Source organism: Lynx rufus, unplaced genomic scaffold, assembly GCF_022079265.1.
Source record: "Lynx rufus isolate CCGP_SWC_20201006 ecotype Redwood Valley unplaced genomic scaffold, mLynRuf1.p SCAF_5, whole genome shotgun sequence".
Taxonomy (NCBI): Eukaryota; Metazoa; Chordata; class Mammalia; order Carnivora; family Felidae; genus Lynx; species Lynx rufus.
Window position 1 is genome coordinate 6,089,459 of NW_025814867.1, and position 115,978 is coordinate 6,205,436.

The 115,978-nt window shown below is 49.0% G+C and overlaps 3 protein-coding genes and 1 long non-coding RNA gene across 4 annotated transcripts; 2 read left to right on the top strand and 2 right to left on the bottom strand.

Moving 5' to 3' along the window:
• Positions 1 to 5,788: 5,788 nt before the first annotated feature.
• On the top strand, positions 5,789 to 96,388 carry DLEC1 (DLEC1 cilia and flagella associated protein). Its single transcript, XM_047098682.1, has 37 exons — positions 5,789 to 6,187; positions 7,183 to 7,333; positions 30,220 to 30,330; positions 31,870 to 32,060; positions 32,288 to 32,508; positions 33,572 to 33,650; positions 58,377 to 58,464; positions 59,203 to 59,376; positions 60,060 to 60,196; positions 61,603 to 61,695; positions 64,414 to 64,504; positions 64,901 to 65,063; positions 65,985 to 66,177; positions 66,982 to 67,040; positions 67,612 to 67,780; positions 68,145 to 68,238; positions 68,451 to 68,581; positions 68,691 to 68,849; positions 71,183 to 71,322; positions 84,129 to 84,282; positions 84,675 to 84,785; positions 85,641 to 85,771; positions 86,257 to 86,448; positions 87,370 to 87,440; positions 87,877 to 88,028; positions 88,647 to 88,765; positions 89,305 to 89,375; positions 91,719 to 91,924; positions 92,025 to 92,141; positions 92,232 to 92,357; positions 92,441 to 92,535; positions 92,692 to 92,776; positions 92,945 to 93,157; positions 94,488 to 94,649; positions 95,464 to 95,617; positions 95,794 to 95,917; positions 96,003 to 96,388. The coding sequence occupies exons 1-37, from the start codon at positions 5,789 to 5,791 to the stop codon at positions 96,124 to 96,126; spliced, it is 5,250 nt and encodes a 1,749-aa protein (XP_046954638.1). The 3' UTR covers positions 96,127 to 96,388.
• On the bottom strand, positions 96,372 to 106,079 carry ACAA1 (acetyl-CoA acyltransferase 1). Its single transcript, XM_047098683.1, has 12 exons — positions 105,825 to 106,079; positions 105,545 to 105,638; positions 104,512 to 104,569; positions 102,579 to 102,658; positions 102,234 to 102,276; positions 100,085 to 100,183; positions 99,166 to 99,246; positions 97,828 to 98,018; positions 97,504 to 97,683; positions 97,173 to 97,228; positions 96,915 to 97,060; positions 96,372 to 96,659 (listed from the first exon to the last, which is right to left on the bottom strand). Exons 1-12 carry the CDS (start codon positions 105,999 to 106,001, stop codon positions 96,584 to 96,586), a joined length of 1,281 nt encoding a protein of 426 aa, XP_046954639.1. The 5' UTR covers positions 106,002 to 106,079; the 3' UTR covers positions 96,372 to 96,583.
• A 1,559-nt stretch (positions 106,080 to 107,638) lies between these two features.
• Positions 107,639 to 111,146, top strand: MYD88 (MYD88 innate immune signal transduction adaptor). The gene is made up of 5 exons (XM_047098684.1): positions 107,639 to 108,020; positions 108,849 to 108,983; positions 109,334 to 109,514; positions 109,695 to 109,786; positions 110,063 to 111,146. The coding sequence occupies exons 1-5, from the start codon at positions 107,693 to 107,695 to the stop codon at positions 110,215 to 110,217; spliced, it is 891 nt and encodes a 296-aa protein (XP_046954640.1). The 5' UTR covers positions 107,639 to 107,692; the 3' UTR covers positions 110,218 to 111,146.
• On the bottom strand, positions 107,944 to 109,340 carry LOC124526007 (uncharacterized). The gene is made up of 3 exons (XR_006965598.1): positions 109,191 to 109,340; positions 108,487 to 108,546; positions 107,944 to 108,049 (listed from the first exon to the last, which is right to left on the bottom strand). It is a non-coding gene; the product is annotated as an uncharacterized LOC124526007 (long non-coding RNA).
• Positions 111,147 to 115,978: the final 4,832 nt, after the last annotated feature.

The following is a 115,978-nucleotide window of genomic DNA, read 5'->3' on the forward strand; positions in this document are numbered from 1 at the left end:
CTCCACAGGAGCTGCAGTTTCCCTTGGAGTCCCCTGAAATGACAGATGTCCCCTACCTGGTACAAGTAAGTGCCTGCTGGACAGACATAGACTGGAATCCTCTCTCCCCGCGGCTGTCCCCTACCTGGCCCCCTCTACTGAGCCTGGTGGTCACAGAGCCCAGCCCCAGGCTCTTGGTCTAAGGGCGTGCCCTGATGCTTGCGAGGCCTGGAAAACCCCATCTGAGCCCCACTCCAGAGGGTCCCGGACCCAAATCCGGACGCACTGGGAGGAAAGGTGAAGGCGGCCTCTCCCAAGGAAGCGGCTATGGCAAGTGCGGGTGCTCAGATCATGCCAGGAAGACAGTACTGACCGCGGAGGGATCCAGGATGCTGGGATGGACCACAGGGTGTCAGGGCCCATTGGTCATCCCAGGATGATATGGGACGACCTGGGTTACTTTTCCATAATTATATTTGTGAGATTTTCATTGTGTATTTGTTTGTGAAGATAACTGTGATGTTTCTTTCACTGTGGACCAGGTCCCAATGCTTGCCCCAACCCTATACCACCCCACAGGTATGGGGAAATACTCAGGAGACTGGCCCTCAGACCCCCCCTGTGAGGGAGGAGCACACTTAGTCCGTGAACTGGAGAGGACCCTGCTCTGCTATTTCATTTGTTCAAAAACATTTATTGGGCACCTACTCTGTACCAGGCACAGTTCTAGAGGCTTGGGAATCGTCAGTGAACAAAATATACTCCAAACCCCTGTCCTCGGGGAGCTTAACTTCTAGTAGGACAAAAAGAGACGCTATAATAAACATAAGAAGTGAGTTGTATATTACAAGGTGTGTAAGGTGAGGGAATTCTGGGAGAGGGTTCGATTTTAAATGGGCTGGATCTTACAAGGCAAGTGACATTTGAGCAAAGACATGTAGGAGAGCCTTTCGGGGATATCTGGGAAAGAGGATTCTGGGCAGAGGGGACAGGAAGTGTCGAGGCTGAGGCAGGTGTGTGGCTGGTGTGTTGGGGGACCGGCAAGGAATCCAGTGTGACTGGGGCAGAGGGAGAGAGATGAGAGGAGGCGAGAGGTAATGGGGACCAGGTTCTGCTGGGCCTTCTAAGGGCTTCCACTTTTACACTGGGAGAAATGGAGAGCACTTGGAAGGTTTCAGAGGGACATGATCCCACCCGTGTTTTCAAAGAATCACTCTGGCTGCAGGGAGGAGTATCATGGAGGCACAAGGGGTGAAGCAGGGAGCTGGGTGAGGAGGCTCTCGCAGTAATTCAGGTGATGGAGATGGTGGTCCAGACCTTGGCGGTAGGAGTGGAGGTCATGAGAAGCGGTAGGACTCTGGATACAGTGTGATGGGAGAGCCAGCAAGAATTACCAGTGGGGCCAGTATGATCAAGAGAGGAGTCAAGGATGACTCCAAGCTTCTGGCTGGGCCGGGGAAGGAGGCAGCTCCCAAAACCCGAAATGGAGAAGACTGAGGAGGAGGAGGGGCTCTACTCTGGACATACTAAGTTTGAGATACCTTCAGATGGCCAAGGCGACATATCAAGGACATGATGGATGTACAAATCTGGAGTTTTGGAGGCGGGTGCAGGTCTGGAATGTGGTTGAAAACATGTTGAAAACGTCCATCAGCTCTCACCAGCATCTCACCAGCATCTCATAATGCTGGTGGAGATCTGCTCTGGGATCATCTTTCTGGAGGCCAGTTTGGCAGCTTCTCAAATATTAACAAGGACACACCCTTTGGCTACGCAATTCTAGTTCCGTGATATTATATTATTATCTAACTCTGTGATATTATCTGTATATTACATACAAAAACATTGTACAAGGTGAAGGGCGCCTGGGTGGCTCAGTCGGTTGAGCATCTGACTCTTGATTTCGGCTCAGGTCGTGATCTCACGGTTCATGAGATCGAGCCCTCCATCGGGCTCTGTGCTGACAGTGCGGAGCCTCCTTGGGACTTTCTCCCTCCCCATCTCTCTCTGTTCCTCCCCCACTTGTGCTCGCGTGCGTGCGCACACTCTCTCTCAAAATAAATAAATACACTTCAAAAACAAAACAAAACAAAAACATTGTACAAGGTGAAGTTCATTAGGGGGCACCCGATTGAATAATTTAAGATATTTTCATACAAAGCCATACAGAGAAAGACAGATACCATATGTTTTCACTCTTATGAGGATCCTGAGAAACTTAACAGAAACCCATGGGGGAGGGGAAGGAAAAAAAAAAAGAGGTTAGAGTGGGAGAGAGCCAAAGCATAAGAGACTCTTAAAAACTGAGAACAAACTGAGGGCTGATGGGGGGTGGGAGGGAGGGGAGGGTGGGCGATGGGTATCGAGGAGGGCACCTGCTGAGATGAGCACTGGGTGTTGTATGGAAACCGATGTGACAATAAATTTCATATATTGAAAAAAAAAGATAGTTTCATACAGTGAGTGGGCCTGCATTTGTTTAAAAGAAACAAAAGTTCTGGTCAGCAGAACAGATTGTGAAAAAGTGAAGAAGGCAGCTCAAGCGATTCTCTTTGTGCTAAGAGGTCTGCCTAGGGGAGGAGGCCGGAGAGTGGTGCCAGCGAGGGCCCCGGCCCCTTGTTTCTTCTGGGGCCGGGTCCGAACCATTTCCTTAACTGGTTCAGTCAGGGGGCAAACAGAAGTCGAATGCTGGAGGCAGGATCAGGGATGAATCCAGCTTCTCAGGCAGAGGGAGACCAGTCCCAGAGGGGGACAGGAGTGGATATGGGGGAACCACAGAGGAGGGGGAAGCAAGGCAGGAGTGGAAGAGTCAGTGGCCTATATTGCTGAAAGGTAGAAGATAACGACGGAGGCGTGGCCGCTGCCACTGGACGAGCCCGAAGGTTGCCGGAGACCTCAGCCTGGACAGAGCAGAGGGGCTGAAGCCAGAGGGCGGGAGGGGTCACAGAAAAAGGGGAGGCCGCTCCCAGGCTGGGGCAGAGGCCCTGTGAGCTTCTCTGAGGCTGTCTGGGGGCAGCACCGAGACGCCAAAAGTGATGGCAAGAATCCACTGTCGTGTCCTTCCCCAAGACAGGGAAGGGGACCAGGGAGCTTCCACAGGAACTGCTTCTCACCAACAAGACCGTGGGGTTTGGGCTGGCCCGCTCCTAACACCGGAGCAGTGGAGGCCCCCCAGACTGTTCCGCTTCTCTTCCCACCCACAGCGCCTTCCTGCACCACCGGGGGCCTTGCGTGCGCGTGGATACCTGGGCAAACCAGCCCACTTGCCCAAGCTCGGTCCACTTCCACTCCCCACCAAACCTGCTCCTCGGGGCACACACCAGTCAGCAACGGGAGGAAGGCTTTGAAAAAGAAGCCTGCGGTGGCGCCTGGGTGGCTCAGTTGGTTACGTGTCCAACTCTTGATCTCAGCTCAGGTCTTGGTCTCGGGGTGGTGAGTTCAAGCCCTGCCACTGGGCTCTGCACTGGGCGTGAAGTCTACTTAAAAAAAAAAATTGTGTGTGTATGGATACATATATATGGAGATTATATATATATATATATATATATATATATATATATATCCTGCACTGGAGGCCCTGTCAATGGGCTTAGGATGTTTCAGCACATAATTCTGGGGCCCCAGGTACCTGGAGGGTGAGCATGGGACAGGTCTCTTTGGTCCCTCACGCTGCGGAGAAAGATGCTGGGGGAGATTCACAGCAGGGTCTTCTCTGAGGACGGGAAAGGTACTGAACAGGGCAGATAAGGGAGCCAGGCCCACCCAAGAGAAGCAGAAGTGGCCCAGGTCCGCGGGCAAGCACCCTGGGGCTCATCTCAGGGAGCGGGTTTCAGCTGTGAAGGCCCACAGGCTCACCCCAGGAGGAAAAAGCAGCGAATTGTATCAGCTGTGAGCAGAAGCCATCGTGTGCTAATGATGGCAGTCTGCGTGATCTCAAGTGGCTGTCCTGGACAAGCGTGGTCCTCTCCCCCCTTTCAGTGGAGATGATCCCCCCCCCCACTGGTTGCACACACAGGTTATTGGGGAGTCATTCTGGGCCCCTCTTCTCTCGTACTCCCATTTTCCACCAGCAGGTCTTGTGAATTCCCCTGTTCACATGTCTCCAATCCATTCCTCTCCCCTACCCTAAACTCCCAATCCGCCTGCTTCCTAACCTCTGCATTACTTTCCTAACCCATCACCTTGATGCCTCTTGCCTCCCTCCAGTCTGTTCTTTCACAGCAACCGGAGCGCTCTCAGTAAACACAGAACTCATCATGACACCCCCACCTGAAGACCCTTGATGGCCCTTCTGTGCTCAGAATGAAGTTTAAATTCTCTAATGCTGCCTACAAACCTGCTTATGATCTGGCCCTCGCCGCTCAGCTTCATTTGTCCCGCTCAAACTCTAACTTCCACTCCTGAACTGCTGAAATTTTTCCCCCGCATGCAGTGCTCTTGCCTGGCTTTTGTACCATGGGTTCCCTCCGCCCAGAGTGCCCCTTTTCCTCCTCTCCTGGCTTATTCCTACTCCTCCTTTTTTTTTTTCCTTCACTTTTTAAAAAACTGGAGTGTAATTTGTATACAATAAGATGTATCCTTTATAGTCCTGCGAGGTTTGACAAAGCCATACAGTTGTGTAACCACCACTGCAATAAAGAACTTTCCATGACCCGCTTCTGGCAACCACTGATCTGTTTTCTGTTTTGTACTTTTCAGAAGGTCCTAAAAATGAAACCATTCGGTATATAGCCTTTTGAGGATGGGTTTTTCTACCTAGCGTAATGCATTTGATATTCATCCCTGCTGTTGTATCAGTAGTCTGTTTCCTCTTTATTGCTGAGAGCGTTTGTTGTATAGATGCACCCCAATTTATCCTTTGGCCAGTGGATAGGACATTTGGGGTTTTTTTTCCAGGAGATGGTGAACAAAGCCGCCATAAACGTTTGTGTACAGGGTTTTGTGTGCCCCTAGGTTTTCATTTCCCTCCGGAAAATACCTAGGAGTGGGCCTCCTGTATGTGTAACATTCTAAGAAACTGCCACACCGTTTTCCAGAGTTGCTGCACCAGTTTGTACTCCCATGGCAACATGAGATTTTGAGTTTCCCCACATCTTCACCAGAACTCATTTGGTACATTTATTTAACTTCCTGACATTGTACTAAGTGTTAGCGGTATCACGCTGTGGTTTTAATTTCCACTTCCCTGATGACTAATGATGGTGATTTAAAAAAATCTCTGCCCGGTCTGCACTTCGTCCAAAAAGCCACTGTTTACGCTCCGTCCGCAGAACCACTTTGTGGTTCCCTGATAACCAACACTTATCGCCACCTTGGGCTTAACCCACTAAAAGCTAGCACTGTTTTCCAGTTCCCTCCCTGCTCATCACGCTGCTCTCCACGTCTCGGTCTCTCTCTCTCTCTCTCTCTCTCTCACACACTCACACACACACACACACACACCGACTGAGGGCAGAAGCAGCATCTTACTTCCTTTGGTATTTTCAGCTCCCAGCACAGACTTGAAATACAGTCTTTATCCCATAAATATTAAATGAGCGAATTAATAATTGCTTAAGAAATCAGAGAATGAACGGACGAAGAGAGGTAGTTAGGAACCAGGTTTTGCATCCAGACCGACCCGGCTGCGCCAGCGAACTGTGTTCCCACAGGTGCCTCACGCGAAGCTCACTTTAACAGGGTCGACAGAGAAGATGCGAATATTTACAACGGTGACGACACCGAAGGCACCGCCGAAGAGGGAGGCAAAGCGGAAGAGGCGCGGCCGGAAGCGGAAGGGCGGCAAGGCATGAGCGGCGTCTCAGTTGCCATGGAGACGGGGAGAGCAGGGGAGCGGCTGTCCGCAGAGTCCGGGTCCTGCGCGTTCGGGGGCGCGACGTGGACGCCCGCCTCGCGTCAGGCCCGGGTCCGCAGCCCCAGCGAGTCCACCCGTCTGTCCTCGGTCGCCTGCTCCGAAGCCTCTCACTACGGCTTTGGGGGCCGGGCCCGCCGCGCGGGGCCCGCCGCGCTCCGGCCGCTCCCCGAGCCGCCACTGCTGCGTCTGCGCCCCACCTCGCTGCGCACCCAAGACATCTCGCACTTGCTCACCGGCCTCTTCCGCAGCTTGTACACCAACGAGGTGATCGGCGAGGACCTGAGCGCGAACTTGATCAAGGCCCGCGGCAGCCAGGATGCGCGCCACGAGGAATTCGTGGACGAGCTTCGGCGGGTGAGGCGGCCCGGAGCCCCGCGCGCTCCCTGCCGGTGCTCGCCGGGGACGGGGCGGGGGACAGTGCGGGGGACCCAGGGCGCAACCCCAGAAAGGCGGGTTCCCACGGGACTCAACCGCTGGACAAATGCCGGCACCTGCCGGGGGCGAGGCCCTGGGGATGCCGCTGGGAAAGCGCAGAGTCCGTGCGTCGGTGCGTTCGACAGTGTAGTGGAAGGACGCGCTTTCCGCGCATTTACGTAAAACACACACACACGCACACACAGCCTATGTCTGGAGCACCTCTTCATCGTCGTTTCTCTACATGCACACGCACGGTTACATGCTGCATGTATAAATAAAAGGCCTGGGGCAGATAGCTGAATAATTGTTCCCTGGAGATCGTGAAGCTAAAAGTCACCCCTTTGGGGCTGCCTGTGTTTGTATCACACACCACAGTCGGAACCTAGGCATTCCGTGTCCAGATTTGAGGAAGCACGCCCAGTCCCTTGTACAGATGAGAACACACCTGCTTCCTCATCTGTACAGGGAGGAAAGCAGCTGCCTTGGATCCGCACTGCCGAGGAATCCCTTGTAGGGAGTCCCAGATGAGCACTTTCCAGCAGCTGAGGTCAACTGTGAAGGGGCTGACAGCTGGAGGCTGACTGCTCCTTACACTCCCTGCTGCTAGGTAGCAGGTCCTTCCTTGGAGGGGCACCTGCCTGGCACAATTCTGTCCACCCCAGGTGGTGTGTGTGCCTTTTCCGCGTTTGCGTGGCAGCCGTGAAGGCAGGAGGCGGACTTTCAGGCTCGGCTCTTTCCCTGACTTGACCGTGAAACCTTTAAGGCGTTTCCCTCGGTGGGTCTCAGTTTTCACACCTGTTGGGTTGGACCAGATGGTCTCCATAGTTCTGTGACTGCTCTGGGTTTCCCAGGAAGCCTGATGCTGGGGGGGAGGGTGAGTAAAGCTCTGTGATCTCACCAGATTTCTGTGCGTTTGATGGTCTACCCGTCAGATTCGGGAGCTCTACAAGCAGCGGCTGGACGAAATTGAAATGTTGGAGAGGCATATCATTCAGGGCCGTGCACGAGCTCTTGCAGAGAAGGAACGGATCATGCAACAGGCCGATGTGCATGCCCAGGAGACCTTCATCAAGATGCCTCCAGGTGTGTGTAAAGAACTCCCATATGCCCCTCACCGGATTCCCCTGTTGTTAATACATGACCGTGTTTGCTCCACTGTCTTCTCTCTAGCTTTCTTCTGAATGTTTGGAGAGCAAATGGCAGATGTGATGTGTCAGTACCACAGAACGCTCTAGCATGCACGTCTCCCAAACAGAGACTGCCCCCTACACCACCAGCATACCACCCTCCAAGCCTAGAAATCAGCATTTGTGCAACATTAACCTCCAATTCACAGATCCCATCCAGGTTTCACCAGCTGACCCACGGTGGCTTTTTCTATTCTCTGGTCCAGGACTCTTTTAGTTGTGGGGCGCCTGGGTGGCTCAGTCGGTTAAGCGTTCGACTTCAGCTCAGGTCGTGATCTCACGGTTCATGGGTTCGAGCCCTGCGTCCCGCTCTGTGCTGACAGCTCAGAGCCTGGAGCCTGATTCAAGGTCTGTGTCTCCCTCTCTCTCTGCCCCTCCCCCACTCTCTCTCTCTCTCTCTCTCTCTCTCTCAGAAATAAATGACCATTAAAAATTTTTTTTAGCCAAGTGCAGTTGTAACACGATGTTACATCAGTTTCACATGTACGACTTAGTGACTGGACATGTCTATATTGTACTCAGCAGAAGTATAGCTATCATCCGTCCCCATACGTCGCTATTACGGCATCATTGACTGCATTCCTTATGTTGTGCCTTTTATTCCTGTGACTTTATCATTCCATAATTGCCTTTCATGTTCTTGACAGCTGTTCCCCCCCCCCAGTTTTTTTATTGTGGTAAAATACACCTAAAATTTGCCATCTTACCTATTTCTAAGAGTACAGTTCAGAGATAGTAAGCACATACATAATGTTGTACGACCATTACCACCCTGCATCTCCAGAATTCCTTTTTTTAATGTTTATTTATTTTGAAAGAGAGAGCGAGCAAGCAGGGGAGGGGCAGAGAGTAAGGGAGAGTGAGAATCCCAAGCAGGCTCCATGCTGTCAGTGCAGAGCCGACTTGGGGCTTGATCACAAACTGTGAGATCATGACCTGAGCCTAAGAGTCGGACACTTAACCAGCTGAGCCACCCATATGCCCCCAGAGCTCTTTTCATAGTTTTTTTTTAAGTATATTTATTTATTTTGAGAGAGCGAGAAAGCATGAGTGGGGGAGGGGCGGGGCAGAAAGAGAGAGAGAGAATCCCAAGCAGGCTTCGTGCTCTCAGTGCAGAGCCCAACTTGGGGCTCTAACTCATGAACCGTGAGATCATAACCTGAGTCAAAAATCAAGAGTCAGATGCTTAACCATCTGAGCCACTCTGGTGCCCCTTTGTTTATATATGTAGTTTTTTTTTTTTAAGTTTGAACTCTTTTCATTTTTCAAAACTAAAAATCTGTACCCATTAGACAATAGTTTCCCATTCCCCTTACCCCAGCCCCTGGCAATCACCATTCTACTTTCTGCCTTTATAGTTTAGACTACTCTAAGTACCTCATATAAGTAAAATCATATGGTATTTGTCTTTTTTGTGACTGGCTTATTTCACTTAGCACAATGTCCTCAGGCTTCACCCGTGTCATAGCATATGTCAGAATTTCCTTCCCTTTTAAGACTGAATAGTATTCTATTGTATGTATAGACCACATTTTTGCTAATCCATTCGTCCGTTGATGGAGACTTGGGTTGCCTCCACATTTTGGCTATCGTGAATAAAGCTGCTATGAACAAGGGCGTACAAATAGCTCTTTGAGACCCTGCTTTTGATTCTGTTGGGGGTATATACCCAAAAGTGGAATTTCTGGGTCAGATGTCAATCCCACTTTTAATTTTTTGAAGGAACCGCCATACTGTTTCCCACAGCGGTTATATCATTTTTACATCCCTACCAACAGTGCACCCGGATTCCCATTTCTCTACATTCTCACCAACACGTGTTATTTTCTGGTTTTTGTGATAGTAGCCATTCTAATGAGTGTGAGGTGGTATGCTAGTTTTGATCTGCATCTCCCTTCAAATTAGTGATGTTGAGCCTCTTTTCATGTACCGACTGGCCATTTGTATATCTTCTTTGGAGAAATGCCCATGGAAGCCATTTTTTTGAAGCCATTTTTAAAATCATTTTTATTAAAAAATTTTTTTCAAATGTTAATTTGTGTGCGAGAGAGAGAGAGAGAGAGAGAGGAGAACGAGCGGGGGAGGGGCAGAGCGAGTTGGGGACAGAGGATTCGAAGTGGGTCCTGTGCTGACAGCAGAGAGTCTGATGCGGAGCTCAGACTCAGGAATTGGGACTTTGAGATCATGACCTGAGCTGGAGTCGGACGCTCAACTCCCTGAGCCACCCAGGTGCCCCCGTCATTTTTTAAATTGTTGCCTGTGCCTTTGGTGTCATATCCAAGAAACCATCGTCCAATCCAGTGCTGTGAAGTGTTTGCCCTATATTCTAAGAGTCTTACTGTTTTAGGTCTTACATTTAGGCCTTTGATTAAAATTCTAATTGAAGTCCAATTAACATACAGTGTTCTGTTAGCTTCAGGTGTGCAGTATGACAATTCGGCAATTCTGTATGTTACTCCATGATCGTCACAATAAGCATACTTTTTTTTAAGTGAGTCGGCTTTATTTGCTCTGAATAAAATTTCGTGCTTCTTGGAACTAGCTTCTATAAACTATCAAGGGATCTTAATGTACAAGATATTCCAAAATAGCCAAGACTTATATTTCGTGCGGGGGTGGGGGGAAGCTCAGGAAGGAACTCTTGCTTCCGCGCTAGAGCTAACTCCCCTGACTTAAGTAAGCCTCCTCCCCGTTTCATAGATGAAACTGAGGTTCCATAGGGGCGCCTGGGTGGCTGGCTCAGTGGGTTAAGCGTCCAACTTTCGCTCAGGTCACGATCTCCCAGTGCGTGAGTTCGAGCCCCGCGTAGGGCTCCGTGCTGACAGCTCAGAGCCCGGAGCCTGCTTCGGATTCTTTGTCTCCCCCTCTCTCTGCCCCTTCCCCGCTCATGCTCTGTCTCTCTCTATGTCAAAACTAAATACACATTAAAAAAAATTTAAAAAAAAGAGAAAGAAACTAAGCTTTGTAAGTTTAGCTACCTTGTTCAAGGTCACCTAGCCAGTAAGTGGTGGAGGCCTTTTAGTCCAAATAGAATTTATACTCTCGGAGTGGCTGATACTCCAGCCAAATAAGGGAAGATAGACATTTGAGTTTTTGGAGGTAGGGAAGGGTAAACTGCATTTAGAGTAGGTTCTGTGTTCACATTCAGTAGTCCTAACCTTGGGGCGTGCCATTCTCCTAGCGGGCATGCAGAAAAGTTTGGAAGCATCTTTGATGTTCCAGTGAAGGGGGTGGGTTGTGTTTCTGTCTTTCAGTACTTGGCAGGTCAGGGATGCTGAGACATCCTGCAGTGTTGAGACCGTTTCACACAACAAAATACCTATCCCAAGAGGCAGATAGTTTCCTGTTGGGTAACATTATAGGTGCCTCATTAAGTTCTTGAGCTAGAAGCGGTGAAATTATGTTAACTCCCTCTGGCATGAAGTCAGACCAAGAGATGCAGTGACATTTACTGTCACTTATAAGTGTACTCTTAACCCCCTTTATTTCACCCATCCCCCCACCCCCCATTTGGCAACCACGAGTTCTTCATATTTAAGAGTTTTTAATTTGTCTCTTATTTTCTTCGTTCATGTGTCTCGTTTCTGAAATTCCACATATGAGGGAAATCATATGCTTATCGTAGCATTGTTTACAATAGCCAAGATATGGAAGCACCCAAGTGTCCATCAATAGATGAACGGATAAAGAAGATATGGTACATACACACAATGGAATATTACTCAGCCATAAAAAGTATGGATCTTGCCATTTGCAACAACATGGGTAGACCTAGAGGGTATAATGCTAAGTCGAAGAAGTCAGAAAGAGAAAGACAAAGGTCTTTAACTTTCTTTTTAAGTTTATTGATTTATTTTGAGAGAGGGAGAGAGAGTTTGCACCTGAGTGGGCAAGAGTCAGCATGCACACATGAGCCAGGGGGAGGAGCAGAGAGAGGGGAGAAACAGAAAATCCCAAGCAAGTGGGGCTCAAACCCACAAGCTGTGAGGCCATGACCCGAGCCAAAACCAGGAGTCGGACGCTCAACTGACTGAGCCACCCAGGTGCCCCTGATTAACTTTGATAGGATGTTTTATATGGTGTTAGATAAGAGTCCAACTTCATTCTTTTGCATAAGGATATCCACTTTCCCCAGCATCATTTGTTGAAAAGATTGTTCTTTCCTCATTGAATGGTATTGGCATCCTTGTCAAAAATCATTTGACCATAGATATGAGGGTTTATTTCTGGGCTTTTTATTCTATTCCATTTGTTTCTATGTCTGTCTTTATGTCAGTGCCATATTATTTTGATTACTATAGCTTTGCAGTAAGTTTTTAAATCAGGAAGCGTGAATCTTCCAGTTCTGTTCATTCTTTTTCAGGGTTGTTTTGGCTATTGGGGGTTCCTTGAGGTTCAATATGAATTTTGGGATGGGTTTTTCTATTTCTGCAAAACACATCCTTGGTATTTTGGTAGGGATTGCACTGAATCTGTAGATCACTTTGGGTGGTATTGACATTTTAGTATTAAATCTTCTAATCCATTAGCAAGGAATGTGTTTCCTTCTATTTACGTCATCTTTAATTTCTTTCAGCAGTGTTTTGTACTTTTTATTGTACAAGTCTTTCACCTTTTCAATTAACTTTTAGGTATTCTTTCTGATGCTATCTTTTTTTTTTTAATTTTTTTTAACGTTGTATTTATTTTTGAGATAGGAAGAGACAGAGCATGAACAGGGGAGGGTCAGAGAGAGGGAGACACAGAATCTGAAACAGGCTCCAAGCTCTGAGCTGTCAGCACAGAGCCGGACGCGGGGCTCGAACCCACGGACTGCGAGATCATGACCTGAGCCAAAGTCGGAGTTGGCTGCTTAACCGACTGAGCCACCCAGGCACCCCTCTGATGCTATCTTAAATGGAATTGTTTCCATAATTTCCTTTTCAGATCATTCACTGTTAGTGGATAGAAATGCAACTGATTTTTGCATGTTGATTTTGTGTCCCGCTACTTTGCTGAATTCATATATTCTAACAGTTTTTTGTGGAGCCTTTATGGTTTTCTACATATAAGGTCAGATCATCTGCAAACAGATACTTTTGCTTCTTCCTTTCCAATTTGGATGCCTTTTTTTTTTCTTGCCTAATTGCTGTGGTTAGAACTACCAGCGCTGTGTTGACTAGAAATGGTGAAAGCAGGTATCCTTGCCCCTTGCCTTGTTCCTGACCTTCGAGGAAAAGCTTTCAGTCTTTTACCATTGAGTATGATGTTTGCTACTGGTTTTCCATCTGTGGCTTTTATCATGTTGAGGTGGTTTCCTCCTAGTCCTAGTTTTTTTAGTGTTTTTATCATGAAAGTGTGTTGAGTTTGTTTAATGTTATTTCTGTATCAGTTGAGATGATCATGTGATTTTTCCCCCTTCATTCCATTAATGTGGTGTATTACACTGATAAGTTTTTTCATATGTTGAACCACCTTGCATCCTAGGAATAGGTCTTACTTGGTCATCGTATATGATCCATTCACTAAGCTGCTGGATTCTATTTGCTAGTATTTTGCTGAAGACTTTTACATTGAGGTTAATAAGAGATACTGGTCTGAAGTTTTCTTGTGGTGTCTTTGTCTGGCTTTGGTATCAGGGTAATGCTGGCTTCATTGAATGAGTTAGTAAGTGTTCCCTCCTACTCCATTAAAAAAAAACTTCAGTTTTTTTAAATGTTTGGTTTTTTTTAATGTTCAATTCTGTAAATGTTTGGTAGAATTCACCAGTGAAACCATCAGGTGCAGGGAGGGCATTTTTTTGTTGGGAGATTAAAAATAATTTTTTTTAATGTTTCTTTATTTTTGAGAGAGAGAGTGACACAGAGTATGAGTGGGAGAGGGGCAGAGAGAGAGGGAAACATGGAATCTGAAGCAGGCTCCAGGCTCTGAGCTGTCAGCACAGAGCCTGACATGAGGCTCAAACTCACGAATAGTGAGATCATGACCTGGGCCGAAGTCAGACGCTTAACCAGCTGAGCCACCCAGGTGCCCCTTGTTGGGAGATTTTTGACTGCTGATTTAATCTCCTTGCTAGTTATAAGTCAATTCAGATTCTCTATTCCTGAATAGATTTCTTTGGGATTTTGTCCTTGTAAGTTTCCTGTTTCTAGGAATTTGTCCACTTTATCTATGTTATTCAATTTCTGGGGGATAGAATTGTTCCTAGTACTCTTATAATCCTTTTTCCCCCCTGTGGAATCAGTAGTAACATCCCATTTTCATGTCTGACTTGAGTCAGTTGAGTCTTCTCTTTTTCTTAGTTGATCTAGCTAGAGTTTTGTCAGTCTTGTTGATTTTTCTGAAGAACCAACTTTTAGGTTCAGTTGATTTTCTCTGTTGTTTTTCTGTTCTCTATTTATGCTCTAATCTTTGTTATTTCCTTCATCTAGCTTTGGGTTTAGTTTGTTTTTCTAGTTCCTTAAGTTCTTAAAAAAAATTTTTTTTTTTTGCTTTCTTAAGTTCTAAAGTTAGGTTGTTGACTTGAGATCTTTCTTAATTTTTTCGTATTTCCTTGGTTATTTTTAGAGAGAAAGAGCAAGTTGGGGAGAGGGGCAGAGAGAGAGAGAGAAAGAGAGAGAGAGGGAGAATCTTAAGCAGGTTCCATGCTCATAACGGAGCCCAACACGGGGCTCGATCCACAACTCTGGGATCATGAGCTGAGCCAAAATCAAGAGTGAGACACTTAACCGACTGAGCCACCCAGGCACCCCAGATCTTTCTTTCTTTTTTTTTTTTAAATGTGCTTATAGCTATAAATTTTCTCCTTAGCACCACTTTCACTGTGTCCTATAAGTTGGGTATGTTGTATTTTCACTTTCATTGTCTGTCTCTAAGTATTTTCTAATTCCATTGTGGTTTCTTCTTTGATCCATTTGTTGTTTACAAATGTGTGGTTTAAGTCCCACAGTTTAGTGAATTTTCCAGTTTCCTCTGTCCCTGATTTCTAACTTCATCCCATTGTTGTCAGAGAAGATACTCTGTATGATATCTATCTTTTAAAATCTATTGAAATTCAATTTGTGGCTTTACGTGTGGTCTGGGGAAGGTCTAATGTGCACTGGAGAAGAACATGTAAATAAATGGCTGTCGTTGGGGAGCGTACTATTAGATCTCGTTGGTCTGTTGTGTTCTTCACATCCTCTGTTTCCTTACTCATCTTCTGTCTTGTTTTTCTATCTATTATTGCAAATGGGGTACTGAAGTGTAGCACTGTCTATTTCTCCCCTCAATTCTGTCAATTTTTGCTTCATTATTTTGATGGCCTGTATTTAAGTGTGTAAATGTTTATAGTTGTTATATCTTCTTGTCATACTGAACCTTTTATTAATATATAATGCCTTTCTTTGTGCCTTTTTAAAAAATGTTTATTTTTGAGAGGGAGAGAGTGCGGGGGAGAGGCAGAGAGAGAGGGAGAGAGAGAATCCCAGGCAGGCTCCATGCTCAGTGCAGAGATTGACGTGGGGCTCGATGCGGGGCTTGAACCCACGACCATGAGATGTTGACCTGAGCTGAAATCAAGAGTCAGATGCTTAACCAACTGAGCCACTCAGGCACCCCTGTCCTTCTTTGTGTCTTGTGACCTTTTGATTTAAAAACTATTTTGTCTGATATTAGAATAGCTACCCCTTAGGTGCTTTTGCATGGAATGCTATACTTTCGTTTACTATTTGCATGGAAAATCTTTTCGCATCCTTTCACTTACATTCTGTTTGTGTCTTGCATCTAAAGTGAGTGCATTATACTCAGTTGATGAAGCGTCCGACTTCGGCTCAGGTCGTGATCTCACAGTTCATGGGTTTGAGCCCTGCGACAGGCTCTCTGCTGACAGCTCACAGCCTAGAGCCTGCTTCAGATTGTGTCTCCCTCTCTCTCTGCCCTTCCCCTGCTCACTCTCTCTCTTTCTCTCTGTCTCTGTCTCTCAAAAATAAATAAAAGTTAAAAAAATTTTTAAAAATAAAGTGAGTCCATTATAGACAGCATGTAGTTGGATCATGTCTTTTTATTCATTCTCCAAACTGTCTTTTGATTGGGGAGTTTAATCTATGTACATTTAAAGTAATTACTAATAAGGAGGGATTTCTGTCATTTTGTTATTTTTTTCTATATGCCTTATAGATCTTCTGTCTCTTATTTGCCACATTACTGTTTTCTTTTGTGTTGGGTCTGTGTGAGTGAGTGTGTGTGTGTGTAATGTTTAAATTCCTTTCTAATTTCTTTTGTGTATATTCTACAACTAGTTTCTTTGTGGTTACCGTAGGGATTGATTACATTTAACAACCTAAAGTTACAACATTCTAATTTGAATTTATACCAGTTTAACTTCAATAACCTATAAAAGTTCTGCTTCTTTATGGTTCTGTCCCCACCCTGTTAGGTTGCTGAAGTCACAAAATTACATCTTTACCCATTGTGTGCCCAGAACCATAAACTAACAGTTCTTTTAAATGCATTCGTTTCTTGGGTTTCCTGGGTGTCTCAGTCCATTGAGCATCTGACTCTTGATTTCAGCTCAGTCATGATCTCATGTTCATGAAATCGAGCCCTGCATTGGGCTGACAGCAAGGAGCCTGCTTGGGATTCTCTCTCTCCTTCTCTCTCTGCCCCACCCTTCCCCTTGCTTTTGCACACACTCTCTCTCTCAAAATAAACAAACTTTAAAAATGCATTAGTTTCTTTCAATGATGTAGAAAACAAGACTTCAAGTTATAAACTGAAGCTAATACCAGCTTTTAGACTAATACTTGTTTTTTTCCCTTTAAATAATAATCTCTTAAATCATGTAGAAACCTTCCATGATTTCCCAGGCATTTACCTTTTTTTTTTTTTTTTTTTTTTGAGATCTTTATTTCTCCATACAGCTTCAGGTTACTGTCTAGTGTCCTTTCATTTCACCTTGCAGGACTCTGCCAGCATTTCTTGCAGGCAGGTCTCATGGTAACAGACTCCCTCAGCTTTTGTTTATCTGCGAATGTCTTCATTTCTTACTTACTTTTGAAGGACGGTTTTATCAGATACAGGATTTTTAGTTGACAGTTTTCTCCTTTTAGCACTTTGAACACGTTGTCCCACTGCCTTCTGGCCTCCAAAATTCTTGGAGATCTGCGGACAACATCACTGAGGGCCCTTATGTGTGGTGAGTGGCTCTCCTGCTGTGAAGATTCTCTCTTTGTGTCTTTCAAAGCTTGATTAGTGTGTTTTGTTGTGAGTCTCTGAGTTCATCTTACTTACAGTTCACTGAGCTGCTTGGATGTTTACATTCATGTATTTCATCCCATTTGGGAAGTTTTCAGCCATTATTTCTTCAGATATTCTCTCTGCCCCTTTCTCTTCCCTCTTCTGGGATTCCCACATGTGTGTGTGGGTCGGCTTGATGCTGTCCCATGGGTCCCCCAGGCTCTGTTCACTTTTCTTCACTCTTTCCATTCTGTTCCTCAGACTTGATCATTTCCATTGTCCTATTTCAATGTCCTTGATTCTTCTACCTGCTCAAATCTGACTTTGAATCTCTTTGATAGTGAATTTTTCATTTCTAGTTATGGTACTTTTCAGCTTCAACATTTCTTTCTGGTTTCTTTTTAGGTTTTCATTGTCCTTATTGATATTTACATTTTGTTCATACATCACCTTCTTGACTTTCTCCACATCTTCCTGTCGTTCTGTGAGCATCTTAAGACTGTTGTTTTATAGTCTTTGTCTAGTATATCTGTAATCAGGTCTTTTTCAGGGACAGTTTCTGTTGGTTGATTGATTTCCTTTGAATGGGCCACACTCTCTTATTTCTTTGTATGTCTTGTGATTTTTTTCTTTTAAACTAAACTCTACACCCAACTCTACCATGAGATCAAGAGTCACGTGCTCTCTGACTGAGCCACCCAGGTATCCCTCTTGTTGTGATTTGTTGTTGTTGAAAACTGGATATTTGAATCTAATAATGTGCTAACTGTAGAAATCAGACTTTCGTCCTTCTCTAGAACTTGTCATTTTTGTTTATTGTTTTTGCTTTTTAAAAAATTGTTGTAGGCTGTCTGTGCCAAGGGTCAGCCTGAGGTATAAACTTAAGGTCTTCTCAGGTCTTTTCTCAGCCTTTCCCCGGACGTGTGCAGTCAAGTTCTAATTTTGTCCACATCTGCAGTTGTTTTTGAATGTCCTAGTCTTTTTTTATTAAAAACATTTTTAAATGTTTATTAACTTTCGAGAAAGAGACAGAATGCAAGTGGGGGAGGGTCAGAGAAAGAGGGAGACACAGAATCTGAAGCAGGCTCCAGGCTCTGACCAGTCAGCACAGAGCCTGACCCAGGGCTCAAGCTCATGAACCGCAAGATCATGACCTGAGCCAAAGTGGGCCACTTAACCAACTAAGCCACCCAGGTGCCCCTTGAATGTCCTAGTCCTTAATATCTGGTTCCCAAAAGGGGAAAAAGGAAGATGAATGGGAGGAAAAAGGCACCAGCCCTTTAAATTGCCTAGAAGTCACTTCTGTAGGAGGAGGGGCTTGCAGCTGTGGAGGAGGGCCCACCGCAATGGCCGCTGGCCTCTTTGTAGGCACCTTTGTGGTCAGAAGCAGTAATGCGAAATCAGAGCACAGATACCTGGTATTTGGAAGATGGAGCCCTCTTTGCTCACCCAGGCTCCCGCAAACTGTGCAAGTTGTGCCAGGAATGCACGCACAGATGTTTGCCATGGGGGTGGGATGGTGGCTGGGTAGCTGCCGCTCTGCTGAGTTGAAGTTAGCCGCTGTTTACCTCCAAGTCTTCCCCAGAAGTTCCAAGTCTTCTGTAGACTCCAGCATTCCAGAACAGTTACTTTAGGCTGCTTCTGCCAGTGCAGCTCTTGTCTAAGGGGGGAGATGGCTTCTGGCCGTCTCAGATTCCTCTCCTGACGTTCTTGGCCGGCCTTTCATTCTGTGGCTCTCATGTTTCCTTGTGGCCGGATTCAGACTCCCTCTTGGCAACACCAACAGTAGGTGTGCGGTGCTCTTCTCACTGCAGCCGTCAGAAGGCACAGGTGATGGTAACCTGGACCACCTGGTCAAGCTGGCATCTGTTGTGGTTTTCCCGATTAAATTCTCCAAGTTAAACTACAGCTGATGAGTATTCGTGGAGAGGTACGGTCAGATTTCACCGATTCTCCTTCCTCCTCAAAGCTCCATCACCACACCCGCCAGCATTCACTGAGAACCTTTTTCTCAGCCACCTCGATGGCAACACTCTCTTTGATCAATTTCTTTGTTAAAGAAATTGGGTTGTTTTCCTGTAGACTTGTCCGTCGTCTTGATTTTGCTGATTTCAATATTGTGGTGTCATTTAACCTGGTCCCCTGGTTCCTGTATTTCCTGCAATTGAGTGAGTAGTTCTAGAGACTTCATGAGGCCTAGGTTCGATTATTTTGTGGGCGAAAGGGCAAGACTACTTCATAGGTCTTGCTGTGTGCTGCCTTCGGGAGGCACTTGATATCTGATGTCTCTCTCTTCATGATGCTGGCAACCTTTTCCTGGATCCATTATCTCATTAGGGGCTGTAAATTATAATGACACGCTAATGGTATGGGGTACTTCTACTCCATGGGGAAGCTTTTCAGCAACTACTATGATTATCATTGATGGGCAGGATTAATTCTTTCCAGTTTTTAAAATAACGAGTTGGTTCCCCGAGCATTTCCAAAAGTGACTAATGAGGTGTGTTGGTTGATTTTTAGTATCATTATGAAATTGTGGATTTCATAACTACAGTTGTATTTATTATCTTTATTAATGCTCACATTGTCCCATCTTGGGCCTATTGGAGCTTTTTCAAGTTCCCTCCTAACTCTTTTGATACAATAGCAGTTGTCTTTGATAACTTCCTTATTTTCTAGAATGGTTAGATGTTCCAGGCTTTATCTTCTTGCCCTGGACCTGCAATCAGCCATTTCTCCAAGGAGGCCTGGTTCCCTTTATTGTCCCCAAAGACTTTGATCTATCCTCCTGCATCCCTGAAAATCATCACTTTCTGGTGCAGTAGGAAGAAGGGACTGTGCTTTTAGGGTTGGGAGACCGCATATCTGTGGCTCAGAGGGAGGGAGAGGTGGAAGAGAGTGGCTTAGAAAGGCATTAGACTTACGGGGTCTTCCTAGGGACCAGATGCTGTGTAAGATGCATTGCCTAGGTTATCCCGCTGAATCCTTCCAACAACCCTGCGAAGTAGGTTTCCTCTCCAGTTTATAGCTACAGGAACTAAACTGAGAGAAAGGGTCAAATAACTTCCCTAAATTCCCACAACTCAGAAGTACTGGGGCCCACATTTGAACTTGAGTGAGTCTGCTGTCAGAGCTCAGCTTCTATCAGGAGGAGGAGGAAGGATTGGTGACCAGAGCAGGCCTGGTGTCCCACAGGTGTAGATGCCTTCCCTCAAGGCGTGGCCCTGGGTATGAGGCCCTAACCTTGGTCAGGCCTGCCACCTCTGAGGCCCAGCCCAGTGGAGAGTGAACACTCGATGCACATTCTGTATCTCGTCCTGTGCCCCCCACCCCACAGCAGAGTTATGTAGCTGCCAGCACCCCTCCCTCCACCGTGGACTTGGCAGAGATTATTGGTAGCAGATTCTCAGGAGGTATTATCGGTTGCCTGATGTCCCCTGAGCCCCAGAAGTCCGATGCTCTTCCTGTCTTGGTGGGATTCTTCTGGCTAGAGATCAAGGGGGATGAAATGTTTGGTTGTTTTTAAGTGAAAGTGAAATAAAACACTGAGAACTGAGCAACCTCAGGGGAGTTTTTCAATGACCTTCATTTTTATTTTTTACCCAAGATAATATAGTTGTAATCAGACATTATCTGCTCTGGTTTCTCAGCCTTCCGCTGGTAACGTTTCTCTTTTTTTATTTCAAAAGTAGCAGAAGTAAAGATCTTAATCCAGTTCCATGGACATCCCTCTGGTTCCTGCTTCTGGGTGGCAGTTGGGGGGAATGGAGGAGCATGAGGTGACCCAGGAACTTTTTTTTGTTTTAGAGAGTGTGTGAGTTGGGGAGAGAGGGGCAGAGGCAGGGGGCGGGGGAGAGAGGGGGGGTGGGGAGAGGAAATCATAAGCAGGTGCAGGCTCCACGCTCAATGCAGAGCCTGACTTGGGGCTCAGTCCCATGACCCTGGAATTGTGACCTGAGCTGAAGTTAAGACATGCTCAACCAGCTAAGCCACCCAGGTGCCCCAAACCTTTTTCATAACTTCGGTGATTGATGATGATGACATTACCCTGAAACCTTTCTTTTTTAGGCACAGAGGCAGCCTTTCTCTATTTGCTAAATGTCACAAGGTGAAAAACATGTAAATTCTCCAGTCGGGGAGGGGAGGCGGAGAGAGGATCAGAACATCTTGTGCTTCCATTCCCTTCCCTTGCTGGTAAATTGCCCACATTATCTCTCAGGGAATGGAACAGAGCCATGCTCAAGAGTATAGGGTCGGTGTAGGCAGCCCACTCTTCCCAGGTGGTGGAGGATGGTCACGAGGCCAGTGCAGGGTTTTCCAAGGCTCACCTGGTACATAATCCAGGCCAGACATGGAGAGAGACTTTCCAAAGATCTGACAAATGAACTGCCCCCTGCTTCTGCAGACATAACACCTAACTGTCCACAGCCTGGGGGAGGACCGTGGAGAGAATGGTATCAGAAGAGAAGAGGATACGTCTCCATCCCACACACCCCCTGCCCTTTGTATGGAAGTTTTATCTTTTAATATTTCAAATAGGCCAATACCAAAGTCGTTGGGAACTGGGATGGAACAGAACTTGGCATTCCCGCCACCCTCTGCTGAGGTCTCTATTGCACAGGAGAGGCCAAGGACCACGTTTCCCAGAATGCACCTTTCCCCGAGGTTTCCAGGTTAGGTCGCTCATGAGAGATTTGGGTGAGTTTTGGAAGGGGGGGTCACTGCTCTCCAGAAGCAGTAGCAGGCAGATAACTGAGCAGCTGTGAATTTCACAGCAGCTTCCAGAGAACTTCTTGAGAACTCCCTACCTCAGTGCTGCTGGCTGAAGTTGGTAGCAATAGCTTCCCTGACATTCTGTCTCCCTTTCCATCATCCCCTACATTTAGCTCTTTATATATGATCTACAGAGAGTGATTTCTGTTTTCATCATTGAACCCTGATTATAACAGTAACTAAGCAAAATCTTGAAACTCCTAAATTAACAAATATCATGGGAGAAACACATATTTTTCACTTGTCTCACCTATATCCTGGGTTATAGGGAAACTCCAAAGGGCAAGGCCAGTTACAGGCACCATGTTGGTTAATGCAGCAAACAACAAACTTTGAAGACTTCTGAGTCTTCCATTCATCTTACTTATTCCTTATTTTTTAATCAATCTCTTAATATACATGATTTTAAAAATTCAAATGGTTTAGAGAAGCTTCGGATGAAATATAAAAAGCCGTCCCCCATGCATGACATTATAAATTTGTCCAAACCCTTAGATACACACCACCAAGAGTGAATTGTAATGTAAACCAAGGACTTTATGTGAAAATGATGTGTCAGTGTGGGATCGTCAATTGTAACACACATACCGCTCTAGTGTGGGGACGTTAATAATGCAGGAGGCTGTGCGTGTGTGGGGACAGGGCGTATATGGGACATCTTTGTTCTCAATTTCGCTAAGAACCTAAAAATGCTCTAAAAAAAAAATCCTCCGTGCCACCTCTCCCAACCACAGTCCACTTGCCAAAGGTGGCCATTTTCAGCTTTGATTCTTCTTGATACATCTAAATAACGTGTCTCTACCACTCTTCCTTGGATCATCAACCATGGATATTTTTTTAAATTTAATTAGTTAATTTGTAAATTTACATCCAAGTTAGTGTATAGTGCAATCATGATTTCAGGAGTAGATTCCAGTGATTCATCCCTATATATAACAACTAGTGCTCATCCCAACAAGTGTCTTCCTTTGTGCCCCTTGCCTATTCAGCCCATCCCCCCCCACCCACAACCCCTCCAGCAACCCTCAGTTTGTTCTCTGTATTTATGAGTCTCTTATGTTTTGTTCCCCTTCTTGTTTTTATATTATTTTTGCTTCCCTTCCCTTATGTTCATCTGTTTTGTATCTTAAATTCCACACATGAGTGAAATCATATGGTATTTGTCCTTCTCTGACTGATTTGATTTGGTTAGCATTATTTTCTCTAGCTCCATCCACGTCATTGCAAATGGCAAGATTTTATTCTTTTTGATAGCTGAGTAATACTCCATTGTGTGTGTGTGTGCATGTGTGCACGCACACACACACACACCACATCTTCTTTATCCACTCATCCGTCGACGGACATTTGGGCTGTTTCCATACTTTGGCTATTGTCGATAGTGCTGCTATAAACATTGGGGTGCAAGTGCCCCTTCGAAACAGCACACCTGTATCCCTTGGATAAATACCTAGTACTGCAATTGCTGCGTCATAGGGTAGTTCTATTTATAACTTTTTTGAGGAACCTAAATACGGTTTTCCAGAGTGGCTGCACCAGTTTGCATTCCCACCAGCAGTGCAAAAGAGATCCTCTTTCTCCACATCCTCACGAACATCTGTTGTTGCCTGAGTTGTTAATGTTAGCCATTCTGACTGCTGTGAGGTGGTATCTCATTGTGGTTTTGGTTTGTATTTCCCAGATGATGAATGATGTTGAGCATTTTTTCATGTGTCTGTTGGCCATCTGGATGTCTTCTCCGGAGAAGTGTCTGTTCATGTCTTTTGCCCATTTCTTCACTGGATTATTTGTTTTTTGGGTGTTGAGTTTGATAAGTTCTTTATAGATTTTGGATACTAACCCTTATCTGATATGTCATTTGCAAATATCTTCTCCCATTCTATAGGTTGCTTTTTAGTTTTGCTGATTGTTTCCTTTGCTGTGCAGAAGCTTTTTATCTTGATGAGATACTAATAGATCACTTTTCTTTTGTTTCCCATGCCTCCAGAGACGTGTTGAGAAAGAAGTTGCTGCGGCCGAGGTCAAAGAGTTTTTTGCCTGCTTTCCCCTCTAGGATTTTGATGACTTCCTGTCTTACGTTTAGGTCTTTCATCCATATTGAGTTTATTTTGGGGTATGGTATAAGAAAGGGGTCCAGGTTCATTCTAATGCATTTGCTGTACGGTTTTCCCAGCACCATTTGGATGTTCTTTCCTGCTTTGTCAAAGGTTAGTTGGCCATACATTTGTGGGTCCATTTCTGGGTTCTGTATTCTGTTCCATTGACCTGAGTGTCTGTTTTTGTGCCAGCACCATGCTGTCTTGATGATTACAGCTTTGTAATACATCTTGAAATCCGGGATTGTGATGCCTCCAGCTTCACTTTTCTTTTTCAAGATTGCTTTGGCTCTTCGGGGTCTTTTCTGGTTCCATACAAATTTTAGGATTGTTTGTTCTAGCTCTGTGAAGAATGCTGGTGTTACTTTGATCGGGATTGCATTGAATATGTAGATTGCTTTGGGTAGTGTCTACATTTTAACAATATTTGTTCTTCCAGTCCATGAGGATGGAATATTTTTCCGTGTGTGTGTGTGTGTGTGTGTGTGTGTTCAATTTCTTTCACAAGCTTTCTATAGTTTTCAGTGTATAGATTTTTCACCTCTTTGACTAGGTTTATTCCTAGATATTTTATGGTTTTTGGTGCGATTGTAAATGGGATTGATTCCTTGATTTCTCTTTCTATTGCTTTATAATTGTATAGAAATGCAACTGATTTCTGTGCATTGATTCTATATCCTGCGACTTTGCTGACCTCATGCATCAGTTCTAGCAGTTTTTTTGTGGAATCTTTTGGGTTTTCCATATAGAGTATCATGTTATATGCAAAGAGTGAAAGTTTGACTTCCTCCTTGCCCATTTGGATGCCTTTTATTCCTTTGTGTTTTCTGATTGCTGAAGCTAGGACTTCAGTACTATGTTGAATAATGGTGGCAAGGGTGGACATCCCTGTCACGTTCCTGAACTTAGGGTGAAGTTCTCAGTTTTTCCTCATTGAGGATGAGATTAGCAGTGGGTCTTTCAAGATCTTGAAGTATGATCCTTCTATCCTTACTTTCTTGAGGTTTTTTTTTTTTTTTATCAAGAACGGTGCTGTATTTTGTCAAATGCTTTCTCTGCATCTGTTGAGAGGATCCTGTGGTTCTTGTCCTTCCTTTTATTGATGTGAAGAATCACACTGATTAATGTGTGGATATTGAACCAGCCCTGCATCCCAGATATAAATCCCACTTGGTCATGGTGAATAATTCTTTTAATGTATCTTATTGAGGGTTTTTACATCCATGTTCATCAGGGAAATTGGTCTGTAGTTCTGCTTTTTAGTGGGGTTTTTGTCTGGTTTTGGAGTCAAGGTAATGCTGGCTTCATACAATGAGTTTGGGAGTTTTCCTTCCATTTCTATTTTTCGGAACAGCTTCATAAGAATAGGTGTTAACTGTTCTTTAAATGTTTGGTAGAATTCCCCTGGAAAGCCATCTGGCCCTGGACACTTGTTTTTTTTTTTTGTTTTTTTGTTTTTTGTTTTTTGTTGTTGTTGTTGTTTTGGAGATTTTTTTATTACTAATTTGATTTCTTTACTGGTTATAGGTCATTCAAATTTTCTATTTCTCTTTGTTTCAGTTTTGGTAGTTTATATGTTTCTAGGCATTTGTCCATTTCTTCCAGATTGCCCAATTTATTGGCGTATAATTGCTCATAATATTCTCTTATTATTGTTTGTATCTCTGCAGTGTTGGTTGTGATCTCTCCTCTTTCATTCATGATTTTATCTATTTGGGTACTTTCCTTTTTCTTTTTGATCAAATTGGCTAGGGGTTTATCAATTTTGTTAATTCTTTCAAATAACCAGCTCCTGGTTTCATTGATCTGTTCTACTGTTTTGTTTGTTTGTTTGTTTGTTTGTTTGGATTGAATAGCATTGATTTCTGCTCTAATCTTTATTATTTCCCCCGTTTTGCTGGTTTGGGGTTTTATCTGCTGTTCTTTTTCCATCACTTTAAGGTGTAAGGTTAGGTTGTGTATCTGAGATCTTTCTTCCTTCTTTAGGAAGGCCTGTATTGCTATATACTTCCCTCTTACGACCACTTTTGCTGCATCACAGAGTTTTGGGGCTGTGGTGTTATCATTTTCATTGGCTTCCATGTACTTTTTAATTTCCTCTTTAACTTCTTGGTTAGACCGTTCATTCTTTAGTAGGATGTCCTTTGTTGTCTTAACAAATTTTTTCTTGTGGTTGATTTTGCGTTTCATAGCTTTGTGGTTTGAAAATATGCACAGTATAATCTTGTTTTTGTACTTGTTGAGGACTGATTTATGTTCCAAGTATGTGATCTATTCTGGAGAATGTTCCATGTGCACTCGAGAAGAATGTGTATTCTTCTTTAGAATCAAATGTTCTGACTATATCTGTTAAGTCCAACCAGTCCAGTGTGTCATTCAAAGCCATTGTTTCCTCGTTGATTTCCTGTTTAGATGATCTGTCCATTGCTGTAAGTGGGGATGTTGAAGTCCCCTACTATTATGGTATTATTATCAATGGGTTTCTGTATGTTTGTGATTAATTGACATATATTTGAGTGCTCTTATGTTGGAGCATAAATGTTTATAATGTTAGATTATAACATGTTAGATCTTCTTGGTGGATAGACCCCTTAGTTATAATATAATGCCCTTCTTCATTTCTTGTTACAGTCTTTATTTTAAAATCTAGACTGTCTGACATAAGTATAGCTCCTCAGGCTTTCTTTTGGCAATGATTAGCATGATAGATGGTTCTCCATCCCCTTACTTTCAACCTGAAGGTGACTTTAGGTCTAAAATGAGTCTTTTGTAAACAGCATATAGATGCATTTTGTTTTCTTATCCCTTCTGTTACCCTATGTCTTTTGATTAGAGCATTGAGTCCATTGACATTTAGAGTGAATACTGAAAGATATGAATTTATTGCCATTATGTTGCCTGTAGAGTTGGAGTTTCTGGTGGTGTTCTCTGGTCCTTTCTAGTCTTTGTTGGTTTTGGTCTTTTTTTGTTTTTGTTGTTTTCCATCTTTTCTCCCCTCAGAGAGTTCCCCCCCTAAAGTTTCTTGCAGGGCTGATTTAGTGGTCATGAACTCCTTTAGTTTTTGTCTGGGAAATTTTTATCTCTCCTATTTTGAATGACAGCCTTGCTGGATAAAGAATTCTTGGCTGCATATTTTTCCAATTTTCCACATTGAATATATCCTGCCACTCCTTTCTGGCCTACCATGTTTCTGTGCATAGGTCTGCTGCAAACCTGATCCATCTTTCCTTGTAGACTAAGGACTTTTTTCCCCTTGCTGCTTTCATGATTCTTTCCTTGTCTGTGTATTTTATGAATTTGACTATGATATGTCTTGTTGATGGTTGGTTTTTGTTGAATCTAATTGGATGTCTCTGTGCTTCCTGGATTTTGATGTCTGTGTCATTCCTCAGGTTAGGAAAGTTTTCCACTGTGATTTGCTCACATAAAACTTCTACCCGTTTTTCTCTCTCTTCATCTTCTGGGACCCCTATGATTCAGATTTTATTCCTTTTTAATGAGTCACTGAGTTCTCTAATTCTTATATCATGCTCTTTTGCCTCAGTTTCCCTCTTTTTTTCTGCTTCATTATTCTCCAAAAGTTTATACTCTATATCACTGATTCACTGCTCTGCTTCATCAATCCTTGCTGTCATGGCATCCATTTGAGAGTGCGTCTCAGTTATAACACTTTTTAATTTCCTCCTGACTAGATTTTACTACTTTTATCTCCACAGAAAGGGATTCTATGCTTTTTTCAGCCCCAGCTAGTATTCTTATTATCATGATTCTAAATTCTGGTTCAGACATCTTGCTTGTATCTCTGTTGATTAAGCTGTCATATCTTCCTGTTCTTTCTTTTGGAGTGAATTCCTTCATTTCATCATTTTGAGGGAGAAAAAGAATTAATAACATAAAATAAATAAACAAATTAAGAAATTAAAAACAACACAAAAAAATCAAATGAAGGATGCTAGATCCTAGGTGTGTTTTGGTCTGGTTGTTGAAAGAATCTCGATAGAATAGACAAAAAAGGAAAAGAAAAGAGAAAAAAAAAGGAAAAAAAATCATTTGAAAATTTAAAAAAATGAATACAATTAAGGGCGCCTGGGTGGCTCAGTCGGTTGAGCATCCGACTTCAGCTCAGGTCATGATCTCACAGTTCGTGGGTTTGAGCCCTGTGTTGGGCTCTGTGCTGACAGCTTGGAGCCTGGAACCTGCTTTGGACTCTGTATCTCCCTCTCTCTACCCCCCTCCCCCCACCCCGCGCATGCTCTGTCTCTCTCTCTCCCCCAAAAATAAATAAAAACATTTTTAAAAATGAATACAATAAACTAGAATAAAATGAAATGATGAAAGTAAAAATAGAATTAGGAAAATTTACAAAGAAGTAAAAAATATAGTAGAGAAAAATTAAGAAAAATATTTTTTATGAAAATGGTAAATAAAAATAAATTTTTTAGGGGCGCCTGGGTGGCGCAGTCGGTTAAGCATCCGACTTCAGCCAGGTCACGATCTCGCGGTCCGTGAGTTCGAGCCCCGCGTCAGGCTCTGGGCTGATGGCTCAGAGCCTGGAGCCTGTTTCCGATTCTGTGTCTCCCTCTCTCTCTGCCCCTCCCCCGTTCATGCTCTGTCTCTCTCTGTCCCAAAAATAAATAAACGTTGAAAAAAAATTAAAAATAAATAAATAAATAAATAAATAAATAAATTTTTTCCTCTTTCTGTATTGAAGAATAAGAAAAGGAAAAAATTTGAAATGATAGGCCAGCAAACAGAATGAAATATGATTGAAATTACATCCAGTTTTCCCTAGAAATCAAACTATGAAACACTTTATAGGCCATAAACTAGCAGGCAGAGAGATTTGTGGTGATCCTCTAGAGCACAGTTGGCCCAGTTGGGTGGGGCTTGGTGTAGTAGCTCCATTCTCCATAGATGGTGCTGCTTAGTTTACTGGGGTGGATCGTTGTTTCACGTATATGTGTATATGCGCATGCACGGGAGGGGTCAAATGGCGTCACCCACCTACCCAGTCTCTAGTATCAGAACTCTGTACCCTCCCCAGCTGGCAATCAACCACTCCTCCATTGTCTCAGGCTTCTGTCCATTCCCCACTTCTACACTGTCCGCGACCAAGCCATCGTCCTGCTAGGTGGCACCTCCCTCCTGAGTTTTATCTCAGATAGGGCTGAGATAAAACTCACTTCTGAGGGTCCTGCAGTTTTGACCCGCTCAGACCTTCTGGGGATGAGTCTCCATGAGCTGGCCCACCCCCCAGAATGTTCGTTCACATGACCGCACTGCTGCAGATGCCCAGAGACTGTGGCTGGGTACTAGCCTGCCCCAGAGAAAGTTCACAGGATCGTGTAGCAGCAGTGTTTCAGGGATTATGGGAAATCACAACACACATCTGGCACCAGGCTTCACCCTTAACATCCTTGTTCCAACACCAACAAACGTGGCTGTTCTCCAGGGTCCACTGGCAGCTTTGCCTGTGGGGAGGCCACAGGCCTCTACCAAATGTCCTCTCAGCAGGGGAACTGCCTCTGCCTGTGTTGCCCAAAGACCCCTCGAACCCTGCTGTGTGCTTCTGGGAATTCGCCCTTCCCACCAGAGCTCTGCCAGGTATCAAGCTGCAGAGTCACAGACTCTGTGCTCCCCTGTTTATAGAGTCTTAATGGTATTTAAACCCTGTCCTTTCTCCCTTTCGTGTTCAGTTCCTTATAAGTGTTGCCACTCTTTCTCTTTCTCTCCAGCTATTTTCAGGAGGAGTGCTTTTCCTATACTTTCCCACCCCCCATCTCTGTCCTCTCCTCACAAGCAAAAACAGCTCCCTGCCCTCCAAAGTTCTCTCTCCCCGAGTTCCCCTCTCCACGCCACATACCTGCTGAGTTCTGTGGTTCATGTTGTGCAGGTTGTTGTGTGAATCCTCAGATCAGTTTTCTAGGTGTGTAAGATGGTTTGGTGTTGATCTAGCTGCATTTCAGGGATGAGAGAGGCAAAACAACAATAACAACAACAACAACAACCATGGATATTAATGCTTGACTTCCCACTTCATTAAATGAGATTTTACTCTTTTGTCTGTCAGTAGATCTGTTTGGGGTTGGCTGATCTAGCCACTCTTGGCTGGCTAGACCAGCTTTAAGCTGTGGGCCCAGCTGAACTTGGCTCTTTGCTACAAGTTGGGCTCAAGTCTGCTTAACATGGATTCATGCTAGAGTCCAAGGTGAAGAGGCAGGAGCTCTTCTCAGGGGTAGGGAAGCTCTTCTCATGATGGCAAAGACTCAAGAGAGTAGGCTCAGCTGTGCAAACCCCTACCAACATTGGCCAAAGTACATCACACAGCCAAAGTCAAGGGTGAAGAAGTGTACTCTGTCTCTACTTGTAGGAACTGCAAAGTCATATGGCAAAGGGTGTGGATATAGAGAAGGGTGAGGGGTTGGGGCCATTTATTTGATCTACCATACTTTCCTTAATTATATTTTGTTAACAGACCTCTCCGTGAGTCACACAGTATGTTAGCTCAAATAATACCACAGCACAGCCTTGTCTGATGGTTGCCTTCTTTTAAGTGGCTGGTAATCATTTGACGATTAGTTTCTTTAATCTCAAGATTGCACAGGGTTCTGAGAAAGAAGTTTGTCAGCTGGTTTAGGTTTGGAGGATGAAAAACTTGGGGTTCAGGTTCTTTAATGTAATGCTTGAAACACCTTTGTCCTTATTCCCTTCTATGTAGTGAAGACTATCTTCAGATGGTGTGTGGACAGTGTGTTGCTACAGAAGCATCATTTGATCTGCCCGGATGATTACTACAGTGATATCGTACCATTTTGCTCTGCACCTAAAGGTAATGCTTCTGTACTCTGTTCGAGCCTTTGGTATCATTCCAGGGGTGTTCTGGAGCAGGACTGCACGGGCTACCTTGGCTGCCATTTCCCCACGGATTTTTTTTCCCTTTCGTTTAATTTGATAATGACTATTGGGAGGGTCAGTTCTAAGCATTCCACTTCCTCTCTAACTCCCTAACACCTGCAAGACCAAAGTCTCAACTCCTCAGGGTGGAATATGCATTCTTCTTAGCTGCTCAACACCGAGAGATATGAAAATGTTTAGAAAAGTAGCTGGAGGCACCTGGGTGGCTCAGTTGGTTAAACACCTGACTCTTGATTTCGGCTCAGGTCATAGTCTCATGGTTCGTGAGTTCGAGCCCTGCGTCAGACTGTGCACTGACAGCATGGAGCCTGCTTGGGATTCTCTCTCTACCCCCCGCCCCCCGCCTTTCCCCTGCTCATACTCACTCCCCCTCTCTCAAAAAAGAAAAGAAAAGTGGTTGAATGAACCAAGAGAGGGAGGGTCTGAAAACCTAGATAAGTAAGGGAGCAAATTCCTGACGGAGTCACAACATGGACCATGGGGTTTTTCCATACCCCATGTAGGAAAATAACAACTTTTTTTTCCTTTAATGAGTATGGTGGGAAGACTGAGTAGGGAGCCAGAGAACGATGTGTATGTGATGTTGAGCCGGTTTCCTGTAATGTGGGAGGCAAGATCTTTTGAGAGTGAGTGGGGTGGGAGCTTGGTTGTGGGTTTAAGCAGGGAGGTGGACTTTTGGGAGAGTCAGTGTATGGACAGGGGGAAGTTGCTCTGTGGATTCTGTGGCCACATATCAAGATGGCCCAGCGGTGCCAGGCTTGGAAGATGAGCTCGCCAGCCACCCAGTCTGAGGCTTTGGAGCCAAGAAGGGTATTTGGGGTGGGAAGGTTGTGATCCAGAGAATCAAGGGTGCTGATGAGAACAGAGTTCCATTGACGACCTGAGCTGCACAGAGAAGGCAGACCAGAGAGAGGTAGCAGAATTAAGTGTCACGCGATACCAAGCCACTTAATATTGTGAAGGTAGTTGGAAATTCGGTGTTATGCAGATGAATTTGCAGAGTTAACATGTATTGAGGATTTACCAGGTATTGTACCGCTGCCAGTTTCATTGCATTCTTGCTAGCAATGAGCGTTCTCCTTTAACCTTTTGGGGATGAACTTATGCGTATACAAAACTAATACAAACTTTGATTTCTCCTGTGAACTGTTTGAAAAGCAAGTTCACACACAGGGTATGTGTACCTGCGTTAGAGGCGGACAGGCAGGCAGCGATCTACTCATGTTCTTTGACCATGTTTGACAATCAAATACTGTAACACTCTCTTCCTGAGTCTCGAGTACGTAGAATAAGTCCCAGGGATAATTTATATGCTGAAGAGCAATTATATCTAGTATAATAAATGTGAAAGTTGAGGAAAAAGTTCAAAGTGGCTTTGGTGGTTTTATCTAGGCATCTTAGAAATGTCCACTTCATCTGTGGGAGCTTTCAGTTTGGTTCTTTGGTGCCGCAGGCGTCTCTGTCCCTGGATGTTCAAAACTCACATTCAGTTGTGAGAAGCGTTCTGTCCCAAAGAAGCACCTGACCAAGAAGCTTGAAGATCCCTGTAGGAAGATGCTCACTAAGTCTGACGAGGAGCTGGACTACACTGTGGACAGCCTGACATGGGACTCATCTTTAGAGGCCAAGCGCAAGACTGTCCAGGTTGGTGTGGAAGCCTGGGCGCGGTGGGGTGTGGGGGCAGTGGGCACAGGGAGGTTGTGGGGGTTGGGGAAGGAGTTCCAGGTGACACAGGATGTTGTGGATCCACAGCGAAATAGGCGGGAGGATTTGCACTGATTACCCGTGGGTCGTGCGGCTGGCCAGATGCCAGCACACACAGTCCCCCCGCCTGTCATTGACTCTCTATTTTGTGTGTGTGTGTTTCAAAGAAAACAGGTCCGCCCAAGCATAAGAATTGGATGAACCACTTACCTGTGCCCCAGAGAGAACTGGAGCGACTTCTGCTTGCCAGAATGGACAGTCGGATCCGCTTCCTTAAAAACCCCCGGTTTTTCCCTCCTAACACTCCACGTGGAGGCACGTCTCTCCTCTTTCCCCCGAAGAAGCCAGTGCTGACGGGAGACCTCCAGAGTGGAGAGCCAGTGGAGAGGTGGGTCTTTCCCTGACTTGTATGATCAGAAAGTCAGACCCGTTGGAGGACCCAGAAGGTCCTGGGTCTGGCCTGGGATGTGGAGGATCCTAGACTTTTGGGGGACAGGGTGTCAGTATCAGAGCAGAGCAGGGCTTCCGGGCTCCCCACAGGCCTGGCCTTCAGACATCCCCCAGAGGCCTGGACTGTGCTTTTCTGACCTGCCGGGGGTTTGAGGAATCGGGTTAGTCTTGGTCCTCTGCTCACATCTGGACAGTCTTGGTCAGATGGGAGGAATCTCCGTAGCCACATGTTCTTCTGCTGCACTCCTATGTCTTGGAATAGAAACTCAAGAATAAAAATACTTAAAATTTGATTAATGACAAATAACATACATTGTGATTTTCTTTCAGTGAGTGCCTGTGGCTTATTTCATTAATTGTCCTCGTGAAGGGAGTGAATTGCTTTATGAGTTCATAGTTTTAATGGACTTAAAACTATTTAACACTTATAAGTCAAATATCTTTTTATTAAGAAAAATTAGAAAATTAATATTTTCAAAGAAAACCAGCACCCATATTAAAAACCCAGTTTAGGATGTTGCTATGTAAGCTTCCACAGCTGAAGCCTTCTATGCATATTGAAAATGAAACACGCAGCTGTACGTATCTTCACAAAGATTCTATCGTGGGGTAAAATTATTTTGTAACCTGCCTCAACAACAGGAACAAAATCCAGTAAATGACATCTTGTGAATATCTCTGATGGTTTGGGTATATTTACTTAAAAAACAATTTTTTGTTAACGTTTATTTGTTTTTGAGAGACAGAGAGAGAGGCAGAGCACGGGCAGGGGAGGGGCAGAGAGAGAGGGAGACAGAATCTGAAGCAGGCTCCAGCTCTGATCTGTCAGCACAGAGCCCGATGCGGGGCTTGAACCCAAGAACCGTGAGATCATGACCCGAGCCGAAGTCGGGTGCTCTACCGACTGAGGCACCCAGGCGCCCCGGTTTGGGTGTATTTATTTTACATGAAGCACATGGATGAAATTAACAGCTTTTCTCCCCTCTTTTGCCCTCCCACAGTTGTGCTGATACCCCAGTGTTTCTTGCTAAACCACCAATCGCATTTTTCACAGACTATGAAGTTGGGCCAGTTTACGAGGTAAAAATCTTATTTCTTGGGGCACCTGGGTGGCTCAGCACATTAAGCTTCTGACTCTTGATCTCAGCTCATGTCTTGATCTCAGGGTTGTGAGTTCAAAGCCCTGTGTTGGGTTCCATGCTCGCCATAGAGCTTACTTAAAACAAAAATCTTATTTCCTTGCAGCTCCCACTTCATCAGCTTCCTTATTTTTTTAAAGTGGTTCACGGAATTTTAAAACTATAGACAAAATTAGGGAGAAGACTATGGTAAGCTTTTCCTTATTTCTTGAGGTACGCCTGTATCGCTGTATGTTTCCCTCTTAGAACCACTTTCACTGCATCCCAAAGATTTTGGACCATTGTGTTTTCATTTTCATTTGTCTCAGTCTATTTCTTTTATTTCCTCTTTGATTTCTTCATCGTCCCATTGGTTGTTTACTAGCATCTTATTTAGCCTCCACGTGTTTGCGTTTTTTCTAGCTTTTTTCTTGTAATTGATTTCTAGTTCCGTACTGTCATGGTTGGAAAAGATGCTTAATATGACTTTACTCTTCTCAAATTTATTGAGAGTTGTTTTGTGGCTTAACATGGGCTCTATCCTGGAGTATGTTCCATGTGCGTTTGAAAAGAATGTGTATTCTGGGGCTCCTGGGTGACTCAGTAAGTTAAGCATCTGACTTTGACTCAGGTCATGATCTCACAGCTTGTGAGTTCGAGCCCTGCGTGGGGCTCTGTGCTGACAGCTCAGAGCCTGGAGTCTGCTTCGGATTCTGTGTCCCTCTCTCTCTCTCTGCCGCTCCCCTGCTTGTGTTCTCTCTCTCAAAATAAATAAACATTTTTAAAAAGTCCTCTACTATTATCATATTACTGTCAATTTCTCCCTTTATTTCTGTTAATATTTGCTTTGTATATTTAGATGCCCCAATATTTGGGTATATAGATATTTACAATAGTTATATCTTCTTATTATATTGATCCCTTTATCGTTATGTAATGCCCTTCTTTGTCTCTTGTTACAGTCTTTGTTTTAAGGTCTGTTTTTCCTGATATAAGTATTGCTACCCTGGGTTTTTTTTTTCTGGCTTCCATTTGCACAGAATATATTTTTCCCTTCCTTAACTTTCAGTGTGTATGTGTCTTCAGATCTGAAGTGAGTCTCTTGTAGGCAGCATAGAGAGGGGTGTTGTTTTTTTTTTTTTTTTTTATCTATTTGTCACCCTGTGTCTTTTGATTGGGGCATTTAGACCATTTACATTTAAAGTAATTATTGATAAGTCTGAACTTACTGTCATTTTGTTAATTGTTTTCTGGTTATTTTGTAGCTCTTTTCTGTTCTTTTCTTCTCTTGCTATCTTTCCTTGTGATTGTTTTCTTTCATGTTATGCTTGGCTTTCTTTCTCTTCGTTTTTTTGTGTATCATAAAAGATTTTTGATTTGTGGTTAACCTGAGGCTCATATATAACATCCTAAGTACATAGCAGTCTATATTAAGTTGATGGTCACTTAAGTTTGAATACATTGTAAAATAACTTCATTTTTACTCTCCCCTCCACATTTTATATATGTTACCATATTTAACATCTTTTTATTTTGTGAGTCCTTAGCTAATTTTTTAGATATAATTGATTTTACTTCTTTTGTCTTTTCAATTTCATACAAGGTTTATAAGTGATGACTCCACTACCTTTACTGTTTGCTTACTCTTACTCATAAATTTTTTTCCTCTCATCATTTTATTTCTAATTATGGCTTTTTCTCCGCTCAAAGAAGTCCCTTTCATATTCCTTCTGAGGACTATTTGGTGGTGATGGACTCCTTTCACTTTTGTTTTTCTGGGAAGCTTTTTATCTCTCCTTCAATTCTGAGTGATAACCTTGCTGGGTAGGATAGTCTTTATTGCTCGTTTTTAACGTTCAACATTTTGAGTGTGTCATGCCACTCCCTTCTGGCCTGAAAAGTTTCTGCTGAAAAATCAGCTGATAGGCTTATGGGGTTTCCTTTGTAGTGACTGGTTGCTTCTCTCTTGTTGCTTTTAAAATCCAGTCTTTATTTTTAATCTTAGACATTTGAGTCATTACATGTCATGGCGTGGACCTCCTCGGGTTCGTCTTGTTTGGAACTCTCTGTGCTTCCTGAACCTGGATGTCTCTTTCTTTCCCCAGTCTGGGATATTTTCAGCTATTATATCGTCAAGTAAATTTTCTGCCCCTTTTTCTCTTCTCTTTCTGGGCCCCCTGTAATGTGAATATTTGTTCACTAGATGTTGTCTGAGGGATCCCTTAACCTGCTCTCCTGTATCTTTTTCTTTCCTTTTTGCTGTTCAGCGTGGTTGCTCTCCATTACCCTGTCTTCCAGATTGCTAATCATTCCTCTGTATCTGCCAATCTGCTGTTGGTTCTCTCCAGTGCATTTTTCACTTCGGTTATCGTATTCTTCAATTCTGGTTTCTTTTTATATTTTCTTTCTCTGGGTTGAAGTTTTCACTGAGTTTCTCCACCCTCCTCTCCAGCCTGGTGAGCATCTTTATGACCATTACTTTGAGCGTTTTATCAGATACATTGTTTATCGCGGTTTCATTTAGTTCTTTTTCTGAGGCTCTGTCTTTTTCTTTTTTGGCACGTATTCCCGTCTCATTTTGCTTGACTTTCTGTGTTTGTGTGACTTAGGTGGAACAGCTGCTTCTAAACTTGAAGGGATAATCTTGTGTATGGTTGTCCTCTGTGTAGACGGTGTGCGCCTGGCGACTGTCGATTGCAGGAAGGCTGGCAATGCTGGCTTCATCTTTGGCCCTCCATCGTGTTCACGTTCATCAGGTGACCGCTCTCGGGGCTACGTGTTCCAAGCCCCCTGGAGACTAATATATACACGTTAGAAATGCCCACCAAGGCTGGGATGGAGGGAAGCTTGCTTCTGTTAGAGATCTGTTAGAGATAACATAGTCTTTTTCCTTCCTTCCCCCCACCTCTGCTTTCCTTTAATTTTAAAGACAGAGAGAGCAAGTGGAGGAGAGGGGCAGAGGGAGAGAGAGAGAGAGAGAGAATGAATATCTTCAGGCTCTATGCTCAGTGCAGAGCCCGACGTGGGGCTCAATCCCACCACCCTCAGGATTTTGACCTGAGCCAAAATCAAGAGTCGGGTGCTCAACCCACCGAGCCACCCAGGCGCCCCAGTCCTGATGCGCAGGTGGCACCATGAGACCTAATTAAAGGCCAGCTATCAATTAGGTGTATGCAGACCCTTTGAAGCGCATGTGAACCCTTTGATCTCACTACAGTGCCCTTTTGCACACCCCTTTGCTTTATAAAATCTGTGGGCTAAGGTCCAGACATTGTGGAAAGTAGCCATGTGGCAGCTGCCTGAATCATTGGCCCCCGGATTCCCCCTGTCAGTAAGTTACCGTGGATAAAACTCTATAAATTGCGTGGGTTCACCTGCTTTGTTTTCTGGTCACAAAGCGCCTTCTCAGTTTGGAAGATATTTTACTGTCCCTTCCCCACCTTCTCACAGGCTGGCTGGTCAGAGCTGTGGCTGTCATGGGCAGGGGGTTCCGGGGTACTCCATGCTGGAACTGTCCTGGGGAGATGGCTGGAGCTGAAGTCGGTGCTGTCTGGGGTGGTCCTGGAACTCTCTGTGCAGAGGGCACCCTGGCAGGACGGCTAAAGATGAAGTGGGTACAGGCTGAGATGTCCCAGGGCGTCTGCACAGGCGTGCCCTTGGGGGCATCTGGAGCTGAAGCAGGCACGGACCAGGAGACCCTGGGTGGCCCAGGAAGGGGCACCCCTGCGAGGTGGCTGGAGCTGAGGCATGGCATGGGCTCGAGTTTCCTAGGATACTCTGCACAGGAACACCCTGGTGGGGCGGCTGGAGCTGCGGTGGGCATGGGCCAGGGGGTGCCAGGGTGCTTTGTGCCGGGGGTGACCCGGCAACTCTGGCACAGTGGTGGTGGCAGCCTGGGGTGTTCCGGGATGCTTTGCATTTGTGATGGCTGGAGTTGCAGTGAGTGCTGACCAGGGGTGTCTCAATACGCACTGTGTTGGGGCCGCGGTGGTGGGATACCTGGGGCTCATATGTGCTAGGGCAGGTGGCAGGCCAGCTCTGGTGCCCAGACCCTGCTCTTGGCTGTGTAATTCGGCTGTGCTAACCGCAGGGCTCGCCAGCCGGAGAGTTTCAGCAGCTCCCACTGTCCGGCAGAGTCCTAAGGCCGGATCCTTTATATTCTAGTTGCCCTGTTCAACTACTGCTTTTTTTTTTTTTAACTGTGCCTTCAATATCCTCCCTCCCTGCTGCAGTTTGCGGCATTGGGGGTAGGGGTTCCCACTGTGACTGTTCCCCATCTCTCTTGCCGTTCTCTGTGTGGTCTCTCTGTCTCCTGTCGTGGAGCAGCTGTTCAGTTGGCCCTTCTTCAGGAGGAATTTCACTGTAAATAGGTGGAGGGTTAGAGCGTCTGTGGAAGAGGTGAGTTCTGGGTCTTCCCACGTTGTGGTCTTGGACCAGAAGCCCCTCAACCTACTTTTTAAGAAGGCCCTTTATTTGTCGAAGCTGTAGTTTCATAAATCCTGGATTTGGCTAATTGTATCATTGTGGTGACACGAAACACGTTCCTTTGTTCCTATTTCTATAAACTTAGAGTTCGATGTAGACATTTGATTAGATTCATGTTCAGTTTTTTTTCTTTTCTTGGCAAGAATAATACTTTGGTGGTGCTATGTATTTCTTATTATATCCCATCCGGAGGCGTGTATCTGCTTTTCCTATTACCAGGAAGGAATGGTTTTGGGTGCTGTGAGCCTGAACCGTCATTTATGAAGTTTTTATCAACCTTTCTTGTAGTGGCTTTAGAAGCCTTAGATGATTATTACCTAGATCCGTTTTTTTTTAAACAAAATTAAGGGTTATAAAATGGTGATTTCTAATTCTGTTACTCCTTCTGCATTTATTGGCTGTGATTCTCTATTTAAAAAGAAACTTTCTGGGGTGCCTGGGTGGCTCAGTCGGTTGAGCGTCCGACTTCAGCTTAGGTCATGATCTCACACTCCGTGAGTTCGAGCCCCGCGTCGGGCTCTGTGCTGACGGCTCAGAGCCCGGAGCCTGCTTCAGATTCTGTGTCTCCCCCTCTCTCTGCCCCTCCCCTGCTCATGCTCTGCCTCTCTTTGTCTCAAAAATAAATAAAAACATTAAAAAATTAAAAAAAAAATAAAATAAAAAGAAACTTTCTTTCACCTCATGCTCCTTTCCCCTCTTCCTTATGCTCTCCTTACCCGACAAGTAACTATTTTCATTAGTTTGGGTTCTTCTATTGTTTCTTTTTGGAATCATAAGCAAATATATGGATGTACTTGAACCCCCTCTCCTTCTTACTGTCCTCTGCACCTTGCTTGTTTCACTTAACAGCATATACAATGATCCCTCTGAGAGTAGTTATAGGGACTCTCCTGATTCCTTTTCCCTAGCCTCCTTCATTTTCATTCTCACCTCCACCATCCTAGGGAATCAGACGGAGACCCAGCTTAGTAGCCGCCAACTCTGTTCACCAGATGCAAAGACTGCCAGGCCTAATCGTGGCAAGTTCTTTCACACACATGTGTATTGTACTTTAGAGTTTAAAGAGCAGTCCATTATTCTTTATGAGCTCTCAAGCACCCAGGGCAAAAGCGGGCAAACATGTCAGTCTTATGTGTTAAATGTTAAAGCAATTTTTTTTTTAATTCCTTAAATGTAACAGTGATATATTCTCTTTTGGACCTCTGTGTCTGGTCATCAGATTTCAAGGACAGTTGCAGAAGTTGGCAAAGACTCCAAGAAAGGGGGTAAAAATAATTTCAGTTGGGGGGGGGTGGATTAGGGCAGAGAAAGAGCTGCTCAGGGCCGTGTGACAGACCCTTATGCAGGACTGGAAGGTGCCATCTGTGGAAGTCTGTGGATGAGGTGGTCACAGACTGCCATGGACCAGTCCTCCCTCCTGCCTTTGCCTGGTCCTCTAGGGCTCATCCCTTTCCTATTGCTGAGTTGTCACTTCTCTGGAAAGTCACCCTGACCTTTCCCGACTGGATTAAATGTCCCGATTGCAGGCCCTTTTCCCACCATTTGCTCTTTGGTGGCACAATTTTATATTTATCTTTCCCACTAGACTGTAAGCCCAACAAGGGCAGGAATTATTTCTAGGCTTGCGTTATTTTATTTTCAGTGCTCAGCATATAGTAGTTCCTCAGTAAATATGTATGGACTAAATTACATAAATACTCAAATATGGGTCTACCTCTTGGCCTTGCCTACCCCTGATAAATCAAGAACAAATGAAAGGTGTCATATTTTACTAAAAAAAAAAAAAAAAAAAAAAAAAAAAGCCAAGTGTGTGTGTGTGTGCAGGGGAGAGAGAAAATAACTTATAAGGGGTTTTGATAAGTTAGTGAATAACAGCCCACAAGTGGATTAGTAAGGTATTTATTCCTTTAGAACATTGCAGGGTGCCTGGGTGGCTTAGTTGGTTAAGCATCCGACCCTTGATTTCGGCTCAGGTCATGATCTCATGAGTTCGAGCCCTGCGTCAGGCTCTGTGCTGACAGTGCGGAGCCTGCTTGGGATTCTCTGTCTCCCCTTCTCTCTGCCCATCCCTGACTCATGCTGCCTCTTTCTTTCTCGCTCTCTCTCTCCCTCTTTCTCACAATTAATGAATTTAAAAAAGAAGGTTGCTAAGGATGAAAAAATGTTTAAATATATGGGGATGTATATGTATAATAATGTTAAAAATTAAAGTACAACATAATATGACTGTGTAAAATTGAGTACATGTGGCTGGAAAGAGCCACCCATGGTACACAAAGAATCATACATAATTAGTACATTTCAGAGAAGAATTTATGGTTATAAGTTTTTCATAAACTTTATATTGATGAAACATCTTAAATTTTAAAAATATATGGATGAGAATTAGGTTTTTCACTGTTGCAGAAAGAAGTTACAAATAAGGAAAGGGAGTGCTAGAATCAGCTCTTGGGTGCTGGGTTGTAGTCAGAGATACAAATAAGGGATTTGTGGTTTCAAAATGTGTTTATGTATTACACATACAGGTGGATACATACAAGAATGAATATAGATGTGTATGAATGCATAAGTTAGTACACTTGCATGTATTTCCTAGTTGCAGCTACCGAGAGGAACAGAAATCATGGCATCCTAGCAGCACTTAGCATACCTAATGTCCACATCTTGGTTTCTAAGTACCATTCTCCAATAGAAGGCACTAGGGCTCCTTGGTAAATTAGTTAATTCCAGGGCTGAGACAGGGGAAATATGTGAACCTAGAACATCTTGTGGTGCCATAAAGTGTAAGGAAGTGATGAGAGAAAGAAAAAGAGGGACAGGAAGAGGGGGCATATCAAAAGGACACAGAGCTCTCAATGGCCAAAGTTGAAACATTTCAAACAACAAAATAAATGATAATGGCATTCAGATTGTAACCCAAAGAATAAAATAAAGTCCATGAATTCATACTGAATAAGTAAACATCTGAATAAATAAATGGAGGAGAAGGGATGACTCTTTGCTACGGAAGGATTCTAAGTTAGTTTAAAACATTTTTGTAATTTTAAAGTAATCTCCATACCCAGTGTGAGACTTAAACTCACAGCCCCGAGATCGAGAGTCGCAGGCCCCACCAACTGAGCCAGCCAAGTGGCTCAGAATAATTCTAATTAATACGTAGAAAGAATGAAAGAAATAAAAAAGTTACCATTAAATATCACACTGATAAAATCTGCAGGCAGGATATACTAATAGATGATAAAATTGGGGGTAAAGGTTTTAGCAGAAACAGATGATTGCATAGTCTCTCCCCAAATACTTTGTAGTTACAAAGGAAAAATAGTAACTGTGCCATGGCAAATCATGGCAGATAGGACTTTGACCAAATGATTAATTTTAACATCACTGCTAATACGTATCATATACCTCCAATATGACATACTGAGAAGGGCACATCACTTGTATGATATTCTTGTAAATAATGCATAACCTGAATGTAATCATGAGTAAACATCAGACCAACCCAACTGAAGACCATTCTAGAAGGACATTGCGCAGAATAACTGACCAGTGCTCTCTAAAATGCTTAAGGTCATGGACAACAAGGAAAGACTAAGGAACTGTCACAGATCCTAGGAGATTAAAAAGACATGGGAACCTAATGGAATTTCAGGTTTTGGATTTGATCCAGCAATAGAAAAAGGAAGTTAGTGGGCAAATTGGAAAAGTTTACATAGATTCTTACTTTAGTTAATATATTGTAGCAAGCTTAATTTCTTAGATTCTATCATAGTTCTCTTGTTATGAAAATGTTAACATAAGGAGAAGCTGAGTGAAGACCATATGGGAATTCTCTGGATTATTTTTTACAACTCTTATAAGTCTAGTATCTCAAAACCAAGTGTTAGAAACATACATGTATTAGGCAGATTTCCAGTTATGGCCGTATTATAACTAGATAACCTGAAGAATAGGAATCTACAAGAAATGAAAATTCTAGAACTGAAATTACTCAATGGAAGGGCTTACCAGCAAATTAGACACAGATGAAGATAATACTTACAGGGAGGTCAGTAGAAATGATCCAAGCTAAAACACAAAGGGAAAAAAGAAGAAAAAATACAGAAAGTGGCATTTAAAAATATGGGACCTAGTAAGCAGGTCTATTGTGTAATTGGGAGGAGAGAGAGCATGAGGGCAGCAGCAGGGTTGGAAAACTTAGTGGATGACAGTGACCAAAAAGTAATGAAGACATCAAGCCATAGAGTAAAACACTAACAATCCTAAGCAGAGTAAAATAAAAGAAAATCATACCCAGGCATATTATAGTAAAATTCTGTTCTAAACCAAAGAAAAGGTGGGGGAAACCCAAACTTAAAATATCTGGAGAAAAAAGACCCACCACCTTCTAATGGAAATGTTTGAAGCTAGCAAATACTTGGAAGCTTCAAAGTGATGAAAGATAGTAACTTTCAATCTAGAATTCTAAACCCAGTGAAAATATTCTTCAAAAATTTCAACGATAAGTTGGGATGCTTGGGTGGCTCAGTCCGTTAAGCATTCAGCTGTTGGTATGGGCTCAGGTCATGATCTCGCGGTCGTGAGATCAAGCCCTGTGTCAGGCTCTACGCTGAGCATTGAGCCTGCTTGGGATTCTCTCTGCAACCCCCCACTCATGCCCTCTCCTCCCTCCCTCCCTCTCTCTCTCTTAAAAATAAATAAATAAACTTAAAAAAAATGAAGATAAAATGAAATTCTCAGATGAAAACTGGTAATTCACTATCAGATAATGATAATTCCATCACCAGAAGATCTACACCAAAGGAATTTTTAATCAGAAGAAAATGACACTCATATGGAAGCAGAGAAATGCAAGAAGGAATGAAAAGCAACAACAATTACATGATATGTAAATGGACCAAGTACCCCAATTAAAAGAGAAGGACCTTCAGACTGTGAATAAGAACAAAACCAACTAAATGCTGCTTATATGAGATAACCTTAAAAGTAAGGGTACAAAAAGATTGACAATATAAGGATGGGTAAAGATACATTAAATTTTATGCACAAGAAAGGTGGTGTGGATTTACTAATATCAGAGAAGTCGAGAAGCATTAATAGAAAAGAAAAAAAGGACATTTCATAGTGGACAAAGGTTGAAAAAAGTCCATCCAAGAGATACTATTTAAAATCTGTACACATGAATGGTTTAGCCTCAAAATACTAAGCAAAATTTTATAAGACTAAAAGAAAAACAGCTACAATAACAAACATGTAGGAGATTTTAACGTTTTTTTCTCTCAAAAACTTAAAAAGCAGCTAGACCCAAACAGTAAAGATATAGAAGAATCAAGCAATTAACAAACTGTGTCTAATTGAGTTATATATAACAGTACAGCCAGCACTTGCAAAATGTATTTTCTTTTAAAAGTGCACATGAAACATCAAAATTGTCCATGTGCTGAATCATGAAGCAATTATCAAAACATTTCAAAGGACTGGGGTGCTTGGGTGGCTCCGTCGGTTAAACATCCAAGTCTCGATTTTGGCTCAGGTGGTGTCTTGTGGTCTGTGGGGTCAAGTCCCATGTTGGGCTCCACGCAAAGCACCGAGCCTGCTTGTGATTCTTTCTCTCTCCCTCTCTCCCTGCCCCTCCCCCACTCGAGCGTGCAACCTCCATAAATAAACAAAAATACATCTTTAATTTTTTTTCAAAAGACTAAACGCATAGAGAGTTTGAACCTAGTGGGCTTAATATAGAAACCAACAACAAAAATATAACTAGCAACTACCCAAATATTTGGAAATTAAGCAGTTGATTACTAAACTCATGAACCAAAGAAATCATAATGGAAATGAGAAAATAGAAAATAATGATCACTTAAAAAAGTAAATGAAGTATAATTGATACACAGGGCTATATTAGTTTTAGGTGTATAGCATAGTGATTCAACAATTTTGCATGTTACTCAGTGCTCATCATGATAAGTCACCACCATCTGTCACCATACAATGTTATCACAATATCAGTATTACTGATTATATTCCCTATGCTATAGTTTTCATCTCCATGCCTTATTTACTCTATATGGATGATAATCTTTTATCATTATCTTTTTTTTTTTAGAGAGGGTGCAAGCAGGGGAGATGGGCAGAGGGAGAGAGAGAGAGAGAGAGAGAGAGAGAGAGAGAGAGCGCCTTAAGGCTCCACGCTGAGTCCCAATTTGGGGCTCAATTCCATGACTCTGGGATCATGATCTGAGCTGAAATCAAGAGCTGGACACTCAACCAACTTAGCCACCAGGTGTCCCGTGAATGAATATCTAAAAAAATTTTTTTAATGTTTATTTATTATTTTTGAGGGGGGAGGTAGGGGCAGAGAGAGAGACACGCACAGAATCCGAGGCTCCAGACTCTCAGCTGTCAACACAGAACCTGTTGCTGGACTCAAACTCATGAACCTCAAGGTCATGACCTGAGCCAAAGTTGGACACTCAACTGACTGAGTACCCAGGCACCCCATGAATGATCATTTTAAAATGGTACATCAAAGCTTGTAGGATGCAGCTAAAGCCAAGCTTAGAAGAAAATGTACAGACTTATATTTACATGTTAGAAGAGAAATAGTCTGAAAATCCACTATGTGGGTATCTCCCAAAATTAGAATAGCAAATTAAACCCAAAGAAATGAGAAAGAAATAATAAAAAAAAAGAACAAATTTATATTATGTTTTTTTTTTTTTGAGAGAGAGACAGAGACAGAGACAGAAAAAGCACAAGTGGGGAAGGGGTAAAGAGAGATAAAGACAGAGAATCCCAAGCAGGCTCTGCACTGCCAGCACAGAGCCCAGTGTGAGGCTCAAATTCACAAAACCATGAGATCATGACTGGACTGAAACCAAGAGTCCAATACTTAACCAACTGAGCCACCCACCTAAACAAGAACAAATTTAAGTGAAATAGAAAGCAAATATGCAGTAGGATCAACAAAGCCAAAAGTTAGTTCTTTGAAACGATTTTTTTAAATTTTATTTAAGTCCAAGTTAGTTAACACGTAGCATATAATGGTTTCAGGAGTAGAATTTAGTGATTCATCACTTACCTATGACACCCAGTGCTCATCCCAACTAGTGCCCTCCTTAATGCCCATCCCCAACCCAACACCCCTCCAGCAATCCTCCATTTGTTTTCTCTATTTAAGAGTCTCTTAGGATTTGCCTCCCTCTCTGTTCTTATTTTTCCTTCCCTTCCCCTATGTTCATCTGTTTTGTTTCTTAAATTTCACATATGAGTGAAGTCGTATGATATTTTTCTTTCTCTGACTGACTTATTTTGCTTAGCATAATACATTCTGGTTCCATCCACTTTGTTGCCAATGGCAAGACTTCATTCTTTTTGATCACCGAGTAATATTCCATTGTATATATGTATCAACCACATCTTGTTTATCCATTCATCAGTTGATGGACACTTGGGCTCTTTCCATAGTTCTTTGAAAAGATTAATAAAATTAATAAATTCCCAGCAGAGCTGATCAAAAAGAAAAGAAAGTACAAAGTCACCAATATCAAGGAAAAGAAGATATTATAGATCCTACAGACGTTAGAAAAATAAGAGGTTTATGAACAACTTTATATCTAGACATTTGAAAATGTAGATGAAATAGAGACATTTGCAGGAAAATACAATATACAAAACAGATCAAGAGAAAATAAGCCACCCAAAAAATCTTATGACACTGAATCTGTAATTTAAAACCTCACAATTTCTAACAAGCTCTAAAATTGTGGTGGTCGCACAACTCTCTGAAAATACTAAACACCACTGTATTATACCCTTTCAGTTGGTGAGTTGTGGCATGGAGATTATATCTCAGTAAAGTTGTCTAAAACAACAACAAACCTACGAATAAAAGTTCAGGCCCTGATGGCTTCACCTGTGAATTCTCTCTAACCTATGAGGAAGAAATGCAACAACCTTTTATAAACAATACAGAGAATAGAAAAAAAGGGAAGACAGCCTAACTTGTGTTATGAGAAAAGCATAATCTTGGATACCAAAATCTGAAAAGGATTATTATAAGAAAGGCTAAACTTTGTCATGAACAGAACTGCAGAGTTTCCCAAGAAAACATTAGCAAACGGAATTCAGCTTTATATGAAAATGATAAGCATTACAGGGGTGCCTGGGTGGCTCAGTTGGTTAGGTATCTGACTCTTGGTTTCAGCTCAGGTCATGATCTCACAGTTAGTGAGTTCAAGCCCTGCATCGGGCTCTGCGCTGGCAGTGCAGGGCCTGCTTGGGATTCTCTCTCTGCCTCTCTCTCTGCCCCTCCCCTGCTTGGGTGCACAGGCAGGGGTGCATGCGTGCTCTCTCAAAATAAATAAACTTAAAAAAAATTATAACCAGCGTGGTTTGATCTAGCAGTGCAAAGTTAGTTTAACATTTGAAAAGCAATAAGTAGAATTCCCCATTTAACAGTAAGGGAGAGAACTCACATAGCTATCTTTCAATAGACGCAGACAACATTTAATATCTAGTCATAATTTTAAAAACTCTAAGCAAACTGAAAATCAAATAAAACTTTCATAATTTGACAGAAGGCATTTACAAAAATAAAACTGTTATTATTCACAGATGGCATGATTGTGTACCCAGAAAATCCAAATCCACAGATAACCTATTGTATTTAATCAGTGAATTTATTAAAAGTCTCTAGATATAAAGTCAATGTATAAAACCAATTTTATTCCTATGTACCAAAGCAAGCTATTACAAAGCGAATTTAAAATATGATAGTTTGTAGTGCATTTAAATAAATCAAATTTAAATGAATATGTACAAGACTTTGACAGAAAACTAAACAATATAATTGAGAGAAATTAAAGGAGACCCAAATAGATGAATAGATATATAGCCAGTAGTATGTTGGAGCCAGGTCATAGTAGCTCAGAAGAATGTACCATGCACATCTCTCCCCAACTCCATGTTCGGTGATGGTATCTTGAAATCAACCACAGAGGAAGTATTTACACCATGAAAGCCAGCAAATACTATCAAATCATGGCTCTCCACCATCTCCAAGAACCTGTCATTAAACATTTACGAGCACAATACTGAATATACTATATTCATGGATTGGAAGACTCATTAGTAGACAGACGTTTTCAAAGGATAATTCAGAGGAATTTGTTATCTGCATGCCCATTTGAGGAATAGTAGTCGGTATGCTGTTGTCAGTGAACAAAGGCAAAAACAAATTTGTAACTGAGAGGAGAGGGAAAAAAACTTGCAGTCTGGGAACAGTGAATCTTCCAGTGTTTGCTGTTAGTATCTCTGTTTTAGGCCAGGTCTGCACCATTGCCCTCAACTCTTCCAAAACTTCTCAACTCCTCCCATTTTGGTCAAAAGTTCCTAAAGGACAGGAGTTAACCAGAAGGGTTTTAGTCTCTGATGCAGAATCATTTTGGGATGTCAGTTTGATATTGGCAGAATAGCAACATTTAAACACCTGAATATCCCACAGTGGAGAAGAGTAAAATACATCAGGGCAATTATAAATATTATAAGAAGCACTTGGAACCTATTTTGTACCCAGTGTTTTGGCCAGCATAGGTCTGATCAAGAGAATACACCTTAAAGGTCTGTTTGGTCAGTTTTAGTGAAGTAGTTGGGTTTTCCCCACTTGACCAATTGATGATTTTATCTTTTTCAAAACATGTATCCTAGTAGTACCATAAAAATGTAGCTATTGCATAGAGTTCATTTCCTTGGCCAGTATTCAAGGGCGCATCTATTTAGAATCATTCTGGATAACGAAGTTGTGTTAGCCTAGAATGAGTTTGTTTAAAGTTTATGTAATTATACTAGGTTTGTCCAGTGGGAGCCTTACAAGTGGTCTTCTGTGTTCTTTCACTTTCTTTTTTAGCACTTCCTTACATTCTGGCATTACAAGATGCTCCAGGCTCATCTTAAACTCACTTGGTCCCAGTTCTTGAATCAGTTTCTAAGAAGCCCTGTTCTTTTATGTGGAGAACACAGAAACTTGGTATTTAGGAATCAGGGTCCAAGCATTAGATCTGCTGTTTCCTGCTGGGGTGTCATTGGTTCTGGGTCCTTTCAATGGACAGAGCTGGAGAAAAAGAGTAATTGCGTGGATTCAACCATATATATGCATATGTATGTATACACATGTCTATGCATTTGTCCATACACAGCTGTATACATATTTAAAATCATGCCAGCATGATCTTGATTCCAAAACCAGACAAAGACCCCACTAAAAAGGAGGGCTACAGACCAATTTCTCTAATGACCGTGGCTGCAAAAATCCTCAACAAGATACTAGCCAACCAGATCTAAAAATACATTAAAAGAATTATTCATCACGATCAAGTGGGATTTATTCCTGGGATGCAGGGCTGGTTCAATATCCACAAGGCAATCAATGTGATTCATCACATCAATAAAATAAAGGACGAGAACCATATGATCCTCTCAATAGATGCAGAGAAAGCATTTGACAAAATACAGCATCCTTTCTTGATAAAAACCCTCAAGACAGTAAGGATAGAAGGATCATACTTCAAGATCTTAAAAGCCATGTATGAAAGACCCACCGCTAATCTCATCCTCGATGGGGAAAAACTGAGAACTTCACCCTGAGGTCAGGAACATGACAGGGATGTCCATTCTTGCCACTGTCATTCAACATAGTACTGGAAGTCCTAACCTCAGCAATCAGGCAACACAAAGGAATAAAAGGCATCCAAATGGGCAAGGAGGAAGTCAAACTTTCACTCTTCACAGATAACATGATACTCTATATGGAAAACCCAAAAGATTCCATCAAAAAACTGCTAGAACTGATTCATGAATTCAGCAAAATCGTAGGGTATAAAATCAATGTACAGAAGTTGGTTACATTTGTATACACCAATAATGAAGCAGCAGAAAGAGAAATCAAGGAATCGGTCCCATTTACAATTGCACCAAAAACCATAAAATACCTAGGAATAAACCTAACCAAAGAGGTGAAAAATCTATACACTGAAAAATATAGAAAACTTATGAAATAAATTGAATAAGGCACACACAAAAAATGGAAAAACATTCCATGCTCATGGATTGGAAGAACAAATATTGTTAAAATGTCATTACTACCCAAAGCAATCTACATATTCAGTGCAATCCCTATCAAAAAAACACCAGCATTCTTCACAGAGCTAGAACAAACTAAATTGATTGCTTCAATCCCAAAGCAATTCTGAAAAAGGAAACCAAGCACAGAGAACTCCCATTAGATTCAACAAAAACTGACTGTCAACATAAATTCACAAAATATTCAGGCAAGGAGAGAATCATGAAATAGAAAGGGAAAATAAGTCCTTAGTCTACAAGGAAAGACAGATCAGGTTTGCAGCAGACCTTTCCACAGGAACTTGGCAGGCCAGAAAGGAGTGGCAGGATATATTCAATGTGCTGAATCAGAAAAATATGCAGCCAAGAATTCTTTATCCAGCAAGGTCGTCATTCAAAATAGAAGGAGAGATAAAAATTTTCCAGACAAACAAAAATTAAAGGAGTTTGTGACCACTAAACCAGCCCTGCAAGAAATTTTAAGGGGGACTCTCTGAAGGGAGAGAAGATGAAAAAACAAAACAAAACAAAACAAAACAAGTAAATAAAGACCAAAAGCAACAAAGACTGAAAAAGAAAACCAAAGCTGGAGGCATCACAATCCCGCACTTCAAGCTGTATTACAAAGCTGTACTCATCAAGACAGTATGGTACTGGCACAAAAACAGACACTCAGATCAATGGAACAGAATAGAGAATCTGGAAATGGACCCACAAACGTATGGCCAACTAATCTCTGACAAAGCAGGAAAGAACATTCAATGGAATAAAGACAGTCTCTTCAGCAAATGGTGTTGGGAAAACCGGACAGCAACATGCGGAAGAATGAACCTGGACCCCTTTCTTACACCATACACAAAATAAACTCAACATGGATGAAAGACCTAAACGTAAGACAGGAAGCCATCAAAATTCTCCAGAAGAAAGCAGACAAAAACCTCTTTGGCCTCGACTGCAGCAACTTCTTACTCAACAACATCTCAGGAGGCAAGGGAAACAAAAGCAAAAGTGAACTATTGGGACATCATCAAGATGAAAAGCTGCACAGCAAAGGATACAGTCAGCAAAACTAAAAAGCAACCTACGGAATGGGAGAAGTTATTTGCAAATGACATATCAGATAAAGGGTTAGTATCCAAAATCTATAAAGAACTTATCAAACTCAACACCCAAAAAACAAATAATCCAGTGAAGAAATGGGCAAAAGACATGAACAGACACTTCTCCAGAGAAGACATTTAGATGGCCAACTGATGCATGAAAAAATGCTCAACATCACTCATGATCAGGGAAGTACAAATCAAAACCACAATGAGATACTACCTCACACCAGTCAGAATGGTTAAAATTAACAACTCAGGCAGTGAGAGATGTTGGCGAGAATGCAGAGAAAGAGGAACTCTTTTGCACTGCTGGTGGGAATGCAAACTGGTGCAGCCACTCTGGAAAATAGTATGTAGGTTCCTCAAAAAATTAAAAATGGAACTACCCTACAACCCAGCAATTGCACTACTAGCTATTTATTTAAAGGATACAGGAGTGCTGTTTTGAAGGGACAGGTGCACCCCAATGTTTATAGCAGAGCTATAAACAAAGTATGGAAAGAGCCCAAATGTCCGTCGATGGATGAATGGCTGAAGAAGATGTGGTGTGTGTATATATATATATATATATATATATATACACACACACACACACACACACACACACACACTGGAGTATTACTCGGCAATCGAAAAGAATGAAATCTTGCCACTTGCCACAACGTGAATGAAACTAGTGTGTATTATGCTAAGTGAAATAAGTCCGTCAGAGAAAGACAGATATCATATAACTTCACTCATATATGGAATTTAAGATACAAAACAGATGAACATAAAGGAAGGGAAGCAAAAATAATATAAAAACAGGGAGGGAGACGAAACATAAGAGACTCTCAAATATAGAGAAAAACAGTGTGCTGGAGGGGTTGTGGGAGGGGGATGGGCTAAATGGGTGATGGGCATTAAGGAGGACACTTGTTGGGATGAGCGCTGGGTGTTATATGTAGGTGATGAATCACTAAATTCTATTCCTGAAATCATTATTACACTATATGTTAACTAACTTCGATGTAAATTTTAAAAAATATTTAAAAGATAAAAATAATAAAATCATGACTTTGTACCGATGCTTCCAGTTACCGTCTAATTCCACATTGCCTCTTCCCATTCTGTGCTTATGGCTCCCTTCCCCCACAGTCATCTGATGAATCTTGGAATCAAATTCTACTCTTGGAAGCCTCTGCATCTAGTGGCTTTTTAGCGAGGCTCAGGGTCAAGTCTCCACAGTAAGTGGATGTCTGTACAGTTGCAGGATTCTAAGCATTTACACAGGGGAAGGCATATATCTCAGATGTATTATGTTCTGGAGCTTAAGAATAAAAGTGGTTCAGGGTACTTGATAGAAAAAAAAAGTACTTGAAATGGTCCTTTCTGGCACGGTTTTACGGGCAACTTTCATTTTATCTTAATATATTCAGTATTCCAGTTAGTATAACCATGTAACAAATCGCCCCAAGACTTAGTGGTGTAAACAGACATTTGCTTGCCTATCAGATAGGATATCGTAAGGACAGTTTATTTCTACTGTGATGTCTGGAGTCCTAACCAGAAGACTGGAGGCTAGAAGTTTCTGAAGGGCCGTTCACCCACGTGTCTGCTGGTTGATGCTGGCCTTCAGCTTAGATCTCACTTCCTCCCCTTGTGGCTTCTCCACATCAGCTAGTTCCTTCCATCTCCTCCCCTCCCCTTTCCTCCTAGCACAGTGGCTGGTTTCCCCAGAGCAAGCCTCCCCAAAAGAGAAATACGGTTTGCCACAGTCTGTTACATAAATTGAATTATATCTAGTGATATCTCTTAGACCTTTCAAGTTTTATTTATTTATATTGAGAGATAGCAAGAGTGGGGGAGGGGCAGAGAGAGCGGGAAAGAGAAAGAATCCCAAGCAGGGTCTGCACTGCCAGGATATAACCCAGAGGGGGGCTCGAACTCACGAACCGTGAGATCATGTCCTGAGCCGAAATCAGGAGTCAGACGCTTAACCAGCTGAGCCACCACCCGGGGACCAGAGTGATATCTCTCAGAAATGCGCCTTGCATTTGTTAGGTATATGACTATGTCCATATGTCCTTTGCCCAACTAAACCACGAAGTTTACAGATAAAAACATTTTCAAAATTGTAAAGTTTTTTTTTTACAAGTGTATGTTCCACGCACCCTTCGTGAGGAAACCGTTAGGGAGCATGCTGTCCTACCAGGGAGTAAACCAAGGAAGAGGAGGGCTGGTGTGTGAAAAACAAAAGATCCAGTGGAGGAGAGAGGGGAGGGAAATCCCCGGATTCCTAATGGTTAGGTGATTTTCCAGTTGCTGTTGCTGCAAAGCAGATTTCCCCAAAGCTTGGCAACGTAAAACAACCGTTTTATCATGCTCACGGATTCTTTGGATCAGAAATTTAGATAAGGCACCGTGGGGATGACTTGTTCCACAGTGTTTGAGGCCTCAGCTATAAAGAGGGCCTAGGGGTGACCTGGAAGCCGGAAGCTGGAATTGTCTGAGCCATTTTTACTTGCACAGCAAGTGGTTGGTTGTCGGTAGGCAGCTGAGGGGGTCTACCAGAGTACCGGCACGTGGGTTCTCCCCACGGCCTGGGTTTCCTCACCGAGTGGCCACCTCAGTGTAATCAGACCGCACATTGCAACTCAGAGTGAGTATCCGAGCTTCTAAGTGATTGTCACAGCCAGCAAGGTGGAGGTTGTGTGACCTAACCTTGGAGGTTACCTTAGACAAGTAGAGAAAGTCCCTATTTCCTCTGCATGCTGTAGGTTACAAGTGACTCACTAAGGTTAGTGCAGATTCCAGGGGAAGCTGCATAGACCTCACCTCTCAATGGGAGGAGTGTCAAAGAACTTGTGGATGTATCTTAAATCTGCCAACCCAGGGGTTGTCCTGGGTGATAGTTAACAGTAGGTATAGCAGGCGAGCAGCCCAGACTGGAAGAGGCCAGAAGGCTCTAGCATAGATTGACTTATGGGGGTGACTTATGGGGGGATCATTAAGGGTCCCTGATATATCTGGACATCTTAGAAAGAGATTTTTAGAGTAGTGCAGAGAGAATTATTAACAAGTACCTATTAAAATAATCAGTTGATTATTAACTCTGGAAAGACAATAATTATATAAGGGACAATTTCATGCTCAGTTGTGAATATCATTTACACAGTGACAATAAGGTAAACATCAATGACTGTTCTAACCGAGTAATATTATATAACTTACATTGGAAAGATGGGGGAGGGGAAGGGCGTATCGTATGGTGAGTTGGATATGGGAGAGGAGAGAGAGACTATCCATATCCTCGATCCGTAATACGTGCATACAAATGAGGAAAAAGTGGCACGCCCTTTGGAGACATATTCTGAAATGATCATCCAAAGGAGGAAAAAGTATTGCAGAAAATGGCTGGAGAGGGATTCAGGGGAAGAAGGCAGGATTTCTGTTTCCAAAACCTCTGACTCTTTACCTATGTGACCGTCCAACTTGTATGAAAATAACTAAAACAAAACAAAACCATTTTCTAGCAAAAGTAACGCTAGGCCCAGATCACTTGACAGGTGTCCATCACCAGCTATTGAAACTAACCCCTATTATGTATAAACTGTTTCAGAGACCAGAACAAGAATACCCTCATTATTGGGTGATGAGCCTGCTATGATCTGAATGTTCATGTGCTCCTAGAATTTATATGTTGAAACCCTAGCCCTCAAAGAGGATGGTATTAGAAGGTAGGACCTTTGGGAGGTGCTTAGGTCATGAGGGTGGGGCCTCATTAGGGCTTTTTTTTTTCCTTAAGTTTATTTTATGTTGAGAGAGAGCGTGCGCTGGACCCTAAGTGTGCGTGGGTGCAAGTGGGGGAGGGGCGAAGAGCAAGGGAGACAGAGAATCCCAAGCAGGCTCTGCACTGTCAGCTCAGCGCCTGATGTGGGGTTCCATCTCACAACCCATGAGATCATGACCTGAGGCGAAATCAAGAGTCGGACCTCAACCACTGACTGAGCCACCCAGGTGCCCCGGGGGTTAATGCTTCTGTAAAAAAGGTTCTAGAGATCCCTTGCCCCTTCCACTACTTTGAGGACCCAGTGAGAAAGCACCAGCTATGAATCGGGAAGAGGGCCGTCACCAAAACGTGACCATGCTGGCACTTTGATCTTGGACTTGTCAGCCTCCAGAACTGTGAGAAATAAATTTCTGTTGTTTGTAAGCCAACCGGTTTACAGCATTTTGTAGACGAGCCTGAACAGATTAAGCCTAATGTTACACTGACCCCAAAGCCAGATGAGGACCTATGACAATGAAAATCATGGGCCAGATTTGCTTTGGAATATAGGTACACTCCCAGTCCCCAGCCCCCGGAAGGTTCGAGAGAGCTTCTCCGTCCTGACGTGAGGGCACAGGGGACCCAGGCTGTGAGCGGAAGGCTGAAGGGTTGTGGTGGGAATAGAGGCCGTAGCTTGTAAGCCAGGGGGTTATAGCTTTCATATACTTGTTCTTTTGTTTCCATTCAGTATTTTGCTAACTTAAAAAAGGCGTCTGAAAGAAAAAAAAAAAAAAAGAACATAGGTGCAGAAATACCAGGTGAAAAATGGCAAACCAAATCAAGCAAGGGGTGCGCGCGTGCACACCCACACAGACACGGGAGCAAATTGTGTGTAACCAGGAATGCGAGGAATGTCCTCACGGTGGGCCTTGAGTTGGCAGTTCGCTGCTCTGAGCCTGTCATCTTTTCCTCTGGGCCTTCCAGTGCCATCAAGGAAAGCCAGCCCACTCTGCAGCCCTTATAATTATCGCGGCCCCAGACCTTGCGGGCACCGTAGCTACCCCATGTTTCAGCGCCTGACCTCCACCTGCACCTCATTTCAGCTGGCCGTGGGTGACAACCGTGCCAATTGTGGTGCACTGCGTACCGGGGCTCACCACACACTCCTGCCCGGCAGCTAGAGTCCTAGATTGCCACCTGACTGCTGGGAGAGCCAACTCTCGACTTGCATCCTAAGGGTCTGCTGCTTTAGGCCTCCTCGGATGCCAACTGTCACAGCCGGGGCACCCCACAAAGCAGAGCCTGCAGTGGGGAGAGTAGGTGCTGTCATTTGCATCTCTAGAGAGGAGTGAGGAAAGGGAGTGCGGGGAAGGAGGAAGAGCCAATCTGAGAATGTGTCATTGAGCTGACTGCCATTAAATGCAGTTGACGCTCTCATTGTGCTTGTCGCACATCCATCCCCTCAGAAGCCATCCCCTCAGAAGCCTTGTAAACCGCTGGCCCCTGCCTTTCACTGGCCAGGGGATTGCCTTGTGTGGCTGGAGCAAAGCTGTCGTAAAGTTGTTGTTGTTGTTTTTTTTTTAACGTTTGTTTATTTTTTTTTTTAATTTTTTTTTCAACGTTTTTTATTTATTTTGGGACAGAGAGAGACAGAGCATGAACGGGGAGGGGCAGAGAAGGGGAGACACAGAATCGGAAACAGGCCCCAGGCTCCGAGCCATCAGCCCAGAGCCTGACGCGGGGCTCGAACTCACGGACCGCGAGATCGCGACCTGGCTGAAGTTGGACGCTCAACCAACTGCGCCACCCAGGCGCCCCAACGTTTGTTTATTTTTGAGAGAGACAGAGTGCGGGTGGGGGAGGGGCAGAGAGAGAGAGGGGGACACAGAATCCGAAGCAGGCTCCAGGCTCCCAGCTGTCAGCGCAGAGCCCGAGGCGGGGCTCGAACCCATGAACCGTGAGATCGTGACCTGAGCTGAAGGCAGATGCTTAACCGACTGAGCCACCCCGGGCGCCCCTGGAGCAAGGCTGTCTTAATGCCTCAGTGGATGCGAGGACCGGCTGCTGCCATGGACACCTTGACTGGTAATCTCAGCAGGGGGTGCAGCTGGCTCCATGTTTCTGAGGGAACAGCAGCCTGATGGGGGGACCTGCACATGCTGTTGCTCAGGCTGTTCCGTGCACGTGCGCACCCCTGCAGAGACAAGACTGAGATAGCATCCATGCTGCATGGAAGATAATATAATCCCTACCTCACTCCATACCCTAAGCGAAGTACTTTCCAGCAAAGATCTCAAATAAATTTTTTTTTTTTTTAATTTTTTTTTTCAACGTTTTTTTATTTATTTTTGGGACAGAGAGAGACAGAGCATGAACGGGGGAGGGGCAGAGAGAGAGGGAGACACAGAATCGGAAACAGGCTCCAGGCTCCGAGCCATCAGCCCAGAGCCTGACGCGGGGCTCGAACTCACGGACCGTGAGATCGTGACCTGGCTGAAGTCGGACGCTTAACCGACTGCGCCACCCAGGCGCCCCTCAAATAAATTTTAAAGAAGAAAATATAGGAGATATAGAAAGATTTCATGAAACAGAAGCACAAACCACAAAAGGCTGATAAATTTTACATTAACAGTTTGGAGACTGTACCTCAAAAAATATGAGTTATGAACTTAGAGGTTGTTTATAACGTGTACCTTAAAAAGAATGAGTACCCAGAATATATCAAGAACTCCTACAAATCAATAAGAAAAAGACTGGGTGGCTCAGCCTGTAAAGCGTCTGACTCTTGATTTTGGCTCAGGTCATGATCTCACAGTTCGTGGGATTGAGCCCTGTGTTGGGCTCTGTGCTGACAGCGCAGAGCCCGCTTGGGATTCTCTGTCTCTCAAAAATAAAGATATAAACATTTTTTAAAAATAAGAAAAAGACAAAGTACACAATGGCAAAATCGTAAAGGGATATGGATAGATAACTCACACAAGAGGAACCCCAAATAGCAGATAAACATATGAAACAGTGCTCATTATCATTAATAACAGAAAAACGAAAATTAAAACCATAATATGGTTCTCTGCACACTTGGGTGTGGTTCACAGATAGACTGGTGCAAATGTATTGGCCAACAATGGATAAGTGTTGATTTAGGAACACATACCTATGAATAAAAGTATGAAGACCCATACTTCAAATTTACGTAGGTGTTATCTGGTGGAGGGAAAAGGGGCTAGGGTAGGTTTCCTCTGTACTTTGTAATGCTTATTCATTTTTGAGAGAGAGAGTGAGTGGGGGAGGGACAGAGAGAAAGGGAGATACAGAATCTGAAGCAGGCTCTAGGCTCTGAGCAGTCAGCACAGAGCCCATCGCGGGGCTCGAACCCATGAACTGTGAGATCATGACCCGAGCCAAAGTCGGATGCTTCACTGACTGAGCCACCCAGGCGCCCCATGTGTTTTTATGATTTGTTATTAAACTGGGTGATGGAAACTTGGCTTTTGTCATGTTATACTTTATCCATTTTTCCCCGGTGTAATATTTCAAAAAATCGAAGCAAAAGGTGTGTTTGCGTACGAGCTCCTCTTCTGGTGGGGGTTAGCAGTGCGTGAATCCTAGGCCTTGCCCCCGGGGGTCTCCTAGTCTGAGAGAGGAAGAAGAGAAGGCAGGATTTGATAGGGTTGGATGGGTTGAGTGCTGGAGGGAGGCCCGATTACAACCTTATCATACAGGTGCCTATAGCCCTCTTCGCTGTGCCCATGGGAAGAAGTGGCCCAGAGGGATACACGTAGGGGAAAAGTCGGCAAGTAAGAGGCCAGGGGGGCAGGACGTTGGAGCCCGATATCTTGGGCTCACATCTCAAAACTCTACGGGTTAAGGAACGTCTGGGAACTTCAGCTTCTGTGGTGTGAGAGAGCGAGAACTCCCGCCTTTTCCTGGTTATTGTGAGGTTCATAGGGCACGTGGCGGATACTCAGCACACAGCAGCTGTTGTTTTAAAGCGGGCAACGCCGAGGTCAGATCTATTCCCGTCTTCCGGTTCACCTCGTATTGTATTTTTTCCAGATGCAATCAAAGGTAGATCGATGGGCAAAAGGAATCCCCATGTGCCCATTGGCCAGCCTAGACTCATTTCATCTCTACCTCTGCCCGCTTTCCGCGCTAGGTAGTCCGTCCGGGCCTCGGGGTGCTCGTCCGTGTGTGTTGCTGTCTAAAAGAGCTCCCCTTTACCTTTGGGCAGATGGCGATCTCGCTACAGAACACCACCGCGGCCAGCCGCTGCCTAAGAGTCATCCCGCCGTCGACGCCGTACTTCGCGCTGGGATTGGGTGAGTCAGCCCAGCCGTGGTCTGGACCGCCTCGGAATTGTGTGTTGGGCTCGCTCCTGGCACCGGCCCGCGTGGCCCTCTGATGGGCCTGGGCCCGCGTTTCCCTGAGTCCCTGGGGCTCTCGTGCTCTGCCAGTAGCCTGCCCACCCGCCAGCCCATCCTCCTGACCGTGTGTCTCTGAGACCTGCCAGGCCCTTTCTCCAGTCACCCCTCCAGGCCCGGGCCTGCCCTCTCTCTGCTCGCCCTCCGTTCTGCCGCTGCGTCCGGTCAGGCCGTCCTCATTCGTCACTTAAACACTGCGGTGGCTTCCCAGCTGGCCTTCCAGCTTCCGTGAACACGGTGTTGTAAACCCCAAGAACGGCCTGATCGAGTCATTCCCCTCCCCCCACTATGCTCAGAAGCTCGAATGGCTCTCTGCTGTCGCATCAGGCCAGGCGTGGCCTCACCTAACTATTCCAGGTGGACCATGTCCCCCACGCCCCCAACCCCCACCCGCCTGCTCCCTGCCCCGAGCCCTGGCGTCTTCACCTGGATTCCCTGCCCTCACAGCCTGTTCCCCTCGCGTGCCCTCGTTCTGCCGTCGCCGTGGCCTTGGCCCAGACAGCATCTACTCGTGGAGCAGCCCCAGCTGTGGTGGGGACCCGCTGTACCCTCTGGCTGCCGTCTGTAGCCCTTGAGTCAAAGCCCTGGTGGCCGGCTGGTCCCCAGGTCCTCATCGGTTGCTTTTCTCACGCACAGGGATGTTCCCAGGAAAAGGCGGAATGGTGGCCCCTGGGATGACCTGCCAGTATATCGTCCAGTTTTCTCCCGACTGCCTCGGGGATTTTGATGATTTCATTTTAGTTGAGACCCAGTCAGCCCACACGCTCGTGATCCCCCTGCAAGCCCGGAGGCCACCCCCAGTGCTGACATGTGAGTGTGCGCGCCGCCCTCCCCGGGATTCAGTCAGGCTGCGTGCTCTCAGGGCCCCTTTGTGGCAGCGCACGACTTGGTCCTCTTGGGGAGGGGCTTCTGGGTCCTAAGGAGGGACACCATGCGGACTTCCACGGTGTCAGACCCCAACTGTCCTACTTCCCAGTGGAGGCTGACTCCGAATCGCACGCATGAGGAGAGGAGTGTAGCAGCCCGGCTAGCTCCAGCATGGGCTCCTCTGACTCGTGGACACCCCCGAGGGCCTGCGCCACACGGAGGCAAGGAAGAGGTGCCCAGGGCCCTCGGCAGATGTCGCCTCTGTGGCTCTGGCGGTGGGGGGGGGGGGGGGAGCTTCCTTGGAAGGCCGGCTTTGGCTGGGCCCCCTCATTTACAAGCCTGGGCACAGACTAGAAGCTAGGACTCTCACCACAACCCCCAGGCCCATGCTGGGTGGTCCTGGCCGAGGCCTGAGTCCATAGTGGGCACAGACTCCTGTCCTAGCCCTCAGTGCGTGGAGGCTGCCACGTGGGAGTGGGGGTCAGGGAGTGTCCCCGTTCATCCCCTGCTCTGGGTGCCGGGCCACGGCTGCTCTGAGCTCTGGCTGGGCCTCAGGAGAACAAGGGCAGCGGGGCCTCTCCGGAGGACGGGTTATTTCTCATGTGCGTCTTTTCCTATGGCTGCAGTGTCACCGGTATTGGACTGTGGCTACTGCCTCATCGGGGGAATGAAGATAACCAGGTTCCTGTGCAAAAACGTGGGCTTCAGCGTCGGCAAGTTCTGCATCATGCCTAAAAAGAGCTGGCCGCCACTGAGCTTCAGGGTAAGTGACCGCAGACTGCTACCCGGAGCGAGAACGAATCCGGCAAAGGAAACCCCCCACCGCCACCCCGTGGGGACTTGCCGGAGTGTACCTGTGATGGGAAACACACGGGAAAAAGAACGGCGTACCCTCTGTCCCCCGGCTGCCGTGATCCACACGCGGATCCAGACGTACGGAGTCTGGTGCTGACACCCGTGTCACCTGGGCGGGTGGTCTCACCTCCCTCACCCTCCCAGGCCTGGCTCACGTGTCGCTGCATTTATTCCTTCAGGCGGTCACCCCCGTAGCCAATGTTTTTTTTTTTTTTTAATTTTTTTTTTTTTGTTAACATTTATTTATTTTTGAGACAGAGAGAGACAGAGCATGAACGGGGGAGGGGCAGAGAGAGAGGGAGACACAGAATCCGAAGCAGGCTCCAGGCTCCGAGCGGTCAGCACAGAGCCCGACGCGGGGCTCGAACTCACGGACCGCGAGATCATGACCTGAGCCGAAGTCGGCCGCTTAACCGACTGAGCCACCCAGGCGCCCCGCCAATGTTTTAAGAGATACAGGGTTACAAGGTGGCAGCTGTTGGACTGAATTCTGTGTGCATATTTATTTGGCACTGTGCTTAAAAACATTTTTTGAGACGACCTTGAGAAGCCGGGAGAGTTCACGTAAAAGTCTGCATTTCCAGTCTCTGAAAAACTGGCAGCCGGGCAGCGCTGGGCCAGGCCTCACCGCGGCCCCACTGGCTGGAGCCCGGCACTGCACCGTCGACCGCATGTGCACACGGTTGTTTTTCTTGTGGGCGGGATATTTCTTGGTAACTGTGTCTCTGGAAAACAAGCGATAGATCCGGAGGACACACGTTTCGCTCACTTCTGCTACCTGCCGGGGTCCCGTAGGTGTGGGATCGTGTCCCCGGCCTGCTGAGACGGCTCCCTTTGTCGGCAATCGAGCTGCAGCCTTGCCAGCGAGGTGGGGGCTCCCCTCGGCTCTGGCTGCAGCTTCGAGCCCCAGGGGCGGATTGGGGATGGAGGTAGACACGCAAGCTGGCGCCAGCCACACCGGGCACTGTGGTGGGGAAGGGACTGTGCTGGGGGAGCCCATCTCCTGGATGAGGCCTTCTCTCACACTGTTGCTGCACGTGTGAAGCACTTGTCAGTGGCGTTCCTTCCTCCTCCTACCAGTGGTCAGCCCTTCACAGGGGTTCTGGGAGCCTTGGGAAGCGCGCCTGGTGCCCAGGGAAGGTGGAGCGAGTGCTTGCTGAATGGACGGGCCTCAGTTTCTTCACTGGCTGTGTACCGGATGGTCCTTAATATCCTTCAGATTGCAAAATGGATGTTTCGAGAAGTGTGTAATCTTAACTGCTGGATTTTACAATCTCTTCCGCACTCTTGTGTAATTTTCCACTTTTCTTTAAGGCTGTCGCAACCTTGGGCTTCGTTGAGCAACCTCCCTTTGGAATCCTGCCTTCCATGTTTGAGCTGGCTCCGGGGCAGGCCGTGTATGTGGAGGTAGGTAATTGACATGACGTGTATTTTCTCCTTGTTACGATTGGTCGTGACTGTTTCCTCAACTGCTTGCATGATTTCATTTTGCCTCTGTGTTTTCATGACCTGAATATCCACCCCCATTCCAGGGTGGTTTCTGTGTAGGAGCATGGTCTCACATTCTGTGGGGGTGAGGCGATTTGCTTGCCTTATGATCCCTCTGACAAAGCAAGGGCAGACAGCCCCAGCATTTCCATCATGATCCCAGATGCTGCCCGTCCACACCGTTAGCAGGGCGGTCCCTTCCACCTCAGCTGCCTCCAGGATGGTCCTTTGGTTCTTCGATCTCTCTTGGATACCAGCCCCCACCCCTGCCAGGTCTGGTGCCTGGGGACTGACAGTGGCTTTGTCCTCTTTTTTCTTTAATTCTTGGTTATACAGTCTGCAAGGCTTGGCTTCCTTAGGCCTTATTCTGAACGTCCGCTTAAAGCTCCCGGAGTCGGATCTGCGGGCTGTGGGCTTATCCTTTCCCAACCAGCTTCTTTCAGAGGTCCCTTGGGCTCATCACACCTTCTCACTGGTCCCCAGCATGGTCTGTGGGAAACGGTGACGTCTCCCTGCCCCTCTCGTTCCACACCTTCGCCCTCCCTGACTCCCTGGCCCAGGAATCCGACTGTGCCACCAGCGTACGTGGCCTTCCTCGCTAGTCTGCTGGAGGAGGCACCGACACTCAAGAGTGAAGGCTGTCTGGTTTCTGGCGAGGAGGATTTGGACCACGCCATGGCATCAGACAGTGAGAGCCAAGAGCCACGGGGTTTTCAAATGTAGCTGCCTATCGCAGCCTCCTGAGAACCTTGCAGACACATTGCTCTCTTGGCCCCATCCTGAGGTTTCGAGTTAATGGGTCTGGGGTTTGCCTGAGGCATAGGATTTTTTTTTTAAGTTTATTTATTTGAAAGAGAGAAAGAGAGCACACCTGGGAGGAGCAGAGAGAGAGAAGGAGAGAGAGGATCCTAAGCAGGCTCCGTGCTGTCAGCGCAGAGCCCGACGTGGAGCTTGATCCCATGAACTGTGAGAGCGTGACCAGAGCTGAAATCAAGAGTTGGAACCTTAACCACCCGAGCCACCCCGGCACCCCAAGGCATAGGATTTTTAAAGCTCTGCGGTGCGCAGAAAGTCTGAGGACCACTGCTGTAAGTTGCTTTTTCATGGTGAAAAGGAGGGCTTCCCTGTATCAGCTGCTTTCCAGTTTCAAGTGCCTGATGGGATCTTTTGGAGCCCTGGAGTGATGCGGTCATGCTCATGTCTGTGCAGATCTGATCCCCAGTAAGAACCTGGCTCTTGGGGCTGGGATGAGGCCAATTCAGGGCATCATAGGCCTTTATCAGTCCTCGCCTGATGCTGGGGGATGGCTTGGGTCCTCTTGCCTGGTCCAGACCGTGTCAGTACCTTGCGGTGTGGCTTTAAGAAATTGGGGTCAGTCACCCCTGGCCGAGGCCAGGACACCTCCCTCACGCCACCGTCCTCTGATCCCCAGGGAAAGGCAGAGGGGAGCAGCAGAACCCTGTGGGGAGCAGTGAGGAGTCAAGAGGGGGTTTCTCCCGTTGGCGTTCCTTGTGTATTTTCTTTTTTGATTGTTTGGGGTTTTGTTTTAAAACGTACTCATGTTTCCAAGTGAGAAACAAATTCACATGACTAAAATCCAGAGATGGGAATAAACGGTCAAATGTCCTTTTCCACTGCAGCTTTTCGGCCACCCGGATATCCACAACCTCACCGGGTCCTCTGAACGCCCTTTCAGAGATAACCCACGTGTGTTTTCTTTGTTTCCACTTTTCCTTCCCACACATCGCTGCCCACTCACCGTTCTGCTCTACCTTTGTTTTCTAAATGTGTATTTATTTTGAGAGAGAGAACGTGCACACAAGGAGGGGAGGGGCAGAGAGAGAAGGAGAGAGAGAATCCCAAGCAGGCTCCGTGCCATCAGCACAGAGCTTGAGATGGGGCTCGAGCTCACGAACCATGAGATCGCAAGCTGAGCCAAAACCAAGAATCAGATGCTTAACCCACTGAGCCACCCAGGTGTCCCAGTTCTGCTAGATCTTTTTTTTTTTTTAATATTTTTTTAACATTTATTTATTTTTGAGAGACAGAGACAGAGCACAAGTGGGGGAGGGGCAGAGATAGAAGGAGACACAGAATCGGAAGCAGGCTCCAGGCTCCAAGCTGTCAGCACAGAGCCCGATGCGGGCTCAAACTCATGAACCGTGAGATCGTGACCTGAGCTCAGTACCCAACGTCAACGTTTATCAACTCTTGGCCAACCATATGGCATCTACACCCTTCCATCTCTTCCAGCCAACCCCCCCTTTCCCTCCAGATGATTTTGGAGAAAATGAAGATATCTTCTTGTTGCATTTACGATTCCTAACTTTCTGCTCTTTACCAGTATGAAGGGTGAAAATGTTTTCTGCGTGGTTTTCCTTTCCATCTCTTTTATCATGAATGAGGTTAAACGTGTTGTCATTTGTTTAAGAGCCGTTTGCATCTCAGTCTCTGTGAACCTTTTCTTCATGCCTTTCAACTTGCTTCCTGCCTTAGTCTGGGGTGGAGCCTTGCAGAACGCCCCTGGCTTTCGGGGGAAGGGGGAGCAGCAGAGAGGGAAACGAGGGGTGGAGAATAAGGGGAGGGGTGCGTGTCTGAGAGGGGGAAGCTCCTGAACGACAGCCCTTCTCTCCCCAGGTCTCGTTCCTCCCGACAAGCCTGGAAAAGGCAGAGCAGACCTTCGTCATTGTGTGCGACAACTGCCAGATAAAGGAGCTGGTGACCGTAGGTGGGCTTGTGAGTGCGCCCAGGCCACCTCAGGTTCTGGGGCATCCTGCTGAAATTTCCCCAAGATGCCCACCCGCCTACCTACCTACCTACCTACCTACCTACTTATCTTCCTTCCTCCCTTCCTCCTTCCCTCCCTCCCTCCCTCCCTCCCTTCCAGTTTGACCCAGCAAGCATTTAACTGAGTACCCGCTATGTACCAGGTTATCAAAATCACCTCCTTTTGGTCTGGGAAGATGTGGGGACAGGATCTACGTGCTGAAGGCCCCTGTTGCCCTCTTGTGTCCACCTCCTGGGGTCACGATCAAGGCCGGTTGCATGTGGATGGTAGCGTAGATCCCGTGACAGCCTTTGGCCACAGAGTCCTGATTTCAGCCCTTTTTATCCCCTGTGTCAGGAATTGGGCAGCTGGTTGCTTTGGATCTGATCTATATTTCTGGTGAAGAAAGTCAGCCGGAGCCTGGAGAGCTCACAGACCTAACAGCCCAGCACTTCGTACGCTTTGAGCCGGAGAACGTTCAGTCCACAGCTAGAAAACAGCTCATTATTAGAAACGCGACGTGAGTGACCGCCGGGCAGTACCCTTCAACACGCACCCTTTCTGCTTCCCTGCCTGGCCCGGAGCTCCCAGTGGGCCAGGAGGGTCCAGATTTTCCCTGTCCACCATGGTAGCCACAGGTGACCATTTAAGTTGAAATCAACTAAAATTAAACTAAAACTCACTTTTTCGGTGGCCCCAGTCACATGTTGAGTACTAGCCACGTGTCTCTAGCCACATTGGACAGAGCAGATATGTATGTTTTTCCCTCACTGCAGGAAGTTATAGTGGGCAGTGTTCTAGATTATCCTGGACTACCCTTAGCCCCAGAACGGTTTTACAGAGAGGTCTTGCCATGCCCATGAGGGGAAGCCATCCACGTCCCAGGATCAGATTGTGGCCAGTGGGTTCAGTTCTCACTGCCAGCCAGGCTTCCCGGGTGACCCCGGGCCTTACCATCTACTGTCCCTCCCCATCAGCAGTGTGCCAGAGTCCCGCCTCCCCACCCCCATGCAGTTGTCCCTGCTCTCTTGGCAGCCAGTGCCGGACAGAGCCGCCCTGGGAGGCCACAGCTGGAGAGGTGGAGGGCAGTGGAGGGGGGAGTTCATGGGGCAAACCTTTGGAACTCTCACATGGTAGGAGACACTGCAGAAAAATGTCCTAGGGTCCGTAGCCTGATAGTTAGAGCCTGGTTCCCTGTGTTCACCATTTTCCTGAGTCACCGTGGCTCTAACCCCCAACTGCTATGGTGGGGAGGGGGCAGCTCTCTTAGGAGGTCTCTGGCAGATTCTCTGACCCACGCGCTCCCCGGGCTCCTCCACGGGAAGAGCCTCAGGGCTGACCTGGCCACTTCCTGCTCCTAGAGCAGGGCCGGGCCAGGCAGGGGGTGGGAAGACCGGTCCGGCAGAGGTGGGATGCGGCCTTGGATCCCCTGCCCCCACAGGCGCGTGGAGCTGGCCTTCCACTGGCAGATGGTGAAGCCGAACCTGCAGCCCCTAATGCCTGGAGAGACCTACAGCATGGGCAGCCTCAAGTACCACCCTGACAGGGAGACGGCCTTCTCCGTCCTGCCCGAGAGAGGGGCTCTCAGCCCCCACGCGGACCACGAGTTCATCCTGAGCTTCTCTCCTCGTGAGGTTAAAACGATGCCATCGTGGCAGTCACGCATGCCTGGGTCAGGGTACTGCCACCACCCCCTGCCCATGTTCTTTAGTGACACTGAGGCCACAGCCGAGCCTGACGAGATCCCGGCACCCTCTGAGGCCGGCCCGTAGCTAAGAGTGGGGCTGGAGGACGAAGCAGCCTCTCTGGCCGGGTCCTGACGGTGCACACGCCCGGTCTGCCGCGAGGCCCTGGGCTCATTTCCTCAGCTCTGGTGTCTTCCGTGTTTCCGCTAAGTCGACAACAGTGCCACCCCTGGGCAGCCCCCAGCACCCCCCGGCGTGTGAGGTGCAGGTGCAGAGCACAAGGTTCACACGGGGGGCTCCAGTGCGAGGCCCTGTGTGTGACTCGAGAGGGGAGTGAGAGCTGGGTGTGAAGGGGGTGCCCTGGGACCCTCTGCCTCTCAGCTCCACACCCCGGCCTCACTGTTCTGGGAGGGTGTTTCTGGGAGGGTGCCGCCCACGGTTGAGGGCTCTGCCGGTGGGCAACGTCAGGGTCTGGAGGGCCTTTCCTTCCTGTCCGCTCGGGCGCAGCTGAGGGAGGAGCACCAGTCTGGAGTCTGCGGTGGCCCCCCTGAGTCCTGGCTCCCGTCCTGGCAGGCCCACACCTCTTCCCCTAGGGTAGGGGGGAGGTAGCAGGGAAGCAGCACTGTGTTTTCCAGAAGGCCTTTGTGGCAGCGAGGCCAGGGGGAGAAGGAATTCCTGCCATGGCTCCCGGCTTCTCCGGGGCCACCTGAAAGGAGGGCAGTTTGTTTTCAGGGTGCTGTGTTTGTCTTGCAGCTGAGGGATTTCCACAGTGTGCTCCAGATGGTGCTAGAAGAAGTCCCAGAGCCCACGAGGTGAGCGGGGGCTGGGCCCTGCGCGAGGGCTGGGCAGCGGGGCCTGCCTTCTCCTTGGGGGTCCTGGGGAAGGCAACGCGAAGGGGTGAAGGAGCCCCCGGCTCCCCGGCAGGCTTTGACGCGGGGGAGCACTTTGCCTTGTCCTGGCACCTAGGCCTGGAGGGGCTCAGCCGCGGGGGACAGCTCGCCGGGCTCCACTCAGTGGGCCCTGGGCGGTGGTGACGAACGAGGCGAGGCTGTGCCCCGTGGGGGCATCTCTACCAGCTCTGCCCCGGGCTGACGGTCAGGGTGGGCCTCCAGTCAGCCTCTGGAGAGACCCCGGGCTGGGTGCCCATGCCGCTGCGGTGTGGTCCCTGGAGGCAGCGGCAAGGGGCCCTGTCCCAGTACTGTGATGGGAGTTCATCACTGGTTGGCTGGGCCTCTGATTTGAGGGCGCTTAGGAGCTGGGGGGGGGGCGGGGGGGGAGTGCTTCCTCTTCACAAGACCCCAGGCAAGGGACAGAGGTGAGGGGCACGGAGGGCCATGCTCCTGGGCTGCGTCGGCTCTTAGCTCCCGGCGGGTTTGTGTTCAGCTTGGAATTGGAAACCCTGAAGGATTGCTCATGCTCTGCGGGTGACGTCATTGTCCTGGAAATCGAGGTGAAAGGCTCGGTAGAACCTTTCCAGGTCCTCTTGGAACCGTATGCCCTCATCATCCCCGGGGAGAACTACATTGGTATAACCGTGAAGAAAGATTTTAAGGTAGGCTGTGGTCTCTCCCGAGCCTGGGCTGAACTTGGCATGACTGGGCGGGGTACGGCTGGAGGGGCAGATGGCAGCTAGCTTACTGGTTGTAACCCGATGCCGGACTGGGCATGTCTGTCATCTTACCAGCTCCCCAGCATCCTCTGAATGATAGGGCTGCGGAAGCCTTCCTGCGCTCCTGGGTCTCTGGCAGGACACGATGCCCACGGACCCTGCCGCGTGGCGTTGATGGCCAAGAATTAGCGGGGAGGGAGGGTGTCAGGAGGACCCGTTGTGAGCCCGGAGCCCCGCAGTCCTTCGGTGGGTACAGATGTGTGCAGGGGCAGTGCCCGGGGAGCCTGGATTGGGGCATGTCTTGCAGATGTGGAACAACAGCAAGTCCCCCATCAGATACCTGTGGGGGAAGGTCAGTGACTGCCACATCATTGAAGTGGAACCCTGCGCAGGGACCATAGGTACCGGGGGCACCTCCTGGGGCTGGCTGGGGAAGGAGACCTGAGAGGAAGAGGGGCCTGTGCAGGCATTCGGGGGGGTCCCGGGATCAGCTCCGGCCGCAGCCTCGTCCACATGGTGGACGAGAAGTCAGCAAAGGCCAGGCATCTGGGCCCAGCCGCAGCCGGAAACTGCCCCGCCCCCTTTCTCCAGCTCACTTTGCCCTCTCTCCCAGAGCCCAGCGAGGTGGAGGATTTTGAGTTGAGCTTTACCGGGGGTGTCCCCGGCCCAACAAGCCAGGACCTGCCGTGTGAAATCCAAAACTCACCCTCACCGGTGGTGTTACACATTGAGGCGGCCTTTAAGGTGCTGTTTGGGGGGCTGGGCAGCTGGGTGGGCCAGAAGGGTGGCAGGGGTAGGGCACAGAGCCCCCACTCCCAGGCGGCCCGGCGACAGGCCCCTCTGGATGTCTCAGGGGCCAGCCCTTGTCATCAAAGCCTCAGCCCTTCAGTTTGGTTTGCTACACCTGGGGCAGAAAGCCACCGACTCCATCCAGATCCACAACGTCAGCCAGCTCCCAGCCACGTGGTGCATGAAGGAGAGCCTGGTGTGCCTCCAAGAAAGGCAGGAGAGTGTAAGTCAGGCACCTGTGGCTAAATGGACCCCCCCCCCAAACACACACACACACACAAGCCTATTGACCCGTGGGGTAGGGACAGTGAAACCTGTCCTGGTGCATTTGGAGCGTTGAGGCCGGAAAGGAAGAGCCTGCCTGGTGACTCCCTCCTGGCAGTGTCCCCAGTTCTCCCCATCTGTGAGGCACTTGGGGTCCCCTCTACAGCAGAACTTAGTCCGGAACTGGATTTTCCTGTTCCTTTCTCTACCATCCGATGTGGAAATAAGACAGGGGTTTTTCCTTCTGTCAAAACAAGCTGGGGGCCTCTGGGTGGCTCAGTCAGTTAAGCATCAGACTCTTGGTTTCAGCTCAGGTCATGATCTAACTGTTCATGGGTTCGAGCCCTGCATCGGGCTGTGCACTGACAGAACGGAGACTGCTTGGGATTCTCTCTCTTCCTCTCTCTCTGCCCCTCCCCTGCTGGCTCGCTCGCTCGCTCTCAAAATAAATAAACGTTTTTAAAAAGCAGCCTGAGTTAGGAAGAAAATGGGCAGCTGAGTTGGGCGGGAAGCTCCCGGGCCTCTAGGAAGGGGCAAGTGGGAGGGGCTCACCTCAAAAGTTCAAAACCCCCCCGGGGACTGTGCTTGCAGTTTGAGTACCGCCACCAGGGGGCACTTGGGCATGGACTTGGGGCCCAAACAAGGGCTCCGAGAAAGAACGCAGGATTCGTTTCCACTCCAAGCCCTTTCCTTTTTCTTACAAAAACGGAAAGTACTAAAAGTTGTTAAGTATTATCATCATCGCCTTTAATTTGAAAGTCCCAAGCAAAGAGCCCCACGTGGGACTCAAACTCACAAACCCTGAGATCACGACCTGAGCCGAAACCAAGAGTCGGATGCTTAACCGGCTGAGCCACCCAGGCGCCCCTACCGTCGGACCTTTAAATCAACGTGAGATCCAGAGCGAGTGGCACAAAACTTCAGTCCCTCCCTAGCTGCCAGGGATTCGCTGTAAATCCCGGCGGGTCGCCCCCACTCTTCACTCAGGTGGCAGCCGTGGCTCCTTAGAAGCCGCCGTGGCTCCTTGTGGTCCGTGTGGGAGGCTCTGACTAGGTCTGTGTGGTGAAAGCACCCTCCCTCTGACCGCTTCCTGCCGAGATCCCCTCTTGCTTGCCCCCTTCCGGGTCGGAACATTGCCCCCCACCCCGTCCTCCGTATTCAGAAGCTGAGGAAAGACGGGTGCGGCCACACATCCATCTTACCTGCCAGCAGGTATTCCCTTTCTCGGGGACTTTTCCTTTCCACTTGACTGGCCTTGTCCTTTGAGGCAACAGCCTCATTTCTCCAGCGGGGCACCGACACTTAGCAGTTAGGAAACTTTGCATCAAATCACCAACACCATTGCCAAGAGCCACTGCATGCAAGCACCTGTTACATAGGCTTGGAGTTTAGCGCTTTCCCTCCAGGCTCACACTCACAAAGGGTAACCGCTCTGGCCACCTTGTTAGGCACCCCCTGCCCCATCCTGCCTCTCCCCACATCCTAGTCCCCTGCCCTAGGCACTCTGGGACTTCCCAGAGCACACTTAGAAACTTACAGACCACAGCCAACCTCCTTACTGGATAGAGACAGAGAGGGACAGCAGCTTCTCCAGGGTCGCACAGCTAGCGGGTGGTGGAATCATCGGATCCCAGTTCTCTAATTCCCAGTCTGGGTTTTTCTCCCACTGTGAAGAATGACAACATTTTGTAATTGAAGTAGCCATCAATTTCGTCATATATCAGGATTTATGTCCCAATGGAGGCTGGCACGAATCCCGTCTCAACGGTTCTCTGTACTCTATTCTTTTGAGCTCCCAAAAATAATGTTGGATTTGGGGTTTGTTGGATGTGCTCAGGTCAGGGGCACAGAAACCCAGTCCTGGCCTACAGCATGCCCCCAGGACTCCCGGGGAGATGCCTGTGAGGAACAAAGACCAAGGAAGGCAAAAGGTCTCTTCTTTACTGGCAGAGCTTGGGCCCCATACTTGAGCACACGAACTACTTTTACTGAGAGTTAGGCCAGCCCTTCCCTCCCACCAGTGCCGGGGAGGTGAGCCGTCAGAAGCTAGAGAGCACAGAGCCCATGGCAAGCGCCCTGGACCCGACCTGGCCAGCATGGCAGCTGGGTGGGAGGTGGGGGTAGGCGAAGGCAGGCCCCCATGGCAGGCCCCCCCGGCCATGGTGGGGGGGGGGGGGAGGCCAGGCCTCAGTCAGACCGGTGCTCCTTATCTCGGTGGGGACAGGAAAGCCACCAGTTCTGCAATTCCAAGTGTCCTCACCCCTCGTCCTTCTCGACTGACCTCCGCATCAGGTGTCTCCCTTCGACATTGAGCCCTCGAGCGGCCAGATCCCTGCTCTGGGGGAGTGCAGGGTGACCATCACCTTGGAGGCCAAGCAGTGCCAGCGCCTGCAGACCGTCCTGGAGCTGGAGGTGGTAAACGGAGCCTGGAGGTAAGAGGGAGTGCGGGGGGGGTGGGGGGTGGGGGGGGGTGGGGTGGGGGGCGCCTGCTACAACACACCCTGCGTCTACTGACAGTACATTTATGTTGCGCGGCACTAAGTATCTACAGCCATTTCCGAATTGAAAGGTATTGAAACGTGTTCTATAAAATTTGGAAATTACAGGAAAGAAAATCCATTGCCCAGAGATAATTCACTGGTGATATTATAGGGTGTATCCTTCCAGTTTGGGTGCTAAAGGAGCGTCAGTTAGTGCAATCACTTTCAACAGCACTTTGCGTTGCCCAGTTAAGGGAACTATGTGCATTCCCCGTGACCCAGCATCAGCCCCTGGAGATGTGCTCCTAGAGGGACACACACCTACACACTGGGAGTCGAGTGCTCACGTGGGATGCTCACAGCCAGCCTGTTCACAGTAGCGAAAACCTGGAAGCCATGAACGTGTGTCAACAGGAGAATGGACACCAAAAGTCATGACATATTTAAATGAGCAACTACCGCTGTATTCTGGGAAGCACACGCTAGAGATTTCAGAGGTCGTTGGTGCTATTGCCTTTCTTTCTTCCTCCCTCCCTTCTTCCTTCCTGCCTGCCTTTTTCTTGTGGAAACTTCCTTACATATATAAAAATAGAACCATATTATGAGCCCCCATGTACCCATCACCTTCAGTAACGATCAAATCACCACTAATATCGTTTCATTCGTATCCTTCCTCCACTTGTCCCCATCCCTTCCCAAATGATTTTGAAGCATAATATTCATTTTCTTAAGCTGGCTGGCGATATTTTGCTTTTTAAGCTGGTTGAGGGGGATGTACAGGTGTTCTTTTTTATTATTCTTTAAACTGCATATATATTTAAACTGTAGATGTGTGTAATAGTCATTTCTGCATGTATTTAGTACTTCGTTATGGAAACACGTGCTCGTTTTAAATCGTTGGGGTTTTGTTTGGTTTTGTTTTTGCGCCTACTGTGTACGAGACTGCCCACTACCCTGCCCTCTCACAGTGGCAGATATTATCTGAGATTTTATACTGTGACCGTCTGATGGGGGGCGTGGGGGGAAGTACCACCCGTGTCTCGTTTGAATGTGTTTTTACACGATTACTAGCCCGGGTTTCAGTGGCAGTGTTCCTCACTGGTCCTGTGTGGCATCTCGTGGGCCTTAAATACTAAGGACAAGTCTTTCTCCTCTGGGAGAATGCCTTTATTTACGTCTCCCTGCTTCCTTTCCTATCTCTGTCGTTCTTAAAGGACGCGTGAATCAGAACGTTTACACTGGCAGGCGGTGGAAACACCGATGTAACCGGCTTGGGAAACTGTTGGCTCCCTCCTGCCCTGCTGCGTCCACGGGCTCCAGCCTTTTCCTCGGTCTGCCCTTCCTGCTTCTCTCTCAGTCTCTCGCCCCCCTCCCCTCACCCCTGCCTTCAGATCCGCGGCCCTCTGGGTTGGCCTTGCTCTCGCCGATCCATCGGCCCCGGGGAGGGGGGAGCCGAGCCGAGCACCCGCGCTCCGGGTAGAGCCGAGCCGGCACCCGCGCTCCGGAGGTAGACTCGGATTGGTCCTCTCTGGGTCACGTGCCTCCCCCTTTCCCCCCCCCCATGCCTGCCGGAGGGGGGAGGGGCTGCCTCCCGAAGAAGCTGCTGGGAAAGTCCGCCAGACGACGAAGACCGCAGGGGCTGTACGGCGGGGACCAGTCGAACCATTTCCCTCCTATCCGCCGTCGCGCAGCGTTTGTGCTCCTTGTTCAGGGACATGACCTGGGCCTTGCACGCCACTAATTTGGCCTTTGGCGGATGCCCTTCTTTTGGCCGTCGGATTTTTAAATGTCAAGCTTTTTGTTCTTGGGTTGTTCCTTTTGTAATCTGTTATAGTCTTAGGGATGCAACCGCATCTCAGATCCCCCCCCCCCCCCCCCCCCAGGAAACGAGTTTTTATTTCCTCACATTTTGGTTGGGGTCCCGTCTTCACTGTTCGGGTTTCCTTGTACATCACGTAATCCTTGGCTGCCCATTCCCGGTTTTGAGCGGGAGGAGAAGCAGATTTGCACCAGGAGCCGGTGGTGGCAGTTCCCGAGGAAGCGGGTGTGGGTGCGGAGAGCACCCCTCTTCCAGGGAGCCGAGGGGACGGGAGCACCTTCAGCCCCCAGCTACCCGAATCCAGGAGGAAGGACCTATGGGGAAAGCAGCCAAGACCAACGGGCCAGGAAGCCCACGGGCCAGGGCCAGCTCGGCAGATCGCCGCACGCCTTCATTTGTAAATAGGAACGAGGGACTTGGATCTGGAGGGTGTTTTCCCACGGTGGCAGTCGAATGCCCAGCGGTACTGCAGGATCTGTGTCTTTGAGCCCACGTCCACTTTCTTCACGGAGCAGGGGAGTCACCGCTTGGCCCTCCGGGCGTTGCCGTGTCGCCGGGTGGTGTGCGGGAGCTCAGGTGTCGGCGCCCTGAACTGGCCACGTTCATCTCGGGGCAGCCTTTGGTTAACTCCTCTGCCCTTTCCCCGCGGCCCACTCCTGCCCCATGAGGCCCCTCGTTCTGTTAGGGAAGCTCTGCAGGGCCTTTGCCTCCGGGATTTGTTCGAGAGAGAGATTATAAGCAGGGAAGGGGAAGAGAGAGAGAGAGAGAGAGAGAGAGAGAGAGAGGGAGAATCTCAAGAAGGCTCCAAATTGCCAGTGCAGAACCCGACACGGGGCTCCAACTCATGAACAGTGACATCAGGACCTGAGCCAAAATCAAGAGCCAGATGTTTAACTGACTGAGCCCCCCGGGCGCCCCCCTTCTTTATTTTTTATGGTGCTTGATAAAATATAATGATACAGGTGTAACGGTGGCTGATCCTGACCCACTCTCCATCCTCCTTCTCTACCCTGCTGTCCTATTTATCCACATCCTCAGGATCTCTCTTAATGGTAGTCATCCTGGTGTCTGCGAAGCGATATTTCATTGAGGATTTGGTTTATATTTTTCATGGTGGCAGATGATGTTTTGCATCTTTCGTGTGCTTATTGGCCATTTGTAGGTCTTCTTTGGAGACCTGTCGATTGAGATCTTTGCCCACTTTGAAAAATAGGGTTGTCTTTTTACCATGGAGTTGTAAGCATTCTTTATATCTTCTAGATACAAGTCTCTTACTAGGTATATGATTTTCAAATATCTTCTCCCATTCTGAGGATTGTCTTCACTTTCTTGATGGTTTACTGCAAAGCATAAAATTTTTTAATCTTGATGAAGTCCATTTTATTTTTCTTTTTTGTGGCTTGTGCTTTTGAGGTTCCATCTAAAAATAACCATTGCCTCATCTAATGTGCACAGCAGCCTTCTTCCAAGAGCTTTGTAGTTTTAGCTCATGGGGTTAGATTTCTGATCCGTTTTGAGTTAATTTTTGTGTATGGTGTGAGAAAGGGATCCGTCTTAGTTCTTAGATAATCACTTGTTTCAGCACCGTTTATTAAGAACACTGTTATTTACCCATTGGCTTGTCTTGGCACCCTTATCAAAATAAATCAACTGTACACGTGAAAGTTTATTTATGGGCTGTCTATTCTGTTCTGTTGATCTATAGAATTATTCTTGTTCCAGCACCACAGTTGCTTAATTATTGTGACTTTGTAGTAAGTTTTGGAATCAGGAAGTATGAATTCTCCAACATTGTTTTTCTGTGTCAAGGTCACTTTGGCTATTCTGGGTCCTTAGCATTTCCATATGAGTTCTAGGGTCAGTTTATCAATGATTACAAATAGCCAGCTGGGATTTTAATAGGGACTGTATGGGATCTGTAGATTGCTTTGGAGAGTATATTCACCTTAACCATATTAAGTCTTCCTATCTGTGAACGTGAAATGTCTTTTCATTTATCTAGGTCCTTCTGGCATTTCTTTTGGTGATGTTTGTCATTACATTTGGTAAGTTTGTCATTACCAAACATTTGGTAATGTTTATCATTTTGGTAATGTTTGTCATTTGTATAAATCTTGTACTTCTTCTGTTAAAGTTATTCCTAGGTATCTTTTTTGATGCTTTTGGAAATGAACTGGCTTTCCTAATTTCATTTTATGAATATTCATTGCTAGTATACAGAAATACAAATATTTTTGCATACTGATCTTGTACCCTACAACCTTGCTGAATTCATTATTACTTCTAATAGTTCTCTAAATAGAAGATAGTGTGCCATCAATATATAGAGATAATTATACTTCTTCTTGTCCAATCTGGATGCTTTTTATTTCTTTTTCCTGCCCAATGCACCTAATACACCAGTACAATATTGAATAAAAGTGGCAAAAGTAGACATCCTTGTCTTGTTACCTATCTTAAAAAGAAAGCGTTCAGTCTTTCACCATGAAGTATGATGTTAGCTACTGGCTTTTTGTAGATGTCTTTTATCGGGTTAAGGGAGTTACTTTCTATTCCTAGTTTGCTGATTGTTTTTTTATCATGAAAGAATGTTAGTTTCATTGAATGTTTTTTCTGTATCTGTTGGAATGATCGTGTCATTTTTTTGTCCTTTCATTGTGTGTGTTAACAGGGTGTTTTATGTTGACCTTTGGATGTTAAAACCATCCTTGCATTCTTGTAAAAATCCCGTTTGGTCGCAGTGTATGATTCTTTTGAACCGTTATTGGATATGGGTTGCTGATATTTTCTTGAGGATATTTGTGTCTGTAGCCATAAGAGATATTGGTCTGTAGTTTTTTTTGTGATGTCTTTTTCTGGTTGTGCTACTAGAGTAATACATCTTAGAAATGAGTTTGGAAGTGTTCACTCCTCTTCTATGTTATTGAAGAGTTTGTGACAGATTGGTGTGAATTTTTTAAATGTTTGGTAGAATTAACCACTGAAGACGTGTGGAGGTGGGCTTTTCTCTGTGAGAACTTTAAAAATTACTTAATCTTTTGTGATGGGTTTGTTCAAGTTTTGTATTTCTTCTTGACTCCAGTTTGTGTTGTTCTAGGAATTTGTCCATTTCATCTAAATTACATAATTTGTTCACATACAGTTATTAATTGTGTTTCCCTGTAATCCTTTTTTATTTATGCATCGTCAGTAGTACTGTCCTCTTTTTCATTCCCAATTTCTGTCATTCGAGTCTTCTCTCTTTTTCTCTTGGTCAGTCTAGCTAGAGCTTTGTTAATGTTGATGTTTTCAAAGAACCAGCTTTTGGTTTAGTTGATTTCCTCCCTTTTTCTATTTTCTGTTTAACATATCTGCTTTCTAATCTTTATTTCTCTCCTTATGCTTGCTTTGTGTTTAGTTTGTTGTCCTTTTATCTAGTTTCTAGTTCCTTAAGGTAAAAGCTTGGGTTTTTGATTTGAGATCTTTTATTTATTTTTTTAATATTGGCATTTACAGATATAAATTTCTCTCTAAGCACAGCTTTAGCTACATCACATAAACTTTGATAGGGTATGTTCTCATTTTCATTGATACAAAGTATTTTCTAATTTCTCTTTTGATTTTTACTTGATCCATTACTTATTTAGGAACGTGTTGTTTAATTTACACAAATTTTTGTTTCTCAGATTTCTTTCTATTGTTGATTTTTCATTTGATTCTCTTGTTTTTGGAGAAAACACTTTGACTCCAGTACTTTTAAATTTAAATTTTTTTAAATGTTTATTCATTTTTGAAAGACAGAGAGAGACAGAGCACAAGCAGGGGTGGGGTGGAGAGAGAGGAGGACACAGAATCTGAAGCAGGCTCCAGGCTCCGAGCTGTCAGCACAGAGCCCGACGCGGGGTTCGAACTCACGAACCGTGAGATCATGACCTGAACCGAAGTCGGATGCCCAACCGACTGAGCCACCCAGGCACCCCGTCCAGTACTTTTAAATTCATTGAAGCTTTTATTTTGAGCTACCTTATGGTCTAGTCTGTAGAATGTTCCGTGTGCACTTTAGAAAAATGTGTATTCTGTTGAGTAGTGTTGTATATATGGCTATTAGGTCTGGTTGGCTTATAGTGTTAAGTCTTCTGTTCCCATGTTTATCTTCTGCTTAGTTCTATTACTTAAATGCGGTTTTGAAATCTCCAGCTATTGTTGTTTAATTGTCAGGCTCTCTCTTCAACTTTGTCATTTTTTGCTTCGTGTATTTTGGGGCTCTGTTGTTAGATACATGTGTGTTTGTAACACTAATGTCTTTTTGATGGATTGACCTTTTTATAATTATAAAATACCTTTGTCTCTAGTAACAAGTTTTATCTTATAAATTTTTTTTACTGTTTATTTATTTTTGAGAGAGAGAGAAAGAGAGTGAGCAGGGGAGGAGCAGAGAGAGAAGGGGACGCAGAATCCAAAGCAGGCTTCAGGCTCCAAGCTGTCAGCGCAGAGCCCGATGTAAGGCTCGAACCCACGAACCGTGAGATCATGACCTGAGCCAAAGTCGGACGCTTAACCCACTGAGCCACCCAGGCGCCCCCCTTTTTATCTTAAAGTTTACTTCATCTCACATGAGTTAGTTGTTACAGCCGTCTTTGGAATACTGTTTGCATGATACACTGTTCTCATCCTTTTACTTTCAACCTATTTGTGTCTTCGAATCTGAGATGTTTCTTGTAGACAGTATATAGTGGGAACATTCTTTTCACCTCCATTTTCCCAATTTCTACCTTCTGATTGGACTGTTTAATCCATTTACATTTAATTTAATTACCGATTAGGACTTATATCTCCTATTTTGCTATTTGTTTCCTGTAGGCCTTCTTTTTTTCACTTGTGTTTCTTTATTACTACCTTTTTCTGTGTTAGATAGATGTTTTCTAGTACTGTATTTTAATTCCTGTGTTTCTTGTACCTTTTTTAAAAAGTATTTTCTTTCCTGGGTGGCTCAGTCGGTTAAGCATCTGACTCCGGATTTCGGCTCAGGTCATGGTTTCATGGTTTGTGAGTTCGATTCCCACGTCGGGCTCTGTGCTGATAGTACGGAGCCTGCTTGAGATTCTCTCTCTCCCTCTCTCTGTCCCTTTCCTGCTTATGCATGCTAGCACTGTCTCTCTCTCTCAAAATAAATAAATAAACTTTAAAAAAAAAAAGCATTTTATTAATTGGCTGCCCTGGGTGTTTTAGGTAATATCTTAATTTTAAAACAATCTAATTTGGATTAGTACCAATTTATTTCAATAGTTATCAGCTTTGCTGCAATATAGCTCTGTTCCATCTCCTTCCTTATATCTTTATACAGTATAGATCCATCAACACAGTTTTATAGTTATTGGCTTAGGAGGTTGTCTTTTAAATCAGATAGAATGGGGGGCGCCTGGGTAGCTCAGTCAGTTAAGCGTCTGACTTTGGCTCAGGTCATAATCTATGTGACAGCTCAGAGCCCGGAGCCTGCTTCGGATTCTGTGTCTCCCTTTTTCTCTGCCTCTCCCCTGCTCACTCTCTGTCTCTCTCTCTCTCTCTCTCTCTCTCTCAAAAATAAACAAACGTTTAAAAAAAGATAAAAAATAAATACACCAGATAGAATAAAACAGTTACAGGCAAAAATATATTTATATTGTCATTTACATATGTATTTCACCTTGATGTATTTGTACCAGTTAGGGTTCCACCAGAGAAACAGAATGAGTAGTTGTATTTATTACAAGGAATTGGCTTACACGACTATGTGGGCTGGCTTCGCGCTCCCCAAATCAATAGGACAGGCCGTCAGGAAGGGCAGACTAGAACTCTCTGGCACCAACTGAAGATGCTGTGCACACATTAAATTTCTTCTTTTTCCGAGTAACCTCAGTTCTGCTTTGAGGCCTTTCAACTGATTGAATCAGGCCCGTCCAAATCATCTAGGAAAATTTCCTTTACTTAAACTCAACCGATGATGAACATCGGTCACATCTACATAATACCTTCAGACGTCCAGACGTGTAAAGAGCTCAGGAGTCATCATTCCTGCTTTCGTAACAAGAAAAAAGCTGAACGAATGGAAACAGTAACTTTTCTAATTTTTTTAAATGTTTACATATATACATATTTTTAATTTTTTTATGTTTTATTTTTTATATTTGAGAGAGAGAGAGAGAGAGTGTAAGTAGGGGAGGAGCAGAGAGGGAGAGGGAGACACAGAATCGGAAGCAGGCTCCAGGCTCTGAGCTGTCAGCACAGAGCCCGACACGGGGCTCGAACCCATGAGCAGTGAGATCATGACTTGAGCCGAAGTTGGCCACCCAACCAACTGAGCCACCCAGGTGCCCCAATGTTTATATATTTTTGAGAGAGAGAGAGAGAAAGACAGACACGGAGTGGGGCAGAGACAGAGGGAGACACGGAATCGGAAGCAGGCTCCAGGCTCTGAGCTGTCAGCACAGAGCCCGACACGGGGCTCGAACCCATGAGCAGTGAGATCATGACTTGAGCCGAAGTTGGCCACCCAACCAACTGAGCCACCCAGGTGCCCCAATGTTTATATATTTTTGAGAGAGAGAGAGAGAAAGACAGACACGGAGTGGGGCAGAGACAGAGGGAGACACGGAATCGGAAGCAGGCTCCAGGCTCTGAGCTGTCAGCACAGAGCCTGACGCGGGGCTCGAACCCACAAGCCGCAAGATCACAATCTGAGCCGATGTCGGACGCTCAACCGACTGAGCCCCTGAAACAGTAACTTTCCTCAGATTCATTAGAGAATTGAGGCCATGGAGCAGCCACCCCAAGAACCAAAGAGATGGGTGAATGCAGGTTACTTTGCTGAAGCAAAAGCTGCTGGAGCCAGTCAGGGTAGGAACATTCCTGGAGGTTGTGTGGTGTAACATGAGAGGTAAAAACTCTGGAGACTCACCAGGTTCTTGTGGGGAACATCGGAGAAAAATTCTCCAGTTTGGTCAGGGGGAGGGGAAAATAACGCTTCTGAAATAGGCCTGGTGCGGGGGGCAGAGAACCGCTTTGAAATAAGTCCAGAGTGTTCTCCACGAGTCCTGCCCAGCAAGGGAGAGACTTCATAGGAGCTTCATCTGACGTGGGGGAAGGGAAATTACCCACCCCAGCCCTCTCTGGTCTTCGTATCTCACCTAAAGGGGGAAAAAAACAGAAGGACTTGTGAAGGTCAAGTCCAGGGACACAGCCTCACTAGTACAAGACAGAGACCAATCATTGGATGATAGAGCACTTCCTTTTCCCCTACACCTTCCCACGGCATCAACAGGCCTCGGTATAATAACAGAAGATTGGGGCGCCTGGGTGGCTCAGTCGGTTGAGCGTCCAACTTCGGCTCAGGTCGTGATTTCACGGCTCGTGAGTTTCAGCCCCGCATCGGGCTCTATGCAGACAGCTCAGAGCCCGGAGCCTGCTTTGGATTCTATGTCTCCCTCTCTGTCTGCCCCTCCCCCGCTGGTGCACTTGCTCTCTCTCTCTCTCTCTCTCTCTCTCAAAAATAAATAAATAACCATTTTTTAAAAAGAGTTTAAAAAAAAAAAAGAGTTTGTAGGTAAACCCAAAGACAACAGGGGAGAGAAAAAACAAGGACACTGGAGGGAACTGAAGCCTCTGCCACCCACCACTACAGCGAATAGTAAACGTGGCCCAGCTCTTAGACGGATGAACATAAAGCTTTGTGTTAAAGCTCTATTTACATCAATTCCAATTTCTCAATACATAATGTCCAGCTTCCAGCAAAAAATTACAAGGCATGAAAAGAGGCAAGAAAAAAGCCCCCAAAAACCCACAGTCTGAAGAGACAAAGCAAACATCAGAACCAGACTCAGTCTGTTAGAGGTTTTGGAATTATGAAACCAATTCTGTACTCCGTATCTGCAATTCGTTTCTTTCAAGAATGTTGAATCATACCCTATGTAACCTTTGACGTGGACTTTTTCCCCCCCGCCACTCAGCATAATTCCCTTGAGAGCTCTCCAGGTTGTGTGTGTGAACAGTCGATTCCTTTTTGCTGCGGAGTAGAGTTCCATGGTGTGGACGTGCAGTTTAAGCAGCACCCTTGAAAGGACACCGGGGCTGTCTCCAGGTTTGAGCTATTATGAATAAAGCTGCTGTGAATATTTGTGTACAGGTCATTGTATGGACATGTGTTTGCATTTCTCTAGGATAAATGTTCAAGAATAACATTGCCAGGTGTATGGTAAGTGGGTGTTTAGCTTTGCGGGAAATTGCCAAAAAATTTTGCAGAGTGGCTTTGTCATTCTAGTTGTCACAGCGACATGTGAGTGATCTAGCTTCACCATATCCTTCCCAGCTTTTGGTGTCATCACTGTTTTTTATTTGAGTCATTCTGATAGGTGTTTAGGGATATTACCCCATTCTCGGAGTGATTTTCTTTTTTTTTTTTTCTTTTTTTTTTTTAATTTTTTTTTTCAACGTTTATTTATTTTTGGGACAGAGAGAGACAGAGCATGAACGAGGGAGGGGCAGAGAGAGAGGGAGACACAGAATCGGAAACAGGCTCCAGGCTCTGAGCCATCAGCCCAGAGCCCGACGCGGGGCTCGAACTCCCGGACCGCGAGATCGTGACCTGGCTGAAGTCGGACGCTTAACCGACTGCGCCACCCAGGCGCCCCGACTCGGAGTGATTTTCATTTATGGTTTCCAACTGGCTAATGATTTTGAACATATTACATGTACTTATTTGCTATCTGCTTATCCAAGGTCTTTGGTGAAATTTTTATGTCATTTGTTTTATTTCATTTCATTTTATATTAGTGCACATGAGTGGGGGAGAGGGGCAGAGGGAGAGGGACAGACAGAATTTCAAGCAGGCACCACACTCAGTGCAGAGCCACAGGGCTCCATCCCACGACCCTGAGACCATGACCTGAGCTGAAATCAAGAGTCAGACACAACTGACTGAGCTCCCCACGCACCCCTTTATGTCATTTTCTAATTGGGTTGTTTTATTGTTGAGTTTTAAGAGTTCTTTGCCTATTCGAGATACAAGTCTTTTGTCCAATACCTGGTTTACAAATATTTTCTCCCAGTCTGCAATTTTGTCTTTTGAAGGAAAAAAGGCCTTTTGCGGAGCAAACATTTTTTAAAATTCTGGTGAGGTCCAGTTTATCAAATTTTTCTTTTATGAATTGTGATTGTGGGTCCTAAAGATTTTCTCCTGTTGTTTTTTTTTTTCAACGTTTTTTATTTATTTTTGGGACAGAGAGAGACAGAGCATGAACGGGGGAGGGGCAGAGAGAGAGGGAGACACAGAATCGGAAACAGGCTCCAGGCTCTGAGCCATCAGCCCAGAGCCCGACGCGGGGCTCGAACCCACGGACCGCGAGATCGTGACCTGGCTGAAGTCGGACGCTTAACCGACTGCGCCACCCAGGCGCCCCAACTCCTGTTGTTTTCTAAAAGTTTAATAGGTTACGTTTTACATTTAGGCTTGTGATATGTTTTGGGTTAATTTTTATATAAGTGGTGAGGTTTAGGTAGAGCTTTATTTTATTTTTGCCTGTGGATATCTAATTCTCCCAATGTCGTTTGTCGAAAGATTGTTCTTCCCATACTATATTGTTTTTACACCTCTTGTCAAAAATCAGTTGGGACAACTCAGAAGTTCTTCAATGGGTGAATAGTTTTGTTTTGTTTTGTTTTTTAAGTTCATTTATTTAAAGAGAGAGTGTGTGTGTGCATTGGGGAGGGGCAGAGAGAGAAAGGGAGAGAGAGAAAATCCCAAGTTGGCCCTGGGGCTCGATCTCACAAACTGTTGAGATCGTGACCTGAGCCGAAATCATGGACTGCATCAATATTGATCTCCTGGTTGCCATTCTGTACTGTATTTATGCAAGAGGTTACCATTGGGGAAATTGGGTGAAGGGCATACGGGATTCTTGTGTAATTTTTGTTTTAGCTGCAATGTGAATCTACAGTTATTGCAAAATAAAAGGGTAAAAGCATAATACATATTATCTCTATTCCTCAGGCAAAAGCAAAAACAAAACTCAGCCAGACATATTTGTGTGAGTGTATTTCTAGATTTTTCTATATCAGTCCACTGGTCTGTGTGTATATGCGTCTGGCAATAGTTCACTACCTTGATTACTGTAGCCATATAGTAAGTCTTAACAGCCAGCACAGTGATTTCTTTCTTTATTATTTATTCTTCTAAAAATTGTTTTAGTTATTCCGTGTCCTTTGTCTTTCCATATAGATTTTATAATGAGCTTGTCTATATTTACAGAAATCTTTTCTGAGAGTTTCATAAGAATTGTGTTAAACCTATAGATCAATTTGTAGAGAATTGACATCTTTACTCTGTTTGAGTCTTTGAATCCATGAATAGAGTCTCTCTGTTTATTAAATCTTCGATTTCTCTCAGCTGGTTTTGTAGTTTTCAGCATACAAATCCTGTATACGTTTTATCAGATTTACCTCTAAGTATTTCAATTTTTCTGAGCAGTTGTCAGTAGTATTGTATTTTTAATTTCTGTATCTACATGTTCGTTGTTAGCATATAAAAGTGTGATTAGTTTTTGTAGTTTGTACCCTGTAACTTGGCTGACTCATCGATTGCAGGGGATTGTTTTCTCGTTGTTTTTTAAGGAATTTTTTAAATCTAGGGGCGCCTGGATGGCTCAGTCGGTTGAGCGTCCGACTTCGGCTCAGGTCATGATCTCGCAGTTCGCGAGTTCGAGCCCCACATCGGGCTCTGTGCTGACAGCTCAGAGCCTGGACCCTGCTTTGGATTCTGTGTCTCCCTCTCTCTGCTCCTCCCCCACTCATGCACATTCTCTCTCTCTCAGAAATAAAGAAACTTAAAAAAAATTTTTTTAATCTGGATTCCTTGGGATTTTCTACAGAGACCATTGTATCATCTGAAAATAAAGATGGTTTTGTTTCTTCTTTCTTCCTTGTGTTCCAGCCACCTTCCTGTATACGCCGACATACAGGAGCCCTACGTGTACCTGCAAAACAGCCACGTGGAAGTCAGCAACCTCTACCTGGGCGTGCCCACCAAGGCAACCATTAGACTCATCAATGGCACACTCCTGCCCACCCGCTTCCACTGGGGCAAGGTGAGTGAGCCTGCACGGTCAGCACCAGAGGCCCGTGCGGAGAGGGACGTTGCCCCCCAGGTGCTCCCCGGAAGAGAGGCTCTCCTCTCCCCCGTGGCCCTGTCCGTTGCCCAGAGTCTGTTGCTGCCATCAGAGGCAGCAGCCCTCTGGTCACCATCACCCTAGGTCTCCCGGGGCAGCTTGTTCAGCCCAGCAACTCCTGACAGGTGTGAGGTTCATCCAGGGTCGGGAAGGGGAGGGGAAAGGACCAGCGGATTACTCCCACCGGCGAGCACGCAGCCCCCCTGGTCCCGCTGCGGGCCCCCAGCCTGCCAGCCTCCAGCGCCGCGTGGATCCTGGGTCCGTGCCGGGAACCCCGCGGGTGACGACAGGCCTGTCCTCGTGTCTGCCAGCTGCTGGGGCACCAAGCAGACTTCTGCACGGCCAAGGTCTCCCCGAGACGTGGCACGCTGGGTCCCAGTGAGGAGCGCCAGCTCGGCCTGGAGTTCACTGCTCACACCCAGGTGAGTACGGTGGTGAGGGGGCCCGAGGCACTGGGAAGGCACCCGCAGCCGTATCTGTACTGGCGGGGAGGTCTGCCTCAAGTCCCACTCCTGCCTCCCATGAGGCTGGGGTCCCCGTCCCCATTAGGCCTGCCGTCTAGGGATACGAGGTCAGGAAGCCCGGAGCAGGCCTGATTGTGCCGAAACCCACTGGCCACGTCTGGCCTTTGGCTCCAGCTTACCCCTCCCCTCCTCTGCAGCCGAGGGTGGGCCCGGCTTTCCAATTTGCCCGGATGATCCGAGGCTCGCTGGTGGCCACCTTGTCCCAGGAAGGGCACGGCTGCTCCCCAGCTCGGCCCACAGGAAGGCCATCGGGGCTGGCTGCCGGCTGTTTGCAGTTCTGGTGGGGAAAGAGACTCCGTCTCATTTCCTCCCTGGCAAACGTGGACAGAGTAGACTTTCTTCCTCAGCTGCATCTGAGCTCCAGGGTGACGGGCAGATGGGCTCAGGCACAGAGCAGACCCGACGCGGGCTGGGCTTGATTTCTGTCGTAGCAGCTTCATCGGAATGAGCGTGTGGCTTCTCCGGAGGCCCACTTTGAGGGGGTCCCCGTCCGCGAGAGCATGGTCAGATATTTGGAGCAGACTGAGCCAGGAGCCCTGAGGAAGGGCCCAGGGTGTGGGATGGTGGGCTAGGCCGGTGACGGTGGCTCACCGGAGGGAGGGACTGGGGAGCCCTTCCAGAGACATGGGACGGGACAGAGGTCAAGACTTTGTGCTGAGCGCCCCACAACAACCACCTGTGCGAGGGAAGACCGTCTCAGGCCGCCCTGGGACTTACCTGTAGTGATGTGCCCCCCGGTGGGCTTTCTTACAGGACGAGCTGAGCCATCTGGCCCTCCCTTGTACCGTGTCGGGCATGAAGGAGCCAGTGGTCCTGGGCATTTCTGGGAAACCCCAGGGACTGCAAGTGGCTATTGCCATCTCTGCGGAGGGCTCTGACGGCAGGTGAGCCCAGGGCTGGGGCCGGGGCCCGAGGGCTGAGCGACCGTACGAAGGACTAGCCTAGCAGTGGTGCCACGGTGGCACCGGCCTACTCCCGGCTGATTCCTGCAGCCGAGAAAGGGCCACGGTGTCACTGAGGCCCCTCACGACCTCTGTGGGAACAGGTCTCCCTACCCAAACCCTGCCCTCTGTGCGGTCTTTCCCCACACACTTGGAGGTGTGACATCCAGGCGGGTAGGAGACGCAGGGGACGGGGCTGTCGGCAGCTACGAGGCCCAGCAACTGGGAGACGGGCCCGTCGCCCCGGGACAGGGAGAGTTTATGGAGCCGAGGCCCCTGTTGGCACGTGTCTTGGGGTGGCAGCTCACCGGGGAGGCAGCCCAAGGATGAAGCCTAGCGCGTAGGCGGCTCTCGTGCTCCCACCCAAGCGGGCTCACTGGGCAGGGCCAAGGGTGGCGTGTAACTTGGTGCCCCTGGGCACGGGGCAGCGTTCCCAGCACAGAGCTGTGGCCGGACCACCCGCAGGAGCTCCGCCTCGACTTTGGCTCCGCGGTGCCTCTGAGGACCCGCGTGAACCGCCAGCTCATCCTGACCAACCGCTCCCCGATACAGACGCCCTTCACCCTCAAGTTTGAGTACTTTGGGGGCCCCCCAAACGGCCCGAATCAGAAACCCAGCCTGTAAGTGTGGGGATTCACGTCCCAGGGAGGATGTGGCCGGGTGGGTTGGCCCCGTTGGGCACACGTGTGGCCTAAGTGGCCAGAGGCCGGCTGGTATGAGGAGAGAGAAGGTGCGTCTCTCCCTGTGTTTAGACACGGAGACACGTGGAGGAGGGGTTCCCACCGGCCCACCTCCCGGACTCTGGGGGGGCCTCCGGGAGAGGCCGGGGGCTGTGGCGAGGTAGAGGGCTTCCGGTAGGTCAGGCAGCATGCAGGCCAGTGCATAAGGGAGAAGTTCACTGGCAGCGGAGGGAGCTGTGAGGGCAGAGACGTGGCAGTGAGGCCTTCTGCAAAGCTGTAACTGGAAATCAGCCCCCGGGGGGAGTGGTGGCGCCCAGAAATTGGCAGGTCCTGCACCCCCCCAGCGAACCCCTCACCGCTTAACCTCCTAAGTCAGGGGAGCCCAACATAAAAACCCCTGCCGTGGGTGGTGGGAGCCACTAGGGGTTTATGGGCCATTAACTCACCCACTCCAGGAAAGTTACTGCACACTCGATGCTGGACCAATGTCGGCAGGAAAGACTGGAAAGAGGGCCTTTTGCAGAAGGCTGGGCAAGAGAGGAGGGCCCTGGGCTGGGTCTGTATCCAGGATCACCAGGGCACAGAGCCTAGGGATAACAGGTCCCTCCTGAGTTTCTTAGAAGGCAATGCCTGGGCTGGAAGGTGGCCGGTAGCTGGGGTGCTTTGGGCGACAGGGATGTGGCAGGCCCCGAGACCGGAGAGGGAGGTGAACAGACCTGACTTCTCCCCTGCGAGGAGCGGGCAGAGCCGCCTTCCTCCCCCTGTGCCCCTGGTGGGATGCTTGTCGCCCAGAGAGGTGGCCCGGCTCTGGGGAACAGGCCTGATGGCCTGATGCTGTTTCTGTGTCCCGTCTGGTAAAAGCCCCGACGTGCCCCCTGCCCTGCTGAAGACGTCGCGGATTCGAGAACGCCTGGCCAAGCGAGAGCAGCTGAGTAAGAACCCCGGGGCGGGCCAGAGCAGCATTTCCTGGGGCCTTCTCAGGGGTGGGCTGCCTGCCACAGGGAGGGGACCCTGGCCACAGACCCCATTCCAGTGCCTTTTCTAGCAAGACCTCTGAGATGGCCATAGCCCTCTGTGCCCCCCTTTCGAATGAGGCCATCTTCTGGCTAGGGCAGATGGCCTGTGCACAGGGCCTGGTTTTGACTGGGACGGGTGGCGGCTCCGAAGGGAGGTTTCCCACTGGGGCCTGACCCCCAAGAGGTACAGAAGGCCGTCTGCTGGATTCTGGGCTCCCAGGAGGGTCTGCTTAGCCAGACCAAGGAGAGCCTGTGGAGCGGCTTCTCTGGTACAGTGTTTCGCTAACTCCTGAGGGTTTGGACCTCATTCCTACCCTGGAGTCCTGAATCCCCATTCCTGGTTCTCGCCCAGATTTTATGGAAAGCCTGTTGTCTCATGGGAAAGGAGCTGCCTTCTTTCCCCACATTTCCCAGGGCATGCTGGGGGCCCACCAGCAGCTGCGCATCGACATCACGGGCTATGCAAACATGTGGGGCGAGTACTGGGACGACCTCATCTGCACGGTAAGGACAGATGGCCTGGGCCCGGCCTCACCTCCCGAGCGCTGTCTCCTTCAACCCCTGGCCCTCAGCCTCTCAAATCTCTCCACGTGGTAAGACCGTGCCCACCGAGCTTGGGATAGGCATTCACCTCCACGGCAACCACAGGGATTCGGGCAGGAGGGGTCCTCGTGAGCAAAACCTTCCATACCTTTTCCTGTGGGGTCCCACGAGGCTGGGCCCCCACTGAGGAGGGCAGAGGAATCTGATGGGCCGCCTGCTTGGGCCAGGACATGAGGCCTGGAGGGGCAGTGAGTGTGGAGAAGCCGTAACGGGCTCCCAAAGCCATATTGTCACCTAGCCCTTGGTGCATTCACTCACTCTCCCACTGGCCCTCCACTCACTCGTTCAGGGTGCCACGGGTACCTGCTGTGCATGGTTCTTGTGTGTTCCTCTGGACTGGAGGATACAGGGATAATTGCGAACGGATGACCCAACAAGCATTTCTTAGTTTAGTACGGAGGGGTGAGCTACGTACATTGTCTTATTTGGGGAGGGAAGGCCGTGAACAGAGGGAATGCGGAGCCAGGGAATGCCATGGCAGCAAGGGACAAGAGACAAAGGATTGGTGTGTGTTTGCAGGTGGGCGACCTGCCACCAACAGTCATCCCGGTGCATATGGCGGTCGTGGGCTGCCCCATCAGCTCCCTGAGGACCACTTACTATACCACAGACCAGTTGCAGAAGGAGCCTGTCATCAGGTGACCCTCCCCCCCCGCCCCCGGCCTCATCCTCTAACCCTTGAAACCCCCTGGCTTCCAAACGTGGCTCCCCGTGCTGACTCGTGGCTCTCCAGCTGGCCCAAGGCCACTTGGTGCCACCCAGCAAGAAAGCCCCAGGACAGGGCTGCCCTGGAGGAGAGAGGCATGTCCCCTCCGGGGACATGGCTGCTGTCTGCACATCGCAGAGGGCTTTGGAGGATAGAAGTAGCAAGTAGTCCGTGTGGCCTGAGGTCAGTGCCAGGCCTGGGGCCCCACCCCACGAGTTGGGACCTGCGCTGTCGGTAGATGGGGGGTGGGGGTGTGGAGCGGGTGCTACCAGGGCATCCAACAGCCCAGGTCCCAGCTCACCAGGCACCGCACGGGGAAGGACTCCAGCCCTGGGTCTTCGTGACTTCAGGATAAACCACTGCGGGCCTCCTCCCGGCCTGAGCCCCAGTTCCAGCCTCCTCTCTGAAGCAGCCCCGCCTGCAAGGTGCATGCTGGTTATGGCTGCGCTGAACCCCGTCTCCTGCCTCCAGGTTCGGCACCCAGGTCTCCGGAGGAGACACAGTCACCCGGGTCCTTCGCTTGAATAACTCCAGCCCCTGTGGTAAGAGGCTCACGAGATAAACTGGGGCTCTATCTACTGGCTGTGCCACGCGGTGGGCAAGGCTGGGAGGGATGATGGGGCCGAGGGAAGCTGATGGCCCGTGACCAGGCCCAGGAATCCGGGTGGCCTGTGGTGACTGAGGAAGACCCCGGAGGGCCCAGCAGGGGAGCGACCAGCCAGCCCGGAGGATGTCAGAGACAGCTGCTTCCATGCTTGAGCGCAGGGCTTGCCCTTGCCCAGCCGTGGCTCCCTCAGTGCGTGGGGCCTTAGATGCTGTCCTCATCAGGTTCACTTTGCAAAAGGACAGACACTGGCAGGGGTCACCTTTTCCCATCCCTTTAGCCAGCAGTACTGAGCCACAGCCGGGTGCTGTACAAGTTGCTGGGGGTCCAGAGGGAACAGACGGCAGAGTCCGCCGAGAGGCTCCCGTGCCGATGGGGGTGCAGACGGGACTGTGGGCTGCCCCCAGGTTGAGGGCATCGAGGGGACTGCTGGAGAATGGCATAGGGTGCGGGGCAGGCTCCCCCGTGGAGGGGCGTCCAGGCTACGAGGAGGGAGGACGAGCCACCTGGGCCTGAGGAAACGTGTGAGAACGGGGAGCGTCTGGGCCACAGGAGGAGCTGTGGCAATCTGGAGGTGGAGGGATTAAGGCGTCGTGAGGCTAGGCCAGCCCACAGGCTGAGCCAGTGTCTCGAGGAGCAGGGCCAGGGCAGGTCTGTCGTTAAGCTCCTTGGCAATTGTAAGGAATGTGCAGCAGGCGGGGGCGCTGGCAGCCTGTGACCCTGCTCCGTGTGTCCACTAGGTCCGGGCAGTTAGGGGAGGGACGTTGAATTTGCGCTTTAATCGGCTTTATTTTATTAAGGTCTCCTGGCATCTCCGACTCTTGATCACAGGGTTGGAAGCTCGAGCCCCACGTTGGGTGGAGAGATTACTTAAGACTAAAATCTTAAAAAAAAAAAAAAAAAAAGGAAAACCTCCTGGTGTTTCCAGCAGTTTCACTTCTTCACCGCTGTGTCGTCAGATGCATTGAGAACTAAACGTCCTCTGTGTCCTTCCCTGTTTTCACCCTTTATCGCTTTGAGATGTTTCTTTGTAAACAACAGAGAGCTGAGCTTTTTAAAAGCCCAACCTGGCGTTATCTTTTAATAGGGAAAATCAATCTATATTATTTCTCTCTTATTTTGTGATTCGTTTTACTTTTTCTTTCTTGTGCTCTCTGCGACTTTGCTCTGTTTTCCTTTGGGTTAGTTTGGAATTTCTCTTTTACCTTCCTTCCTTTTGGTGGTTCCCTTCCCGGCCTCAGGGCTCATCATCATGTGCACGTTTCTGTCTTTACTGAACTTCAGAGAATGGAGGTCACTGGGTGGCCCTGGTGAGAGGGATTTGGTGGGTGTGAGAGGCAGATGCCAAGGTAATAACTTGAAGAAACACAAGCTCGGGCACCTGGGTGTGCTCACCAGGTCTCCTGCAGGGCGGGCCGAGTCAGACGTGAGCTGGGAGTGGCTGAGGGCAGAGGACAGTGGGCGACGGTGGATGGGGTCCTGCAAGTGTGCTGTGCAGGCAGAGGTGGCACTGGGAAGGTTGTCTGGCAGAGGGAAGCTTGTCCAAGACGGGGAGAACTGGCCTTGCCTACGTGCGGTTGAAGCAGGTGGGAGAGGGGAGACTGGGCAGGGCTGGCCCCGGAGAGGGGGTGGGCTGAGGCGGCGGGAGGAGGGAGGATAGCACAGATGCCCGCCGGTACACGGGCGTGTTGGGATGGGGTGCCGGGGCTGTGTGGACTTGGGGGCTCCGGGAGGTGAGCGGGGGCTGGCAGCCTGGTACCCAGGAGGCAGTGCAGGTGTCAGGGAGCAGGGAGGGCGTGATAGTGGGGACCAGAGGGTCAGTTCAGTTCTCCAGGGTTAGGCTTTGCCAGGTGGGCAGAAGGATGGGGGTAAAGGGGGTGAGAATCCTGGCAAGATGGTGGCACCCAGACTAGCCTGGCTGAGGATGGAAGTGAGTGCGGCAGGAGGCGATGGACGGAAGGGAGAAGGTGGGGAGAGGGGCTGGAGGGCCTGGGGAAGCTGTGGGAGAGCCCCAAATGCCTGGAGTGGCGCATTTGGATGTGAAGGCCTGCTCCCGCAAGGGGGTCGGGCTCCCGCAAGGGGGTCGGGCTCCCGCAAGGGGGTCGGGCTGGCAGAGCCAGCTGGATAGCCTGTGGACTTTTCTTGTGAAGTGGCACTAGGAAGGAGGCAAGCCTGCCCTCCCCCGGCCCCTAAGTGCAGAAGAGGTAGCATCAGGGGTTGCGGGGAGGGGGTCCAGGGAAGATGCGTCCGCCCCTACTTCAGCCCTCACCCCCCGTCCCAGATATCCGCCTGGACTGGGAGACCTACACTCCGGAAGATAGGGAGGACCGGCTGGTGGAGCTGCTGGTGTTTTATGGGCCACCCTTCCCGCTGCGGGACCAGGCTGGAAACGACCTCTTGTGCCCAGAGACCCCTGCAAGCAGCAGCTCCTTCTGGTCCCCAAGCTCCTCGGATGAGTCAGACTCCAGCCGTGAAGCTGCCCAGTCTGTGAGCAGGGGCGGAGGTGGAGGGGCGGGGTGGGCCGGCTGCCGAGCCGGGGCCTGCGGGCCTTGAGCCCGCGCGAGCCCCAGTGACTCTCTGACGACAGGCCGAGGGCTGGTCCAGGGTCAGCAACAGGGCCTCACGGAAGATCGTCTCAGTCGTCCTGCGGGAGCACGACGGGGTGCCCTGTGGCCACCTGTACCGCGTCAGCCCCAAGCAGATGGTGAGGCGGGTGGGGCGGGCGCGGCCCCGCAGAGGCCCCTCGGGCCGGGCCGGTAGGAGGGCTGGGGCACTGAGGCCGCGGTCCTTGCAGGTGGTCCCCGCCGGCGGCAGCAGCAGCATCTCTGTGTCCTTCACGCCCGTGCTGCTCGGCCCCGGTACCCGGCACAAAGTGGAGTGTGTCGGCTATGCCCTGGGCTTCATGAGCCTGGACGATGAGGTGAGCCCTCCTGGCCGGGTGGGGCCGCGGCCGCTGCCCGTCGCGGGGGGCACGCTGCCCGTGACGGGTCTGGGGCTCGGTAGGTGGCAAGAGAGCTTCCCGGGAGGTGGCGGCGCCTGCAGGACTTCGCCGTGGGAGCCCTGAGACTGGACCTGTGCAGCTCTGTGAGGCCTGCACGGTGAGTTGGCTGGGCCTCCCTTCCGGGGAGCAAGGAGATGGGGAGTGGGAGGGAGAAGCCAGCAGGTGAGCCCAGGCAGAGGCTGGCCGGGGCCGGGGGAGCCGCGAGGGGACAGCCCGGAGGCCCCTGGGGCCCAGCCATGCCCGCTGCCGGCAGGCTGAGTGTGGAGCCGGACTACGGCGGTGGCACAGAGTTCTGGCACCAGGCCAGCGACCTCATCCCCAAGCAGCCCTGTTCTGGGGTGAGTGTGCTGTCCCCCCCCCCCACCCCCGCCCCCCACAAATCTACCTGGACCTCAGATATCCCTGGAAGGCCTCCCCCACCCCTGGAAATGCCTCCAGCCCAGAGCCATGGGCTCCCGAAGGGGAGAGAGACCTCCCTCGCGTCCCCCACCTCTGTGGCCACCCAGGTGCTGAGCGAGCTGGTGACCACCCACCGTCTGAAGCTGACCAACACCACAGAAATCCCACAGTCCTTCCGGCTCCTGGTCTCCAGGCCCTTCTCTGTTGCTCAAGATGGGGCCAGCCGCAGCCGCAGAGCTCCTGGCCAGGTGCAGGGGTGTGACGAGGAGCCGGCCACGGCCGGCCAGCCACTGGTGCTCCGCCCGAAGGAGAACATGCTGGTCAGTGGGCACCTTCCCCTCACGCACGCACGCGTACACAACGCCCTCACACACGTGTGCGCAGACATTGGCATCCAGACACGGCACGCTCTCGTGTCATCCACTTCCAGAGCTGGAGGGAGCAGCCACGTTCTCCTCCGGTGTGCGCTTGGGCATAGGTGTGTTGAGGGCGGGCCATTCGCTGTGCTAGGTGACAGACTACCCCAAGGACCTCATCACGGAGGGGAGCAGGGGAGCAGATCTACAGAAGAAGGGCACCCTCACTCAGCATTTGCTTCCTTCTCCAGAGGAAAACTGAGGGGCAGCCCCCAAACACAGCCCGAGTCCGGTTCTACCAGAGCCGACTGTCACCAAGTGGTTAAAGGTCCCTTTAAGACGCCTCAGGGAAGGGCGCCTGGGTGACTCAGTTGGTTAAGCATCCAACTCTCGGTTTGGGCTCAGGTCCTCGTCTCAAGGTTCATGAGCTGGAGCCCCGGGGAGGGATCGGCACAGACAGCAAGGCTCCGGCTTGGGATTCTCCCTCCCTCCCTCTCAAAATAAACATTTGACCTCAGCAGACAGCACCGCCCTCCACCCTGTGCCCAAGCAGAGCCTGGCGTCCTCCTTCCCAACCCCTCTCTGACCCCCAGCCTCAGTCTCCAGGTCGTCCCACACCCAGGTCTTGCTCTAGGACAATGATTTCCAAGTCTGGCAATAGAGCCGTGGCCTTTAGAAAGCTTGCTGGAGATAGAAGTTCACAGGCCCCACCTCCAGAGACCAGAAGGTCCAGGCTGAGGCCCAGGAAGCTACTTTTTTAACAAGTGCCTCAGTTGACTGTATGGAGCTAGTCCCAAAGAACCGGGGGAACCACGCATCCACCCGCCTTGGGCTAAGATTCACCTTGGCCTTGACTCACGTTCCCCTCAGCCCACCTCCTGATTCCGACATCCCCTGCTTACAAGCCGTCAGAGGCTCCTCTGTGTCCTCAGGGTAAGGACACGGGCAGTGCTGGGCCAACAGGCCCGCCCACAGGCCCGCTCACGCCAAGGGGTAAAGGGAGGTTTGCTGGCCGTGTCCCCTCGGGGGCCTCAGCTCCTCGTACTAACGGGTGCGGGGCGCAGGGCAGGGTGCAGCGTCCGTGGGCCAAACACCCCAGACAGGGGCGCCGGGTGGAGGGAGGCACCCTGCCGGCCCCGTCCGGGCCGGCCTGCAGGCCGCATGTGGTCAGGGGCTGAGCTGGGGCCTACCGGGCCGCGGGGGCCATTGGAGGAAGGAGGACCGATCGCCAGGTGGGGAAGCTGCCGCCCGCCTTCGGCAGCGCGAGGCGACGGCCTTGCTCACGTCTGCTCAGGTGAACGTGTCCTTCTCGCTGTCCCTGGAGCTGCTCTCCTATCAGAAGCTCCCGGCGGACCAGATGCTGCCCGGGGTGGACGTTCGGCGGCGTGCCAGCGGAGAGAAGGAGATGGTGTTCGCTCAGAACCTGCTCCTGGAGTACGCCGACCAGCCCGCTCAGGTGAGTCCCGGGCCTGCCCCGCGTGCGCCGAGGGGGGCAGCGGGCCAGACTGTCCTGGTGGGTCGGCGGAGGTGGGACTCCCACGCGGCCCTCAGAAACGGGAGCGGGCCTGGGGGACGCCTCCCCGAGGACACACCCCGAGAAATACAGGCCCCATGCTTGCCCTGAGGGCCCGGCGTGCCCTGGAGGACGCCTTTCCCCGAGGACACACCCCGAGAAATACAGGTCTTCCTTCCTTCCCCATCTCAGCTCAGAACCAGGGGCCGTGCCGTGGGGTGGGACACGGGGCTCCCGGCTGCAAGACGCAGGTGAGGACCGAGAAGGGATAGCCTGAGGGGCGGGTTCGAGAAAGGCCAGGAGGAAGAGTCAGTCTAGCCAGGCCCTCCAGCGGGAGCCCAGGGGCAGGGAAGGTGAGCGCGGCAGCGCCTCGCCTGAGGGTGGCCTGAGGGTGACGTGGGGGGACTGGCCAGGAAGAGGGGAGATGGCCCAGAGCCCAGGAGGGGCAAAGGGCTGGGCCTCGGGGCCCCCAGGGGATGGAGGAAGACGGGGAGGGCGGCCTGACCGGGGAGCAGGACACACAGAGCTTGATGGGGGCAGGGGGAGTGGGGTGGTGGGGAGAGCAGATGGCACCTTCCGGGCCCTTGACCTGCACACACGCCCGCCGGCCTGGGTGTTCGATGCCAGGCCAGCCCCCTGCACAGCTGCGGTGCTGCCTGGGAGCTCCTCAGAAGCTTCCGCACCTGTACCCCTGGCTCCGAGCCCGGCAGGAGTGGACGAGGGCCCCCACGTTACAGGCTCTGCTCTGTCCCCCTAGGTGGTGCCCCTGAAGGCCACCGTGGTCGTGCCCGAGCTACAGCTCTCCACCAGCTGGGTGGACTTCGGGACCTGCTTTGTGAACCAGGCACGGGTCCGGGAGGTCTACCTCATGAACCTGAGTGGCTGTCGGAGCTACTGGGCCGTGCTGATGGGTAGGTTGCACATGCCCACGGTTTCCCCTGCAGGCTGGCACCACCCGGGAGTTCCTGCATCGGAAACTGTGCCGATTCCCAAATCCCAAGTGACCCCAGGGTTGCCCTGCCCTGTGGCACTGATGGGGGCCTTCCCGGGGCGGCACATGGAGCTGCCTATGCGTCCCTTGGTGCAGGCCAGCAGGAGCCAGACAACGACCCTGGGGCCTTCAGGGTATCTCCAAGCAGTGGGCTGCTGGAAGCGCGACAGGTCAATGCTCCCCCAAATACCATCACCCTCCAAGTTTTCTTCACTGCCAGGTACCAGCCTCTCCCAGCCCTGCCCACAGGCTAGAGCCCCTGGCCGGGGCTCCCTTCCTAACCTCAGCACCCCCACTCCCCATAGGAGCAGTGAGCTGTACGAGTCCACACTGGCGGTGGAAGGTGTGCTTGGTGAGGCGGCTTGCACCCTGCGGCTCCGGGGCCAAGGCTCTTATGACGAGAGATACATGTCACCCCACCAGCTCTGAGGCTCTGCCCTCAGCCCCCAGCTTCGGAAATAAAACATGACCCAGAGCTGGGGAACAGATTTGCTGGGCAGACGTGCACGCTGATGGACCTCCAAGCAGCTCCTGGGATGGAAGGGACTCCCTTGCAGGGCAGGCCTCGCGTGCCCTCAGCACTAACGCAAAAGGCAGGAAGAATGAGTACTCAGCTAGGCAAGAGGCAACACCACCAACGGCCAGAACCGGCCCTTGGGAAAAACCACAACCACTAAGATGAGAACACATATTTACTGTCTGATGCATAGCTCACTCCCCAGGACTTACACGGTGGCCTGGGTAACCTGGCAGAGAGCAACCCTCTACCTCGGCCACACCTACACTGCGTCACCAGCGCTCACGTTGGTCCCCGTGTCTTGCTCTGCCCAGCGCTGCGGCCACCCCCAGAGCAGAACTAAACGGTGCCTCTGGCCCGGGGCCTCACTCAGTTTCCAGGGTATTCAAAGACAGCAGCGGCTCCCATCCCGGTCCCGATGCACATGGACACCACCCCGTATGCCCTGTGGACGCAAGATGGATTGTGTTTGCTGGGTGAAGGCACCAGGGCAGAGGCCTCATCACCAAGCCCCCCCGGGTTCCCAGACTGCCCACCTAGGCCCGCGCACAGGGTGCAGTTCCCGGCGCCCTTCCCCCTGGCCCTCAGGGCAGACCGGGGTCACGGCCCTCTAGCCTCAGCGTGTGGGGGCCTGTACGCTTCCCCCTCAGCTACCCCACCCTGCGCATCCACGTGACACCCCCATGGGGGTCAGCCTCACCTCTTCCCGCGACGCTTTAGTTCGTTGAGGAGCGTGATGACCTGTCGAGCTCCAGTGCAGCCCAGTGGGTGACCCAAGGCCACCGCACCCCCCAGAGGGTTCACCTTCTCCGGGGGGAGTCCTAGCTTCTCCACACAGTAGACAGCCTGGAGGGAGGCAGAACATCAGCTGTAGTTCCCTCCCCTCCCCCCACCGTGCGCCCACTCGCCCCAGCTCCACTAGCCAGGGCCGGGACAGCCGTGGGAAAGAAAAGCTCACCTGGCTTGCAAAGGCCTCATTGATCTCAAAGATGTCCACGTCATTCACCGTCAGCCCTGCGGGCAAGGGCAAAGACCTGAACTGACCCAGTGTCCCCCTGGGAGGACTTGTCTCCCCAGGCCCCCATCCTATCCAAGACCTAAAGGCAGCTTGGTGTGTCTGCCCCACACGGGCAGGTGGGTCCCGGCTGTGAGGTCGGGAAGGGGCTTGGGTAGGGATGCTGGCCTGCCCCACCTTCCCTCTGCACCAATCACGTGACCTACCCACCCCCAACAACAGCGAGAGAGGCAGGGGTCAGAGCCAGAGCCAGAGTGTGAAGGAAGCGCCTTACCTGCTTTTTGCAAAGCTACAGGAATGGCACAGGCAGGTCCAATGCCCATGATGTCAGGTGGGACCCCAACCACTGCATAGGACCTCAGGACCCCAAGGATGGGAAGGCCCAACTCTTCTGCCTTGGATCTCCGGGCCAGCAGGAGGGCAGCTGCCCCATCACTCACCTGACTAGAGTTTCCTAGAGGCAAATCACAGGCGTCAGGATGCCTCAGGGCAGGGAGGAAGAGTTCCACCTGCACACCTTGCCTGGAGGCTCCAGGCACCCAGAGAACACCCTGCAAGGCCGCTGCCCCTCCTGTCCCCACCCCCAGCCCGATCTCACCAGCCGTGGTAGAGCCACCCTTCTTGAAGGCAGGCTTCAGTTTGGCCAGGCCCTCCATGGTGGTGTTGGGGCGGATACCCTCATCCTGGGCCACGGTGATGCTCCTCTCGGTCCCCTTGTCATCATGGACCGTGGTGGTCACAGGCACGATCTCAGCTCGGAAACAGCCCTTGCTCTGGGCTCTGGCGGCCCTGCCAGCACCATGGACAGCCAGGCTCAGGCTCCCTTGGGGTTCCCTTCCCTCCAGGGGTCCCTCCCATTGCCTCCACCGCCCCTGCCCATCGGGGCAGGCACACAAGCTCAGGCTGCTAAATGCGAGGCCGTGCTGGCCTCGGGTTGCGGGGAGCTCTAAGGGATTGCCTTGGGCCCCTCCACCCCAGCCCGGGAGCGGGAGGCCTTCTTCGCTGCCAGCCTCATACCTTCAGATCCCGGCCAATCCCAGTCTTGATGGGGAAGGGGAGGTTTAGATGTGGTGGCTCCCCTTTGAGCCCGGCACCCAAGTGGGACTGAGCCTGCCGTTTGCCTCTACCAAACTAGGGACAGAGCCCCAGGAGTATCTGTGCCAGGCGCTGCCACCTTGTCTGCCCGTCTTGGGAGCTCAATTTCATCTGCTCCCCAGTTTCCACCTACTGAAAATGACACATACTACTAGCTACTTAGCGAATCTTAGGATTTGAACAGTACAAAAGTACAAGGTGTTTTAGGGTCATCCTTGCAATCATATGCAAAATGTCAGTGCCTGGGGGTCTCCCCTGGGGAACATTCCACACTTCCCACCAAGTTTTCAAATGGTTACCTGACCCCAAGTGGCTAGGAACCACTGCCTCAGGGAAGCCCACTCCCTTCTCTTGCCATTCTCTCTGGGCATCTGGGGCTTGCCAACCTCAGCCTGCCCCTGCCCTGAGGCCTGAGCCCCTGGGGTTCTTCTGATGCCACCCGAGCTCCAGTAGTCCAGAAGCTGGCATGCCAGGGGCTCCAGCAGTACAGGCCCCACAATCCAGGCTATCCAGGGTAGCCCAGGGCTGCCGTGTCTAATCGCCAAGCCACAGACAGAGAAGAGTCCCGGCCCTTGTTACACTCCTGATGATTAGATGGGGCAACCGAAGCCCAGCCAGGGAGACGAGACTCAGGCTGAGCAGACAGTAATGGGACGTGGAAGTGCTACCAACGCACAGTGGCCCCGGTCCCTGCCCGCCTCTCTTTCCTGGCAGGCGCTGGGCTTGGAAACCACTCACTGCCCAGCTGTAGCCTAAGGACAGCTCCACCTGAGGCCACTTAATCCGGCCTCAAAACTTCGCTCTGCAGCCCCGTAAACGCCCCATCCCAAAGAGCACTCACTTTTGCTGGGAAGCCAGGGCAAAGGTATCCTGCTTCTCCCGTGAAATGCCAAACCGCTCGGCTACATTCTCTGAAGTTATCCTAAAATGGAACCAACACACCATGCGGTCGTGCCCAGCAGCTGGGGGCCCAGGCTGGGCTGCAGGGCTGTGGTTGCAGGCCTGGGCCCCTGCAGCGGTAGGCAGCGGAGAGCCGGAGGGCCCGTCCCGCCACGGACACCGAACACTCAGGGTGGAGTGTGGGGGCACATCTGCTATGCCTCGAGGAAAGCCGCTCCAATCTGGGAAGATGAAGGCTCCCGGGGTCCTCCGGGAAGGCCACGCCCAGGCTTTCTGCTCACAGTGGTCAGAGCCCGCCCTCATCCTGGGAGCCCAGAGCCACAGCTAGGCCTTCCAACCTGGGCTTCTGGCTTTCCAGGCCTCCCCGTGAAATAGGGTCACCGGACGTGGAGGAAGCCAGGGCACTGCCCTCCCCGAGCCTCAAATCCAGGGGAGCCAGGACTCCCTGCTTACGGACCCAGGGGACGGCCCAGAGGCTCGGTGGCATCAGCGGTAGAGCTAAGGTGCCACGCCAATGCAAGGCGCTTGTAACACTCCATCTGACAGGGCCCAGGCTCCCTCACAGCGTGCCCCAACTCAAAGCTTCCCACTACGAGTGTCTAAGCCTCCAAGGCTTTGGCATACAGCTGCCATCGTCCCCCGTGCGACTGGCCCCTCAGGGTGGGAAGGACAGGCTGGGCCGTGACTGGAGACCCAGAAGCACGGAGGACCTGGAGGCCCCAGGAAAGGGAAGTCGGGGGCAAGTCCCATCCCCATGTCCCAGCGGAGCAGAACAGGCCCAGAGGCAGGAGGCCACAAGATGATCCAAGCGCCTGTGCCCCTGCTCCAGGTCAGGAAGGGAGCCGCGGGCACCCACTCACCCCATGGGAATCAGGCAATCTCTGGCCTTCTCCTTCTCCACCAAGCGTGAAGTGATATTTCCGGGGTTCCCTCTCTCAGCCAGGGACATGGACTCTACCCTGAGGAGGGAGCGGAGGAGGTGGTCACTCTCAGGACTCGCCCAGGGTTAGCTGTGCATCTGGCGAGTGATGGGAAATAGCCAGGGAGCCCTGGGAAATCCGGCGGGCTGTGTGGGAACCCCGGGCAGGGCACCGGCCAGCAAGGCAGAGCTGGGGGTGCAGGGCTGCTGAGTCATTCCCACCCCAGGACAGTCTGCACAGCCCACGCTGCCAGGCAGCGCTGTGCTTCCCTAACTCAACTCTCCTGAAGCCAGCCGAATCAGCAGTTCCTAGGAGAACGGCCTAGTGCTAGCCACAGTAGGGGGAGAGCCCAGGGCCAGAAGTCCAGGCCCTGCCCTCAGGCACCAAAGGTTCAGAGGGCAGAAGAGACAAATATTTAAAAAGCCAGAGACCAAAGAGCATCTGACCTGCATAGACCAGGAGGTGGTAATTGCTCACAGGAAGGCCAGATCTCAGAGAGGTCAAAAAGCCCATCGATGAGATGCAGGAACACAGGGCCTCAAGGGATGGCACATAACTGGATGCTTTCCATGTGCCCTGTGCTACTTTAAAATCTTTTCAGATATTAGAGCACTTTGACAGCATCAGTCCCATGACATACGTCCCAGAGTGTTAGCTGCTGTTATTACTCTACTTGATTTTATCAACTTCAACAGGACTGCGGTAGTTATCCCCATTTTAGAGATGAGGCCCAGAGAGGTGAGTAACCTGTCCGTAGTCACACAGCAGAGATCCAGACTTAGAAATGTAGGTGTCTGGCCCCAGAGCCCACACCCAACCAGGATGCCAGGAGCTACTGTTCATGGCCTGTGGGGGACAGTCTTGACCCAGACCCTCAATAGTCTGGAAACACAGTCTTTAACCCACCTGGGAACTCAGACACCCTCTAAAAAACTCATGAGGGCTCCTGCCAAGTTACCCACACCTTTCCATCCTCCAGTAAGATAGAGGAACATGAGAGAAATCAAAGGGCAGAGTGGCAGTGGCCCTTGCCTGGCCAAAGGCCCCACAGTGTAGCCTCTGGCTTTATTTACAAGTGGATAGGACAGAGCAACCCAGCGCCACGCAGTACAGCCTCAAGGAGGCCCGACAGCGCTCCAATCAAGAAATGCTACAAAGGGGGTGCCTGGGTGGCTCAGTCAGTTGAGCATCCGACTCTGGCTCAGGTCATGATCTCACAGTCCATGAGTTCAAGCCCCGCGTCGGGCTCTGTGCCGACAGCTCAGAGCCTGGAGCCTGCTTCCGATTCTGTGTCTCCCTCTCTCTCTGCCCCTCCCCCGCTCATGCTCTGTCTCTCTCTCTCAAAAATAAACAAACATTAAAAAAAAAAAATTTAAAAAATGCTACAAAGAGGAAACGAAAGGCAGAGAGTGTGTCAAAACCCTGGGGCTGCTCGCGTCCCAGAGCCTGCCCTCCCAACACAAGACACTCGTCCCGCCCTGGGCCCGAGGGCCCTTCCCCTCCAGGAGGCACTGCCTATTGCACCTCCAGCGGCTCCATGTGCCACGGCTGAAGAAGACAGCCACAGCTGACCGTGACCGAACCGCCACAGGCCTGACCATGCCCTCAGAGCCCAGGAGGCAGCTGCAAGTTTCCACCTTGGTACCAAAGAGGGAGACCAGGGGACTGACAGCCTAAAGAAATGAACAGACTAGTTATACAACAGGCAATTGTCCCTGGCTTTAGGAAACCCAAACTGCAATGCTTCTCTCAACAGCATCATAAATGAGAAAGGGGTCAGAGAAGGAAACCCAAGTTCTAGGTTTTTTCAAAATGCTTGCATTTTCCAGCCTGACAGATTTCCAAGAAAGCAAGCTCTTAGAAGCCAATTAATGCCCTTTCCCCACTAGTGCTAAGAGGTATGCATGATTCCCGAGCACCCAGAGCTTGGGGCTACTTCTAAGCTGAATTTGTGGGAACCTACTCTCAGCCAGCTGCCTTAAAGGGGTAGGGGGAATCCTGTAATCCTAGCCTGTGAGGACTCAAGAGATGCAAATTAGTTTTACTGTTAGAAATTGGTCAGTAAGCTCTGGCAGAAAGAAATTCTTACCCACAAGCCATGCCAATGTCATAAGACCCATTTCTGATGCCACCTGCAACAAAAGCATTTCATAAACATCCTTTATCAGAGTCCATCTGTTCTGGGAACAGAGGAGCCTCTTCCCCACCTGGTCTCTAAGTGGGACTCAGCCCCAGCCTCAGATTTGGAAGACTCAAGCATCCAGAAAAGGCTGGGTGCAGTGGCAAAGGGTTATCCTTCACTGTGTGGTCACAGAGAGCCCTCTCAGAAATCCTTATTGCTTGCCCAGCAGACAGTGACCTTGCTGACCCAAACCCGTGGAGCCAGGACCAAGGCCAGGCTATAGCAGTGGGCACCCACCCTGTCACAACTTACCAGCTATGTTGGCCACTGCCTGGAGCCCAGACGAACACTGTCTATTGACAGTGGACAAAGGCACAGTCTCTGGGATGTCACTGAAACAGAAGTGAGACCACAATCAGCACCCTCTCCTCTGCCAGGCTCTCATGGAAAGCAGGTCTATGCTCCTGGTCAATAGCACTGCCCCATCAAGGGGTGCAAAAACCAGGGGAACAAACCAGCAGCCCTATCCCCACTGCAGGCCAGATCCATACTGAGCAGACCCCATCTCTGCAGGCACTTGCTCTCCAGGGCTCCATAGTACATGCCCTTTCCCCGTGATTCTCCTCAACCTAGGTCAAAAACAGCCCAAGGTCAAGGAAAGCTGGCTGGGCCACTGGGAGCCTTCTTTCTTTCCCTTTGAAAATTAAAAAAGGAAAATTATACATCTGTTTCCTCCAAAACAACAGAGAAGGGGATCTATTGCTGGGACAAAGAACCAAAGCAAAAAAAAAAAAAAAAAAAAAAAAAAGTCTCAAGTATGAAGTCAGAAACCATCAGCCTTACCAGTACCCATATGGCTAACGCTTTATGTTCCGATTCTCTCTGGAAGGCCTGTTCCCAGCTGGACAAAGAACGCTTGACGGGTACCAAGTGTTGTAATCTGCCCTATTGGGGTGTGTTCCCCTAGGCTCCTACACTGGTCCCAGTCCTAGAAGCTGGTGGGGCTGCCCCTCCTGAAGTATCCTGCCCTCGCCAAGGGTACAAAGCCCTGTGGAAATCCTCAGGCCCTCTTTAGACCCATGAACCCTGAACCTCATGGGTGAAAGTGCTCGGTGATGCTGGTGTGCAGCCAGTGTTGGTAACCCCTGAGCCAGGCCAGGCTCTGCTGACGCAGAGAGGTAGCCTCCAAGCCCATGCAGCCTGTTTAGGCCTTCCCAGGTCTCCTGACTCCTTACTACCTAGTCACCACCTCTTCCCCCCAGCCACCGAGTGTTCACTAAATACCTACTCCATACAAGGCACCATGTGAGGGAGGGTTATTTCTTCTCCAGGTAGCTGGGTGTGCAAAGTTAAGTGGTTCTTTTCTTTTTTCTTTTTTTTTTTTTATTTTGAGATGGGGGGGGCGAGCGGGGGAGGGGCAGAGAGAGAGAGGGTGAGAGAAAGAATCCCAAGTAGGCTCCAGACTCTCAGCACGGAGCCCAATTCGGGGCATGAACTGAGATCATGACCTGAGCTGAAATCAAGAGTTGGACACTTAACTAACTCAGCCACCAGGTGCCCCAAAATTAAGTGGTTCTTAAATCCACACATTAAAATAATTTAAGCACTCCTCTCCCGTCTCAGGACAGCGAGTGGTGAAGGGCAAGTTTAACCAGGGCCCCTCCTGGAAGACCCCATGCCCCAGGGTTCTGCCATGTCCCCAAGTCTCTGATGTGCTGTGTGCCCTGGGAGGTCCCAGCCTGCTCAACTAGCTTTAAGAAGCTCAAAGTCACTTTTCAGTGTGCTGAAGGGTAACCTTCCTGGTTAGCTACCTGGCAAAACAGGACAGAACCCACACTTAAAAAAGGCAGAACAACAAGCTAACTTTGTCTAGATCATCACGGCACAGATAACTTTTTCTCTATTCCCCAAGGCCCTGTTTGTCCTGGCTCAGAGCCAGTAATGTACCCTTCACTCAAAGTAAGGGAGGGGCACCTAGCTGGCTCAGTAGGTAGAGCATGCAACTCTTGGTCTTGGGGTAGTAAGTTTGAGCCCCACGTTGAGTGTAGACATCACTTAAAAAAAAAAAAAAAAAAAAACCAAAGTAGGGGAAAGGTAGTGTCCACAAGAACAGGGTGCCAAGGACTCAGATTGCATCCAGGCCTGGTGTCCAACCTGACCCTCTTCCACTCATAGGCTGAGTCCCCTGGGGCCCGAGCCTACTCAAGAGTCAAAATAACCCACAGCTAGAACTAGAAAAGTTTACCTCAGAAACTGGGCAATTCGGGCCATGATTGCTCCGGCCCCCGGCTGAAGCACATTTCCTGTGGACAACAAATCTTTATTCAGATGGTGTACTAGACAGGAAGGTACAGTTGTGACTACTAGGAAGGGGACATTCCAGATCTTTCTTCAGCAACACAAGCCCTCAGCAGTTCCCTTGAGGCCCTAGAATTTCAAGGAGCCAGTCATATAGCAGCTTGCTCTGACCATACAATTAAACCCAATCTCCGAGAGTCGCAAGGTCCCTTGCCCACGCACCCTGCTTTTCCAAATCAATGCACAGCGGGCTGGTTGCCTGCCTTTAAAGGAAACATGGAAAGAAGATTGCAAGGCGAAGATTGCAAGGCAAAACTTGTGGGCAAACGAACTGGTCTTGTCAGTTAGGAAAATGAATTTCTGAAAATGCCCACCTCCCTGAGTGTCCTCAGCCAAGCCCTGCAGGCATTTCAGAGGTGGAACAGTGATTCCCCACCTAGGGGTGGCACCTACTTGATGGGAGCCTGGCCGTGTTCTGTTGTTTCCAGGCTAGAGGAGTAGGGATGGAGGGAAAGGGTGGGAAAGTCAAGAGACCCTGGATTCGGGTGCAATCTCTGCTGAAAATTTCCCAGGACTTAGTTTCTCCATCTGTGAGGTGCTGAACTACATGGTATTTGATGGTCCCTGTGTTCTGTGGTGGCACAGACAGGATGGGTAGTGAACCCTAGCCTTTGGTCTCCTATGGTGTCCGGTGTCCGCAAATCCCTGTGACAAGTGCTTGGGTGTTAGAATGTCATTGAGATCGCTGCTTTCCAACAAACTCCACAGGCAGAACTTGCTTGGGGTAGGGGTGGGGCGGAACGTGCCTGGAGGCGGTAGCCCTAAAGGAACAATTAAATTCGAATGCAAGGAGCCCCTGGTCATTTCTCTCAGTGAAAGCACCTGGAAAGTGCCTGGAGGGTGAGGAGGTGTTTGAGAAGGGCTTTGGCCGGATGGGAGCGCGAGGAGGACCGAGCCCAGGGCCTGGGCAGTGTGCTCACCCACGCAGATGTCCCCCAGCTGGGCAGGGCTCAGCTTGACGTCTCGGAGAACCGCGGTCATGACGGCAGAGAGAAGCTCGTCGGGGGTGGTGTCCTGCAGCGGGAAGCGCGGCCACCGTGGTCTCCCGCCGGCGATGCACGGGGTTCCCGGGACCCCCGCTCCCCCATCCCACCCGAGACGCACAGCGGTCACAGCTCGGGCGCAGAGCCACCCCCGCGCCAGACCCCAGACCGCTCTGGCCCGCGGTCTCCCACCCGGCGCCCGGCCCAGGGGCCTCACCTTGAAGCCGCCGCGGCCCCCTCGGCCAATGGCGGTGCGCCGCCCGTGCACTACCACCACGTCGTCGGCCGACACCGGCTGAGCGCCGCTCCAGCACGGCGCGGCCTGCGGCGCCGGCTCCCAACCCGAACCGGGCCTGCCCGTCAGGTGCCCGAGCACTACCTGCAACCTACGCATCGCGCAACTCTGTGGGGTAGACCTCCAACCTGCGGGTACAGCGCAGGAGCTAACAGCCCGCCCGCGGCGCAAGCGCAGAGCCGCACTCTACCCCGGCCCCTTAACACGGCCCACAGCCCCGCCCCCAAGACCCCGCCTATCGCTTGTCTCAGCCAACCAGAGGGCTGTGTGCCTGAGGTCCCGCCCCCGCTTCCAACCAGAGCCGCTAAAGCGGAGCTCTCGGTTTACGCCGAGAGTCTTTCTACTCAAAGCCCCGCCTGCGGTGGCCTAAGGCGGCCAACCAGGAGGTGGACACTTCCGAAGCCCCGCCCAGAATTGCGGGCCGGAAACCTTTCTACTCGCAGCACCGCCTACTGCCAAACCCGAGGAGAGACTCCCAGAGCCCGTTCGGTACCTTGAAACAAACTCTGCCACTGCCGGGGCTCGCTTCCCCTAAAACTCTGCCCACTGCCTGCCACCAAACCGAGGACTGGACCACCAAAGGCCCCGCCTACGGCTTCCGGTTTGGGAAGGAGGAGGCGGGGACTCAATTCTTCCCCCTTCCTTGTCTTCTCGACTGTCTCCTGAGTCCCAGTACCGAAGCTGGGGGACTTAGTTCCGAGACGCCCCAGAGCCCTACCCCGATGTGCTTGGGCTCTCCTGGGAAGTCTTTCGAGAACACTGAGGGAACTGGGGAGTCTGGTGCGGCAGGAGAACAGATTGTGTAAAGTGGCCGAGATGTGACAAGCTCTTAATCTAGAGAGAGTACCTATCTTACCAATTTTGCAGTAATTAGGGTGTATTTAATTAATGCCCACCTCCTGCACTAGGCTGAGGTCTGCACCAAGGCAGGGAGGCACCCTGTATCCGGGATGCCTGCAACATGCTTGACACTTAGCAGGCGATCAATAAATACCTATTGAATTAAAGACCAAAGTTCCTTAGGTCAGGACTGTGTTTTCCAACTTCCCTCCCCCCATAACCCTAGAGAGCAAGGCTGGTGCCCCCTTGACTCCCGTTGGTAAATGTGTTTCTCTAGACCCCAGAGAATAGCCCTGCGTTTGTCCCAGACACCAAAGGCCAGGGTGTTATCCTCAACCCCGGACGGTATCCCACCTTTCAAAGGCAGGACCGTGGCATGCCTGAGGCTCCAGAAGGTAGCATACCCTTTCCCACCTCACCTCTGGGTGTACAGCTGGAGGTTCCCCCACAATCCCAAGGCCTGGATTGTGCATTCCCGGGAGATCCAGGGACAGGGTTGGGGGGAAGGGCTCCTCCTCTGCCCCCTCCCCGCCATCCTCGAGGGCAGTAACATATGAACCCCGCAGATCCCCAAAGGAAAGGATGTGATTCTATCAGATCCCAAAGGGCAAGGCCCCTATTTCCTACAACCCCCAAAGGAAGGTCGTGTCCCCCCTACCGCCCCCGGGCGCCACCGCCCTAGACCCCGGAGGACAGGTCTGTGGGCCTCCACACCTCAAAAGGCAGGTCCCCCGGTTCCCATGTCCCCTGTCGCCCGAGACCCCGCGAGCAGAGATGGGGCACCCCCACCTCCACACAAGTGCTAGGGCTCCAGATTGAAGGGCAGGGCGGCGCTTCTCGGAAACAGAAACCCGCGGGGCGGGGCCGGGGGCGGGGGTGGCGGTAAAGGAAGGAGGAAGAGCGGACCGGCTGCGCGACTCGACAGCGCTGAGGCTCCGGGGTAGCCCGCCATGGCCGCCGGAGGCTCCAGCGCGGGGTCCGCGTCCCCCATCCCCTCGGCGTCCTCCCTGCCTCTAGCTGCCCTCAACGTGCGAGTGCGGCGCCGCCTGTCGCTGTTCCTGAACGTGCGGACGCAGGTGGCGGCCGACTGGACGGCGCTGGCTGAGGAGATGGGCTTCGAGTACTTGGAGATCCGGCAGCTGGAGGCGCATGCCGACCCCATGGGCAAGCTCCTGGACGACTGGCAGGGACGCCCGGGAGCCTCGGTGGGCCGTCTGCTGGAGCTGCTCACCAAGCTGGGCCGCGATGACGTGCTGGTGGAACTGGGGCCCAGCATCGGTGAGGACACGCGCTTCCCGGCCTCATACCTGGGGGGGACGAGGGAGCTGACCTTCACCAGCCTCAGCATCCATTCTCCCCTGGAGAGGCCCCCTTTTTCTGCCTGGGGGGCAGGGGAGGGGGGCTGGAGGCAGCCTGCAGAGGGGGTACCACCGTGTGGGACCAGTTCCCTCTTTCAACACTAGGATGACAGGAACTGGAGAAAGGAGGTGAAGGGTGGGAGAGGCAGACAACAGAGAGAAACATCTTAGGCAAATGTTTTCCTGTAGGGCCAGGACTCAGAATGGGGGTCCTCTGTGGGGGAGTCAGGACTACTTCAAGTACAGCAACAGGACAGGTGAGGGACTGAAAGCTGACAGTCAGGGAAACCTCAGGTCCCAGGGAAATGCATCCCTTCCTGCCACTAGCTGCCACATAATATAGACGGCTGCATCTTGCCTGGTTGGGGCCTCGTTTATATACCCACCACTGCGTCTCCTGAGCCGTTCTTGCATATCCCGTCCCTTGCTCACATCAGCCGTGGATCCTAGAAGAAGCAGACCTTGGGTTCAGGAGTCCTAGGAAGGAGGGCCAGGACAAAGGGACAGAAGGACACAAGCCTGGCCACGATGACTTCCCAGACGACCAGAACACCATCCCTTTGGGATGGTCAGAGCCAGGTGGGAGCTCAACTTTTCAGAGCTGTTGAACTGTGCATGACACCAGTGGGCTGGGAAAGCCCTGGAGCACAACATAGCTAAGGAAGTAGGGCCAGGGATGGGGCCTGACTGTGGATAGAGGCATGGGACAAACCCAGGGAGCCTGCCACACCCTGTCTCTTCCCCACAGAGGAGGATTGCCAGAAGTATATTCTGAAACAGCAGCAGGAGGAGTCTGAGAAGCCCTTACAGGTGGCTGCTGTAGATAGCAGTGACCCACGGACGTCAGAGCTGGCGGGCATCACCACGCTGGATGACCCCTTGGGTAAGGATCCGGTACTGCTCCGCCGGGCCAGGCGTGACAGGTGGACCATAGGACATTGTGTTAAGATCATCCTCACCTAGGAAATGGGAATAATGATCTTACCTCTGAGTTGGTGTGAGACTCTCATGAAATGATGTGTCTGTCTTATGGTCAATGGTCACCCCAGGGCTTGGCCCAGGGTGGGAGGTGGAGGGGAGAGACACTCACCTTTCCTCCCCTGGGAAGAGCACTTTCTCTCAGTGTCATTTTGGGATTGGTGTAGGGTTCAGGACCGAGTCACCTAGGCTGGGGGTTCCTGGCGGGCTCCTCTTTCGCAGAGGTCTAACATCACCCTTGTGCTCTGCACCCAGGGCAGATGCCGGAGCGTTTTGATGCCTTCATCTGCTACTGCCCCAGCGATATCCAGTTCGTTCAGGAGATGATCCGGCAGCTGGAACAGACAGACTATCGGCTGAAGTTGTGTGTGTCTGATCGCGACGTCCTCCCTGGCACCTGTGTCTGGTCCATCGCCAGCGAGCTCATTGAGAAGAGGTTGGCTAAGAGGCCAGTGGGGTCAAGTGGGTGGGTACACAAAGGCCTGCCCAAGGGATCCAGATGCTGAGATTCTCCCAGGTGGACCCTGTCTAGTCTGACCACAGTGGACTCCTCCTGAGGCCATCCCCTGATGAGCCAGGTTGGCACAGTGCCTGCAGCCTGCCCGCTGTCCCCTAGGTGCCGCCGGATGGTGGTGGTGGTCTCTGATGATTACCTGCAAAGCAAGGAATGTGACTTCCAGACCAAGTTTGCGCTCAGCCTCTCTCCCGGTAAGCTCAGCACTGCCTTTGCCACAGAGGAGGGGGTAGACGGGGCCTCGGGATGCCATCAGTCCCTCATCAAGGGCCACGGATGCAGCACCAAGGAGCTCCTGTAGGTTTCCGCCCACTTGAGCGTGTGTGCACATGAGTGCCCTCTGTGTGGGTGAATGGGTGCCACGGGTGCTTGATTGCGGGGAGGCCTGTTGTTAACGCCTGGGCTGGGGACGGATCCCACTAGCTGTGGAGGGAGGGCCTGCTGCCAGCTCTGAACCTCTTGGCTTGCAGGTGCCCATCAGAAGCGACTGATCCCCATCAAGTACAAGGCAATGAAGAAAGAGTTCCCCAGCATCCTGCGGTTCATCACTGTCTGCGACTACACCAACCCCTGCACCAAGTCCTGGTTCTGGACCCGCCTTGCCAAGGCCCTGTCCCTGCCCTGAAGATTGCCCCGGGCCCCTGGGCGTGTGTGCTTCTGCCCCTGCTTCCTCCTGCCGTAGGGGTGACCTGTGCCCCACTTGCTTCTCAGTTCCGGGAGATGCCAACTCCACAGACACGCTGTACGTCCTGCACGGGACCAGTAACGTGTCCACGTGCTGGGTTATCGAGCCAGGACAGCGGAATCCAGGGCCAGCTGGGACTGAGAAGAGGTCCAGCAGAGCCAGCTCTGACCTGTCCACACGTCTTAGGCCTCGGTCTCTCCACCTGAGAACTAAGTAGGGTGGGGAGAACTGGTAGTAGCTGTGTTTGAATCACTGTCGAGGGAGCCCAGCCCTGGACAAAGGTGCGGCCCACGTGTGTTCCTTTTCTCTTTTTACCCCCTTCGTTGAAACCAGACTCTGGAAAGAACCCAATATGCCAGCATCTGTGCCTGCAGGGCAGCACAGAACGAGAGAGAGAGAGAGCGAGCGAGCCGCTTGAACTCGCATAGCAAGTAAGCTGCAGACATAGGTGTTCTTCCCTCCCTACGGCATCTGCATGCTAGTTACCTTTGAGCTCTCCTCAGGGGAGAAAATGTCTTGGTCTCAGGTCTCTGTCCCAGGGCAAAGCCCAGGACCCTAAATCGAATAGAAAGTGTGTCTTTTCTGCTCCACACCCAGCCAGGCTGGGGCAAGGTACCTTTCCTCAGGGTCTTGGTGGGGGGACTGGAGGCCCCTCCCTGCATGATCTTGATGAAGCACCTAGCTGACCATGCACTTATCCCCACTTGGGGACGTTGGGGAATATTTTTTAAACAATTTCAAAAAAGTATCTTTCGTACCTGTTTTGTCTGCATTGTGAGAATTTCAGAGAGAGCTGAGATATGCCTGTGTTTGTCATTTCCCTTCTGTATCCTGGGTTTATAATAAAGAGTTCTCTACTTTTGGAAAAATAGCAGGTTTCACTTGTGTCTGGGAGATTGGAAGCAGTTTACTGGGGATAAAGCTCTCCTGGGCAAGAGAAATGGGCCCACTGGGTAGGTTCCAGTGGGTTTGTTTGGCAGGGGCTTCTCGAAGGCTGGGCCCCTGCTCACACGTCCCAGGCCTCACCGGGGCTGTGGCCTCAGTTCCAGACACCAGGGGCACTGCTCGCCTTCACCAAGCGTGGTTCTCCCTGGATTGTGCCACACTTTTAGGTCCTGGCCTGGCTCTTCTAGGCTCCAAGAGGGTCTGGAGAACTTCCACTCCAGCCCACAGATCTCTGGAGAACTCAGTTATCAATAATGGTCCTTAGGCATATTTGTGTTAATCCTGAAGGTTTTGATCTATTTTTACTTTTATTATTATTTTTTTAAAGATTTTATTTTTAAGTAATCTCTCTACCCAATGTGGGGCTTGAACTTACAACCCTGACCGCGATCAAGAGTTGCATGCTCTACCAACTGAGCTGGCCAGATGCCCTGTTTCTGATCTATTTTTAAATAGAATGTCACTTCTTTACTGTTCACTCAAGAAAGTTTGGAAAATATATTTAAAAAAAATTTTTGTTTAATGTTTATTTATTATAGAGACAAACAGCACAAGCAGGGGAGGGCCAGAGAGAGAGGGAGACACAGAATCCGAAGCAGGCTCCAGGCTTGAGCTGTCAGCACAGAATCTGACGCGGGCTTGAACCCACAAACCATGAGATCACGACCTGAGCCGAAGTCAGACACTTAACCGATTGAGCCAACCAGGTGCCCCTGGAAAATATATTATTTTTAAAAATCACTGATAATTCTAATCCGAGAGATAACTCTAGTGATCTTTTAGAGTGCCCCGACATTATCAGTGACCATAGCTTTTCTCTCAATGGTCTCCCTGTTGCCATGTCCCAGTTTCTGAGCCTCCCGGATACTGGAGGCTCCCCGGCCTTGCCCCTGTGCCTTCAGGGACTCCTAGAAAGGCCCCATGTACTCAAGGCAGCCCTGAGACGGGACCTTCCTCTCCAGGGTCCCCCAGGGGGCAGACCCACAGGGTGGTCCTGGAAGAGCCCCTAGGATCTGCCCCGTGCTACCTATGGCTGGGGAATAGCCTTTGGATCGGCTCCTGGTCATGAGGTTGCAGGGGTCTCGGGGTAACACCAGTCACGTCATGGGAAAAGTCTGCATTCTCTCAGGCACGCTGGTGACCTGAATGTGCTCACTTCACTCCCACCTGATCCTCACACCTCTCGCACATTCTCTCCACCAATGCCCAGTTCCCCACCGGTGGGTTCCCAGACACCAAGAAGGCTTCCTCTTCTCATTTTGGGCTTAGTCCTCTAGGAACCTTTGATAGAGAAATCCTCATTTTTCTTTAAAAAATTTTTTTGTAGGGGCTCCTGGGTGGCTCAGTCAGTTAAGGGTCCAACTTCAGCTTAGGTCATGATCTCGAGATTCATGAGTTGGAGCCCTGTGTCAGGCTCAGAGCCTGGAGTCTGCTTTGGATTCTGTGTCTCCCTCTCTCTCTCTCTCTCTCTCTCTCTGCCCCATCCCCACTCATGCTCTGTCTCTCTGTCTCTCAAAAATAAATATTTATAACATTTATTTATAAATATGTTTATTTTTGAGAGAGAGAGAGAGCAAGGAAGAGACAGAGAGAGAGAGGGAGACAGAGGACCTGAAGTGGGCTCTGTGCTGAACAGCAAAGAGCCCGACACGGGGCTGGAACTCACAAACCATGAGATCATGATCTGAACCAAAGACAACTGACTGAGCCACCCAGGCATCCCATCCCTCATTTTTCAATAGGGAAAATTCACGGCTGAAATGTTATGAAAGGCAAAAGCAGAAAATTCTGGAGGGCAGCAGCAAAGTTAAAATACAAAACTATAAGACTACATGACTATGAACCTGAATTCTGCCACAAGCAATGACAGGGGAAAAACAACAGGGAGAGGGGTTTCTGCCAGATTAGACAATAAAATATATATAATACTATGTGACTATGCTGGATCCTGGTTCAAACAGGTCATGTGTAACAAGACATTCTTGGGTCATAAACTGATAGAGGTTAATATCCAGCAGGAAAAAACCTCTTTGACCTCAGCTGCAGCAATTTCTTACTTGACACATCTCCAAAGGCAAGGGAATTAAAAGCAAAAATGAACTATTGGGACCCCATCAAGATAAAAAAACTTCTGCACTGCAAAGGAAACAATCAAAACTAAAGGGCAACCGATGGAACGGGAAAAGATATTTGCAAATGACATATCAGATAAAGGGCTAGTATCCAAAATCTATAAAGAACTCCCCAAACTCCACACCTGAAAAACAAATAATCCAGGGGAGAAATGGGCAGAAGACATGAATAGACACTTTTTTAAAGAAGACATCCAGATGGCCAACAGACACATGAAAAGATGCTCAACGTCACTCCTCATCAGGGAAATACAAATCAAAACCACACTCAGATACCACCTCACGCCAGTCAGAGTGGCTACAATGAACAAGTCAGGAGACTATAGATGCTAGAGAGGGTCGGAGAAACGGGAACCCTCTTGCACTGTTGGTGGGAATGCAAACTGGTGCAGCCGCTCTGGAAAACAGTGTGGAGGTTCCTCCAAAAATTAAAAATAGATCTACCCTATGACCCAGCAATAGCACTGCTAGGAATTTACCCAAGGGATACAGGAGTGCTGAGGCATGGGGGCACTTGTACCCCAATGTTTATGGCAGCACTTTCAACAATAGCCAAATGATGGAAAGAGCCTAAATGTCCATCAACTGACGAATGGATAAAGAAGATGTGGTTTATATACACAACGGAATACTACTTGACAATGAGAAAGAATGAAATCTGCCAATTGCAGCAACGTGGATGGAACTGGAGGGTATTATGCTAAGTGAAATATGAAATAAGTCATACAGAGAAAGACAGATACCATATGTTTTCACTCATATGTGGATCCTGAGAAACTTAACAGAAGACCATGGGGGAGGGGAAGGGGAGGAAAAAAAGTTACAGAGAGGGAGGAAGGCAAACCATAAGAGACTCTTTTTTTTTTTTTTTAATTTTTTTTTTCAACGTTTATTTATTTTTTTGGGACAGAGAGAGACAGAGCATGAACGGGGGAGGGGCAGAGAGAGAGGGAGACACAGAATCAGAAACAGGCTCCAGGCTCCGAGCCATCAGCCCAGAGCCTGACGCGGGGCTCGAACTCACGGACCGCGAGATCATGACCTGGCTGAAGTCGGACGCTTAACCGACTGCGCCACCCAGGCGCCCCCATAAGAGACTCTTAAATACTGAGAACAAACTGAGGGTTGATGGGGGGTGGGGGGGAGGGGAAAGTGGATGATGGGCATTGAGGAGGGCACCTGTTGGGATGAGCACTGGGTGTTGTATGGAAACCAATTTGACAATAAATTATATTTAATATAAAAAAATAATAATATCCAGAACTTCTACAACTCAACAAAAAAGAAATATAACACAATTTAAAAAATGGGCAAGGGACTTGAACAGACATTTTTCCAAAGGAAATACACAAGTGACTAATAAAATACATGAAGAAATGTTCAACACCACTAATCATTAGGGAAATACAACTCAAAACCAAGATACCATATCACACCCATTATGATGCCACTATCAATAAAACAATTCCAGAAAATAACAAGTGTTAGCGAAGATGTGGCAGACTTGGAACCCCGTGCTCTGTTGGTGGGAATGTAACACGGTGCAGTTGCTGTGGAAAATGGTATGGCAATTTCTCAAAAACTTAAACACCAATATGCCCTGTGATCCAGCAACTCCACTTCTGAGTATATACCCAAAATAATTGAAAGCAGGGTCTAGAAGAGACCCCATAGTCATAGCAGTGTTATTCCCAATAGCCAAAACAGGTAAGCAACTCAAATATCCCTTGACAGATGAATGGATAAGCAGGATGTAGAATACATATAAAATGTATACATATAAAATGGAGATACTACTCATCCTTCAAAAGGAATGAAATTCTAACATGCTGCAATTATGCTAAGTGAAATAAGCCAGTTGCAAAAAGACAAATAGTGTATAATCCATTTACACAAGGTATGTAAATGGCCAAATTTATAGAGATAGAAAATAGAATGGTGGTTTCCAGGGCCTGAGGGGAGGAGAGAATGGAGAGTTGCTTAATGAGTACAAGGTTTCAGTTTTGCACAAGGAAAAATGTTCTGGAGCTCGACTGTTTGACAATGCGAATGTACTTAACAGTATTGAACTGTACAAAAATGGTTAAGTGGATGGCTCAGTTCGTTTAGGCTTATGACTCTTGATCTCAGCTCAGGTCATGAGGCCACGGTTCCTGAGACCTGGCCCCGCTTCGGGCTCTGTGCTGACAGTGAGGATCCCGCTTGGAATTCTCTCCCTTGCTCTCTGCCCCTCCCCTGCTCGCTCGCTCTCTCTCAAAATAAACATTTAAAAAATAAATAAAAATGGTTAAGGTGGTACATCTTATGTCATGTGTGTTTTACCACTAAAAACAAAGACATTGTCTTGGGACAATTGGGGAAATCTGGGTATTAGATGATGCCAAAAAATGATCACTATTTTTTTTAAGATGTGATAATAGCATTACGGTTACATAAGAAAATGCCCAAATTTGTTAGAGTCCAAATCGGAAGTATATTGGCATGAAATAAATGATGTTTGGGATTTGTCTTTATTTTTTTTTTAAATTTTTTTTTTCAACGTTTATTTATTTTTGGGACAGAGAGAGACAGAGCATGAACGGGGGAGGGGCAGAGAGAGAGGGAGACACAGAATCGGAAGCAGG

What these genes read in the sequence shown, in the direction of transcription:
- DLEC1 (XM_047098682.1), top strand. Translation starts at nt 5,789, where the DNA reads ATGGAGACGGGGAGAGCAGGGGAGCGGCTGTCCGCAGAGTCCGGGTCC. An exon ending in AGTTCACTGCTCACACCCAG is followed by an intron (nt 84,786 to 85,640) that starts GTGAGTACGGTG and finishes GCTTTCTTACAG; the next exon opens with GACGAGCTGAGCCATCTGGC. An exon ending in AGCTCTGTGAGGCCTGCACG is followed by an intron (nt 92,536 to 92,691) that starts GTGAGTTGGCTG and finishes CGCTGCCGGCAG; the next exon opens with GCTGAGTGTGGAGCCGGACT.
- ACAA1 (XM_047098683.1), bottom strand. Translation starts at nt 106,001, where the DNA reads ATGCGTAGGTTGCAGGTAGTGCTCGGGCACCTGACGGGCAGGCCCGGT. An exon ending in CGAATTGCCCAGTTTCTGAG is followed by an intron (nt 102,659 to 104,511) that starts GTAAACTTTTCT and finishes CTTCTGTTTCAG; the next exon opens with TGACATCCCAGAGACTGTGC. An exon ending in GACATTGGCATGGCTTGTGG is followed by an intron (nt 100,184 to 102,233) that starts GTAAGAATTTCT and finishes CTCCCTCCTCAG; the next exon opens with GGTAGAGTCCATGTCCCTGG.
- MYD88 (XM_047098684.1), top strand. Translation starts at nt 107,693, where the DNA reads ATGGCCGCCGGAGGCTCCAGCGCGGGGTCCGCGTCCCCCATCCCCTCG. An exon ending in GGAACTGGGGCCCAGCATCG is followed by an intron (nt 108,021 to 108,848) that starts GTGAGGACACGC and finishes TCTTCCCCACAG; the next exon opens with AGGAGGATTGCCAGAAGTAT. An exon ending in AGCGAGCTCATTGAGAAGAG is followed by an intron (nt 109,515 to 109,694) that starts GTTGGCTAAGAG and finishes GCTGTCCCCTAG; the next exon opens with GTGCCGCCGGATGGTGGTGG.